The sequence below is a fragment of the Centroberyx affinis genome, unplaced genomic scaffold, assembly GCF_046629955.1.
Source record: "Centroberyx affinis isolate AG114_WGS23_722 - 3 ecotype Tasmania unplaced genomic scaffold, CSIRO-AGI_Caff_v1 ptg000749l_1, whole genome shotgun sequence".
NCBI lineage: Eukaryota > Metazoa > Chordata > Actinopteri > Beryciformes > Berycidae > Centroberyx > Centroberyx affinis.
The window spans coordinates 1-128557 of record NW_027279362.1 but is presented as its reverse complement, the minus strand read 5'-3'; the positions used below and the strand labels follow the sequence as shown (position 1 = coordinate 128557).

At 43.4% G+C, this 128557-nt stretch overlaps 3 protein-coding genes across 3 annotated transcripts; 1 reads left to right on the top strand and 2 right to left on the bottom strand.

The window, feature by feature from the left end:
• Positions 1–13296: 13296 nt before the first annotated feature.
• On the top strand, positions 13297–99791 carry LOC139644524 (regulator of G-protein signaling 6-like). Its single transcript, XM_071519902.1, has 17 exons — positions 13297–13512; positions 70044–70140; positions 72210–72260; positions 80671–80777; positions 83047–83098; positions 84754–84818; positions 85077–85153; positions 85793–85874; positions 86070–86144; positions 86701–86802; positions 87165–87226; positions 89435–89545; positions 90862–90987; positions 94429–94615; positions 97970–98059; positions 98349–98402; positions 99741–99791. The coding sequence occupies exons 1-17, from the start codon at positions 13297–13299 to the stop codon at positions 99789–99791; spliced, it is 1605 nt and encodes a 534-aa protein (XP_071376003.1).
• On the bottom strand, positions 75513–78545 carry LOC139644530 (serine/threonine-protein kinase pim-2-like). Its single transcript, XM_071519913.1, has 8 exons — positions 78482–78545; positions 78086–78265; positions 77779–77873; positions 77600–77647; positions 77018–77239; positions 76153–76324; positions 75863–76039; positions 75513–75644 (listed from the first exon to the last, which is right to left on the bottom strand). The coding sequence occupies exons 1-8, from the start codon at positions 78543–78545 to the stop codon at positions 75553–75555; spliced, it is 1050 nt and encodes a 349-aa protein (XP_071376014.1). The 3' UTR covers positions 75513–75552.
• A 3122-nt stretch (positions 99792–102913) lies between the features above and the next one.
• LOC139644521 (laminin subunit alpha-2-like) lies at positions 102914–127981 on the bottom strand (the record flags this gene model as incomplete). Its single annotated transcript, XM_071519898.1, has 21 exons — positions 102914–104220; positions 104306–104525; positions 104730–104860; positions 105415–105546; positions 105790–105868; positions 106107–106184; positions 106300–106380; positions 107331–107426; positions 107956–108049; positions 108489–108601; positions 111903–111983; positions 115524–115719; positions 117290–117466; positions 117599–117750; positions 122012–122065; positions 122915–123070; positions 124370–124490; positions 125876–126014; positions 126646–126790; positions 127085–127247; positions 127857–127981. Coding segments are annotated over 21 exons (2694 nt in total), but the record flags the coding sequence as incomplete, so codon positions are not given.
• Between the last annotated feature and the right edge of the window lie 576 nt (positions 127982–128557).

Genomic DNA, 128557 nt, shown 5'->3' with positions numbered 1-128557 from the left:
GGTACCATACTTTAGCTTCAGTCTTTTTATTTTTTTATGTCCTGCTGCCACCATGGTACATGTGTAGACACATGAACAATACATGACAGAAACCTCATACTTTACACCCCAGGTTCCCCCTATAGAGAAGATAATTAGATTTTGGAGCACCTTGCTGCATAAATGTGCATGTTAATGAGGAAAAACTGACTTTATTGAAACTACTATAACTCCTTAATGCTTTGAGATACAGAGTTCATATTAATACGGCCCATTTGTTATGTTAAGACGAGTATGTTGACGTCCTAGAAGCCGTATCTAAAAAAAAAAAAAAGAAGTCCCATCCCATCATGTCCATGTTGAATAAAGTGATGCTGATGCAGATGACCACATACTTCTGTGGCTGAGTCACTGCTAGACGAAGAAGCATCTGTCCAAAAATAAGCAGCAGGGAGACAGGGGAGAGCAAACGCTCACAGGGACAAACTAAACAGTGTTGTTTTGTGATCTCTGTAGCTGCGGATTGACCTGCGCTTGTTTTCAGTCTGTCTACCTGCAGGGACGGTTCCGGGGCCATGTCAGGCCAGCACAGCGATCGCTACAGTACTCGTTTTTTTATATATATATATATATATATTCACAGACGGGGAGAAAGGAGGACGAGAGCAGAAGCGTAATGCGGAGGAGGAGGCCGCAGATGAGTCATCTTTGTTTCAGGTGGAAAATGCGGGGGCTTGGATCACCTGGGGTTCCTTTTTCAAGGATTCGCTACAGAGGCGAGGCACACAGGACCCGGATTGAAGTCTTGGATCAGGGAGAGATACGAGCTGTCGGCTGCGGCGGTTTCGTAGATATAAAAGGGTTCATTTGTAAAAAAAAACAAAAAACGCTAAATGCTCAATTTTGGAGGGGGAAAAAAAGGCACGACCCGAGGCTATTGTTCAGTATCTGTAAAGTACAGGAGGATCCGGTTTGTAAAAGAGAACCGCATAATAGTTGAAGTGCCTTGCTCAAGGGAAACTCAACAGCATTCTGACCTCCAGTCGCTGATCATCATAAGGCGAACAACCACCAATTTAAACAAATCCATTCTACTTTCAGAGAAGCATGAATTCTTTTCTCTTTTTTGTCCTTAAAAGACCTCGTCCTCCTCTAACTTCCACCAGTTGGACACTTCCACCAGTTGGACACTTCCACCAGTTGGACACTTCCACCAGTTGAATTTCCCCTCACAAAGATTCATATACCCGCCTGGAAAGATGGGTGAAACGTATCGCGCAAATGAAAAGGTTGTTGACCTGCGTGTCGATGGGTTTACCCTCCACCTCATCCCCCTGGCGCTAAGTGGCCTGAAGAGCAGCGTGACTCAGACGTTTCCAGCCGAGAGAGAGAGAGAGAGAGAGAGAGAGAGAGAGAGAGAGAAAAAAAAGAAAAAAAAAAGCCCGCTCGCTTCTTCAGCGAGCATCACCGTATCTTGACTTTTTTTTTTTTTTTTTTCTCCTCTTTGTTGTGTACGGGGCCCCTCTGTGCTTTTATCCCACACACTCCCATCAGCCCACACAATGCCTTCATGTCTCTGGATGGTCTCTCGGTTCTTATCAGGCACTCAAGAAGAGAGAGAGCGGGAGAAAGAGAGAGAGAGAGAGTAGAGGTGTTTTTTGTTCTTCTGTTGTTCCGCCATCATTTGAGATTTGTCTCTGCTGTTTTGAGCGGCCCCTTATGCTTTTAATGCTCTCCGCCGACTTACACAATGCCTGTCAGTGTGTGACGCTGTCTGTGATGGCTGTGGGTATTCAGCAAGCTGTCCCGAGAAAGAACACACACACACACACACACTCACACATCATTTTACATCCCCACCATTTCCATTAAGATCCTCTCGACGGCCGTCAACAAGGATCTGTGAAGCATTACGGGAGACTCCAGGATAATCAAACACTCAGATTGCCTCGTGAAAAAGTGAGCTGCAAACTTCACTTGGGGATTATTCAGACCACGTTCTGTAAGTCGACACTAGGCAGCCACTGGTTTGACTGAGATGCAACAAAAAAAAGTGTTTAAGTTGCTAGGAACAGGGATGTGGTGGAGGATGAAAAAACTCCAGTTAGCCACCTTATTATTTGCAGAATAGAGTTTACTCTCCTTTAGGCTGACATAGGTCTTCTATGTAAGTTATATGAGAATAGGGAAAAAGAATAAACTAGAAGTCACTCGGAGCACAATTGTCCAGCTTGCTGTTACACCTAAACACATCATTCCTATCACTTAAACTTAAGTTAAATTGACTTCTTGAGCCTGCAAACATCCCCTTAGTAGTTGGAATCAAGTCAGTTCAGTTCAATTCAAGCTGCTTTATTGCCATGCAATATGAAAGTACTTCTTGCCAAAGCAAAGTTAACAAATTTAAATTCAAACAGCAGTAATCAAACTGTCAATAAACAATAAATATACAATTGATGTGTCATTAAATTAGTAAATGCAACAATAAACAGTCAACCAGTTTATCTAAATACCTATATTTTACATTCTCAAACAGTGTTGGTCACATATTTTTCTTTTTTTTTTATGTTGTCAGTGGTTCTCCTGTCTGAGACTAAGACAGGCTAAGACAGAAATATGTGCATATGGTTTTGAATTTGGGGAGGTAAATATCTCTGATCCCTGCATAATTTGTGCAGTGCGAGAGGAAGTGTCTATCTCTGTTAGTTAGACTCTGTTAGAAAAAAACAACAAAACAAAAACAATTATCATCTAATGGCAGAAATCCCAGATCCAGATTACCACTAAAATCTACTCAAGTGTTCCTTTGCCAAGGCCTGTTTGCCCACCAGATTTCATGGAAACCTGTTCATAGGTTTTACAGAAATGCAGTATAGCAGTGTTAATGTGTATGGCATCATTGTGTTAGTATTCATCATATAACAATCCTGTTTTATATATCGGCCCAGAAAACTCTTATCTATTATAAGAAATTATAAGAAAGGATGCATTTGAGTAACGGAACAGATCATCTCTCTCTTTATGTGTGTGTGTGTGTGTGTGTAAGGCATGTAACCGTAAAAGAGCACTAAATGTGGGGCAACCCCCCACTCAACCACCCACCAACACACACACACACACTTCCCAGCGGGACCTTCTCTCTTCCTGTTTACTCTTCCTCAATAATTCAACTCGTCCAGAGTGGAGGCTACAGTTACCATCCGTGTGTGTGTGTGTGTGTGTGTGTGTGTCTCAATGTCAATCCGTTAAGCCAGAGTGGTCCATTAGTATCAATGATGTTGTTGATGATGTTCAGCTGGTAAGTGCATGTATTGATTTGTGGGCTTATTGGCGTCCATTTCCCCATTTGTGCGCTAAACTGCAGATGAAAGAGTGAGAGACAAAGAGAGAAAAAAAAGAGAGAGGAAACAACTGCTTTTTGATGCTCCACTGTCTGTCCCAGTACTATTCTATTGAATTAGGGCAGCAAATATTTTTAGTCCCCGCCACCAGGAGCGAGAATATGCTACACGGCTGTTTTTTGTTTGCGTGACTTGAAGTTTCTGCTGTGTGATGTGAGACGTGGCGGTTACGCACACACACACACACACACACACACTCAGAGCTTAACCCCTCCTGACGTCTGTAACTAGCCAGTTTCCTCCCTTAGTCTGTGGTTGCATCAGATGCTTTGATGTGCCCCAGCGCTCGGTCCAGAAGTCTTATCAGCCAGGAGTTTATCTGGCTGGTTTAGGGCCTTTAGCCTCTGGGAGATGGGCTCAAAGCAAAGGGAGAGAGAGATTATGCTGAGGGAGAGATGGAGGGAGAAAACAGGGAGGAGAGAAAGTTTAGAAGAGTCTGAAGAACCCCTAACCATGACATTAGTCGTGCCTTGCTCTACCTATTGAGATTTATGTTTCATTTATGTAAATTCACCCTAAATGCCCAAATGCCAACTCTGTGCGCTGTGTGCAGTTTACTGACGATAGTGTTGCAAAAATATTGCAAACGTATATAAAAGCAATAACATAATCAAGGTCGCTCCTCATATACGACTGCAGCTTCAAACAAGACCTTGAGTATTCGTTCGTTCGTTCATTCTCTCTACGCGTGTTATTCCCATTCAGGGTCACGGGAGGGCCCGGAGCGTATCCCAGCATGCATCGGGCGGAAGGGAAACAGAAATAGACAGGTCGCCAGTTCATCACAGGTAGACAAAGCACTCACATTCACACCTATGGACGATTTAAAGTCTCCAATCCACCGGAGCCGCGTGTGTTTGGACTGTGGGAGGAAGCCAGGGAGAAATGTACAAACTCAGGACCGAGATTTGAACCCAGGACCTTCATCCCGACAACCTTGATGCTTATATCCAGCAGTGTTTTGCTCAAGGACACTCGGACAGAGCACGTGGCTATTATGGGATTGAACCTGGGACATTTCGGGTTAGCACAGAGTCCCTCTAAACCCACAGGACACCCTGCATATAGACCCTACTGCTAAACAAGGACCAAAGGGAGCAAAGCATCCAGCTACTCTTCGAGAGCAAAGCTTTAAAATAAAAAAGAGCAGCAATAGCCTTCATCAGGCTCACAGGATCACATGTATAGTCAACAATAAATATATTCAATGACATCCAAAATGGCCACCTCAAGGCTTATGGAGCAATAAAAAGAAATCATTGCGAAATACCATTTGGGTAAGGAGTTTTACAATGAAAAATTTCATCGAAGGAAATTCAAATCCTAATTCCTGATTCCTCTCTCTCTCTCCTGTGCTCAGTGATTCAGTCTCCCACTCATGTACATCTCATTCTTTGTTTCACAGGTCATGAAACTCCTCAGGCGAGGACCAAATCAAGACATTTCTAATATAATAAAACAGACAGTTTGCGCCTCTCCACACCCAACCCCCCTTTGAAAACAGAAAGAGATGCAAGAGCGAGGGAATAAGAGACAGAAAGCGGGATAAAAGGAGGGGTGGACGGTCAGAGAGAGAGAGAGAGGGAGAGGGGGGGGGGCAGACTGACAGAGCTGGAGAGAGATCCATCCATCCTAGCTGATCTCCAGATGCGATGAAAAGCCGATCCAAATCCGCCTGCAGACCCCCCGACCAGCCTCATTCGGCTCCAGTCTGCACACTTCAATCAACACACAACAGTAGGCGGACAGCACACTGCAAAAAAAATCCCCATCTCAACAAGACATTCAGTCTGGAATAGAGGCTTCAAATCCTTGATACTGACACTAACTGTGTCTAAAAATACCTGAAACAAGTGAAACTCTATTGGAAAGGAGTGGAATTATCTCACTCCCATGACAGCTTCTCACTTGTTTTTATAAAAATAATATATTTGCAGACAGAAAATGAGACTAAGTGACTTGTTATGATGGATTTTTTTTTTGCAGTGTACTGATCTAATCTAATCCATTACTTGTAGTCGACAGTGTAGACTTAGACCATTAGTGTAGGGGCAATGGACACATAATTGAGATGGAATCAATGTGTTTCTCCATTCGAACATGCTTCTGGAAACCCTGAAAGATGAGGTGAAAAAAAAAATGTTTCCAGGCTTCCATACACTCTTCTATGTGGGGAAAATAAGCAGAAAACTAAGTCATGTTGCACTGATTTCTAACATTTCCATCATTTAACATTACAGAAGACCCATTTTAAACCAAGCCAAGTGAGATTAAATGTAGCACACTTTATTGATTAAATACCTTTTTGCAAAATACCATTGAATAATCAATGGAAAAACACATTTTCATATTGGGGAACAAGTCCAGTACTGATACCCCATTTTAGCCTGCTGCTGCTCCAATATCCCATATATCCCATGCTAGTCCCATACCAGTAAAACCAGTACTGGCTGAGCAGACAGCATGGCAGCATGCATTAGTTTTACTGGAGAAAATATAGAGTCTGTCTGGGTTCATTTGCCTCACTCTGACAGGAGAATGTGTGTGTATTAGTGTGTGGAGTGTGAATAGCAATATGTATAGTGTGTATAGCATGTGTATTGTAGTGTGTCCAGTAGTCAAAAACCATGGATTTTAAAGAGGAATAGGAGAGGGAGAGAGAGAGAGAGAGAGAGAAACACACACACACACACACACACCAGGAAAGAGTGCCGCGCCACAGCATCTGCCTGTAATCCCACAGCCCTTCTCTCTCTCTCTCTCTCTACAGCTGTTCCTCTCTCTCTCTCTCTCTCTCTCTCTCTCTCTCTCTCTCTCTCTCTCTCTCTCTGTGTGTGTAGTGTAGCGCCTGTCGGGTCGGTGAAGCCGCTTTTTTTGGCTTGGAGCTGCAAGCGAGAGCGAAGCCAGCGCTGAGGTAAGGAAGGGATCGGTTGCAGGGGAGATGGAGAGGGATGACCGGGGGATGAGAGAGAGAGAGAGAGAATAGGAGTTTATGGCATTCAGTTGCGCCGTGCGCTTTAAAGTGCGCCATAGTGTGAAGTGAACATTGACAGGTGGAGACGCACACAATACTGCGCCGTTTAATCTCACACAGACAGAGGTGTGTGTGTGTGTGTGTGTGTGTGTGTGTGTGTGTGTGTGTGTGTGGTTGGTGGGTGTGTGTGTGGGGGGGGGGGTTGTAATTCCACTTATGATTGAAGGGAGCGCGCCCTCAACTGTATTTGGTTAAGTGACACTGTAAGGAGGACACCGGTGCACGCAGGAACTGAGTGTATGTGTGTGCCCGCGCGCGTGCTACACTATGTATATTAATTTGGATGTGCGCGTGAGTGAGAGAGAAAAAGATTGGAAGCAACATAAATGTAACCCACTGTCTGTGTATGCACTTGGATTTGTGTGGAAACGTGTATTCGTGTGTGTGCGTATGCAAAGTGCATCATACTGTATGTTTACGCATTTGCAGGTGCACGAAAGCGCGCGCGCGTGTGTGTGTAATGATATCAATACAGTCTACTGTATGTAAAACCCCGTTGGACCGATGGAAATCTTTCACAAGTGGCACAGGAAGAGAGGGACCAGAGAGAGAGAGAGAGAGAGAGAGAGAGAGGGTCTAAATTAGGCTGCAGAGCTGCTGGCTCTGTGTGTTTGGGGAGTGGAGTGGTCCTGGGAGGATAGAGAGACCACAGGCAGCTGTTGGAGAGAGAGAGAGAGAGACTGTACCTAAATGCTACTGTCATTGCCTATATAGTTATCATAGGCTTACCATTCAAACCATCAAACTTCAATTCTCCAAACTTTGGCTTAATTCAAATAGAGACAACAGTAATTCATTATATACCATACTATAGTTATTTTTTTTATCATTACATTGCTTCATGTTGGATATTTAAGCTTAATTCTGGGGATGACCATCAATGTGATCTATGGTATCAAATTTCATTGGATATTGGCGTGTCTTTTGGTTGATGCCAGGCTTAATATGGCTGGAGTGAAGTCACTTATTCTGCCTGATGAGACTTACTCATGGAATAATTACTGTATTTCAATTCAAACAGACTTCACTCACTGTGTGCAATAAATGTAGAGGGATTTGTCCAGGTGAAACTGGTGCAGAGACATATTGACTTTATGTACTTAGAGTTTCAAGATATATTGACACATGGTTCAAGGGCAACTGCACCTCATACAGTGCAACATACATATCGGTTATGTCTATATTATATCAAACAGTATGTGAAGTTAGCCACCAGTACATCCAGTGTAGCATAGAGCAGTGATAGTGAATACTATGAATAGCATGTAAATGGATGCATGACTGACAAGTTAATGGACCTTTTATAAAAATGTTCTTTGACTTCATCCTTGATTTCATTCTGTAATTGTTACAGAATACACCTTACATGACTTTCTTATTGTGACTAATGATCAAAATTAGTTTAAACTTCTGATTAATCACACAATGAAGATCATTGGAACCCACTGATGTTGATGTCAAGATCAAGTTTTCACAAAGCCAAACTTAGGCTTGTATTTGGTGTCTAGAGCCTTTAGATGTGGCTCCCAGTGCATAAAGATGGCGGTCTGCCGGATTGACGATGTCATTTATTTCATGGCCGGCCCGCAGTGTAAAGCGTCCAGACATCATCATCATCATCCAGTCTTGCCAGGGGCAGACAGGCTGGATGATGGAGCAAACACTGGGTGCACTTTACACTGTGGAAGGTCCGGGGGGAAAAATAGCCTAGACTGGGGAAAGAGCAAGAAATCTCACTCCGCCTCTACTTCCTGACATCAGAGCATGTGCTGGAAAAACTAAAGGTCAGGCCGGAGTCTGTCAGTTCTCAGTGTGATCTGAGGTTAAAGTAATAATCCGTGACATTCATATCAATAAATGTCTGTTCTGCTCCTCTCTGTCATTGATTGCTATAACATAACAGTGATTCAACCTATACCCAGTTCATGAAAGCTTTTACATTTGCTGTTCTAAACACCCGGTGTCTGGTAGGTCTTACCTAGGAAAAATACTGTGGCGCACAGTAAGTGATGCATTTTATGTTTCTGGCTTGTTTGTAATAAATAGAAGAACTGGGGAGTTAGCATGAGCAGCGATAGCCACCATGGTTGAACAGATATAGAAAAGAAACTCAAAATCCAAGGAAAAAGACGTCACAGTACTGGACACACTGTTTGATTGACAGGTGATCTCTGAGAAGTGCAGTGCAGAAACACCACAGCAATGAACGCTTAGCACCAAAGATGTCATCAACAGAGTATCTATCTTTCTAAAGAGTATTACTTTAAGCAAAGTTCTCCACATGCTAAAAGTGTTGTCAGACCTTGGTGCTTAAAATCATGATTCTATGAGAAATCTTTTTTGAGAAACTCTTGCTCTGCTAACAGTCCTTGGCATGGGGAAGGTTCACCTACTGTTCATTCAGCACCCAGGGAAGGCAAGAACTCTCACTGAAGTACATATCCGAGGGTTAAACCTGCACTAGGCAATTCTGCGCATTGGCGACCCCAAAAGGCAAGTCCTGGGGTTCAGTCCGAGAATGCTAAGTCGATACTTCTGTCCTTGTGGAGAACGTTCTTCCACAGTTATCTTGGGCAGAACGAACTTCTCGAAAAAGCGAGAACAGAAAATCAGCTTTACAGTCTGACATGGGCCGTGTGCCTGAGGTCATGTGATCAGTTAAGACACACAAGTGCTCCTATTCCTAGCTGTTTCAACCGACTCTACACCGTAGACCCTAGGTACCCAATTCCGGTCCTCGAGGTCAGATGTCCTGCAGGTTTTTGTTCCTCCCTGATAGTTAATGGCCTGTTAACCACCAGGGAGGAACAAAAACCCGTAGGACAATGGACCTCGAGAACCATAATTGACTGCCTTGGCTACAGTCTTCGGATGTGATGTGTCATTCTCGCAATGAATCTTGGGGCTTCCCAATGGTTCTCATCAGCTAAGTCACCATGGGATGCTTCCTCGGTTGGTACATACAATTCCTGTACATTTCCGTCATCCCGCTCTTTTGTTTTGGAATTGTACTTCGGCCATTAGATATTATGTCAATCGCATTATGAAGGATACAAGAACGCATATTGAGAAAGAGCCAGTTTGTATTTCACTCTTAAGTCTTGCTTCGTCTCTTCCTAAGTGTCTACACCAGGATTTAATTTGGGCAAATCGGGCAAATCTACAGCGTCTCCATTAGGTTGGATGGGATGCACTTCGTCTGTTTTAGCCCCACTTTGTGATTCAGGCTGATAAGTCGGGTGTATTCAGCCTGAACCTGGTCTAGTCATTTATACGTACAACTAAGGGGAACTGAGTCATCTCCTCTAGGAATTTATTTATAGCGATAGTAGGAAGAATGAGAGGAAGCCCAGTAGAGCAGGTTCTGGTGGGATGATGTCAGGCCAGCAGGGTCACATGTGCCTCCAGAGACGGGGGCTGTGGGACTAGGAATTTGAGCATTTCTGGAAAACGAATGAGGCATTTCTATTCATGGTGATCCGGAGATTAGGGCTACCTGTTAAACAGATGGTACCTCTCATATGAAAGCAGCAATTCATTTAATTTGAGAGTCATTGATTCAGAAATGCATTAAATTCATGTCCCATTTGGATTTGCAAACAAATACATCATGCTCATCCTTCAGCTGGAGCTGAGCTTCTGAGGAATTGATGATGAGTGTGACCCCCCCACCCCCCCTCCCCCCCCCCCCACACACACACACACACACACAAACACTGCCTTGTAGGTATATACCCACACTCACAAACACACACAGAGCTGGCTGATGAGTTTATCGATCTGAGGAGCCAGTTGACATGGAGCTAAATGCCAATGCCACTAGCACAGACAGGCACTGAGACACGCACACACACACGCACCATCTACATTCACACAGCAACTATGAGATGCTCTACTTTAAATTCACTGTTGATTAGTGACAGAAGTGGGTACAGAACACTGGAGCACAGTGCGTTATTTGGCTGTTCAGAAGTCAGAATATAGATTATACTATGTACACTAATGTAAACTCAAGTGATAGTACAATGTCATGCAGAATGGATGGTTGGTGGTTAACGCATCAGTCTAATTTCAGATATTTTGATCATTTCTTGGAATACTTAGAAACATGTTTGAATGGGCATTTTGATTGTGAGATTATAGATGTTAACATTATTTTTCACATCTTGAAAAAATGGATGATAATGATAAACACACCATTTAAACTACAATGAAATTGTGTGGTGGAGTAAAGATTGTACTGAAAGTCTGAGTACATTGTGTAACTGGAGATGTAATTGACTTTGGAGGCAATACAAAAGCACCTGAGTGTCTGAGTAGGCCTATTCCAGTGGATTACATTTTCTAGCAGGTAATCAGCAAGGGTGGAATAATGAATTACATTTACTCTTGTTACTGTAATTGAGTAGCCTTTTGTGTACTTGTATTTTTATAAGTATTTGTCAGTAGTTTTAGTTGTACTTTACTACATTTTAAATCGTATCCGTCCAGAGTACAAATTTTGCAGGCTCTCCATAAGCATTACTACATCAGAAGCTTGTGTAGCTAACTACATTAAATGCTCAAATGTATCCATGATAGTAGTGTGACAGGTACAGACCCAGGTAGATCCTTGTTTGTTTGTGTGGCACTACCCTCTACATAAGGGGTAACCAGTGAAACCAATGGGCTAATTATCAGGGTAGCATTAGGCACACCTGGGTTTCATTTCCCCTCATCATAGGAAGCTGGTTTGTGATTGTGCTCCTGTGCTGTGCTTGTAGCCTATGGTCAGCCTATATGCTAGATGGGTTTTAATGACATCAAACTGGTTTCAAACTGTTTCACAGAGTAGTTCGCCTTATTCTAGGTTTGATCAGTCTGGGTCCTTATGGTTCCCCATCAGATTGGGACTGTGAATGGGGACCAAGGTAATCTGTGTTTCTATTTTCTTGTTCTTGGTTTTAATGGTTTAATGCTGGTTGACTAATGTTATCCTGAAAATAGGGATGATGGTCCAGTGAAGCAAAGTCCCAGCACAGCTCTGTCCAGAGGAGTGTAGGAATTCCCTGTGTTGACTCTTAGTACAAGGTGGTGTTTGTGCCCAGGGGTATTTTCCCTTTTTTTTTTTGTTTGGTTCATTTTGTAATGGTCTGAAATCCAGACTATGGTAACTATTATTTGTATTTCTGTTTCTTTTTGTAAGTTACCGCCCCTGTTGTTTTACCTTAGTTGTATTATGGTTTAGTTTTTCCCTTTTGCCCCAAGAGACTGACCTTTACTATCATGTGGTGGTAGTGTTGAGCCCGGGTACATCCTGTCTGGTCTTAGAATACCTTTGTTTTTTTTGTGTGTACTTTGTAATCTTTATATTGTTATATCTTGACAAACCGACTGTAGTAGGTAATACTAAGAACTTAAAATAATTGATATTTTTATATTTTGTAGCTATGAATAACATGAATAACATTTCCATAGCAGCTTCTGGTGTCCCTCATTCTCAGCATAACCTTCAATAAATACACTTTTGAAACCACGTCTCTGCTTCCTTACAAACTTACCTGTGGATATTTCATAGAAAAGTGATTTTACTTCCACTTAAGTAGAATCTCAGCAAAGACACCACACTTTTACTTGAGTGGAATATTTTAGTACTCTTTCCACACCTGGTAATACGTAATCTGTAAGACTTTACATTTTGAAAGTAACCTTTGCAACCCTGCTGCTCTTTGTGCCGACACATTACTGATGCCGGATGAGATTTGCATTTCCTCACTGGCGGTTGTGATCAAAGTTGGGATCAATTCTATTTCATTTCAATCAAGTAAGGAAGTGGGTTTTTCCTCAAATCATTTCCAATATTGAGAAACCCTTTTGCGCGTCGATGTTGTCATATCCAGCCTGTAAAGAAAGCGGCTGATTGAAGATGAATGTGCTATGATGAGCGAGCGAACGGCATTTTCTATTTCCGTTTAAAATGGAGATTGAATGGGGAAGTGAATCGGTTCCCAGTTGTGGTCGGGATGAGGATGCAGTTAGGCTGGTCCTGGATCAGTGACGCTGATTCAGTCTGAGAACCCAGAGGAGCGAGATGTGGGAGGTAGAGCCTGGAGACTCTTCTCTTCTCTTCTGTTGTTTCCCCTCTCCTTTGTTCTCCTTCTTCTTCTCCTCTCACCTTGGCTCGGCTCTCCTCAGACATCAATATGTTGACAGCTGTCAGACCATCAGACACGAGCTGATTCAAAGTGTGTGTGTGTGTACGGTGTCTCTTTTGACATCTGAACTGGGCTTCTGTCTGAATGCTCACCTTAGATTATTACAAATCTTGTATATTGGTAAATGCCTGAAGTGAATTGGAAGTTTCTTTATACTCTCTTAATCCTGAATTAATCCTTATTTCCCCTTAACAATAGAATACTCCCAAGTAATGGTGTCTTTTATCGGTGTCCTCATTTCACCTTGGGATACTGAAAGAAAGAGAGGCTGCGGGGGGCGGGGGGCGGGCGGGGGGCGGGGGGGGAGAAATTCAAACTAGACTTCTTCTCTTCTCCTGTCCCTTCGGTCTCATGTGATGGGGAACGAGGAGAAATTGCAGAGCCGAGGAGGGAGAATAGAGACGACCAGGAGAATTTATGATGCCTTCATTTTATCCGTCCTGTCCCCCCACTGACAGAAGACAAGAAAAAAGAGACGGATGGGAGGGGGGGGCGAGAAAGGAGCAGAGCCCAGCGCTGAGTCGTGCTATCTATCTAATTCATCCCTCTCTCTCTCTCCCTCCAGCAGGTTCCAGTCGCAGAGGAGAGAGAGCACAGAGCGGACGAGGGGGGGAAAGGCTGATACTGATACAGAAGGAAGGATAACCGAGGAAAAGAGAGAGAGAGACTGAGAGGGAGACCCCCGGCGATGGCTGAGGCACCTCAGCAGCAGCAGCAGCAGCAGGAGCGGGAGGAGGAGGAGGAGGGGCAGCAGCTAGGGCCGAGCGCGGCGGAGGCCGACGCGGGGCCCGAGGAGGCCAAGGAGGGCGTCCAGACCCCCCCGGCCCGACCCCTGCTCTCCATGAGGTCCATGAGCAGCGTGGACCCGGACGACGACTCCCCCAACATGATCGTCTACAGAAAGGTAGGAGGAGCAGCAAATAATATAATTTAGCAGATTGGTTAAAGTCAGTGGGTGTTCAGCTTTTGTGGTCAAGCGGTGCCGGGGAGAGATTCCGGTTTGAGCCAGGAATATTGTCCGCTCCAGGGACCCGTAGTCGCCCCCCCCTCTCACTTCCCGTTCTCTTTGTTATTCTCCAACACAGAAACAAACATTAGAAAGAAGACACAGGTAGTTGGAACGAGATAATTAGTTGAAGAAGTCATTTGTGCCCGGCTGCAGTTATCAGTACTTAAAGAGAAGCTTCAACGCCGGTGGTGACAGTGAATCCCCAGGCAATTAAACAATGCAAAGCCCACTCCGCAGTCCTGTGATGTAGAAAATCTACAACCAACTTGGCTAAGACTCAGACCAAAGTCTTAGAGGCAAAACTTGGGCGGACGTGTTTTTAATTGCTTTTTGGGGATCAACTGTTGGAGAGCGTGTTTGTCCCCTGGGTGTGTGTTGGACAGCTGACTGAAGCGGTTCAAGCCTAACAGTGAAGTTAGTGATGACATTTTGAACACAATCGATTGGAAAATATGGCCCAGGTTTGAAAATAACTGGAATTATCCTTTAATTTTGAGTAACACTAGCGCTAATAATACCACTGGTGTGAGACAGAGGCTACCAATCGTCTCCACCATGGTCTCATTTGTTTACGTTAATTATATCAAGGTGTCCCAATTAATTTGACAAGCATATATTGATGTTTAAGAATGCTATGAATAATCAGAGAGAGAGAGAGAGAGGGAGAGAGAGACTCAATTGGTTCTTACACACCTTTATTGGGCCAAACCTTGTCCCTTTTTGGCCCGATAAAGAACACCTTAAACTGAAAGACCTTGATTCATCATGTCCCATTGTCATTATGCATCCACCCTGCTGAAGTGTCTTTGAACATGACACTGAATATCCCTACCAGCTCCAGGTCTGCCGCTCTATCGCTGACCTTTTGACCTCTGACTCTCCCCGCGGAGAGAAAAGGTGAATCAAAACAGAATCTCATTATCCATATCACACACCGAATTGGATAAAAGACAGAGGGGGCGTGAAATGAATCCATTCCCGACGCAATCTTCCCGCCCCGTCGGACGATCCGGGCCCGGGAACGGCAGCAGGCATGCGGATGTAGATATCATCATCGGCCCCCCCCCGCAGTGTTTCATTATGATAGATGGACTGAGAGGAGTGTATCAGTATTGCTTACCAGCGGGCGTTCACATGTTTAGCATGACTGCAAAACCAGCTATTATGCAGTGGGGGGGGGGGAGAGAAGGGCAGGCGGTGACATTGACTTAAGGTGAGACATAACAGCTGAATAGGGAGAAAAAAAATCCTTTCATCCCCATCAGAATTAAGTTTTGTATCTTGAATATGGACCCAAATACATATCTGTTTTTGTACTATACAGCTTCCGGTGCACTCTTGCCTTTCATTTATGTTGTTATTAACACATTCAAATTAGGTAATAATTCATAAACATGCAAGAATATCGATTAGAACAGTTTTAAGTTGAGTTGTTTTTCATACAAGGAATATGTCATTTTGAGAAATTTGAGAGATGTTTTTTTTTTGATGAGTGTTCTGTAGATACTGTGAAACTACAGTAGTCCTAGAAGCAAAATATTGTAATATCTCAAAATTGACCAATCCAGCCAAACAGCATTTTCTCCTGTGGCGCCTCGCCTCACCTCAGTCCCCCCCGTTTGGCTTTTTTTTTTTGGATGGAATCTGAAATGTGTTGTTTGGATAAATCGTATTAGAGAGACTCAAAGCGGGTGAAAGTCATGGCAGAGGGCCAAGAAATGGCACACACACACACTCACACACACACACACACACACACACATAAGCCTCAGGTTGGGAAAATAGCTGAAGTCACGGCCAACAGTTTTCCAGCACTGTGTCTGAGTTGATTAGTAACAACACTGCATTTGCTGTTAAAACAGGTTAGTAATACAAACAGATGTTGCTGCTGAGTGTTTATGACAAACAGAAAACTAAGACCACACACACACACACACACACCAGCCTTTGTCCGCCTTAAGTTTATCACTCTAATTTGTGATTAGTGACCTGAAACTACGGCTAGACTGATATTGGCCTGTTATTAAAGCTTTACAGTAATATCAGCCAGCCTCAGGGGTTTCAATGGAGAGTTTTAGCGTCCCAACATGGCCTGAATGCTTTTTTTTCAGGCTTTTCCACCCTGACAAGAAAGAATACATAGATTTTTTTTGGGCATGAAAATGGTGAAATTAAGAGATATTGAATGTCGGCACAGAATATCAGCTATCGGCAGCTTCGGTCCAAAAATATCAGTATCGATATCGGCCTTCAAAAACCCATATCTGTGGAAAGAGGCTGGAGGTGCAGCAGGAGACCCGAGAGACCAACAACCACTGCCTGCTTTGATGAATGACAAATGAAAGAAATGGGGAGGTGGTAGAGAGAGGGAGAGAGAGAGAGAGAGAGAGAGAGGGGGAGCAAGAGAGGTAGAGAGAAGGAAAGAGAGACTGAGAGAGAGGAAGACAGAAAGAGCGAGGAAAAAGAGAGACGGGTAGAGGTAAAAAGAGAGAGAAGCTGGAAAAAGAGCAAGAGAATGTGCGATAGAGGAGAGAGAAACAGAAAGGTAGAGAGAGACAGAGACTGAGTGAGAGGCAGAGAGAGAGGTGGAGAAAGAGAGAGGGAGAGAGAAAGAGACGGGTGCATACACACACACACACATACACACATATATTGAGTGTATGACTAAGCAGCAGATGGATGTTGCCACACCTCACACATCCAGTGAAACACTAAAGGTTACTTCAGGTGAACAGCAGTGCAGCTGAGATTTGGTTCAATACGGTCTGTTTTTTTCAGAAAGAGGGAGAAAAATACATATTGCGATATTTACGATTTACTACAGCGAGGGTGCGAGATGATATTGCGTGTGCACAAGATCGCCCTCGTCCCCTAATCCATATCCTCACTTTCATAATTCCGTGCACACAAGTTCATTAACATATTCATTAACACATCGATATGCCTCGATTTAGCTCGATTAGTTGAGTTTACTCGATGCCGTTGATTTATTTTGTTCAATTCAGCGGATATTGGGCTGAACAAAGATGTGTGTTTAGTTGAGTCGGGGGGGGGGGGGGGGGGGTGGTTTGGATAGATATGGGGAAAACAAAATGGAAAAAAAGACAGTGAACCTGGATGAGTGAGCAGGCCACACACACACACACATTTCACGTAATAGGATTGTTTCATTACACTGCTGTTGGAAAACTGTAATTATTGTTTGGATTATTCTGAAATGTGTGTGACCGGGGGGTGGGGGTGGGGGTGGGGGGGTAGAGATTACAGCCGCAATTGCTTTACACACCTTCAAATAATGGCTGGAGACGGCAGTGGATGGTGTTTAATAATGCTAATCACATTACCGCCTGCAAATTGGAGCGAATTGTCCGTTTAGCTTCAAATCCCATGGAGGACTGGAGGTGTAACAGCCGCTGTGGGAAACGTGATCCAGCGGGATTCGGTTATTGATCGCAAATTTAAGGAGGGTAATATCAATCAGTGGTTTCTAACATACATAGGCTCACACACACACACACATTGCCCCGGTAGTCCATTATCAAACATAAGGTAGGCAGCAGACAGCGGACACACTCTGCCTCTCCCTCTCCCTGTCACTAGCTCTCTCCACCTGACTAACTCTGCAGGGGTGTGTGTTCGTGCGTTCATGTGTGTGTGTGTGTGTGTGTGTGTGCGTGCGTGTGTGTGTTGTGATATGGCCGGCAGATCGGGCCAACGCAATCAAGCTGCGGCAGCCCCCGCCGGGAGCTGTCTGCAGGAGGACTGTCCACATGCCGCACGGCGACGCCCGCTGCATGTAGAATGAGGAGGGAGGAGGGAGGAGGAGGAGGGAGGGGAGGGGAGGGGAGGGGGGAGGGGGGGAACGGGAGCGCTCGGAAAAAAAAGTTTGACACCGGTTTCTGCTTCCGTTTTAGCTGTCAGGGGAATAGAAATAAAATGGGAAATTTGGTTTCCATCAATCCTGAAATATAGACTGGAGACTACATGAGAAAATAAACGGAAAGAGAAAAAATGTATTAGTGTTGGGTGAGTTGTTATTGTTCTCTGGTGATGGCCATATTTCATGAATATTATATGAAAATGGAGTAATGCACTTAGCAACATTCTACTGAACCAGCTAATGACTATACTAACTATGATGCAGCCTTATACAGCGTGTAAAAACTCTAAATTTTAGCGGAATTTGCAGTTTATCATTCATCCTCCTCATCATCACATGCGTGAAAACACCTGGACGGAAGCCCCGGCTACTGACTCCCCAACGTTTGCTATGTTACGCGAAAAGGTTTCGTGTCGTTATGAAATATGGATGCCGCCGTCTGTATTCCCATTAGTCTCGGCGGATGAGTCATCAATCATCCGGAACCATTGGGGGGGGATGGGGGGGAGGGGGCAGAGGCAAATATCACTCCCGATTCTGGGTTCATGGAGTTAAAGTATGGAGTTAATGGAGCATTGAGGAGATTTTGGCCCGCGTGACTTTTCAGCAGATGGAGGGTCAGTTGTTTTTTTTTTTAGTTGTTTTGTTGTTCTCGAGGGTTAAATGCAGAGCGGAGCGGGGAGAGCCGATCCCGGGTCAGTGCCTGCAGAGCAATTAGGACGAGGAGCGACGCCTCTCACCTGCAGGGAGCCGTTCACCTACTGGGGCGATGGCATATACTCCTCTATCTATCTCTCTATCTATCTATCTATCTATCTATCTGTCTTCTGCCTTTCTTTCTCCTGAAGGGAAGAAATCATAACATACAGTATATAACTGTAATTGTTTCTTTTGTTTATATTGGTAGTTGTTTATCTATCTATCTATCTATCTATCTATCTATCTATTTCTCTATCTAGCTCTCTCTATCTCTCTCTACCTATCTATCTATCTATCTCTATCGATCTCTCTATCTCTCTCCTCTACCTATCTATATATCTCTCTATCTATCTCTCTTCTACCTATCTATCTATCTCTCTCTCTCCCTCTCTCTCTCTCCCTATCTCTATCTCACTATCTATATACAGTATATATCTATCTATCTATCTATCTATCTATCTCTCTCTCCTCTAGCTCTCTCTACCTATCTATCTATCTCTATCTCTCCTCTACCTATCTATCTCTCTCTATCCCTATCTCTCTCTCTATACCTATATACAGTATATCTATCTATCTATCTAGAGGATGTGTGTGTGTGTGTGTGTCTTTACAGTCTATACATACATATTTGTGTGTAGAAGACTGAATATTCTGTCTTCTCTCATTACTAGACTGTGTTTTTCTATAGTCAGCTTCCCTCTCAGGACAACACACACACACACACACACACACACACACACACACACACACACACACACTGCAAGGTGACGTTAAGGTGAGGAGATTCAGTGCTGTTGACAAGGCAGGAGGGCGTTGACTCTGCGTCTTCGCCAGGCTGAACTCAAACCTGTCAGCCAGCATCTGCTCAGCAACACTAGTGTGTGTGTGTGTGTGTGTGTGTGACAAAGAAAGCGAGAGACGGCGAGAAAATGGGATGCGGAGAGTGTTTCTGTATGCTGCTGTTGGCGTTCATATGTGTGTGTGTGTGTGTTTGTCTGCTTGGATGCATGTGTGTGTGTGTGTACATACGAGCGCGTGTGTTTGCACAGCCGCGCGCGTGTGTGTGTGTGTGCCAGCCACCTTTTTCAATATTCTCCGGTCTCCAGTCTGATAATAGCAGTCGGGCCTGTTTACTTAACAAGCTGTTTATACATATATCTGTTCCCATAATCCTTTGAGCCGCCGGAACGCTGCAAAAAAAAGAAAAGAGCTCGGAGGTTGAAAAGCCTTGTTGACTCAGTCGTTTGATGTTGCCCTTGCAGCGGGGGTGCTGCACTGCACAAAAATGTCCACCTTAAAGGGAAGGTCCACCCAAAAACACTTTAAAACTGTTATAAAAACTGCTATTGGCGATGCATCTTGGATTTCTGGGTCTATTTTGTCGTTTGGTGGTGTATTTTTTCTTATTCCCGTGGATATCTGGCCAAACGTAGATGATGTGATGTCATGTTGAGATATTTCCAGCAGTTTTGACAGCAGAAAATCGTTCAACTATCTAAAACATCAATGGTAAACGTCAGGTTTTTGGTGTCAGTCCCTCAGAATCAAAGAGCGAGGGCTTCTTTCTAGATTCTCCATTTTGCACCAACTATCATACAGGAGAAATCCATCGTAGAAGAGGGAGAGAGACCAACTTCTCCACCGATACAACAGCTTTTTCTTTTTTTTTTATACTTTTTTTCTGTTTTATAACACAGTAAACATGAGGTCACTCAGTTACATTGGATGATGTACATAGGAGTTGTTAGTCATAGAATGGTATACTTTCATTCACATTCACTTTTGTGTTTCACAATTGCAAATATAGTTTCAGTTGTCAGACTCTTTCTTAGTCAGGTATGTATCCCATTTAGACTAGTACTCTTCTCCCCTTTCTTTCTGTAATCTTAAACTGAGTGTCATATGTTCCATACAACAGCTTTTTCTTGACTGTTGACTCTCACTCTCTTGCATAGTTTCACTTATTTCATGGACCTTTCTAGAAATGATGGTCAGAGTCTTGAAACGAGGAGGCGGGATAAGGCAGATCAATTTACTAGTGTCAAAAAATGTCACTTGATTCAATGTTAATATTGTGAAACAAGGCAGAAGAAGGCTTTTTCTGATGTGAAATGGGTCTCCTGTGAGCCTGGGTTTACTTTTCCTAAAGCATGAAAAGTTCTGTGACTGGTAGTGAAATCATTTCACTTGTTTCCAATGCAGTTTTCCTCGTTTGAGGAATTTTCTGGAAGTTTTCTAGATGTTAGATGAGGCTGGGTTCATGGTTTTAGTCACAAATTGGATATCAAGAGCCGCATGGAAAATATGTTCAATTAGTGTTCTGCTTTTCCCCCCACATAGAAGGATGTTAGATCTCTTTAGGGAGGAAAAATGCATTACATCTCAATCATTTGTCCATTGCCTCCACACTAATGGTCGAAGTTATTTGCATTCAGTGTATTGGACTGGATCAGTGAACTCAAAGTCATTTAGTCGTGTTTCAGATTTTTCTTTCTCTTACAACCAGTGAAGAATATTGTCAATGTGGGGGAGATAACTTGTTTCATTTTTTTTTTTTTAAATAACAATATTGGGGAACAAGGAAGCAGAATAAATCACTTGATTTGGTATCAAGAAAATTCACGAAAATACTTGAAAGAAGCTGCTTTGCATTATAAACAAGTGAAATGATCTCACCCCACTGGCAGAATGTTTTACTTGTTTGAAGAAAGATACAATTTTAAGATTAAATACTACACTTAATGACTCGTGTGAGCTCCTGCAGTTTGTTTGTGTGTGTGTGTGTGTGTAGAGACAGGCAGGCTACCAGAGGCAGACTGGACCTCATATGGGTCTCTATCGGCGAGTTGGAGATGAGTTCCTCTCTATAAAACAGACCTGCAGTGTGTTTACTCCGGCTCCAGCAGATCCTCACGCTGTTAGCATCTCTATCTGTCTCAAGTAGTAACTCTTCAGAGAGAGGGCTTCACGCTGCAGAGTAACTACTGCAAAGGCTGCGAAAATGCTTTTTTTTTTTTCACACCTGTCTTTGAAGAGAGAGGTTTTTTTTGTTGTTGTTTTGTCGGATACTCGAGTCTGGCAGACTGGGAACTGTACACTGTACACTCTCTCTCTTTAATATTGTTGTTTTGTGTGTGCAATGTCCGAAATGCTTTAAAGTAGTAGTCCCGACACAGAAAAAGGGCTATATTATATATTAATGCACTGATCAATTTCCAGGTATATACATTGCTTTTCATGTTTACTTGCCCGGTCCTTGCAAGTCTACAGGGTGACTTCGAATGCTTTTCACACACACACATACATGCACACACTTAGACTGTATGGCTGCCTGGACTTACATACATGTACACAGAAAAATTAAGTTTCTCCAAGGTTTCTTTGGTTATAGGATAGTGGTTCATATAGAAGTATAAACACTTGAGGAATCGTCTGATTTGTTTGAATAAAAAAACTGGCCAATCAGAGTAAAGAAGCCAATGTGATGCTTTAAAAGTTACTTCACATTTGAAGCATTTCATACATTGTTAAAGGATTCAGTTTTGGGTGAAAGTGCCATGTAGAACCATTTGAGCCTCTCTAAAATGTTTCTTTAAAGCAGTGATTCTCAACCTTTTTCATATCAAGGACCCCTAATTTACGACAGATTAGGTCCACGGACCCCCCGTTTGATGAGATGTTGTCTCTCGGACCCAAATCTGAGAATATTTTTATTGTTAGATATGATTTTGTCCAGAATTCCATGACTATCTGTATTGCAGGTAGAGAGATAACAGAGAAACTATGATCAAAACAGTCATTCTTCTACATTCTCTAACGGTGTTAACTTGTAAATTAATTAACAGTGAAGTTTAACAATTCATCAATTTGCTGGGGACCCCCTGGAACCCCCTCAAGGCCCCCTGGTGGTCCCCGGACCCCACGTTGAGAAACACTGCTTTAAAGCACCGAAACGAGTTCTACGATGGTACTGCACGAGCCTAAAGAACCATTTTCTGTTACTATATGGAACCACTTTTGTTAAGATTACATACTGTGTAAATGTAACATTATGAATATGTACGTGGCGACTCATATTCCACTTTGGAGCTTTGGTTCTCGACCCATCTGCCCCCTCACAGCCCGTAACAATACAGTCACGCCTGCTCACAACAAACCCAGCACGTATCTGTTATGCTACAGGTATTCATAATAATGAATATAAACATGAAATATATTTGTATGCTAGATTATTTTCTTTTCACATCCTACAGAGCCTCTCCACAGGTTTTTGGCCGGCTCAGATACTGTATATTGTTATTTTAATCACGTCGGAACATCTTTTTTTTTTTATCAGAAAACATTTGAAGAGATTCTCGACCTTGTGGCTTTTTTTTTTTTTTTTTTCGCCTGCCGCTGGGAGCTTTTTCCATTTACCTCGGTCAAAACATTTGCCTAGTGTATGGGTGATTTGAGGGGAAATGATGTGGAACGGCACAAATCATCAAACGCATTCCCTCGGAAAATATAGAAATTAGAGGAAATGCTAGGTAGCTACATCTGCTGAACCCCAACACCCTACTGTCAAATCGTGTGTGTGTGTGTGTGTTTGTGTGTGTTCTCGTATGGATATATGTCTGTAGGTGCTTAACAAGGTGCATTCTGGGCCTTTAAGGGAATGTTGTGTGCATTTCTGTGTGTGCTGAAATTCTTTACACCTGTACACTTATTTATTTGCAAAATGTGCGTGTGCGCTCGTGTCTGTACACATGTGCGCGGATGCATGTGTGTGTGTGTGTGTGTGTGTGTGTGTGTGTGTGTGTGTGTGCCTGCTGCCTGTCACTTAGTGCCGCTGAATGACTAAGCACATCTATTCATAGAGCCGCCGCCTGCAGATATCCGAGGAGCGCTCATCACAACAGAACAGGTAGGGAGCAGCAGGATAATCAAATCAAGGTGATGGGGAGAGGCTAATTGGGAAGTTTTAATTACAGATTTTACGATGATGGGATGATCGCTCTCGTCACACTATTCAAACTTTCTTCTTTTCTTTTTTTTTTTTATCTGGCGGCTGCGTCTGCTTTGCGAGAAGTGAAATCCTTGCTGTAGTTTGGCGGAGGTTTTTCAAAGTTTGGATCAGTGGGTCCCGAAATATCGCAAGGTTCATCGTTGGCCTCGGCTGAAGGTCTTTGACTGAATCCACCGGCTGTGTTGTGCTACAGTAAGCCTTCCCAAGCCTCTGTGACATAAATTAACTACACTGAATGTGCAAAATATTAGGGACATCTTCCTTTTGTGCAATCCACATCTCAACTGTCTCAAAGCTTAAAACGCTTCTCTTTATCTACATCTCCTCCTTTGTGATTGGTGTAGATTTAATGAGGGAAATCAATAAGGGATAACGGCTTTTACCTGGATTCACCTTGTCACTGGACTTCATGGAAGGATATCCATAATAATAACCCCTAATAACCCCAAACTGATGCTTTCTTTCTTTGTTGTTCAGTAAAAGTAACGGATCGGGTCAGAAGTTGGTGTTGGCCGATATTTACCTTAAAGTTTAGTGCTCTGAATGGGTGCTGGTGGTGAAAAAGTGGTATTGGTCTTTCGCTAGGGGGGGGAGCGTCCCCTGGGCCTGCAGAAATAATGACATCCTGAGTCCCTACTGAGTTCCTGTATCAGTCCGTTCTAATCCAAACTAATCCTAGTCATTGACGTACAGCTGCACTGATTCAGGGTGGTATTTCTGGTCTGAATGAGTAATTGCCACAACGAACCCAAATTCTGGCCTTGTAAGAAGAGTTTGACTCACTTGCACGCAACAAAAACTGTCCTCCTAGTTGAAGAAGTCCGTGATAAAGTGTAGAATCATGTCTTTGGTGTGTATTATTGTACCAGATCTGGGGGCTAGTGGTTAGAGTGGGAGGTTTGGTGTTTGATCACCTGGTCAAGACGAACTTAAACCAACGGGAGCTGGTCTGTCTTTGCTTGGCACTCATTAAAGAGATGGATAAGAGAGTAAGGCTTAAGCTAAATTTGGAATATGTTTAATTTCTAGCATTCAGTGGCTAAAAATACGCAGCTAAGCTGTGCACGTGTACAACAGTGTGTCCAAGAAAAAGAAGCCAGGGGTGAAGAGAGTTTCTTGGATGCGTAACTTCACTATTAATTAAGGTTTATTATCAGCTATATCATGTCACAACATAGAGATATTTTTATACTTGTATTTAACCAAGCAGGACAAATTGTAGAAAGAAAATGCTTATTTCTAATGAGAATCTGGAGTTTATATCACTGCTGTCAAGTGCAAACTGAGGAACTAGGAAAAACAGGCTTGTTTTTAGCTTAATCATCATGCGTTTATGACTTTATCCAATGAGGTTTCCAAAGGCCAACGGTGGTAAATTTTCTCAAACCACAGAGGAGCATTTAATCATTCAGTTTAAGTTAAAGAGTAAATAAACCCCAAACGCCTTGACACCCGGTGAAAAGTAGGGTGCTGAGTCGGCCATCTGCTATTGGCTGATCTTTGATGCCAGTAAAGCAGGTGGTGACATCATCGATCTGGGTTTGGACAAATTTTGGTTTGGGGTTTAGTTAATGTGAAAACGCCTAAAATTGGAGTTACAAGGTTTTTACATGACAGCAGTGATATGCTATTGCCACTTTACTATCTATACTGAATAAGTCAAGACAACCATGACAGTCGAGTCTCCTTAGCAATTATGCAGAAGTGTAGTTACTGTGGGCCCAGGAGTCGGACCATAACTGTTTCATATTTAGACATCAAAGTGCTAGAACAGGAACAAACAGGAACTCTAGAACCCGGACGCGCTAGAAATGAAGCTGAAATGAGCCAGTCCCTTTTTTTTATTATTTGGAAAAGTAAAAGGTCTGAGGTCTGTCGAGGCGTCGGTGTGTTTGCCGTGCTGCGGTCGTGTTGGACAGCAGGTGTCAGAGGAACCCGCTCGGCCTCGCCTCTCTGTCAACACTTCTCACATTCACTGGATCATGTGAATATAAAGTGACTGCAACCAATCTGTGTGTGCATTGGGGATTTTGCAGTGTGTGTGTGTGTGTGTGTGTACTGGGTTTGGCAGGATATCAGTGAATTCCCCGGGCTGTTTGTAGAGTAACAGGGTGATACTGTACCAGACAAGGTGATGGATTAATATTCACATTTCTGGACAGAGACTCACCTGAATATAAAATGAAGTCTGTCCTTTGTGGGTATAGTTCACAAGCTCAAAGTTTTCACATTATGATATTGTGGCACCATGAACATTCATATTAAAACGGCTTTGGAAACTTTTTTGAACTGATATCCTACAGCTGTCAACTTTCATTTTGGCGCTATACACAGAACATTGTGTTTGCTTGAATACTATACACTACTGCTGTGGATGTATCACAGGGGGGGGGGGGGAGCAGACCAGAAATTGTTTGTGAGATGTTTATGATGCAGCTGGTGACACAATGCAAATAACGAGTTAGGACAACAACGCCCGATAAGCAAGCGGTGTTGTTTATCTGGGTTTTGTAGCACCGTAATTCTTTGTTGTTCACACAGTGGTCTTGTCCCTAGAGCAAATTGTTTAATCCCTAATTAATCTCACAGTTATTCATGGTGTAATGGGGATTAACATATTGTTTTGTTAGCAAAACAATGACGCAGACGTTCTCTAAGCTGTAATGAGACGCAATGCGACCTCCTCCCTCTTGTCAAATTTTGGCAGAAATTACAAAGGATTGCACATCAAAGGAGTGCAACTACACAAAGAACATTTGAGCTCGAGCGTGCACACTCGCAAACACGCGCGCGCGCCCGCACACACACACACACACACACCCTCGGAGACAATTAGGGAGAGGAAGAGAGCGCGAGAGAGAGAGAGACGGCAGAGTACTACTAATTGGAAGTGAATGCATTCAGCAAGGTGTTAATATTGGGTTAGGCGGTCCGGCTCAACAGTAACTAAATACACCTGCAGTCATTGTTGTGCTAATGCGCCGCGGGGCTGCTTTACCCCGAATGTGCTGACACCTGTTTTGTCGAAATAATGAGACGCCGTAGTGTCCGCGCGACTGTGTCCCGTATCGTCCTCCAGCTGGGACGGGACGGGACGGTCCTCCCTGCAAAAGTGCTGTCCTCGGCAGCAGAAAAAAAATGTTTGAGATATAGTATATTAAAGGTGCGACATGCAGCATTTTAACATCAATAAATCACCAGCCACGTTACTTCTGAGACGTTAGTATAATTACCGTAAACAAATAAGACCGCTGCCGAGAAGATTGGCAGCCTCTACCAGCCTCTACAGTACACTGCGTTTTACACTGTGTGACTCCAGGTCGGATTTGGCGGGAAATCTGCTGGATTGCTTTACGGCACAAAACATAAGTTGTTCTTCCAGAGTGTTTTTGACAAGTAGCAACATCATATTTGCGATAGGAAGGATCAGGATTTATGGGAAATGTCTTAATTTTGAGAAGAACTAACAATACAGTTGGTGTGAGATAGAGGCTTCCAGTCATCTTGACCATGGTCTCATTTGTTTACAGTATCACAATTAATATGACAATGATGTATTGATGTGTAAATATGCTGCACATAGCACCTTCAAACAATATATCTATATATTAAATCTGTTGGTTATGTTTACTTTATTTTGATAATTTTGTGGATACTTATCACTAAGACAAAACCACAGAGAAGATAGGGAACTTTTAAAATGACTATGACTGTATACAGCAGGGGTATTCAGCTAGTTTGGAATTGGGGCCAGATAATTTAAATGTTACCAGTTGAGAGGCCACAGATTTTCGATTTCTCATTTTTTTAAGTATAGCTGCTCATGTATGTTCACAAGTGCAACTTGGTCTTCTCATCTAGTTCACATTATTTTTAAACAAAGTATAATTCCAAAGTGGAGTGCAAAATACTGTATTATGCAGTCTAGTAGGCCTATCTTTATTACCATGTGAACCGGCCCTTAAGTTGTATTCCTTAATCACAAACCTGTTTCACTGCACAGTGAGCACACAGGCTTCATACCAGCTGGCACAAACAAGCAGGCTACTTGTCAGTCCACTCACTGTTAAACTGCCGAATTTCTGTGTCGAATGTTCTGTTTTCAGATCCAGATTTCTCCTCCGATTGTCGCGAGGGGCGAATCGTCCCTATCGGAAAAGTCCAATAGTGCATACAGATTAAATATAATGGATGAAAAGTTTTTCTGAGTTCATGGGAATTAATCAAAGGGCCAGTAAAAAATCAAATGCGGGCCGTATCTGGCCCACGGGCCGCCGGTTGAAGAGCTCGGGTATACAGCATTAATGCAGGATAGATACAGAATACTTCCACCCAGCACTATCAATTGCCTGTTGTTTTGAATTTCAGAATCAATCAATCTCAGCTTCCAAAATTCCCCTCCACTCTCCGTACACACCAGAGTTTAGATTCACAAAATCACACAAGGAAACAGTGTTCTAGTGTTATTATTGCAGGATAAATGCAAGAGGGATGCAGGACTTCTTGGGGGGGCTTCTTACCCCGGCTACCACAGTAGTGTATGGATCCAGGCCAGCGCTGTGGTGGAGTGGATGGGATGTAATGGGGCTTTTCGCTGGAGTGTCTGAGGGAGCTCAGAGGGATGGAAGGAACCGAGGCAGCAGAGGTCGCAGCGCCAAGCGGCGGGTTATGATTAATGAATGTGAACTTTTGTCAGGCACGCTCCTCGTGTGCCCCGGGTCCATTAGAGAGCTCGGACAGACACACACACACACACACACGTACAGAGAGAAGACAACCCACGCTTAACTGATGGATGATACGGAGGCAGCTCCACACATCGTTTTTCCATTAGCGTCTTCTCTCATCCTACTCCGTCTCTCATTCTGCCTGCCCCAATCAATCTTTAGCCGCACGCCTCCCCCTTTCATCACTTTCAACAGAAGAAGAGTTAATGTGTCCTTCTTTTCTGCAGCTCACATGTTGTTGTTTTTTTTGCTCATGTATCTGCATTCCATCTTTCCTCCTCTAACCAGCCCTATTTTTTTCACCTGTATGCTTAGCACCTGTGCTCTTCTGCACAAACGCCATGCGTCACACACTTTCATTTACTGTACACACACACACACACACACACACACACACACAAATCTGGGAGCTGTTGCCCTGTACAACCACAGTGATGTAGCTCGACTAGAGCAGTGTGGAGTTCCCAATCAATTAGGCTTCTGGTCCTCCTCCTGTCTCTCTCTCTCTCTGTCTCTTCCTGACTTTATGTCTCTTTCTCAATTAAATTCAATTGGTGCTTTATTGACATGACACAGGGAATCCAGACATTGCCAAAGCAGCATGGTGACATGAGTAACATTCATCATACAGCAATAATAATCCAATAAGATCAGATATCTGTGGTGTTATTCTTCATTCAGTATTGTCGCCCACTTCCCTTAAAGGTGATCAATAAATCATTACCTAGTTATTTTTTCAAACATTAGTATTAGTTGCCATAAATAAACAAGACCACAGCTAATATTGCACACTGGCTCTTCTCACATAAAGACAGAACCTTTTGCGGACTGGGGCACTTTCCCTTTCTCTTTGTCTTTTTCTTCTCGGTCTGTACCTCGTCTCTTCTCTCTCTCTGTCACACACACACACACACACACACGCACACACACTTACACCGTCCTTCTCTCTCGCTCTCTTTCCCTCTTTCGCTGTATCTGCCTCTCATTGTACAGTTTTGTTTCCGAGCTGGCAGAGAATAAAACCTCGGTAAAGTGAGAAGTAGGCCAGACAGCGTGCGTCTCGGCTCCACTGGGAACAGAGCCAAGGGAAACTCTGCGGCTCAGTGTGTGGAACTGTTGCTGCTGAAACGGCTGTAGTCTCATGGAGGGTTCGGCCGATATGGATGAGGAAAGCCGATACCAATAGTTTTGGTTTGAAGCTGCTGATAGACGACTGAATATCTTCAAATTTGACTGTTTCCATTCCCAAAAAGTCCATTAACTATAAGTATGTAGAAGAATTAGCCTCTGAAGCAACATTTAGACCATCTTGTGACTTTTCACTCGGACTCAATGCAACGTGGGCAGTTTTCATTGATTTCAATGGCCGCCATCCCCGCCATGGCTGTAGAGCAGTTGGAGGTTAAGTAAAATCCTCCCACACCACACTGGAATGGTTCCTCTGGTCAGCCATCTGAAAGAATACTACTACTGATAAAAAACACATTCACTAGCTGGAAGGAACCTCCATGATATCAGAGGTGGAACGACTCTGACTGGCCAATATCTGACAGATATATTGGTCTCTTCCCTCCTCGAGGAGTTTAGTCAATAGCGCTGTAAGCCATGTTATCCTCTCCAACAATATAATATATATGAGCTCATGTGCAGCGGAGGAACATAAGCTTTCATACATACTGTACACTCTCTGTTTGCTTCCCTCCCTCCGTCCCCCTTATCACGCTCACACACTTCACGGCTGCCACACTCCTCCTCCTCGCACACATATGCTCGGCTGCTAGATAAACACATTGGCGGAGGCCGGCTCTGACCCCGTCCCGCTCCGCGACAGAAGGTTACAATATGTTTAATGGCTTTCATTTCGCTTTGTTCCCCTCGGCCGAGTTGTACCGCCGACCTTTCCGGCGGGGGGGAAGCTCAAGTCGCGGCGAGAATTGTGCGGCGTCCTTGAGGTGTTTTTCACTTGTGATTGACGGCGGGTGGACATTAGCCTTCTGGCCGCATGTAGAGCGAGCAAAAAAAAAGAGAGGAATGAGAGGAGAAAGACAAGTAAGAAACTCCCCAATTTCTCCCAGTTAAGAAATCCTCCTTGGGGAGGGAAGCACTGTTGACCTCGCTGCTCAGTACGGCCCCACTTAACATGCCTCTTATATCAAGATTGTGTCTAGACATGATTTAGCTGGATTACAGACATTATACACATTGAAATTAACATTAAAATTGGATTTCTTTCACCTTATCCCACTTGCTTCCCATCCACGAATATCCTGACTAAATGTGACAAAGATGTTCCTATCTCTGCCTGCCACCTGTGGATCCAAGCGCTTCCAAAGTCAAGTTTATTTCCATGCATTGCCTACACTGAACCTTATTGTTTATGTGGCCAAATGCGTCTCTTACCACTTCTAGAGCTTATTTGGCTGATCAAGATCTTAGGTGCATTTTTGCTCTGTCCGTTTACAGTCTGATCACCCGGGACGCATGTGAACACCAGGTGGGAAGAAGGTCTATGTGTCACCATGCCAGAGCCAGAGGGGCAGAGGCAGGAGTTAGCACGGGAAAACACTTTAGCAAGATGAGACTGAGTTGATGAATATGTATATCAAAGCATGTGAACTTTCACACTTTCACATTACGGTACGCAGATTCTCACTCTGATTTAAGTCCACTTCTACGCTCCTTTCCTTACGCTGCCGAAAATATCTCAAGCACTCCCATCAGCTTCTAAAGACTTGAAGCAATCACCAGTATGATTAACATGAACTAAATGTGAAATTATAATGATCTCAGTCCGCTAAATCCTTAAGTGAACGCTCGGAATGCAGTTTATCGCGTTGAGTTTCCTCTCTGGACTTATTCCCACGCTCATCTCGGCACAGTCGAGTTGAATTTTTAAGGGATCATCAAAGGAAGACGGCACTGCGAGGGTGTCAAGAAGGCTTTTTAAAATGTGCTGAGTTTAACAGATCCCCGCTGCGTCCCCGCGCTTACGCCTGAATAGGGCTGGGATCACGGAGGTGTGCCGAGTTTTTTGAAGATGGTTTTCAGAGGCGGATCAGACAGTGGACGTCCCCTCCCCTCCCCTTTCCTTTTCCTTTCGCGGCGACAGGTGCTGCGTGAGACAGACAGGGTGTCCGGGGGATGCTGTGGGAAAATCTCAGTCGTCTGTCTCCCGCTGCTTGGCACAGTTCTTAATGGCAATGAGCAGATGGGACTGAAGAATATGTCGTGCAAAAAACTAAGGACAGGTTCTATTGTGTTGCGAGTTATCCAAATACTGACTGTACGCATGCAACCATGAGGACGCAGAGCACACAAGAACAAATGTAAAGCTGAGTAGAAAGTACTTGCCATGAAGAAACTCATCTTCTCACAGGCAAAAAAATGCCAAATAGCTTCAATTTTCCGAATTTGTAAAGTCTATTATTCCGTTTTTATCCAAATAATGCCCCAATTTGCCAATTCCGTCCTCCTTCAGCAAAACTGAATTCAAAGCACGCCGCATTTAAAAGCAACACCTCAGCAGAAAGTCTAATTTCCCACCTTACTTGTGGGAAGGACAAAGGGAAACCAAGGTGTTTTGAATAGACTTGTGAGCAAGGGAAGGGGACTCCCAAAGTCCTCCGGGCGTTTTGATTCTATCACTTAAATTGTGTTTGTTATGCCTAAATGGCAGCCTAGTTAAGTTTTATGTGTCATTTTGATATGGTCAGTCAACATTTTGATGTACTGTAACCCACTTTGGCAATATAATTAATGTGCTGACAGTCATGCAAATAGAGCGTCTTTGAATTGAATTGAAAGAGACAGAGAGAACGAAACATAGAGACAGAACCCACTCTCCTCCCCTCCCCTCTCCTCTCCTCCCCTCCCCTCCCCTCTCCTCTCCTCCCCCCCCCTCTCCTCTCAGTGACTTAACCGACCTCTACAAGTTAACAGCGGCGTTATCGTCTCTTCCCATCCATGTTCTAGTGTCTCCTCCAGCCGCTGCACACCGGCTTCCTGCTTCACTCTGCATCGTGACCGGAGAGCAGTGAGTCAGCGAAGCAAGGACACACTCGGTGTGTGTGTGTGTGTGTGTGTGTGTAGTCTTGTATTTCTATCCTTATGAGGACCACATATCCTCACAGTGATAAAACGATGAGGAAAAGCCTCCGAAGTGAGGAGATTTTGCTGGTGTTTTTTTTTTTTGCTCCGGTTTAGATTTAAGATTGCGGTATGTGTGTTTGTAATGTGTGTGTGTGTGTGTGTAAGTTTAGGCCCCTCTCAGTGTCATATAGGAGGTGTGTGTGTGTGTTTACAGCATATTGACCTAGCTCAACTGTCTGGTCGCCTTTGTGGGATTAGGTGGGTGGATTTTATACATGCAGATTAAATTCACAGCCCGGCCGCACAACCTGGCATCATTTACATTTTGTTCCAATCGGCACCTGCCCGCATTTTTTTTTTTTTTCATCTCTCTTCTTCTCATTTGTTTGTTTGCCCTCTCCCTTCAATGGCTTCACCCCAATTTCCGCCCTCAAACTTCCCGAGACAGCGGGTGATGCGGGTGCGTGTGCGTGCGTCGCTATGTGGATGTGTATTAGGGTGTGTGTGTGTGCATTTGCGTTCATGGAAGTGTGTGTGTGTGTGTGTGTTTGAGAGAGATGGGATTGAGAGAGAGAGAGAGAGAGAGAGAGAGAGAGACTTAGTCAGCCAAACAGCAATTAGAAAGTAGAAGCCGTCATATCAGCAAAGTCATCATGGCGCCGGAATGAGAGAAGAGAAGAAAGAGCCACATAGCCTGAGAGAAAGGCTCGACTAAATGAAAAAAAAAAAAGAGAGAATGATGAATAAAAGACCGGGGTCCAGGGAGGCCTGTCAAGATAGATACACAGGCGCTGTCTTCCCCAGCATGGCGTCCCCCCCCCCCTTATTCAGAGAGAAGATGGAGGAGGTGTTTACACAGTCCAGATAAGTATAGATTTTATAGATCTCTGCTCCTCCGCCTCCTCTATCAATACAGCCCATTAAGATGGAGACATCCAGCCATCCATCACCGAAGAAGTTTCCTGCTCCATCAGGCCGATCTATTAGGCGATGATGCTCCTTCAGTTCTATGAACCCAGTCTCTCTTTACATCTCTCTCTCTTTCTTACTTTCTTCACAACTGCCTCTTTTCTCTCTCTCTCTTCTTCCTCCCCACCTCTCGCATAAACACAGAGGCGTCTACCGTTTCCTTAATTTACCTCTTGTCTCGCCCTCGCTTTATCTCCCTCTCTCTCCCTGTCATCCCGTACGCTGCTCTCGCTTTGTAGTGAATCTCCTACAAAACATCTTTGTATTCCCGCCCCCCTTACCAAAAGACAAACATCTCATTCTTTGTGGCACTTCCTCGAGACAAAGATTTGTACCTAGAAAATAACAACCATAAAAAAAAATAAAAAAAAAAACCTTTGTGAAGCTGAAGGTAAAAATCTGCTCTCTTTTTTGTTCCTGAGCTAAAAAAAATTTCAATATTGTGTTTTTCGCCAGAGAGTCCGGGGCAATCCGCTGAGCCTTTTGTTCCTCGCTCTTCAATGACACGGTTGATTAAACGCACCGACTTCACTTTTTTTATTCCGCTCCTTCAACACTGCAGCCACGAGGCTACGCCGAGGCCATGCAGGGACAATCCCGTCTGCCGCTGAGGAACAATGATTGAATGGGAATTGATTTGCCAAGAAATTACACTAATGAGACTTCAATAGAAGCTCGCTGGGAACTTCCCAAAAATCCAGATCTGCCCTCTCCAAACTTTTGAACACTTTACCCCGCATCCCTGAGGTCGCCCTATGCTGTTAGGAGCTACTGCGTTAAATATTTCACGGGGTCGAGTTGCCGCGGGGATCCAGATGGACGAACCTCTCCGAGAGCGGCTGATCAATATCCATCAGGGCCGATCGATAGCCGGGAGCTTTTGGGGTGGAGATGGCCTGTCGACAACCTAATGAGACCTGATGGACTCAGAAGTCCAGCCGAGAGCGAAGATCCGCCATCGATTGGCGAGGCATGAAGAGGGGAAGGCCCATTGATGTCTCACTTTTAAAGGTTTACCTGAGAGCCGGAGGCTGAATGAGCGAGCGAGGTTTGGTTTGGGTTTGCTGCGAACGTCTGGAGAAATCAACGTGATCGCACACAAACAGGTGAAATGAACACGAACGACTTACGTGAAAATAACGTTTCTTCACCACAAATTGAATTACGTTCCTGTCATGAATTCCCAAGTTAAGTTTAGGCAACTAAAACAACTTGGTTAAGGCTAGGGAAAGGGTTTGGTCATGGTTAAACAACAAAAACGTTAGCTAAAAATGAAACTCACGGTAGAAATGTCCTTTGTAAACGTTGTCGTGTCTCCTTCGCGTAAACGTTTAATGCTGAGAATACGTAATTTGAACACTTTACGCGCCACCAACACGTAATATGCTGTTAACAAGTCGTGTTCATTTCACACTTTTCTGTGAGATCAGGTTGGAAAGAAAAAGTTGGCGCCCAGACGCTCGCTGCCTCCCTGTCCCATTTCAGATTCTCCCGTGTTTGATGAAGAGACACTCTTTTCGGAGACACCTCAGTGGACCCCCCGCTGCTTATTAAGTTCATCTGGCTGAGAGAAGTTTGCAGATATTACTTTAGTTGCCCGTTATTAGTCTGGCTGCTCAGGGGAGACGTGTTTGAGGCTGACTCAGCCGAACACTTTGAGCCTGTGGATCCGTCTGGAGCGTTAGAGCGAGCCCTCCAGCAGCAGAGTTTCGCTTGTTAGCGCTTACGCTAACACCGTTGGTTGCCATTACATTGGCACCAGAGCACAAAAACAACACGCCTTGCTGTTAAATTATGAATTATTTATGGCGAGGAGGTCCTTGGAGCCAGTCCCCTTCCATAAAAAGTGAAGTTGATTAACTGGCGAGGGAGGTCAATGGGTTAATATGAGCTACTGTTTGGGGCATATGGGACCCGAGTTTTCCTTTGTTATGGAAATATGATGATGGTTCCTCACACAGCCATCTGTAAATTAACCCTTGCTTGATACATACAGAACACATACAGTGTACACACATACTGTATACAGCAAAATGGATGCATTGCCACAGGAAACCTCAGATTACAATCCTATGCTTTGACTTCCCATCTACTGTACAGCCATTTTGTGTCGAAAGGATTTGGGTTTTAGGTTTTTTTTATTTATTTAGGGGCACAAAATGGTGCAAAATAACCCATAGACTGCAGGGTTCGTATTGGAAATGCGATGTGTAGCAGTACTTTAAAAACACAGTAATCAGACTCCAGGTATTTTGGATTCATCAAATCCAGATCATAGATCATAGACACTGACCTCATTTTTCACATTTTGAAATAACATTTGATGCTGGTTGTAGAGTATCATCAACACTATTGATGTTAAATCAATTGTTTGGTTCACTGTGTATTCCATTGATGTTGGAGGCAAAGTACGCACAAAGTTACTTTAAATTAACCCTCTGTGTAGCTCTGGAAAAACATGGCACTGTAGTTAGGGGTTCAATATCCTGGAGCTGCTTATTCTGAGAAAGCTCTGTACTGTACTTTGCTTTTGATGAACATGTCCCAAGAAATCCCATGTTTACCCTACACAGACATCCACTCTGCGTATGGTAAACAACCTAGAGGAAAAGGTTGTCGCGTCCATTCTCATCACCTCGCCCGCTGCAGCTAATTCATCACGCACCTATTCCTTGAACCATTAACTAAGAGAAAACATTCCAGGCATGGCCCCTGCGCTGCTCTTTCCGACCCCGCGAGGCATCATGGGATTCGCGGAAAGTCAACCCGCCACGGCCATCCGTCTGGGGAATTAGCTGGGAGAGAATCAATGGCGAATAAAGGGTGAATCCATCCTGCTCTCCAAGCCAACTGACACATGCTCTTGACAAATAAAGTAATCCTATTAAATTGGAATATGTCACGTGCATGTGTGAAAAGGTTGTGTGTGTGTGTGTACGCGCATGCACATATAGGTGTGTGTACCTGTGTGTTTGACTGTGTGTGTGAGCGTTCAACACTGATTCAAGGCCTTTTCCTGCTGCACTGATGGTAAATAGACCTGTCATTTCCTTTTAAGCACAGCCTGAACGCTTTGCTATAATGAGACTGTCAATTTCTCTCTTTCCAACCAACCCCTCCCACCCCACCCCCATCCTGCTCCGAGCCCCATGGGTCACTGCTAGAGAGAGATTGCGTGGCGACCCTAATGAGAACGCTTGTTCCATTGCGCCTGATACCATTTGGGAAGCAGCAGCCTATAACCCCACACACAGTTTTTAAAAGCCGCATTTCAAAGCCTCCTCCCTTCTCACGCTCGTTCCTCTGCCTCGGAGAAAGGTTGTTTTCGAGTAAAAAAAAAAAAAAAAAAAATTTGGCTTGTCAGAGAGGCAGGGAGACGTGCCGGAGGGAGCCGAATAGGAAGAGCAGGGGCAGGTGAATAAATTGCAAACAGAAGGCGAGACATTTCTCTCTGCAGGAGACGGAAGCCTTTATATGATAAAACGCTCGCCATTTAAACGAGGTGGGGCTGAAAAAGCAGAGAGACTTCTGTGGGAAGGCGCTCGGAGTGGGATGCCCTTGAGACGATTATATAAAAGAAAGGATTTCCCTTGTTTAATGAGCTGATTTGACATTACAATATGCCGTCTTTCTCGGTGCAGTTCATAAATGCTTTCATCACAGTGCAAACCCCAAAAGAGAACAGAAGAAAAAAACGTGTATGCTATGAAAGATCTCTGTTTTGACACAGGCGTATCTTCATTTATTCTTCCAAAACCAGACATTTATAAGAATGGCTGAACAAATGTTTTATGTAATGATCTATGCAGTATAGTCTGGTTCCCAGGTAGAGTCAGACCACTCTCCCTAAGTTACTGTAGGTGGAAAATAGCAGAAAGAGCTATTCATAAACTTTGACATTATCCAATAATTTGCTGAAATTGCTGGCTGGACGAAATGCACTTATACTTACATTACTTCTCATGGTTTGGGCAGAACTCCAGAGAGCTGTTTAAATAATTGGAGCTCTTACTCCTACATAGATATGCTTTGCCATGTCTCAGTCTGCATAATACACACATTAGTCTGAGTCACAGTACACCTGCTCTTTGAGTTACAGTGTGAATATAAGAGAAATCAAAGCGCGGGGGAGGCCTGTGATAACTACAAATTCACTGCTAGTTGTACATATGTTTTGTGTAAAGCCCCTACATGTAGAATATTTACCTTAATATATGACTAATAAAATTATGATTTGCATATGATTTGGTGCGAAATGACTGACAGCACAAAGACTGAGCCTCAACCAAAACAGAAAGAAGACTCACTTTGAATTGCTCTACTTTTTCGTACGGAAACAAATACACAGATTAGACTACAGATGCTATCTAATCTCACCACAGCTAGCTAGATGTGGAGCAGCATCTGTTGCTGTAGTTGACGTTACTACATTCCTGGAATAATGAGGATAACCACATCATTCACCAATATATTGTCAAGAAGAATAGTTCCACTCTACTATATTGCTATGCTCCGATAAGTTAGCTGTGTTTCAGTCTCATAGTAGCCTGTTAGCCAAAATGTTTCGTTAGCATTGCCCAAACTGAATAAATTCCACGTTAGGCAAAACTGCTTTGCTAGCTCAATCTCTAACTAAAATATTTGCCAGCAAATATATTTTTGCAGTTACAAACACACATTGTTGTATGAATATATATAATATGATATGAACAGCGCCATTTTGTTAGCTAGCTGCTAAGAAAATATTTGCCAGCAAAAAATATGTTTTTGTCACACATATTAGCCACCGCAGTCGCAAAGCTATACCTAACACCGGCCGAGCGAGCATCGTTCAGTACGAAGTGAGAGAGTGCCGTTTGACTGACTGACCTGTATTTGACACGACTTAACGCTTACGTTTATTCCAGTTCTATTGTTCAGTTTGCATTTTGTCAGTTTCACATCACGTCTACCTTGGAGGGATATACAAAAAAACGAATTCCACTTACTTTGAGCAAATTGGACCCAAAAAAACCTCATCTTAATCTTTTTATTTGGAAGTTTATTGGATTTGGTAGATTTGCAGTGCAAAGGGCTTCAATAATGCACAGTCTGCTCTCCTTCGGCATTCAATACCCGAGCTCTGCTAATGAGATATTACCATATTAGCTCCCCAGATGATGAAATATTATCTGTTCCAGTGCATTTCAAGCATCTCTCATCATATCTCCTCCACGTCTGCAGAGTGATACCTAATTCCATTCCTGTGAGTCAGAGATAGAATAGGAGCAATTCAGCTTAAATTCGTCTCCCATCACATATTGATTAGCCGTTATTTTCCCCCAACTCCATGAACTGTTATTGTGAGGAGTGACGTATGCCCGCTTGGATTCAAGTGCACCTTGTGGAGAGGCAAATTGCTGTAGAGCTGCGGCTGTAAAATAGAAATGTGTGGCTGTAAAATAGAAGTCAGAATTGAGACATGAAGCCCTTTGCACACACACACACACACACGAGTATATCCACGCTGTAATTTGACAAATGGATAAGAACAGGGAGGATGAATGTAGCATGGCAGTAGGTCCTGGGGTGTCGGGCTTGGTCGCTCAGAGAATTTCTTTTTGCATATCAACTGTAGCCGGCTGCTCTCTCTCTCTCCTTCTGTCTTCCTCTTCCTCTACTCCTCTTGAGCTTCATTTTTCTCTCCTTCCCCCTCCTCCTCCTCCTGTCATCTGGGACCGGTCTGTTAGTTGTTCCCTGGGTGAAAACGAAATCAGGTGAAGCTGCTTTTAGTAATTATGCAATTACCAGAATAAACTTCCAGAAGCACTGAGATGTGCTCCCACTGTTTCTCAAAACATTCCTTTTCTCTGTGGCCTTCTGCTAAATCATCTGTATGTAGATGTAACAGGTGTTTATTTATTTCTTTTATTTATGTTTTACCTATTTCATACAAAATTATTCATCAATCGGCGTCACGAACAGGATCCCAACAGGAGTCTAGAGGAACTCTGGTGAGTAGTTTATCTGCTCTGATGGGATCCTCAAACCTGTATTGAGAATTGAAGGATTTCTAAGTTTAGAATTGTAATTGTTTAGATGGTCTGTGTATTGTTCTAGGAACATTTACAAGTCCTATAGGGGCTGTGGGGTAAGACCACTGGAAAGACTCTAGGCTCCTTCCAAGAATCCTTCAAGATCTCATCTAAATTGATTTCACTCTCAGAAGTTATACTGGCTGACTAGAGGTGTCACCAGTGTGAGAGTGACTGCTCAATATCTTTCTTTCTTTCGTTTTTTAATGTCATTTTATGTATTTTTTCTGTTTTATGTGAAGCACATTGTATTTGCCTTGTGTATGAAATGTGCTATATAAATAAAGCTTGCCTTGCCTTGCCTCCTCTCTCTCTCATGGTTAAATGATTCCCAGGTTCTTCATTTGTAGCGTTCAGGCTTCAGCACAGGCTGGGTTAGATGTGGTTCCTATGTATTCCCAGACCAATCAGTTAACCAAGTGACACAAATGGTCAGTTTACTTTTGAGTTTACTTTTTGTTTATTAGTGGAGTTTATTGGTTATGTTCCAAAATGCAGTCGAGTTCGGGGAAAAGATGTCACCAGAAACTTGTGACTTGATATTTCAAAAAATGCGAGTGATCACACATCATTTTGGAGGCAAAATTCTTTGGATGGTTAATAACTCAAACAACGCTCCATAGTGCGCTTTAGCTTCATCAGTAGCAGTCATATTAAAACAGCAGGCGTCACTTCTTTGCTAATCGACGTCTCATTCTGGAACGAGGCTCTTCAGTTCATTCACGACAAGACTGTACTTAGAGGCAGAGGCAATGAGAGGGGGAGTGTCTCTGGGTCTGTTGAGTATCATTACATCCTCACACTGCCTGGTATAGATAGAAATATGCACTCTAAAAGTACTTGGATGCATAATTCTTCTATTTGAATCATGCAGCATGTATTCTGTATGTATAGGCACTGTAGTCTAGTCTAGTTTATATAGCACTTTATCACAAGCAAGTCTCAAAGGGCTTTACATATCATCATATACATGTCATATATATATACTACATATATATACACATCATATGCATCCTATACTTCGTTATATGTACCACAGTGGAATACACTACTGCACATGGTAGGTTAATGATACTAGGCAGGCATAGTTTACCCTGGATTACTTCAAATATAGCATCTCATTATATGTTGTGTTATCCACGGTGGCATTAATCAAGCTATTGCATCAACATGAGTTGCATGAAGTACATTTTGTGCAAAGCGGATATCCATAGCAGCAGAGTCTGAGAAGTTCATTAAGTTTGCGAGAAAATGATACATTTCCTTCGAGGGCATTTGTCGTTTATTTTGCTGGGACCTCACAGATAGGCTTGAAAGCTGAGCAATTATGTCTGATTGTGCTAAAATAGCGCGGCAAGTTTCCAGCGTCTCAGTTTAGCCGTTAATGACAAGGTCCTCTGCAGGGAGACAGAGAAGGATCCAGGCTTGTGGAGCTCAGTCTGACTCCAAAGGCCTCGAGCTGCAGTCAACCCAGTTAGGAGCAGCAGACTTCAGTCAAGGACGGAAACGGCGAGGTGGCAGGTTTCATTAAAGGGGCAATACGTAAGGTTTTTACTGCCCCATAGCGCAAAATGACCATAATATATCTGTTGGGTATTGATAGGTCATCAATACCAATGGCCAGGTGCTGAGATGTCTTCACATTCTGGCCTGTACTCCTCACATGTTGCCATTTCAAGACATTCACAGTATCTTCTATGTAACTTATTGACTCCCACTAGTAGAGCAAACACTCTCTAGGGGTTGAGATGCAGGAATACTGTTCACTGATAGTCCCCATTTACTTTTATACACACAGTTGGATGTTATTAATGTCTAAACTCAGACAATGAAAACTTTGGCAGGCCGGTTTAGCACATCAACAATCAGACATAATTGGCTCAAAAAGTGGACCGCCGTGAATCTACATCTTACATGCACTTCCCCTCTGGCATGTGTCATCTCAATTTAGCCAGTGCCTACTGTGATGGATGCAGAGTGGCCCTGGCTCAGTTCTTTCATTTCTTCACTGCGAAGCCGGCAGTAATTGGCAGGTTGAGATTTTGACAGGGAAACAAAAAGGGGAAACTTCGGCGTCTGCCATCGCACTCAGGCCGTCGTGAGGCTGCTGGGATTTGAAGGTGGCTCGGAAAACTCAGTTTTACCTCATTTCACACCGCACACACTACACACTACACACATACACACACATTCACACATTCACTCACTCACACACACACATATACTGTCACGTTCCAGGCAAAAACGAATAAAAGAAAGTGTGTTGGTGGGGAAGGGAGCTCTGACTTTGAATCTTGTTCATATCGAAGTGTTTCAGAGCCTTATACAGTAATGTAATATTTCTTAAAATAACAGAAGGTTACATGTTTGGGGAGTAATCATAATAGTATCATAAAATTAACATGATTACTGAACAAAAACTAGCAAATATAAGAAGTAGCATTCTATATCTGCTATGGCCTAGCTGGGGGATGAGGGGCATTTTAGTCCAATGAGTTGAATCAAAGAATATCTTAAAAGAATTACAGCAAACATTTTGATGTTTAATATATTTTGATGCGACCACCTGGACTAATGTTGAAAACTCATGTAAATAGTAGTCCATACCTGCTACCTGCATCGTTATGTGAAATTGAGTCCTAAATATCTTTCTGATATCAGATCTATGTAATTTCCAAAGCTGTTTTAGTGTGAAATGAATTTTTACCCTTTTGTGGTGTTTTGGGTCGATGTTGAACTTGGCCACCTCCTGCATGTTGCTCAGATGCTTGCTGGTATATCCCAAAATCAATACAATTATTGAGTATCAAGTCCTGGTTGATAGCACAGTGTGTGTGTAGCTGAGGCTTGTAACGCGTTAACATAAAGCATCAGGCTGTGCATGCTATCAGCGTGTGTAATAACGTGTAGCTCTTCTCCCCTCTGGGTCTATTGATGCATGGATCCACTAATGGCCACCATCACCCTTGTTTAATTGCATCTGTGTGTTGACTCCCTGGAGTGTGTGTGTGTGTGTGTATACTGTGCGTGTGCGGAGGTCACCGTTTGTACAGTATGTGTGTGTGTGTGTGTGTGTGTGTGCGAGACTGCTAATCAGTTGAGACAGAGCCATTTTTCAAAGGAGCTACTTCATCAGAGGGTTCACAGCAGCCTAATTAACCCAGCGGGCCAAACAACATCTAGAGACTTTATGGCCGTGCGATCTATCGGGCTTCACACCACACCGGCTGCAGCGCCTGCTTACTAATCAATGGGCCGGTAAAAGTCCTTTTGATCACCGTGCCCGGCTGCTTTCTGCACTAGCCGTCGCAAGGAAGTGAGCTGGAGGCTTTCAGGGTCGTTTTTAAAACTATTAAAGTGAATCTACTTCTGTACGATACGGAATTTGATTTTGTTGCCTTAGCGCTTGACTGAGCCTTTTGGATGATGTCAGCTGTAGATCAGTGAGGTTGAAGATGATCTCTCGAATACTAAAATCTTCAGCTTAGGGGGTTTAAGCGAACTGACATTACTTTTTCATGTCAATGAGGGTTTACAATGTTGGTGCAGGGCGTCCTATCAAGATATATTCAACGTCAAATGTTTGGTGTATTTTTCAGAAGCAGCATGTCCCGTGTAACAGACCGTCAGTGATTATCAGACAGCGTAAGCCAGTTCCAGTTCGGTTGTTGTTGCTTGTCTAGCTCAGCTCCATCAGATCCCTTACAACTATGACTCAAAGTCTTCATCACAGAGGCAACATGTTGTAAAAAAGGCAGCCAAGAAATTGTGCCAGTAGTCATGACTGTCAGTATGTTTCTGTGCTGCTTTTGTTCCGTGTTTGTCCCTAATTCACTAATCTCTATCCAAGCAATGCCCATGCCCATGTGTAATCCTGTACAGTTGGTTTTTAGTCCTCAGTCATGTTAGCTTTCTGTGAGCAAAAAGATGCACATGCATAAACACACACACACACACACACACACACTCAATCAAACACATACTGGAAAGTGGCAAAGAATCGGCTCTGTAAGCACCAATCAAAGCAAAGACAAAGCTTCCAGTAGCAGCAGGGTGATAAGCCGAACACAGAGTAAATATTGACTGCTGGTTATTCCGTACTGCAGCGGCCCTGACAGCCAATCCATGAGCTGCTGTAACTCAAGTCTGTTTTTCAGCCTAACAGGCGGTTCCCTGCTTCACATCCACTGATCTCTCCTATTCTATGAAATCAGCCGGGGGAATGAACCGTTGAAAATAAGGAAAGCCGAATCCAAGGAAAGTACAGCCCCGGTCTTTTTTTTTTTTTTTCTTTTTTTTTCTATTTATCTGAAAGGGATTTACCGAAACTCGCCGAGTGAGACGTATTTGAATTGCCACTCTCTCTGTAGCCTTTGAGTACATCGTGCTGAAATGCCATTTGCATTTCTGGGTGGGCGGCGGCAGAAAGTGAACATCTCTGAGTCTCTTTAAGTTTGATCCGTAGGAGCCTGTGCTACAACACGTTAATTCCCAGGCAAGGCGTTTTAGTCACTGTCTCTTACAGTCTGAGGCAGTAAGCAAACAGCCTGCTGGGCTGATGGAGCTACCCACGGCCTAGTTAACGGGGTCAAAGGTCACGTTTTCTGACATTAGCTGAAGCGCAAAGACCTTTTAGCAGTCTTAAGAAACGGCTAGAGGTCTGCCACTGCTCTGCTTTATCACTTTGCCACCTTTAAATATCATAATGTAATAGTAATGGTCCTTCAGTGGCCAAAGGATGCAGTGTGTGTGTGTGTGTGTGAGTGTATGTGGTTTACACCGTCCCCTGTTTTGATGGAACAGCCTTTAGACCATTATGGGACTCTAAAAACTCTCCACTGAAAGCCAGACTAATGAATTATTTTAGGCGTTTTAGCAGATCCTGAAGGCAAGGTGACCCACCCCAGCTATCCAATGGTAGGAAAACTCCATGTGTGTCTTGTGTGTGTGTGTGTGTGTGTGTGTGTGTGTGTGTGTGTGTGTGTGTGTGTGTGTGTGTGTGTGTGTGTGTGTGCATGCTTCTCCCCCCCCTATGCACACGTGTGGCTTCGCACGCGAGGGTAAATTATTGATAGTCTGAAAGGATGAGTGAAATGACTCCGTTCAATATTGCATTCATTCCCTGAACTCGGGAATTCGGTTGATGCCGGATGATTTTCTTGCTACTTAACTGCTGGTGGGCAACTCCACCAAGTCTGTCTCTTTCTCTTTCCTACTTCCTCTCTCTCTCTCTCTCTTTTAACCCCACATTTCCCCCTCCCCACATTTTTATTTCAAATCATATTCATTTAATCGTTTTTTTTTTACTTTAGGGGCTGTCGGAAAGGACTTTACAGAGCGACAAACGGACTCTGTGTGTGTGTGTGTGTGTGTGTCGGGGAGAGTGAGCGGTGAGTGTGTGTGTGTGTGTGTGTGTGTGTGCGCGCTATCTCCCCTCGGCTGCCCTGAGGAATAACTGTCCAGAGCTGTTCCTTGTGCCCGGTAATAGCGTGCCGCTATCTCGGGCACTGAAAAGAAAATGACTCCCCCCCCCCCCCCCCCCCCCCCCCCCCGACGTCACAGCTTCCCTTGGCTGCTCAAGCCTGATTCAGCAGCAATGAATGGAGCCTTCCACCCCTCCACCCCCGGACATTCCAGCCAATCTCAATTTTTTTTTTTTTTAGGGCATTTCTGCTTTCATTTGATAGTATACAAGCGAGAGAGAGACTGGGAATGACATGCGACAAAGGTTGTAAAGGGGGTTTTGGAGCCTGTAAATGGCTGTAAGTGTAAAGTACGTGTCTTAACTTGCTGATTTCACCAGCACACCCAGCCCTTGCCCTTATGCAAATGGCCGAATTTTATTCCTCATCCGCCGCCATCTCCTCCCCTGACCTTCACCCCGGCTCTTTCCGTAACGACTTTTTCAATTCGATGAGTGGGACCGAAGCGGTTTGCTGCGGTCTGAACTCTTGACGCTGCTTCAGAGCAACGTGTTCAAACTGTTTTGTCTCCCGTAACAAAAAAAAAAAAGAATCCGAACGAGCCATCGGGATGAGCTCTCTCTCCCTCTCCCTGATGTATGCTTTGTGGCACCTTCCTCTGCCCCGTGTTTTCCCTCTCGAGAGCCTTCCCACGCCAATTGCCGCTTCGGAGCGTTTTCCCTCCCGTTCTTTCTTCCCGAAGCACGCACTCGTACGCTTCTCCTTGCCCGAGGGCTCTCGAGCTCCAAAAGCGACGGCAGCCCCCGGGGCTTCACACTCTCCACCGTGGCAAAACCGACGGCCGCATTCGTCTCCAGGGCCTGACAGAGGAGGGATGCGGCTCGGAGACGGGAGCCAGGATGGATGGGGCCTGTCCCGGGGTGGGGGGGTGGGGTGGGAGAATCCAGAGGGCTTGGAGGAGCAATGTCTGGCCGCTCCGCTATCCATCAGGCCCCCCCCCCCGCGGCTCCCAGGGGGGCTCGAGGCGATCGATGGCACTCCTCGATGCAAGGCTGAAATATGGCTGGAGGAAACCTGTGTTGCTGTTGTTGTCGCACCTTGAATACTAACACCGATAACAGACCGCTTCTCGGTTCATTCGCTCTCTGCCACCTCCGGGAGATACAGCTGCTTATTTTCTCTTCTGGTTGAAAGGCTCTGGCGGCGTCCTTTTTTGTCGCTTCGCTACAAATCACCGGGCCGCTCCATCAAGCCCGCGCGGCGGAATGAAAAACTGTAAGTAAATGCGGAATTAAAGCGAGATTTAGTTGAGCTGTCATGTGCCGGGACAAACTCTGAGGCTGTATTTCACGCCAGATGACCGTTTGTTGGTCCCAACATGACATCACCTATATCCAGTAACACCCTAGGGAGCGCTGAGTGCATCTGAAAGTGGTCGGAGGAGGTAATATATTCTGCTGGGTCGTCCAGCAAATAGGCAGCACCAGATGATCCATTCACCCCAAAGTGTTTCTTGGGATAAATGAAAGGGGCTGCAGAGGAGCTGAGCCAGCAGGCCCTGAACAGACAGTTACATTGATAACATGCCTCTTTTTTTTAAAATAAATTGCTCCCCACACTGGACCATGTGGCCCTTAAGAGCCCCGGCACCTCCGCCCCTCACTAGCAGAGAGCAGTCTGAAACCCCCAAGAGACACAAGTTCTGAGGGCCATGATGCATGGGTCCATTTTTGACGTGTTCTAGATGGAAAATATCACCTTCAGCAAGGCTGGGACTGGTCATATGGCACCAAATCTATGCAGATAATGTAGTGTAATTCTTTAAAGAATTTATGCATTGTCTGTTACCTTGGCCTTAATGGTCTCTATGCATTTATGTAGAATGGCAATAGAGCTGAAACAACACAACATGGATCAATTATAATTTTGATGATTAATTAATGGTTTTAGTTATTTATCAAGTAAAAATTCCAAACATTTGCTTATTACAGCTTCACAAATGCTAAGATTTTCTCTCTTTCATATCATTATAAAATGAATACTTTGGGTTTTTCGGCTGCTGGTCAGACTAAGGAAGGAATCTGAAGAATCACTTTTGGCTCTGGGAACTTGTGATGGGCATTTGTCATTATTTTTGACATTTTATAGACCAAATGATTGATGATATTGTGATGATATTGATGATATTGGTCCACGTTGGTCCATATAATTGGTCCATATTGTCCACGCTAACATGACAATACAGACCTTTAACAAGTCTCAAGACTAAATTGTCTGGGATCCATGTCAAAAGCCTCTCTATGGAGTATGGCACTGCACTGCAAAAAATATCCCTCTGTCACTAACAAGCCAAATACTCTGGTATTGAGTCTTAAAATCTTATTTTTCTTTAAACAAGTGAAAAAATCTGCCATTGGGTTGAGATAAATTCACCTATTTCCAATGCAAATCAATTTGTTTCAGGAGTTTTCTTGAATCAGGCGTCGTATTCTTGACACCAGTGGAATGATTTTTAAATTGAATATGAGACTAAGTGACACGTTAAAATTGATATTTTTTGCAGTGTACTGATCCATTCCATTAGTTGTACTGAACAGTGCAGACCATTAGTTTGGTGAAGATGGGCGAATGACTGATGTAATCCATTTGTCTCCACTTAGAGAACATCCTGTGCATGGGAAAACACAGAGCTTAGTCACGCTGTGTTCATTCTGACACGTGTCACGTTGCTCTTGGTATCTGACTTGTGACTCAGTGTCATGAATGAGTCTCATTTAAGAGAAATTGGAAACAAGGGGCTTTATCTCACCCCTTTGGTTTCACTTTCATCCCGTCTTAAAATGTAAAGACTGAACATGAGACTAAATAACCTGTTAAAATGGACATTTTTTGCAGTGTGGTGCCAGTTGAGGGCGATTGGGGGTTTACTTGAGATCTCTGTGGAAGGTGTTGTATTTCAGCAGGTATGGAGGGGAGTCTGTAATTGGACCTCTGAGGATGTAACGCAGTGTAGAGACTGCAAGGTGTGTCGTTAAAACTATCACTTCCTCAGTCTCTCTGCCATACGTGTAGCTGCTCTAAAAACCCACCTACCGGGAACTTGAGTTAGCATCGCTTTCATTTAGTGTCCTTGGGCTTAGTATCATGTCCACGTCACCATAAAAGTTCCATTAAAGTCTTCCATTTTCACAAAACGCAGCTTTTGGGAGCTAGGAGCTACAGCTAATGCTCCACGCTGATGACGCCGACCCTTCAGAGTAAAGGTTCCTTGGCAATATATATCAAAACCTGCGAGGTTTAATAGAATGTTTTAGACAAAGTATAAACTTTTCTGTCATCCAGAAGTCACTTCTTAACTTGCAAAGTATTGCGTGCACACCTCTCTCACAAGTTTTGGTATATTGCAGAGGAATCTTTATTCTGAAGGGTTCACCCCTTCACCCTATGGCACAAGCACCTTAGTCCTTGTCCTTCTGGCACCTCTACCATACGCCAATCAAATTTCAAAATAACAGTCACACACTGAACAAACAAACCAACAAACCCAATAAATAGATGCCGTATGGCTGAGGAGAATGGCCCTTGGCAGTAGGGTAAATATGCAAGATTTTGAATGGGTGGAGATCAGATTCAACATGCAAGTGAATTCAATTGAATTGCAATGACATCTCAAAGCCATTCAGGGCTACAGGGAAGGTTGTTGTGCCTTGAAAAATCAAGGCTTTAAGAAGCAATCAGAGGCTTTACACACAAGAGCAAAGGTGTGCAGAGTGTCCTTCATCGTAATCTGCAAGATAAGTCTGAAGCCTTGCAGAGGACCTTGCGTTGCATCCAGCGTTATCATTGAGAATAGTGATGTTTGACTTGCTACAGTATGAAGCAGCTGGTGTAAAGACAGATTGTGCGTTCACACCAGCTGTTTTAATATGATTTTTTCTATAATGGGAAAGATCCCAGCAAGCATTTGATGGATGGCGACATGCAGGAGTTGGCCAATTTGAAAATGTCACAGATTATTACTTTAATCTAATAACTAGAAACGACACGCTCAACTCAATTTACTTCAGTTCTGGCTGCTGAATCCCTCAATATACAGCATGAACTAAGTTCTCTATTATTAACTTTATCTTGCATTTTCTATTGATTCTTGTAAATACCCACGAGTGCTTCTTGTTCTGCTAACAATGTGATTTTGAGAAAGAGATACAGAGAAAGAGTGTGCAGATAGATTGACAGTGACAGAGTGAGACACGATAGCATATGGGCACAAAATAGGAGAGAGAGAGAGAGAGAAACAGAGAGCAAGAGAGAGAGAGAGAAACAGAGAAAGAGACGGAGATGGAAAGGAAGAGACCAGCAGAGCCATGTGAGATCTTCCTTCAGAGCTATTGAAGTCTCAGCCTTTATTCCCAGACAGAGCCAGGCCTTTGGCCCGTCTCCCCCTCAGATCTCTGTCCTCCCCGCTGAGCTCAGTAAGACGGGCTGTGAACGGCTCCCCGGGGCTGAGAGGACCTGGAGCTGTGGCCATCGAGACACCACCCCCCACCCCCCACCCCCCCAACACCCCACACCCACACACACCCCTTTTAATCCTCTAAATGGGCTCTGATCTCCCCCGATCTGCATTGCAGCCGACAGCGCTGAGCCCGGCCTGCTGTCTCTGACTGCTTGCTCTGCCACCCGCTGATCAATGGGAATGTGAAATTATCAGTTGGTGCTTGTTCTGAATGCTGTCCAAGGGAAGCCAAGGAAAGACGGGGTTTTAGTGTGTGTGTGTGTGTGTGTGTGTGTGTGTGTGTGCGTGCACTGATGTTATTCTGACAGATTGTTTTGTTTAAACAAAAAAGTCGGGTGTTAGCAGTGTGTGTGTGTGTGTGTGTGTTCTTATGTAGGCCAATTCTGACAGATTGTTTTGTTCAAACAAAAAACAGGGTGTTAGCAGTGTGTGTGCATGTACTTATGTAATTCTGACATTGTTTAAACAAAACAGAGTTTTAGCATTGTGTGTATGTGTGCATATGCATGTGTACTTATGTAATTCTCACATTAGTTTTTCTCAAAAACAAAAAAAGTTTTGGTGGTAAGCTGCCACAAAATCCAGCCCCTTTCTTCTTCTGCATGAAGGAGCCAATCTTTTCTAACCTCTGTTCTTGGAGAGCTTCTTGTGAGCGCGATGCTGTATGCAAAAATAACTAAGACCCATTCCCAGCACCCACACCATCTCTTCCCACAGAGTCCCACTGGTGAAAGCAGTCCAGGCACAGGGCCTTTTACACTAATCAGAATTATCAGTTTCATATCGAATGACAGAAGTGTCTCATTGCATTACAGAACCACAGATTCACATTAGCGTTTGAAAAATCGATGTGATGAGAGATGAGCAAAGAGTTCTATATCTCTTGAGCAACTGCTGAGGTTTGGATCTGTGTGACTACAACAGGAAAACTACAGTTTCGAGTGAGAGATGGCCCGCTGGAAAACCCTCTGAAGAAAGGGCATGGATTCTCAACAGATAATGTTGTTCCGACGGACTTCAAAGCTCTAATGAGATCCCAAAAAGCTTCGGAAAGAGCGCCGACATTCCCCTCAAGAGTTCGGGCAGTCTCTCTCTCCTTTTTGTCAGTGCTGTTTCCCATCGTGAATCCTCGAAGCGCGAGGTAAGATAAAAAGATTTTAATGAGCGCAGTTCCGGAGACACCCACATACTCGTCCCTCCTCGCTCTAACAGTGCGGCGGGAGAGTAGTAAATTGTAGCCTAAATGGATTTCTCTGACAAAATAAGAATGAAGTTGAAATTGGCCCTGTCTCATCTGCGGATGGAAGCGCCAAGTGCTTTTTTTGCCTCGCGTTCCTTTATTTTCAGGTTCGCTCTGATTTAAAGTGACGTTTCCCTTTGGAAGTACGTTTCCATTGTTTAGCACACAGTGCAAACTCCCTGAAGGAAAATGCAAAAAAAGTCAATCAATATTGTCTGCCTCAGGCAATCTGCAGTTACACCGCTTTCATTTTTAAAACACAAACACATAAATTAATCATATAGCTAGGTGACCCTGCCAGTGTTGTTTTTATGTGTTCATGGTTGCAGTTTTTCAAGGAGTAATTTTGCCTGGGGAAAAAAACAGAGGACAGCTGATGAGGGAGGCTGGAGCCAGGAACACACGGAGAGGTCCGTGTGCTGGAAGGTGAAGATGTTCCGAAATATCTGAGATAGAATTGTCAGCTGTGATGATGATGATGATGATGATGATGATGATGATAAATGATGATAAGGATGATAATATATGGATGACGATGACGATGATGATAGGGACAATGATGATAATCATCTCGATAATGATGATGATAAGGAAAACAATGATGATGATGAAGATAAGGAGGAAGATGATGGTTATGATAACGATGACGATGAGTATGATAGGGATGATAATATATAGACGATGATGATATGGGCGATGATTATGGTACTCATGACAATAATGATGATCATGATGATAAGGATGGTGAGGATGAGGATATTGATGGATAAGGATAATATGATGCTGATGAGGATGATGATGATAAGAATGATAATAATGACATGATAAATACAACGGTGGGGATGATGGTAGGATGATAATGAAAATGATAAAGATGAGGACTGATTATGGTGATGATGATGGAGACGATGATGATGGTTAACATAAGGACTACGATGAAAATGACAGTAAAGGTGATGGTGATGACAGCGATGATGATGATCGTGATTCTTATTATCATTCAGCTCATCTCTAGTGTGAGTTTCGTGGCGATCACATGGGATTAGTGTTATTTGATATTGGAATAATGGCATAATTAGCTGTTGGCAGACTGGACCGCTGGACTCTTCCCATTGGAGAACGATGAGAACAGAGCACAATCAGCCTCCCCCGGGGATGATTGCTCGCTCTCTTCCAGCTATGGATGTGTCTGGCTCGGAGACGCGAGGTCAGCCCTGTTGGTGTCCCTGGCTGGGAGCGATGAAAAGTTGTCTGGATTGATTATCGCCCGGGGAGCGCTTGGCCCGAGTTCACGTTCTGCTGTCTGTGGCCAGTCGGCTCTCTGCCAGCGGAGAGGAAACTCAGTCGCAAACTTTTCTCAAGAACTCTGACCTTCCACCATTACTGCTATAAGTATTCATTGGTTTCTCGGTGTCTCAATGGAAAACTTTTGGATACTAAGAAATCCATAGGACCAGTGAAATTGTCAAATATGGGAATTAATATATAATGTCGACTCAGTATACATGCTCTTTTCCAGCAATGCCACTTGCTGTTAAGTGATGAGAGCACAGACACCAAAATCATCCATTTGGCCCTGGTAGATCATTGGCTCTGATACTCCATGCTAACACTTTAGCATACACTATGTTGAGTGATAGTAGGCTCCATGCTAACACTTTAGCATACACTATGTTGAGTGATAGTAGGCTCCATGCTAACACTTTAGCATACACTATGGCTGCGGTCGAATAGTAAAAAAAAAAATACGTCCTAACTCCTTTTCCTTGACCTCGTTGGAAAACGTCATGAGGTCAAGGAAAGATGTGAAGGAGAATTCATAAGGGCTTAGGAAAAGACAACCGCGGTGCTAAGAGAATCCGAGATACCTCGCCCCGTGTGTCCTTACCGTGTTGTTTCGTTTCATTTCATATAAACGTGGACAACCGGGTGAAAAATATTGCTTCATCAGCAAGGTTGGAATTGAAATAAAAAAGGAATGTAGGCTACCAGTCACAAAAGTGAAACGAAATGGTTGTCACATTGAGAATGGTTGCTCACGCTCACCCTCCTGTCCACTCATATTTATCGATATGAATCCCAATTAGTATGATTGTATGAAAATAATTGTTAAATTCATGCAAGATAGGCATAATATGTTAGGCCTACAAATCTACTACTGTATATATCATTCTTAAGTTTCAAACATGTTGAATTAAAAACATCATCTGGCTAAAAACGTCTCATATCCCTTTTTCTTGAAAGACAGACTTCTGTGTTGTGGTTAATATGCTGATTATGATCTGATTATAAGCCTATGCATATAATCGCTTAAGACCCACCACACAACTCAGTAAAGACCTTGAAATGTTGACTTGATTGTGCTTTGAAGTTGTTCTGGCTGATACAGGCCTTTATTAAGGCAAGGGTTTCAGCATCTGTGACTGAAGTCAAATTAATGAATGATATTCCTAAAGGCTGGCAATACAACAACGCTCAGAATGAAGAAATAACTAATGCAAACTGAGCAGGTTATACTACAACGTTAACTTCACTTTGATCATTTTACAACAGCAGCGTAACGTTCACTATGTTGAGTGATAGGCTCCATGCTAACACTTTAGCATACACTATGTTGAGTGATAGGCTCCATGCTAACACTTTAGCATACACTATGTTGAGTGATAGGCTCCATGCTAACACTTTAGCATACACCACGTGGAGTGATAGTAGGCTAAAGTGAAATAGTCACATTTGTTACACTATTTGTCAGTCAACTACCAAGCTCCCTTCTCTCCTTTCCTCCTCCTCAGCGTTTCTTTACCTATATTCTTTGGCAAGGCAGAACAGAAGTGAGCTGGTTCAGCAGGCTGTGCAAAAGAACGGCACCTTTCATGTCTAAATCCTGGTAATCTGTTTGGTCTTACTGCTGTCAGGTAGAAGGGCCTGTTGTACTGCTGTCGCCCAGGGCCCCGGCCCCGGCCCCGCTCCTCTCAGCAGCGGGCGCCGGGTCCCAAAGGGCTCAACTGTACCTGGGGAGGGCGTGTCAGTAATCCCCTTCTCCTGCGGCAAGAGTAGTAGCGATCTTCCCAAAATCTTTTTTTGCCCAATTATTTTTCTACAGTATATGCACTACTGCCTGTTTTTCACTAACATTTGACTTTGTTTGTTCGACACGGAGGGATATGCCTCTGTCACATGTAGCGTTTTTACTTTTAATGTGCTGTCTCGCTTTATGATTCACGGATTTTGAGGCAAATCTTTCCACCAAGAAATGAATTCATGATTCCCACTACAGTCAACTGATTATTGATTCCTATAAACATATACGTTTCAGACTCAGATTTAAATTAGATTTAACTGCCGGAGCTCCATTACTATTTGTATTCAGAGTGGAAGGCGTTTCCTTGTCAAGGTCGCTGTGGTGATATCCACCATTAAGCCGATTTAAGCTATGATTTTTATCTTCTTCACCACAGGCTAGACTTTAGATGGATTGGTTTCGCGCTCTCTGATGGATTGCAACATTTGTCACTATCTTTTACACCTTCTTGGATACCTTGACTTAGTTTGCGTACTTTGGAAAGTCAAAAAGAGGGAACATCTGCCGTATCGCTTTTATTACCTTCACTTTTAAATTAGAACACGGTGCAGACAGCAGCTCGCGTTTCATAGACAGACGTGAGATCCAAGATAAATCCCCACCATTTCATCTCATACACCCCATTCCATTTTGCACGTAATTTTTGTTTTAGAATGGATGGTGTAGTCTTTTAGATGTAAATTTGCTTGGATCCAGACAACTGCGAGGAGATAAATTGCGAGGCCTCGCGGTAGAGAGGCAGCAGCTGTTCTGAGGTGTGAAGGCTCTGCCAATGCGGTAAATGATTGTCAGAGCAGACTGCAAACCTATTACAATAGGACATCACATCAAAGGTAGAGGGAAATAGATAGAGCGATAGATAGTGCGCCGTTGAAAGCACTGAGAGGGAAGGACAGGTTGATGGTGTCCACGTTTACATGCCCAGAGAATTCCTCGGTTGAGCTTGGTTAATCAAATAACCTGGTTTTGGGTGGATGCATGTAAACATCAGAACTGGGTTAGATTAACCTCACACTGCCAGCTCACACTCTTGACTGTGGGAAACCTGGATAGGATGCCTGGCTTACTCCCAAATTAAACAGGCTCTTGTGGCATGGAGCAAATGAACTCCTTTCACTTTTGGTTTTCACTGTCTGTACAAGTTCAGATTCACGATGTCAACAAAAAGCATGGCAGTGAGTAATCCTTACTATTACTATTGGAGACATAATTTCTTTCCTCTTTATTAGAAGTATACTACATGGCCAAAAGTATGCGGATACCCCTTCTAGTTAGTGGATTCGACTATTTCTTAGAACTGTTTGTCGGGAGCTTTGTGAAAAGGGTTTCCACAGCCAAGCAGCTGCACACAAGCAATGCCAAGCGTCAGTCGGAGTGATGTAAAGCTCGCCATCATCAGACTCTGGAGCAGTGGAAACTCATTCCTTGGAGTGATGAATCACGCTTCACCATCTGGCGGTCCGACGGACGAATCTGTGTTTGGCGAATGCCAGGAGAAAGCTACCTGCCTGAAGTGCCAGCTGTAAAGTTTGGTGGAGGAGAAGTAATGGTCTGGGGCCTGTTTGTCATGGTTCAGACCCCTTAGTCCCAGTGAAGGGAAATCCTCACTCTACAGCATACAATGACATTCTAGACGATTGTGTGCTTCCGACTTTGTGGCTCTTTCCTGCCGATGCCCCCAAAGCGAGGTCCATACAGAAATGGTTTGCCGGTGTGGAAGAACCTGACTGGCCTGTACAGAGCCTTGACCTCAACCCCATCCAACACCTTTGGGATGAATTGGACTCACTAATGCTCTTGTGGCTGAATGGAAGCGAAACCCCCCGCGGCGATGTTCCAACATCTAGTGGAAAGCCTTCCCAGAGGAGTGGAGGCTGTTAGAGCAGCAAAGGGGGCAACAACTCCATATTGACGCCCACGATTTTGGACTGAGATGTTCGATGAGCAGGTGTCCACATACTTTTGGCCATGTAGTGTAACCTGTGTAATCGTTGATGGACACCACTCAGATCGGGTGAATAAGGGAAGGATGAAAATCAATGCAAGACCAAGCAAACACACTTATTTTTATATTGTGATTCTCTCTCTTGCTGCCTTCTGCCGTATCTGACGTTCTTTCTTTTCATCCTCGTGTTTTTCATTCTCCCCATCCCTTTGTTTTACCTTCCTCTCCCCCTGTTTCTCACTCTCCTATTATCCCTTTCTCTCGCCTGCTGTCTTAGTGCCCGTGTCCTCTTAAACCTCACACGTGTATCAATTTTATATAACCTCTCCGCTGTCTATACCCAGAGAAAGAAAGCTCTACATCGAGTTGATTAAACCACCGAGAACAGCCAGACAAGCAACGTCTATGGAATGAATAGACATGAGAGAAAAGAAGGTTTATTTTTCCCTGCCATGCCTGCTGCTCAGTATGCATTGTGTACAAGCAGAGATGTACAGCGAAGCTTTTTGTATGGATGGAGAGCGTACGTTGGTGAAAGAAATGCTGCTATTGAGCGCCTCTGGGGACGAACTCAGAGGCTGTTTATTTATTTTTCACCTGTTGGTAAGTCAGTATATTGAGATAAACATGATAAACATATAAAATATACTAGAATTTCTAATTTGTAAAATATGTAAATAAGAAACTTAGAAGTTTGGATCCGCCAAGAGAATCCCTTGCTTGCCTCTCAGGGCTTCTGCGATTTATTCAATGAAGTCAGACAAAAAGAAACCTCTTCCTCGTCCTCATCCTCATCCTTTCTGTCGTCATTACGTTTCCATTAGCGGTCAGACGCACTGGGCCGAAACCAGTAAGACCCATCGTCACTGTCACAGAGCCATCGTGTCTGACCTTCAGACACCGACCTGTGCTCTCTGTAGGCAGACTGCTTTACGAGCTCCGCTATGAGTCATTACACCCACTCTGGGTGAATGGCAATTCATTTGGGGTGGAGTGAGAGAGAGTGAGAGAGATAGTGTGTGTGTGATCAAACTGACTACATGTGATAATGCCTATGAAAGTAATTTGACCTTTGCCAGGTTGGCATGGTAATCCTCTCCCCAAATCAGGGAAGATGCTAATTTCCTGCAGGAGATATTAGATTCTGCGTGGGATTACTCAAGTCCCCTTATTGCTGTAATCTTATGGTAGCGCATGTTCCCGAACCGAGCGTGCCCGGACTTTATTAAACAATTTCCATCGCGGGGGAGATTCATTATCGCAAGCCTTCTTATTACGCACTTCAACAAAATGTCATCATGTGATAGTTAGCCTCTTGATGCTACTGTGAACTTGTGCAGATGATATTTCTTTCCCTTTTGAGCCTAGATCTTATGTGAAATAGGTGAGAAAAGAGAGTTTGGCTTTGCTATTTATCCTTAACAGTCGATCGAAACTTCATACTTTCACCACAGGTTCCCCCTATAGAGTAGACAATCTGTTTACATTTTGGAGCACCTTGCTGCATAAATTTGCATATTGACGAAGACAAAAATGAATGGGGAAAACGGGACATTAAGCAGCTGAAGTGCCTCTCGTTCTCTTGTGCCTCTCAAGTAAGTTAACCTTTATATACTGTGTATATATAGCACCTTTCAAAGCAAAAGGTTATATGTGGAGTGTTGTTTGGAGATGATGTGCAGAGAGTAATAGAGCCCGAGCGTTTCTGTGATGTACTGTATTAGGTCTCAGTGCAATTTGAGGAAAAAATGGCAACAAAACACTTGTGTTGCTCCCTGCAGTGCACCTCTAAACTTCACCATTAGCGGACCCTGTTTGAACGTTATTTCCCAGCATGACAGTATAAACACATAGCCAGGCACTCGCTCTCCACCGTTCGGTCAGGACATTCCTCACCCTTTAACTTCCGTGCGTGGTTATTGGCTGTTGGGAAGTCGTTGCCGGGCAAGCTTTATGAAAAGACATCAATCGCGCAATGTGGATGCACTGAGCTACAACGAACACTTGTGAAAGAACAGCGCAGGCCACTAAAGGGGGGCGAGTCCATAGATATTTTCAATTAAGTGCGGGGTTGTTTGTTTTTGTTCTTCATCTACTTTTCATTATGATAACACTGCGCATTGATTTGCTGATCTCTTTGCCTGTTTTCCATTTTAGCGGCCCGTAGCAAGTTCAGTAATGTAGCTTGTCTCCAAAAAGATAATTTCTTAATACATATTTATGATCATTATTCTCTCCAAATTTAGTCCAGGGCTTCAGGGACCACGGCGTCCTACCACCAAGATCATCTCAGTTCACTGAATTACAATGGAGCAAGAAGGAGCTTACATAATACCAAGAGGCTCTTGGGAAATCTAGCTTTGTCTTATCTAAGATCCAGTGGTAACACTTCTTTCAAAGGGCATTGTGAGGGATCATAAGTGCATTACAACCATAATATAAGATTATGTACAGTATTGTAACATTCTAATCAAAATTACACACGTTAAAATGCCTTGTTATGTGAATTATAAAACGGAATAAATCTATTGTGGTAGGAAATTACACAAGAAGGTTTGTGCATTGAGTTTTCAACAGCGTTCAATTTGAGTTAATAATTGAAGTTAATAATGAAAACGCATTCATAATGGTCTTATAATATGTGCTTATGAACAAACTTCACATAAAGTGTAGTGATCCTGTTACTGAACAATAAACCAGACAGTTGTCTGTTTGAACATGCTGCCAATGTTTTCTGTAGACCAGAATAGAATAAAATAGAGGTCAACATATAGTTACATTTAATATAGAGCTTACAGCAGTGAAATACAATAAGAACGAGGTGTAAATCATAATCCTAATGAGGAATACTACATTTTAATGACCTTACTTCGGCCTTATTCATCACAAATTAAGCAAATAAATGAACTAATTTCAACTCATTTCTCAAAGAGCTGAACATACAGAAATGCAGCATCGTGATTTGGAGTATAATAGATTAGAATACCATTAATACAGTACCAGAAATGTGATGCCACAGATAATAGCACAATAGAAGAAAAGACAATAGAACAGAATAGAATTCAGCTTGCCGAAAGGAATGAAATACAATAGAGATGTTAATCGTGACATAAAGCATAAAAGATTACAATGCCAGAATGTTATAAACTACAGCAGAATACAGTACCACAGGATGCAGTAGAATGCAAGAAGAGAGTTAACCCTCGACTGACCCCTGGTTGTGTAGTCCCAGGAGACGGCCTGATCACGATCTGCTCCACAAACAGCCGGCTGTGGTGCCAGATATCTGTGCAGCAGCTGTGGGACTCGGGCACCGCAGGGGGAGGGAAGGTGTCCTACTGAAAAGGAAAAAAACCTGGTCTCCGGAGCGAATCTCACCTCGGATGACACACACATACACGCGTGAATGTGCCAAACACACACCCGAGCATGTATGCATGCCCACGCATACACACTCACTCCTGTTACCTGAGAAATATTTCCTCCAACTCGGCCACTATCCGATGGAGCATTACTGTTCAAACAGCTGTGTAGCACTTCAGCTGTACTGGTATCACTCTAATGTTAAGTTAAAACACCTTGAAATAAGAAAAGGAACATTTTGCACTGTTAAAGGGGCAGTAAGTAAGGTTTTTGTTGCCGCATAGCAGAAAATGGCCATAATAAACATCAAACAAAAAGTTCGGAAATTTGTGTTTGGTAGATTATTTCTCTGTTGTAACAATGCTTCTTGGCAATACATTTTATACCGTTGGAAAGCCTGTTTATTTCCCTTTTAAATGGTGCCTCATTTGTAAGGAACATGCATTTGTGAGATGAGCAGCACAGCTGAGTATGTGGGTTGCGCTCATGAAAAATTTGCCAAATCTTCTCTGCCAATGCCAAACAGTTTATTCTGCTGTTGCTATTGACTCTTGTTTTGAGCTTCCGGTACCCCCAGGTGCTGACAATCAGGTACCTGATTGGCACCTGATTGGCAGCACCTGTGAGCATGGGCCTTGCTACAGTGGTCAATTGGTGTCTGCTCCAAGAATCGGCATGCCACGTTTGTCTGATCTCGATAAGGCCTGTGCGATAGGGCAACTTCAAGCTGGTGTTCCACAAAAGCAAGTTGCAGCATTATTTGGAGTGAGCCATAGTACCATCTCCAAACTGAAGGCCAAGTTCCATGAAACGGGGGATGTCAGAGACAGACCGCGAAGTGGGCGTCCCAAGAAGACGACACCCCAAGAAGACCGGTTCCTCACCCTTTCAGCACTTAGGAACCGTAGGCTGTCTTCTACAGATTTGCAGTCAAGGTTTGCAGGACGATATGGCACACGGCTCTCAGCCCAGACAATCCGGAACAGACCGCATGCAGCCAATCTCTGGGCTCATGGGGCTGCCAGGAGGCCTGCCATGACCGCCCTTCACCGTCAGGCCCGTTTGCGCTGGTGTCGGCAACACCTGCACTGGAACCTGAACATGTGGAGGAACGTTATGTTAAGCGATGAGTCCAGATTCTGCCTACGGAAGTTGGATCGTAGGGTCAAAGTGTGGAGAAGACGGGGAGAACGCTATGCTGATCGCTGCACCGATAGAGTAACACCTTTTGGTGGAGGCAGTGTGATGGTGTGGGGCGGCATCTCCATCACTGGAAAAATGAGGCTTGTCATCATTGGAGGCAATCTCAATGCAGAGAGATATCGAGATGAGATTCTGCAACCAGTGGCGATCCCATATCTCCACAGTCTGGGACCGAACTCCATCCTCCAAGATGACAACGCTCGCCCCCACAGAGCGGGGTTTATCAGAGACTACCTCCAGAATTTGGGAGTAGAGAGAATGGAATGGCCTGCCAACAGTCCTGACCTCGACCCAATTGAACACTTATGGGATCAGCTCGGGCGTGCTGTTCGTGCTAGAGTGACCGACACAACCACGTTGGCTGACTTGCGACAAATCCTGGTTGAGGAGTGGAATGCCATCCCACAGCAGTGTGTGACCAGGCTGGTGACCAGCATGAGGAGGAGGTGCCAGGCTGTTGTGGCTGTGTATGGTTCTTCCACACGCTACTGAGGCTCCTGACTGTTTGTTAAATGAATAAATTGTAAAATGTCTTGTTTCTTCCTTGTTACTGATAGACTTCAATCATCCAATCCACCAAACACCAAACAAGAGTCAATAGCAACAGCAGAATAAGCTGTTTGGCATTGGCAGAGAAGATTTGGCAAATTTTACATGAGCGCAACCCACATACTCAGCTGTGCTGCTCATCCCACAAATGCATGTTCCTTACAAATGAGGCACCATTTAAAAGGGAAATAAACAGGCTTTCCAACGGTATAAAATGTATTGCCAAGAAGCATTGTTACAACAGAGAAATAATCTACCAAACACAAATTTCCGAACTTTTTGTTCAATGTTTATATCTGTGGGGGTTTGATAGGATTATTGATCAGTACCAGTGACCAATGGTTACGTGGCAATATGCAGAGTTTCTGGCTTTCAAAACTCACTTTCTGGCCTGTATTTTGTATTGGAACAAAAACTCCCCGTCCTTTGGGGTTTCAAGACACTTCCAGTCCCTCCCCACATACTTGCGTTTTCAACTGCTCAACGATGTAATGAGCAACTGCCGTCGCAACACATTTCAGCACCCAAGGCTAAAATGCCTCATTCTCAAGCCAAGAAAGCCAGTGACACAGCAGTGTTATTATTACAGTGTCTTGCATTGTGATATATTCCCTCTTCACTAGACGTTTCTGTTGGATCTCTGCTCTAATGAGCTAGTTTACTCGTCTTTATTGAGAAAATGTGACTTAATTGTGTCAAATATCTCAAGATAGAGATCATTACTTACTTACCGCCCCATCTACTGTAATGGTAAGGTACTCAAAGGTGATGATGATACAAGCTAAAATTGCACAAATATTATGCTTATTTAAAGTTTACACTCATTATGACACCAAATCATTTTATCCTCAACTTGTAAATGTGGTGAAGTTTTGGTGACTCACCCTGCAGTCGGAGGCATGACATGTTGATTAGACTCTTGTCCATGGTTTGCTCTTAAGATGGGCATAATGAGTGGAGTTTGTGCTTATCCTTTGCCCACACACAAGCCCAGGAGCTTACTTTGGGATTTTTGCATGCTCACATCTCAGGCTCCTTTCCACCTACTCGACTTTTTCTAACCAAAGGATGCATGGGAATTTGTGTAAGCGTTCGTTTCGATAGAGATGTGATGGCGCTCACTGTCTCAATGGGTGAATGTAACAGTCATCTATGGCCTGCTGTTTTGTCATTTATTCCCTAAAATGACAATAGTGCTTATTTTTTAGTCACTACTCCCTATTCTCCCAGCTTTGGTTTTTACTAGTCACTTCTATTTTCTTACTAGTGAAAAATTAAGCAGGTTTTTAATTGAATCCTATAGGACTACATTTTAGATATCAACTTTTCATTACTCACTAGTCCTTCTAACCTGAACCCAACAACATGAAGACATCAAGACACCTAGGTTGACTTGCCTCTCTTTTCCATTCCAAGTAACGTTAGGCTTGGTCAGGTCCAGTCTCAAATAATGATACATTTTGAATAGGAATTTAGACTAATTTACAGCTCCGGAATTTTAACACTTTGGCCAAATAGGGTCTGTAAGATTCAGTTGCCATTGCTAGCTGGAGAAATTAGATTTTTATATCTGTGTGTTCTTGGGTCTTTCCAGTGGATGGGTAGGTTATAATAATGACTCCTGTCTCCTGTTAAGTTACACATAATAAAATATTCAAAACACATGGCACTGTCTCTTCCCTCTTGACCTACATTTAATGTCAGTGGGATTAAAGGTGGAGCATTTGATGACTTTCTGTCTTCACTCTTGTGATTTGGTGTAAATTAATAGCGAATACAAACGCAAGCTTGCATTAGAGGCTCAAAGCGTTGTGGTCTATGAACTCATTCCCTGTAAAGCCCTGGACTCACTATAGCCTTCCTGTCGACAGCCGCTCCTGACCTCTCTTAACAAGCTCCAGTTGCTGAGCTTGTTTCCAAGGTAATGTCTACACAAAGTCCTGTCACTTCTCTTTTATCACACAGCCAATTAGCATGTAAAGTACACAATTCACCTTGCAAGTTACAGTAACTATGGCAATAAAACCTATTTGACAACAAACATATTTCATCCCCACTGCACTTTTATTGCCACCTTCTCAAACACCTTATAATCAATTACTGTTGTCGGATATTTGGAAGGTGCTGGCAGCAGCATAATGGGCGACCCTGTGTATCAACATGCAACACTTATACAACATATCTCCATCTACTATCTAGCTACTAGTTATGAATTGAGCTGATTTCCATTTCAAGGGGTCATTATTGAGTTATTTTATGGTAAGATACTAAATGTTAGGAGGGATTCTAAAATTTCTGGTGATATCAAATACAGCATACCAACTGGGAAATATGGATAATGAGGCGTTTGAGACATCCAAATTGTAACGGCACTACCACAGGGGTGCGTCAGATTGGAAAACATCTCTCAAATACAATATACATAAATGATACCTCGAACGTAGGAGTCGGCAAATGCAGAATGTACGCATGACTCTGACCTAAAATGCAGATGAAGGAATGAATGGACTCGGGTCTTCCAGTTGAAAGTTTCCCTACTCACTACAAATTGTATCCGGATCTGTATTTGCTCACATTTTAGCAGTGGCCTTCCCTTCCCTTCCCTTCCCCACTGTGCTTATTTAGAGACAGCTGTGCTCCTACTGTAGTGCTGGTGAGGTCGGAGTCCAGCCATGCGTGTTCCATTTTCTCCTGGAGGAGACGACATGTGTCACTTCTCATGTACCGGCCACATGGGCTGGAACGCAAAGGCAATCATGCATGCACACGCACACACACACACACACACACACACACACACACACGGCCCCGTTTGTGTTGAGTAAATTCCATTGCCTACAGGCCCTGTGAAACCCATTCTGTAGTGTTAAAAAATACATCTTATTCCGGGGCTAGACTTAAAAATGCACAACACGCTCGCCACGCTCATACTATCTAATATGCACTTGAAAGTTTCGACACATTTTTTTATGTATCCTCCTTGGTAAATGAGAGCCGCTATCAGCAATATTCAAAGTATGAAGAGTTCTTTTCACATGACATCCCATCTCTTTTTCCCTTTGTTGTCACTTGACTTTCCGTCTGAGTGTTGCTTGTCAGGATCTAAGTGGCACTTAAAGCGCCGGGGAACGTGCTGCAATCAGTGTGGTGTCTCAGCACTTGATTGTGAAGGATCTCTGAAGGTAATATGCAGTGGGATGTATTGAATGGGGGCCTAAACAGTGAATTGGTCTCATAACTAGTCCGTTCGCATACTTTGCCTCCCTTGAAACCTAACTAAATCAATACATGGAGGTAATATTATATTCTTCACATATTTGAGCTCGCTCTCCCAGATATATGAAATCTCATTACCTGCGAATAAATTACAATTCCAAACTCGCACCTGCTGGCGTAAAATAACACGGACACGATTCCTCCACAGACAGAAATCCATACATTTCCATCACACTGGCAGCTGTTGCCATGGACGGGAATCAAAGTGGACTTTCTGGAAGAGCTGCCCGGAGTAATTCATGTATCAATAGTAAATGCTTAACATTTTATGGCCATAAGGTTCTTTCTATAATTCATGGGCCATTGCTCTTTTGATTGCATGGTGATCCTCTAGTTTATGTAGGCTTTCGATACAGTCAGACGCTCAAGACCGATCCGGAATACAGATCAATACATCTCGATGACATCAGTTCGAGAAGCGGAGTCTTAAGACTTTACTCGCAAAGTAAAGTGCTTTTCGTCTTTATCGGAGGCTCTGTCCATTGAGACGGTAAAACTGTCTTACTGTTGTTGCTGTGGTCAAATAAACGGAGAGAACTGTCACCGTGGGGGAAGGCTTAGAGCCGCGTGCTTCTGAGGAGGTAATCTTCCCGCTTTCCTCGCAAATCGTGTTACCCAGGTATCTCTCCGCAGACGTCCCCGCCCCTCGGGGCCGTCGTTGACATTTTCCCTCTCGGCGGGAAGCGCGCCCGCTTCGTCGCGGCCGCGGCGACGGCCTCCCTCTCCCATAGATTCCGCTCTGTGCCGAGAAAGGCTAATTGCCGTCGTTTCAGGGTCAGGAATTCAAAGGGGCGCCGTTTTTCAAAGAAAGCGTCCCTTTTGTCGGCTTCCTCGGCGCGCGTTTGGGCGTGCAGCTGTGAGTTTTTGTGGCGGCTGAGCGGCTGAGCGCGGATGCTGGGACTGATGGAGTTCAGCCCCATCCCATTCTGCTAAAATAGCCTCTTGTGTAACTTACTGTTCCCTTGGCGGTCGGGGAGAGTGACAGCGGCGTGTTGGAGGTTAAATAAATGCGCCGCCTTGAAAAGAAAGTGTAGCGGTTACAATCCCACACTCATTTGCAGCTTCCCAGCAAACACTTGAACGTTGAATAGATGTTGATACAACAGCCCGCACCAACCTGCGTAATTATAGAGCCAAATTGAACGTTAGCTGCTACCATACCATACCACCCGCTACCATAGCTGCTACTTGCATGGTTTTGTGAAATCAGGACCTAAATATCTTTCTGGTATCAGCTGGAAACAGTTTCCAAACCTGGGAGGGATGGAGGGGATGTCGTCCTGCATGTCTAGCCCGTACAAAGGGGCGGCCGGCATGTTTGCCCGGGGGAATCATTATACCACAATCAACAATAAGCCTCATCTCACCATAACCCACCTGCCTGCCAAACTGCCTGCCAGCCCACTAGCCGGTCCGTGCTAAGTGTGTGGTGATAACACTGTAATCAGGCAGCCCACTGCCCCATGGGGTGTTAAATAGAGCGGCTCGCAATAAGTCTGATGAAATCTGCTCCCACTGGGCTCCGCTCACAGCCAAGTCAGACACACATGCACACTCCTATTCCTACAGCACATGCATGCACACCCACGAGCCCAGACGTACATGGCACGCATAGCCTCACACACTCACACATGCACACATATACTACACACACACTGCACATAAAGAAATGTCAAAACACTTTGAAGTGCATTGTGATGCAGCACAAGCAAATTAAACCCATTAGAATCATAGATACACTTTTCTTACAGTATAATCATCAGCTAACATCATCAGAGAAAGCTCAGAAAATTACCTTCAATACCTCAATTACCTTATCTATACAGTTGTTCCATAAAGTACTTAATCCCCTAATTTGTTGCATATTGTGTTTGTTATATCATGCTATAATTATTATATTTATGCACTGACATTGTGCTTACAATTTGCTCGTGAGGCACTATAATGCCTTGCAGTGTAACCAGATTCTCTGCTGGGGCTGCACCTAAGTGAGCAAAAGACACGAGAGACGGCAAATATAAAAGCTTTCATGAACTGGATATAGGTTGGATCACTATTGTGTTAGATCAATCAGCAATAGAGAGTAGCAAAACAGACATTTATTTATATGATATTATTATCCTCACATTTCAAGTCAGCAAATGGACAGCCACAGGAGAAGGACAGGTAGAGAACTGCATCAGAGCATCCAACAGAAATAATTACTTTGTTGCTGCTGTCATCAGACAGGGGTCGACAGCTGCTGTAACCTGTGCTGAACCTGTTGTATACGCTCATTCCCATTAGTTGTTTGTGACAGGGGAAGTCATCAAAAGCCACTCTAGCTGCTGTCTCCGCACGCCATCGAGGCCTTGTTAGCATTTTAGCATCGTACTGGTTCTGATGTGTAGCCCGAGGCTGCCTGTGCCCTTGCTTGTACTGTAGCAGAGTCGAGTGAGAGAGGGAAAGTTTTGTCGGTGTGAATCTCCAGACCGACGGGGGAACATTTTTTGCTGGGAAGTGAACCAGACGTGCTTTCCCTTCCCGCAGTAATTGTTGCCGATACGCCGCTGAGCAAGGCAGTAACTCCCCACCTAGCTTAGTGGCTAACAGTAGAAGACTGGTTGTGTAGTTCCAATATGTGTGTTGTGTGGTATACGTACAATGAAGGCAAACTTAGCCAAAATTGAACCACTTTAGAACATGTCACAGCATATAAATAATATAAATGTATACTCACCTTGCCTCACTAGAAGATTAAAGAGGTAACTGTAACTTAAACTAGAAATAGCTGTGATAGCATGACCGTGAGATGCTAGCATGGAGATATCAACAGAGATGTCAACCGGAAAAGGAGATGGAGACGCTTTCCCACAAGGCAAACACGACAAATCATGCTATATTTTAGAAGAATTGCAGATGGGCTGGTGTGCGAATAACAAATAACCAGGTCACACTGTGGAGGCCAAAGCCAACATGGCACTTCATGGTCTCCACTAAGGCTTTGTTGGTACAAACCTGCTGAATTGAGCTTCTGTAGCAGGTATGCTGCCAGCTTAATCCTCCCTCCCCGCAGCTACTCCCCCAGGCTCCACTGCGGTAAATAACAATGTGTTCTTAGTCAAAAAGGGGTATTGATGCATTGCATGTTTCATATAATTCATGATTTTGATGAGTCGTTCCAGGACTTCTTGTACAAGGATCTGTAGCCTATAGGAGAGAGAGAGAATAGTCCCATCTATTTAAAGAGCTGTACAATGAGTAGGGACTGTATGGGTGTATTGTGGAAGTAGTCATGTAAGCTTTGACCCAGTGTGGGTGCCTGGTAGAGTTCTACTCCACTGACAGCTCCCACATTGTAAATATACTCATAAAGGTAAAAGGGTCAGAATAATACATACAGCATGAAGAGGATATGTATAATTCACTGCAGGTCCTGTAACCCCATTAGGGTTGAAAGTGTTTTTCCCATATCGGTCCAGAACCAGAGGTGTGTGTGTGTGTGTGACTGTGTATGTGTGTGTGTGTGTTTGCATGCACGTGTATGAGTGTGCGCATGTGTTTTTTGTGCTATTGTTTGGTGAGCGCTTCTTTAATGTGATCACTTGAATGGGCCAGGTGGAGGACATATGTGGCCACTTCGCTTTCTCTTTCTCTCTCTGTCTCTCTCTCTCTCTCTGCTCAGGCTTTGATTCAGGGTTTATATATAGCCTAGTTGTGTGGTAGTTGTGCGCTGGCTGTCTCCAAAGCGACCAACTTCTCACTTCCCACACTCTGACGCAAACAAAAAAGCATCTGTGGAGAGGGGGAATGACAACATGCAATCATAGCAGCACTAAATTGCAATCTAATCTGATTACTTCAATGCAAAGTGGGCGACGTGTTTTCATTAACATCTACACATTGGTATTAATAGGTCCGAGGCACGTGCTGCGTGTGTGTTTGTACTGTTGAACCTCAACTCATGCTTATATCAAATTATTTGACTTGGTATTGACTTTTTCCTCTCACATTGTAGCAATTTTGGTAGATGCACAACTGCATATTTTCTAGGATCAGGCTATAATTAAAGGTGCTACATGTAGCATTTTTACACATATCATTGTCAAATTAATTGTTATTCCAACAAGATTCAGTTTTCAATTCAATATTCAATTTTATTTTATGCAATACTAAGATGTGCAATGGGCACAGCTTGATGTTCTGTTCTCACTGTTTTACAAATAACAGCATATTTCTACAGCTCTTATATGTAAATGTAGGTCTTTCTCTAAATGTGGGGTCAGTGCTATGATCTCAAGTATAATCTGTGCTTATGGCCTTTCACAATGTCTTTCAGTCCTTTAGATATGGGACTGAAAGTAGACACACAGGTAATAGGGGAAGGAAAACTGTCTATAGGGCATGGATTCAACACATTATGACGTTTAACCTTGTAAGCCTTATCCAGACTTGTCCAGATTTGTTTTCAACTTTTTTTTAATCATACTTCCTTTCACTTCCCTTTCAGAGAAGGTAAATTACATGAAAAATATAAGAATTCTTTCCTGTCTGACATAAATACAAGCGATCTAGAAATAGAGACCATTTGCTAAAGACCACTATTAACACCCATCCTACACGTTTTGTCTTTTCCACCAGATGGAAATGATGTGTCACAACTGTGTGAAGTGCAGTGCAATGATTACAACAGCTATTTTTGGCCATCCACACACAGGAAAGAAATTTAATGTGAAAGGCACCATCGCATGCAATACAAAATATGTAGTTTATTTACTGAAATGCCCCTGTGGACTTTGCTGTGTTGGAAAAACCAATGGGGAGTTAAAGATCAGAATAAGTAAATATAAGAAAGAGACATTTTAAGCCAGACATTTGAATGAACACAAGCATGATGTTAGTTCTCTGAGATTTATAGGTCTACAACAGAGACCCTACAAGTGGTGAAAGTGCCACCTAGCGGAGGAGATAAAAACAAGTTAATTCTGAGAAGGAAAAACAGATGGATTTTTGTGTTTAACACTCTAGAGAGAGGGGGGGGGGGGTTGTAGTGAGATGAAGTGCAGGAGGAGGAGGAGTTGATGAAGATGGAAGTCTGACATCGTGGATTGGGAGCAAGAGGAGCTGCATACTGTGAAAGAGCTGAGCTGAAACAAAGAACAAAAAGAATGTCTGCTTTTTTTTTTCTGGATCCGGAGAAATTTCTAAGACCTGCAACACGGGCTGGTAGGTCAGCAGATGCCAAGGTCTTAACACCCAGGAGGATGTATAGGCTGAATAAATGGGTTACTTCTGTGAGAGTCGGGCTATGCCAAAAGTTTAAATGGGTAGCATTCACAGAGCACAGTGGGCCACGGACCTCTCATTCTCCTGTTTTCTCTTCTCTGTCTTTTCTTTCTCTTTGCTCAGGCCACAGTAAGGCCGGCTGTCGGGGTTTGGGTTTGCCCACCATTATATTTCTTTAATTCAATTTTCCTGTCTGCCTATGCAGATGACCTGATTGTCCTAATTGGGGATGAGCAGGACGCTGGGGCGGTGCACAACTGTCTTAGGACTTATGCGAAGGCTTCTTCTGCCAGGGTCAACTAGGGGAAGAGTGAGACTCTGCAGTGTGGGGCTTGGAGGTGGGCTTCTCCTCCACAGCTACCAGGTGGTCACCAGTGGGAAAAGACGGGACTCGAGGGTGGCAGCCTTTTGGCTCCAGGGAGCTCCGAAACTGTTATACAGGACTAACATCTGCTGGAGAGAACCAGCATGTGCACTGCTGCGGAAGGCTGGTGATTCCTGATGGAATTGGAGGAATTGGACACCGTAGATCTCTCAGGATTTTACACATCTGTCCTGAGGGCCTGGTGCCTGCTGAGGCATACACATGTGAAGGGGGTAGTGCTTGAATTGTGGGTATGGGAATTGAGTTCCATAAGCCAGAGTTTGGTGCGTTCTGCCACCCTAAGAAAACGTCTTATGAGAGGAGGCATCGCCAAGCTGGAACATCTGCTACCTCCTGTCACGGGAGGTTGGAAACCCCCCCCCCCAAGAGTCTGGCCAACAGACTGGACTGAACCCCTCCAGCTGAGACTTGGCCCGGCTGGATCCGGGGGTGAGAGATGGGTGTCCTTTCTGTGGAATCAGAAACTGTTGTCCATGTCTTCTTGCAACATCAACGGGTTACATGTGTTCTGGACATGTTAAGTGTCCAGTGTGACAGGCTGGGGTCTCTGGGGTCTGAGTGTATTTAAATGTTGACTGTACCTATGAGGGCTGCCAGCACTGTAAATGTGTGTGCGTGCTTGGATAGGGGGTTCGTGATTTTTTTTTTTTAAGCTGATTTTAGTTATCCTCTGGTTGTGAGATGTTTCATTAAAGAACATCAAAAGTGAAAGTCTCTCTCTCTTCCTCTGCAGATTGAAGACATTGTCACCCTCATCCAGGATGAGACAGAAGGTGTGCCCATCAGAACTGTCAAGAGCTTCATGACCAAAATCCCCAGCGTTGTCACAGGTAAGAAATGGTTAGGGGCGGACAGAGAGAGACTAAGACAGGTTGACAGTGACATAATGACACAAACTGTAAAAGTGCATCATTGACGGACACTAGTTGAGGCCAGGTGAATTGAGAAATGGATAAAAGATGAAAGGAGAGCATGTGAAAAGCACCGAGACAAGAGCTAAGATGCTGCATAGCCCCCCTGACAGCTGGTAAGACTGGGGAGACCTTGAGAAACCGCATTGTTTCTACAGAAATCTCTCAGGTTTGTTTCCCACACTGCAAAAAAAATAGCCATCTTAATAAGCCAATTATAGTCTGGTATTGAGTCCTAAAATCTTGTTTGAATTAAAACAAGTGAAAAACTCTGCCAATAGGGTGAGATAATTCTGCTCGTTTCCGATGAAATGTGTCCTAGTTCGAGAATTTTCCTCAATCAAGTTTTGAAATTAGGTGGGTCGATGCATTCCAGGAGTTATTTTGTGATGAAGTGTTGTAATTAACTTTTAACATGTTGCATCCAGCTGTGGGCTATATGTGTAGGTGAGAGAGCAACAGAGCTTAGCAGAGCAGGAGTTTTCCCAGGTGAGGACTTCCCTGTAAGATTGTATCAGATCAGTACGACATTTTTAGTCTAGAAAGAAGCCCTCGCTCCTCGATTCTGAGGGACTGACACCAAAAACCTGATGTTTTCCCCGGCTAAATGAAATCTCTGAAATGAAAACAAAAACCCACTTCCACCTGGTTCCACCCGACAGGTAGGGATTGATGTCAGCCCGCCTCGCCCGCGGCCCGGTGGTCCCTTCGATCGTCAGCCTTAATCACTTTAGCAGGCCGGTGCCGCAGCAGGCGGCGATGACACGGCCCAAACAAATGACGGAGGGAAGAAGAAGAAGGGCTATTACTACTGTTCGTTTTCTCGCTCCGATCCCACCCCCCCCCCCCCACGCGCTCGTGGAAAACGCATCACCTCGATATGCCATAAGCAGAGCGTATCGATAAACACAATTACTACAGCGGCGGGCGGGTCTCGAATGTGTGCAGCTGAGCGCCGCGGGCCAGGAAGCTAATGAATGATGGAGAATTAAACACCGCCTCTCTCGGGACTCGCATATAAAGCGGAGGGGGAGCGCAGATGAGATGCCGCTCTATTCTACACTGCAGAAAATGACGAGCTTGGTGTGGGATTTTATTTTGTATCCAGGCTTATCAAGCTTATTATTGGCAGAAATGTAACTGTTTTTTAGGAGAATGTGACTTTTTTCTGTGGAATAACTCAAGCTTGTTTTCCAACACTGCAAAAAAATGTCAATTTTAAACAAGTCATGTAGTCTAGTGTGGCTGGGCTGAGATAATTCCACTTATTTCCACTTGACATGAAGTTAATTTTCTTGAAACCATCAAAATGATCTGCCAGTGCATATAATTTGATGACAAATATCCAGAAAAAAGGTTGATAAGTCAAGGTATGAGATAAAATTACTTGCCAAACTTGTAATTTTTTCCAGTGCATCTACAACTCTTCCTTCTCTTCTTGCTGTTTTTTTTTTCCTTTTTTCAGCCTGGTATTCTCTCCGGCGTTCCCTCTCTTTGTTTTGATTTGAATGTATGTGGGAAGACGTGGAAAATATACATTATTAACATGCATTTAGCCCGAGAGGATGGCACAAGAAAGTAATGAAAACACTTAATCCCACTGTGGCGCTCCTCCTTTTCTCGTTCGCTGCCTCTCTCTATCTCTCTCATTTTCTCTCCATCTTCCTCTGTTTCTAAACCCATCGATCGCCCTTTTGTTCTACTTCCCCCCCCGTCTCCCCCGTTATTTCTTTCTCTCGCTTACCGTCTTTCTCAGTGTCTGTCTCCTCCAATTCCTCTGGCGCGCACCAACTCGCAAGAGAGAGGAAGAGATAGAAAGGAGAGAAGAGAGAGAGAGAGAGGGGGGGGGGAGGGGGATAGCTTCATATGAGATAAACACTATCTGCTGTTTCATGAAATCTGTAAACTCTAGCACTCCCTTGGTGACTGTAAGCTAAAAGTCTGGTGTACGACAGTCATTTTCCTTTTTCTGTCTGACCTGATTACAGGTACCGATATTGTACAGTGGATGATGAAGAACCTGGCCATTGAGGATCCAGGTAGGTCCTGCACTTTGCTGAACATACTGTAGTTAGCGTGTTCAAGACAGCAGCTTCCCAGCTTCAGCAGCTGAAATCCTCCAGTTTTTACTTAATGTCAAACAAGAAGGAATCTGGATGCTTGAACATAAAAGGGCCAAGATTCTACCTAATCAAACAAGGCTAAGGAACTTCTTTTCTACATAAAATATATCCTGCCAATTCACCTATTTCCAAATCAGATAGTCACATCTCATTAACCTCCTGTAAACATAACAGGGAAACCATTACACACCTCTTTTTGATTGTGAAATGTCCAAAACATTTTGGTCCGAACTTGGATGTCATTTATTTCATGCTGTCAGTAATGATGTCCATTCCTTTAGTCTCAAAGATGTTATTTGTTATTATGGAAATTCTGCTGATCTTGAATATGTGGTAAACCTTATCCTTTTGATTGCTAAATATAACTTTATCCACAAATTCTCTAAATATCCTCCTATTCTCTTGCATTTTGTAGTAGAACTGAAATCTCTACTAGATTCTAAAATCACTCTCTTTCATAGAGGATAACAAAAGCAAAAAGCTATTAAAATATTACGATTTAATCTGGTTTTGATTATCAGATCATATTCATATATGTAAAGAAATGCGTGCAAAAATATGGACAGACTCATATACACAGAATATACAGAAACTGGTCAAGCTAATCTATAGGTTAGTCCTGAGTGGAGCAATGCAAAAAAAGTAGTCCAGGATAGTCTGTACAGAGAGTGCAGGCGTCCTGCTTCAGGATGGCTGAGACTGGGGCAGGTGTGGCAGGAAGCATTGCCCAGTCTGATGGCTGTCAGCATAAAAGACCGTCTAAAGCGCTCCATGTTAGACCTTGAGGGGTAAGACCGCCTGAAGCTGCTCCGTAGCTGCGTCAGCTCACCATGGAGGGGGTGATGCAGTCTAAGGATGCGTTCACAACAAGAACGTTTGAAGCAGCTTATTTGAACTCTGAGCGTTTACCCTTTAGTTTGGTTGGGTTTGGCAGGTGAGAACATGCAGTACCATTCAAACTTGGGTGTAATGTATTACTGATGCATCGCTATTGACAAAAAATGATCTCCAGTGTGTCGTTCAAGCTTTGATTAAGGGTTTATATTTTTGCAAAAACAGACTATTTGATTGTACACTTAGGTGTAAGTCTGTCTGCAAGGGATTGATTTGAGCCAGGGGTGGAGCTGCAGCTCCTCCAGGGTGGGCCGGCCATCAGGACACTTGGCCAGACACTTCCTCAACAAATCCTGGCAATCTGGAGAGAAAACCAAGGGTCAAAGATTAAGATCACTGATCAGAAAACAGACAGAATGTTTGATGGATAGATTTCTGTCCATTAGGTTGTTTTGGAATGTGAACATAGTAGGTGTTAAAAATAATACAGTATAAATTCAATTAAAAAGTGACCTGGCAAACCTACAATCATCCCAACGTTATATCAGACTTTCTCCGTTTTATCTTTGTTTTTGTTTGTTCATTAATTATAGCGTTCTCCAAGGTCTCTGTGTTTGCTGCCACTTTTCCCAAAACAAACCTACAAACGCCTCCTCTAATTCTATTTGGGTAAATGGAAAGTGATGAAGCCCTCTGTCCAGAAAACAAACTGTGTGTGTGTGTGTGAGGCTTACGTTGGGACAGCTGATTGCTGATCTCAGGGTTGCAGAGGAGGATCTCGCTGGTGACATAGAACGGGAAGAAACCAGTCACCATGATGTATAGCACCACACCCAGCTGCCACACCGTGAATGGCTCTGCCCTGTAGGACTGATGCTCAAACCATTCAGGTGGGATATACAAATGGGTACCTAGAATAGAGAGAGAGATGGAGGGAAAGACATTGAAGAGGTTGTTCTCCTTGAAAGCAATTATTTCAGAGATTGGCAAACGAGCGAAGAGCAGGAATATCAGCCAGGCGTACCCCAGCAGGTGGTGTAGTTTCCCTCCGTCAGGATGCAGCCGCAGCCGAAATCAATGACCCTGAATCGAGGGCCATCAGTTTCCACCAGAAGGTTTTCCAGCTTGTTGTCACGGTGCAACACCCCTTTAGCGTGGATCTCCACAAACGCATCCACCAGCGGCCTCATGGGTGGGGAGCAACTCTGAGGCCTTGTGTCCCCCAGAATTTTATTCTTGTCAGGATTGAAAAGCCTCTGAAGCAACACTCAGACATCATGAAGCCTGGGAATGGAGTGAGAAGATAATACCAACTACAAGAAATGACCACAAAATGCAAGGGTTTATGGGTATAAGGAGACAGATGTTGATATCTGATATCCAGCAGTTCCTTCTTACTTGGACAGCTAAGCGTAACAAAATGAAGGCAAACCACAGTCTGGACTGATGCTCATATTCAGCTATTTCTTCATGTGTTCTTAACTGGTCTGAACAGCAGAGAGGGTAAATTACAGCAAAGAGTGCAGACAAGTCCATCATGCTTATCTACAGTTAAAGGAACTCCCCCCGCTCTCTGCAACAAAGCAAACTTTTGAACCATGGATCAGACCAAAGAAAACTAACTGTAGGTGTGATCGCACCCTAAAATTCTCATTTGAAACCAGGACTAATGAAATTATTTTAGGTGGGTTGGCAGCTCTTAAGCCAGGGTGACCCAGGCCAGCTGGGGAAACTCTGCTCTGTGGGACTGCTACCATGTCCTGGACTGCTCCTCTGGGGGAACACCACACACACAGCTGTCCAGACATCCATCCACCCACCTACCTTAGCTTCACGCTCCTGCAGGACGCCCCCGCTGGCATTGAGGTAATCACTGAGGTCCATGCAGGGGGACGGTCTCTCCAGAACCAGGATCAGCTCCTGGTCCAGATCGTACCAGTCCATCGGCGCTATGGCTGCGGTTTGGCCAACTGATCCTGGTCCTGCTGCCACCTTCATCAACAGGACCACCTCCAGGGGAAGATCACACATCTTCCCATTCTGGATCTAAATGAACATACAGAGTGCAGTGGGGTGGATGAGAAAGAGAAGCAGATTAGCCTGTGCATGCTGATAAAAGTAGTTGGAGTATAGCATAGTAGATAAAGATATTGAATATCGGCCCAAAATATCAGCTATTGGCAGCTTCAGTTAAGAAATATTGGAATCGGTATGGGCCTTACAAAACCCATATTGGCCGAACCCTAATCCAGTATGTCTTTCAAGCTTTGATTAATATGATTTTGTTCTTGATTACTTGATTCTTTGATTTTGTTCATATTTTTGCAAAAACAGACAATTTGATTGTGGTATAAGTCTGTCTGCAAGGGCAGATTCATTGCAGCCAGGGGTGGAACTGCAGCTCCTCCAGGGTGGGCCGGCTGTCAGGACACTTGGCCAGACACTTCCTCAACAAATCCTGGCAATCTGGAGAGAAAACCAAGGGTCAAAGATTAAGGTCACTGACCCATCAGAAATTCTGTCCATTGGGTTGTTTTGGAATGTGAACATAGTGGGCGTTAAAAGTGATACAGTATAAATTCAATTAAAAAGTGACCTGGCAAACCTACAGTCATCCCAACGTTATATCAGGCTTTCTCCGTTTTAGCTTTGTGTGTGTGTGTGTGTGTGTGTGTGTGGCTTACGTTGGGACAGCTGATTGCTGATCTCAGGGTTGCAGAGGAGGATCTCGCTGGTGACATAGAACGGGAAGAAACCAGTCACCATGATGTATAGCACCACACCCAGCTGCCACACCGTGAATGGCTCTGCCCTGTACGACTGATGTTCGTACCATTCCGGCGGGATATACAAACGGGTACCTAGAATAGAGAGAGAGATGGAGGGAAAGACGTTGAAGAGGTTGTTCTCCTTGAAAGCAATTATTTCAGAGATTGGCAAACAAGCGAAGAGCAGGAATATCAGCCAAGCGTACCCCAGCAGGTGGTGTAGTTTCCCTCCGTCAGGATGCAGCCGCAGCCGAAATCAATGACCCTGAATCGAGGGCCATCAGTTTCCACCAGAAGGTTTTCCAACTTGATGTCGCGGTGCAACACCCCTTTAGCGTGGATCTCCACAAACGCATCCACCAGCTGCCTCATTAAGATCTGAGACAGAGAGAAGAGAGAATGATAAAGAGAGACAGGGGAGGTGGTGGGGTGGGGTGGAGTGGGGAGCAACTCTGAGGCAGTGTGTCCCCCAGAATTGTATTCTTGTCAGGATTGAAAAGCCTCTGAAGCAACACTCAGACATCATGAAGCCTGGAAATGGAGTGAGAAGACAATACCAACTACAAGAAATGACCACAAAATGCAAGGATTTATGGGTATAAGGAGACAGATGTTGATATCTGATATCCAGCAGTTCCTTCTTACTTGGAAAGCTAAGCGTAACAAAATGAAGGCAAACCACAGTCTGGACTGATGCTCATATTCAGCTATTTCTTCATGTGTTCTTAACTGGTCTGAACAGCAGAGAGGGTAAATTACAGCAAAGAGTGCAGACAAGTCCATCATGCTTATCTACAGTTAAAGGAACTCCCCCCGCTCTCTGCAACAAAGTAAACTTTTGAACCATGGATCAGACCAAAGAAAACTAACTGTAGGTGTGATCGCACCCCAAAATTCTCCATTGACACCAGGACTAATGAAATTCTTTTAGGCGGGTTGGCAGCTCTTAAGGCAGGGTGACCCAGCCCAGCTGGGGAAACTCTGCTCTGTGGGACTGCTACCATGTCCTGGACTGCTCCTCTGGGGGAACACCACACACACAGCTGTCCAGACATCCATCCACCCACCTACCTTAGCTTCACGCTCCTGCAGGAAGCCCCCGCTGGCATTGAGGTAGTCACTGAGGTCCATGCAGGGGGACGGTCTCTCCAGAACCAGGATCAGCTCCTGGTCCAGATCATACCAATCCAACAGAGCTACGGCTGCGGTTTGGCCAACTGATCCTGGTCCTGCTGCCACCTTCATCAACAGGACCACCTCCAGGGGAAGATCACACGTCTTCCCATTCTGGATCTAAATGGACATACAGAGTGCAGTGGGGTGGATGAAAAGAGAAGCAGATTAGCCTGTACATGCTGATAAAAGCAAGGACAATGAAACCTTTCTGTAAACACATAAATATACAGAACTCTTATGTTTCCAGATCCAATCCAAGCTGCTCTTGTTTGGTTCTATAAGTTCCAATGAGTTTAAGAAGAGTAAGTAACAGGAATGTTTGGGGTTTTGTTTTGATAAAAACAGCTTTAAGACTGAGGTTGTGTATACATGTTATCCTCATACACAATGTAAGAGTCAGCAACGTAGGAAAGTCAAAGAAATGTTCAGCATTTAAATGATAGTGATGATTTAAACACAAAGAGCAAAATCACTCACCACAGTTGTGCGGAACACTTTTTCCCTGGGAATGTGTTTGATCGCCACCTACAGGACAGAAAAACAAATGCATTAGCTCAGCACTTACAGTACAGAGGATATAGTGAACAGTAAAATGCATTAGCTCAGCACTTACAGAGGATATAGTGAACAGTAAATTGTGTGTGTGTAAGACTTACAGGGAAATCGTCATTTCTCCGATACCCGCGATGGACGGATCCGAATCCTCCCTCGCCCAGCGGCCCCAGCTCCTTGTATTTAGCCTCAAATTCAGCTAACATTACACACACACACAAACACACACACATTTTATTATACTTCCATTGATTAATTCCCTAATCCCTAACTCCAAACTTTAACCCTCACCACTACATGCCTAACCTTAACCCTTCCTATCTTGAAGCTATAATCCTAGTTCTAACCTCAATCCTAAACTCAAAGGCCAAAGTAACACCTTAACACCTTGTTATCTATCTATGGGCTGACCTCTGCTGTTAGTTTGGCCGCTGTCAACTGAGGTGGTTCCCCTCTTCTTCTTCTTCTTATTTTCTTCTCTGCTTTCGTCAGAGTCAGCCTTCCTTTTGTTCCTCCTCTTCCTGTCATCGTCTGTCGGGAGGTTGCAGGGCGCTGTGTGCCTGTCGGTTTCCGCTGCGATGGCACGGTTGACTACAAAAAAAAAACAAAAAACCATGGAGCCATTAGCCTGCAGGTGGTGAATCGTTGTAGAGGAGTATGAACTGGCCTTTCTATCAGGTCAAGACACACGCCCCAGATTACAAACCTCATCAGGCTGAGAGAAACAGCCAAACAGCAGGAATCAGAGCTATAACTTGATTAACATTTATGACGGACAGCAAGTTTTTGCTAGGATTTCATACTCACCAATGTCGGTCCAAGAGGTGAAAGTGGGTAGAGACTTCACTGGCTTTGCTGATTGACTCAACATGTTGTGGTTGAGTGTCAAAATAGGTAAATTGAAGTTAAAACTTGTATATTTCTCTCAGTTTGTCGCAAGGTTTTCTGCTTTGCTGTGGCTGGAATGTGGCAACCTGAACTGACTGACTGTCTTGGATTCTGTGCTCAACTGTGACATCATAGAGCTGACAGAATGTCCACTAACTGTTCCTTATCAATCCATATAATAAAAGGTTTCAAAATAAACAATACAATAACATACATATTTCAAAATGAAAAATAATGTTTGGTGCAATTTGATTTACAACCCGGAGACTTCAGTTTTCATTTCATATTTGTTAGTTTCACCAACTCGACAAAACCTTTGTGTACAAGGCCTGTCAGTTGCCAAACCGCCACAACATGCAATGGCTGATCATGTAAATGGCAGAGTCAGCTGATTGGGTAGCAGGCTTACTACATCACACTATACTGTACTACTACTATTACAGTAGTACTACAGTATTTTGTAGCCATATTCTCTTCCAAGAGGTAAAAAAACAAACATTTGGCACACTTGGGTATCCAAGTGGCCAAAAAGGAGGCTGCCTGGGCCTATCCTCACTAAAACCTTTGTAGAATTTATGTGTTTATTGTATTGCTATCTACTTTGGTACAGTTGTTGTCAAGGAGTTGCTGAATGGATTCAGTGGCATCTCTATGCATGGGATCATTGCTATCATGGTGTTATCCACTGTCTAATTTAGAATAAATTTTCAGCTAAGATATAAATTTAAATTTCTCCTTTGGTTTACCTGAGTTTACTCTGGCATAGTAAGCCAGAAAGCCAGTAAGCTTACTGACACTGGGAGTAAATTCTCTACGTTCTTATCTATGCATAGAGGTCAAGGTGATGCATATAGACCTGATAGTTGTGGAGCTATTCTTGATTGATTAAGACCACTTATGCAAATCAAGTCAGTCGCAATTTTCCAATTGGAATACCTAGTTCCACCATAAAAGTCTCCTGTCAGGTGTCGCAAAATGCTTGTGTTAGTAGATCAGAATCTGCACTTTTTATGCACACAACTGCATTAGCGCCACTGCAAATGCTTACTAAATACAGCCATCAGTGTCCTTGCATGGAAATTGGATTTCAGCTTCGTCATGGATTATGCACTACAATACTTTGGTACAGTATGGGGTAACTCTATGATTGACAGCAGTCCACAGATTATGCAGTCACCTTAAAGTAATACCTGTTTCTCTACTCTCTATCACCAATTGATTTAACATAATAGTGATTCCGCCTATTGCCAGTTCATGAAAGCTTTTACATTTGCTGATTTAAACACTCGGTGTCTGGTAGGTCTTTCCTGGAAAAAATGCAATGGTGTACGGGAAGTGATGCGATTTATGTTTCCGGTTTGTTTGGAAGAAATAGAAGAAGAAGAACTGGGTAGTTAGCATGAGCAGCGATAGTCGCCATGACTGAACAGACAAAGAAATGAGCGCCACCTACAGACACTCAAACTTCATATACAGGAAAAAGACGCCACAGTACTGGACACACACTTTGATTGACAGGTGATCTCTGGGAAGTGCAGTGCAGAAACACCACAGCAATGAGTGCTGAGCAGAAAAATAAAGAAAACAAGAACGCTGAGGATTACCACTTCAATTGTGGCTAATTTCCATATGGAGTTCATGAAGTGTTGTTTAGCGAGGCTGTATAACCTGAGGCATGGTGGTGGGAGAGCAGTGTGCTTTACTGGTACAAAAGCTCACAGCCTGGACACTGGGTCGATCACTGAGTCATCCACGTACGCCCCAGTACGCCAAGCCACCGCAGGGCAGAATGCTGCATCCTACAGCTGAAATCCCATCAGAATACAAAAGGCTGCGTCTAGTGTCTAAATATACAGTACTCTGGTGGCTGATAGATGACTAACTTTCCAGAGTTAATGTGTGACCAAATATTGACCTTTGATGATGTTGACACATGAATGTGAGAAACAGTTTGTAGTTTTTGCATCACAGTCATGTCTTGATCCAAAATCTCTGTACAGTAAAAGGAGTGAATTTCATTTCATTTTTGCCACCGCGTTCACGCCATACTTACATGACTGGTAATATGTGGACTGCTGTGATCTCTCCCTGTCCTGCGTCTTTCACAGCTGAAGCCATGCACATCGGGAGCCTCATCGCCGCTCAGGGCTACTTCTTCCCCATCTCCGACCACGTCCTTTCCCTCAAAGACGACGGGACCTTCTACCGCTTTCAGGTGAGCGGGAGCACAGATGATCAGCTAAGACTGGGGACAACGAGGAGATCAAAGGCGTGAAGTTAGAGTGATTAACATAAACGAATGAGACCATCGCCCGAGAAGATTGGCAGCTTCTACGCTGAATTTTACATAGTGTGCCACCGGGTCGGATTTGGCGGGAAATCTGCTGGATTGCTTTACGGCACAAAACAGGAACTCAAAACAAGGGTTTATCGGAAACAGAGTCTTAATTTTGAGAAACACTCGTACTAACAATACCACTGGTGTGAGATACAAGCAATCAATAATCTCAACCATCGTCTCATTTGTTTATGGTAATTATACCACGGCATCACGATTAATGTGACAATGATATGGCAATGTTACACATAGCACTTTTAAAGGGATATCATGACATTTTGAATTCGAGTTGGATATTTTTCTTCACCAGACACACCACAAAAGGTTTCTTTATTTGTCCTTCATTTTCCCTAAAATGGCTTCACTGTTAATAATCCCTACTGAAACCAATGGCCTTGCAACCATTTCTGGTTGCAAGCTTGTAGCTAGCGGTACCACTTGGTTTTAATTGGGAAAAGTCTCAGGGAAGTCGAAGGACGAATGTAGAAATAAATAGAATGATAGCAGCCATCTGAAGGTCATGTTGCCTCAACTTGAAGAGAGTTTGGTAAATATCTAAAATTCACAATGTCAGGGCATCTCTTTACTATTACAGATAAAGATGCTACTTCAGGAAGAGTGAATGTCAACACAGATGGTATTTAAAGCCAGACTTGCAAATAAATTGGTTCTTTATTGTAAATGGATTATAGTCTTTCTCCCATAAGTGCAAATTGCCTTGTGCCTTTCCTAACATGGACGTAAACCCAAACTAATCCCTTCTTTATCCCACATTAGTGTGAGAGATACTGTCCAGCTGTATTAATCTGACTGACTGCAGGGACTCTTACATGCATAAAGACTCCAATCAGCCATTCAGGATTACGTGTTCCGTTATGGAATTACACCGGACCGATCTTGATCTCCGTGACATAAGCCCCTGTCCGCTCTCTACGGCTCCTTCAGCTCTACATTGGGATGCCATGGCCCTATTAAAAATGAATGGCGATCCGTTGAAATATTCATCAGGCGAGGAGTGCAGGTCTGTTCCGGGCTGAGAGGGCTACTGAAAGGCTTGACAGACAGACCTTTAGCAACAGTGCCGACGTTTTCCTCCTCCTTCACCGTTGCACAGATAAGGCAATGGCAATAAAGCCACAGATTAATTATGTCAGACTGTTTTATCCCGTAATTCTTAATTAAAAAGTGGAAATGATGTTTTCGAAATCCCTCGGCGGGGGGAACGGCAAAAGGCGGCCGCGCGCTGAGATTAGAATGATCTCCGTGTAGCATCTTCTCCTTTCCTATTCAGCGAGTCTTGTTGGAAGGCTGAATCTCCACTGGAGCTGGAGGAGCCGTTTAATTAAAGCAGACAACAGTGCACGCCGCCGCGCTTTGACCTTAGTTCTCCTCCTTCAAAGTGAAGTAGAAGAGGAGGATGAGGAGGAGGAGGAGGAGGAGGGCGGCTGTTTGGCGTAGCAGAGAAGCCTCGTAGATAATCACCGTTCATTAGCATTTAATTTTCGCTGGAAATTACTTTTAGCGCGAGACAAAGAGAAACACAGATGAAAAATCAAAACAATTAACATCAGTGCGAGATTTGTAATGTCTCCACGCTGCTCTCCTTATTGAAACAACTTCTAAAAATGTGATTCAAGACCAGTGTGAAAAAGTTCTGTCCAATAACAATTCTATCAGTATCTGTTCTTTGCCAGCTGGGCTTTATTGTTCTTATTTCCTATTGTTTGTTTTGCTGCTTTCATCATCTCTCTGTTTTGTTTTGTTTTTTTTCACGGTGTCGCTGCAGCACCCTGGGATGCCGCTCAACGGGGGGGGGGGGGGAGTTTGGCTCTTCGTTGGGAGCCGGCTTTTCTGAATCCTTTCAACCCCGGCAATAACAAATATTTTCGATTGCTCGGTTAGGGGCGCGGGGCAATCTGTATGCCGCTGTGTCTCGGTGGCAAAAACAAACGGCTCTCGTAAAGGTCACCCTCATCACTCTTGTTTTTTCAGAGAAGCCTCCAAGTATAAGTTTCCCTGCCAAGTTTTGACATTCCAGTATTTCGGTACCTCGTGGTTCAGGGTTCATCTGTGCAGGGGAGATACGTACCGCTGGTTGATCTTGAGCCTCTCTCCGCTCTCACCTCCTCCTTTTGATCCTCCTCAGGCACCATACTTCTGGCCGTCCAACTGTTGGGAGCCTGAGAACACAGACTACGGTAAGAGCCTGAAGTTGAATTGTAGTTGGGCCTTTTTTTTTTCCAGCTGAAATGTATCATGCTGTGGGAAATAGTTCCTACATTTGTGCTTCGGCGTCCCAGCTAACTGTGTGACCTTGGTTTTAAGGAGGAATTCTTGGTGATGAAAAAGGGATTGTTATTGTGATCCTGATTTGGATATAGTCATATTTTTACTGTAGCACAAAATGACCATAATATATCTGCAGTGGGTTGATAGGGTTGTTGATCAATACCAGTGACTCAAGCTGAGATTTCTGACTTTCAAAACTCTGTTTTGGAACACAAACTCCCCACCGATTGAAAGTTCAAGATACTCCCAACTCCCTAAATGTGAAGTGGTGAGGAAAAATAACCCATTAAAAATGTAAAGTGTATCCATTTAACATTAAGGTGATTTTAAGAGCCCCTGTTTTTCTACAAACCTTAGTAAACATCACTGGACTCAAACAAGTATGCCCAAAATACCATGCATAGGCACATTACACTTCACTCTATACACTTTATACCTGTACGCTATCCAACTACATCATAGTTCACAGCACTTGAGAGAATCCTTTTCTACAAGTCTGTTATTTATTGGGCAGTATCTAATTAATAAAAGGAGATAAACATATTATTGTGAGAAGTTTAACTTTAACTATGAATCTTCACAGCTCAGTTGCAAATTTTCACACGACTCCCACAACGCTCTTCTCTATACTGTAAAGATTCTCTAATTGTTTTTTCACATACACAGGTTTAATACTGACTTGTAGGTGCGGCCATAAAAAATTGAAGTTGTACCCAATTCACAGATATGTCACAGGAGACAATATATTGGTTTGTATCAGGCCGATGTTGGCCTTGTCATTTTCTTTGCACATTTTATTTATTCATTAGTTGTACAATTTTGTTTTTGTAAATTAGGCTAACTCTTCATTTGAAGGCCTAATGTAATCCCACTTTCCCTACCTTTGAACAGATGAATTGGATCACCCTGCCTTAAAGAGCTGCTAACCTTAAAAGAATTTAATTAGTCTGGCTTTCAATGAGTTTTAGTGTCCCATGATGGTCTAAATCCTGTTTCAGAGGATTTTCTACCCTGACAAGAATACAATTCTGGGGGAAACACTGAATAGTTGTAGTTTTTTGGCATGAAAATGATCAAATTTAAAGGCATTGAATATCAGCACAAAATATTGGCTATTGGAAACCTCAGTCTACAAATATCGCTATTATATGGACCTTCTGAATCCTACTTGGCAGTGTAAGCACAGTATGTATGTCGAGTTAGATCTGAATAGGAAGACAAATAACCTCCCACCAATCTGTGCAGCACACCCTGTACCCGCCACTCTAGAGGGGACCATTAGATTGGATTAGTCCAGGACCGCTCCACGTCCCTGCCTCTCAGCCTATCACTGAGGCGTGGAGATCAGGGCGGAGTGCTCCCTCGCGCTCCCTCTGCTAATCCTAAAGTGACACATAGATGGACAGGGAGCCTCCGAAACCGATCACACTCTCATACCAGGAGAGGTGAGGCAGGTACATGGGGGGAGGATGAGGGATGAGTGGAGGGAGAGGAGAGGGATTTGTACGGGTGTACTGATAAAACCCTGTCTGAGATTCTCTCTCTCTTTCTCTCTCTCTCTCAGCTATCTACCTGTGCAAGCGGACCATGCAGAACAAAACCAGGCTGGAGCTGGCAGATTACGAGGCGGTGGGTGCCGGCGTGTTCCTCTAACCCATTACTTCTTATTATTGATCTGTATGTCAAGCTCGGGGCGGCAAAACAACCTCTTAAAGGTCAGAGTGGTGCGTGTCTGTGATGACATGAGATCTAAATTGCATCTCCAGTGCAGGTTTCGAATTCCACCAACTCTGTGAAAAGGCGAAACATGTTTTTTTTTTTTTTTTTTTTTTGTGAAGAGTGCCGGTCGCAACATTTATCGCCTCGTCTCTTTCTTCTCTCGAACAGGAGAACCTCGCCAGGCTGCAGAGAGCCTTTGCCAGGAAGTGGGAGTTTATCTTCATGCAGGCTGAGGCCCAGGTCAAGTAAGTGTGCGCTTCCGTCGCCATGGCAACGCGCGAAGCTACAGTGCGCGCGGCGACGTCAATCACACCTGAAGTATGAAAGGCAAATAATGTGAGCTCAGCGTGAGGTCCTGCCTCATGAACAATGGGTGCTTTCCTGCTCGGATTCCATTAACCCCCCCTGTAATGGAGTCTCATACAATGCAACCTATCCACTGTGATTGGTGGGTGTGTGTGTGTGGGCGGGGGGGGAGGGGGTAGCTCTACTGCTTTATGTTTCCAAGGGTGATCATACATAAATCATTTTTCAAAGGAATGGTGATGGACAATATCCGGATGTAAAGTGGAAAAATACTGTAGGGACCAAAATGGAACATAAGTCACAAGATGGACAATATTGATTATCACTCTGACCAATCTACACTTCTTCAAATTGATGCTTGTGTGCGCCATAGCCTTTTAAGCGAAGCCCTCTTAATCCGAGCTTCGCCCCTGTTAAATAAACACTGATGGATATCCTCGTCTTTATAATCCCCCCCCTCCCCGACTGCCTCTCCTCCTCCTTTATCCCTTCTTCCCGATTCGTCTGCCTCATCCGGTGCGGCGCGGGCGGGAAACGCCGGTGAGATTTTCCTTAACGGCGACCGCTCTCATTTGCAGGATCGACAGGAAGAAGGATAAAACCGAGAGGAAGATCCTTGACAGCCAGGAGAGGGCCTTCTGGGACGTCCACAGACCCGTGGTAAGCCTCTCTCTCGGGCGTGTTCGTGAGCGCGCCGTTCGCCCACGCAGCTTCTATCCCCGCTCTCTCTCTCTCTCTCTCCTGTCGTTTCTTGTCTCTCGTTTACTGTAAAATAAGGCAGAAATGCCACAGGAAGAAGACTTAAAAACAGCAGTGTTGACTGTAATGATGTCTTTATGTCCGTGCGCTCCCCAGCCCGGATGCGTCAACACCACAGAGATGGACATCCGGAAGTGTCGACGCATGAAGAATCCTCACAGAGTTAAGAAGGTATCAGCTCCAATGGCATGGATTACAAAACTATATATACCCCAAGGCACTCTTCAAAAGTAAAAAAAAACAAAAACGAATTCTATTGCTAAAAATAAAGGCTTTTTTAGCTTTTGCACACAAAAGAAGAGTGAAAAACAGACAAATGGTTTGGAGAAGCACAAAGCAAGGATGCACGTTGTCCCCTCTCAAACTACAATATGTTACCAATTTGAAAAAACAAATGTTGACGGAAATTCATTACAAATACAGATGACTCCAATTTCAGAAATGTTAATAATTTGTAAGCGGTGGTCGTAAGTTGGCGAATAACTTAAGCGCTCTTCCGTAATGAGATTTACTTTCATGCTAGCGATAATTCAGAGTATGTGCCAGTTTTTGAAATGGTGGATGTCTCATTTTGAAATGGATCCCTTTCATTTCGCAGTGTAATGTGCTTCCTAGCTTTCCAGGCCGCTGTTTGCACGCCTCATCTGACAGGAAAATAATAAAGTGCACGTTCTCTCTCTTTTCGCCTCTCCCGCTTCTCCTCTCTCATCGTCTTCAAACCGCCCAGTCAGTGTATGGCTTGGTGGAGGAGGCAACGCAGTCCCAGAGCCCCATACACACTCCCTCGCACCACTGCAGGAAAGGCACCAAGGAGGATGTGGAGAAAGAGGTAGTGAGCGGACCCACTGTGTGTAGTGTTAAACAGTTTGGTGAAATGATGAACTCTAGTGCAGCATGACATTTACTCCACCAATATTTGAGCTAAACCCTCTGAGAAATGATGAATTCTGTTCATAGGGAATTTAAAATTTTGTTGCCAGGAATCCCTCTCGAGTTTAAAGGTGCTGCTTGTAGCATTTTAACACAATCATTACCACATTCATTTTGAGACATTAATATAATTTCTGTAAACAAACAAGACCAACGGCTAACCAGGTCAGATGTGGAGGGAAATCTGCTGGATTACTTTATGGCACAAAACAAAAAAACGTTTAAAAATGCTACACTTTCTCTCTTCTCGCCCTCTTCCAGATCTTATTCCTGAACACCCAGCTAGACCGTCACTGTATGAAGATGTCTAAGGTCGCTGACAGGTACAGGAAACCGCTGTCTGCTGTGCTAAAAATACTGCACACCCTTGAAAGAACGCGTCCAATTTTTATCTCATCAATCTGCACATTATGTTAGCCGAGGTAGGGGACATCAGCATTTCTTATAAAGAGGCCGCCTGCCTGGCTTCCCATCTGCTGCACTCCCTCTCTGGCCATCTATAATCACACAAACCTGATTTCCACTAACCGCTGTGGTGTTCCCTCTGCTGTACCTGTGGTAGAGCAGTGGCAGCTGGAGGTAATTTTGGTTTTGGTACCCCATCTGTCCCAGGTGGGGTTCCAGTTTGACATCTGGAGATAGAATATTAGTATGAAAAAAGACATTGGCCCTGTAGCTGTTTTAGGGGTGAACTGGGCTAAGAACAGATTTTTTTTGGCACAGCAAAGATATCCAATGCTGAAAACCTGAGTAAATAAAGCACCATAATGGAAGTTTAGACATTCGTATTCGTCCATAGCTGCTACCTGCATCGTTTTGTGAAATCAAGAGCTAAGTATCTTTCTGATATCAGTTCAAAACAGTTCCTAAAGCTGTTTAATATGATTTTTTACTGTCATACTATCAGATTTTGAAAATTTGGTTTGACATTGAACTTGGCCTCCTCCTGCATATCGCCGTCTATCAAATTCTTGCTGGGAAGATTTTATCAAAATATAGTTCTACCAAACTCGAACCAAAACAATATCAATTGAAGTACCAAAGCCAAATGTATACCGTTTATATTTTAGGTCGCATTTTCTTTAGCGGTGGTGGTAATCGTCTTGTTTGTGGAGGGCCACCACCATGTGAATTATCCAGGAGAAACACACCGCTGTCACACATCTCCCAGAAGCACTCACCTTGGTCTCTAAACTGATTAAATGCTGATGTGAAGTCCTGGCACGCCTCCACTAGCTCCCACTCCTCTACACACCTTGACCTCTAGCTTCACCAGAGACCCGATCCAGCCTCAGATGCGCACAACAGCCCTCCTGTCGACGCTTCATGTGTGTTAGTGTGTGTGTATGCGTGTGTGCCGCTCCTCCGTCCCCCCCCCGTGTGGCCGACAGAGTTCGCTTCACTGCCAATCCCGCTCTCAGATCAGTCAGCCAGGACAGCCATTACTCCCCAGCAGAGCAGAGAAGCTGCGATTACCACTGGCTGCGATGACGGACCCTTTAACCTCCTAACTTCACATGGAGCTGGCTTTAATTGGCGGCTCACAGAGCGGAAAAGTCTGGGGCATCGAGCCAAACACCGCATGAAACTACCACATATAACATCTGCCATGGACACTAACATCCAAAGTATCATAAATATATAGATTTTTATATATGGGTGGCTTCAGTGGGAATCGAGCCCATTAGCCCAACAGGGTTAGTACTGAGCGACGCAGTGTCTTTTGTGAATATTTCAGTCAAAGGTGTTTTTTTTTCTAATAAAATTGCAGAAATTGGTAAAAATCACAGCAAACGATATTAAAGTGACACAAAAGAGATACCAAAAATGGGATTTTTGTAGTTACTTCCCATTAAGAAAGAATCAATATAAGCATAGGCCTACTGCATATCACAGCAAAAAATGCTGTAGTGCTTTTCTTTTTCCGTTTTATGAACAGAAACGTGGGCGCAACGTTCCGACAAAGAAAAATGCTGTGCTTGGATTCCGAGCATTTTTCTTACAGTTTACTACATTTCAGAATAGGACTTTACAGATGCAGGATAAATGAATTCTACAATGGGTAACATGTTAGCGGAAAGAAGCAGTGAGATAAGATAAGGGAGAGTTCATGATGAATTACTGGGGCTGGGCTGAGAACAGGGGTGTGTGTGTTATGCCCTTGCTTTATTGCTGTGACTGTGAGCAATAAACAACACTTAGCTTGCAGCCTCCAAGCTGTAGAGGGCTGCTGCAGGTGCTTTATGCTCGCTGTGCTCTCAGCTCTTGCTCGGCTCAGGCTATCAAAGGCAAATGGTTTACAACTGAGCTTTGGTGTAAAGCAGATGTGTGCTGCTTCGTTATATGTTTACTTGTGATTTTCTTAATTTACTTCTGGAAGCTTACAACTTAAAATTTGTAGGTGAACAGAACAAATACTGATCGTCTTCAAGCAAATGGTCAAAATGTTGCTGCTGAATTCCGGGTGTAAACGTTTGACTGGCTATGCCCTCGTTCCTTTCTGTCCTCTGTCCCGTGTGTGTGTGTGTCAGTCTGATAAGCTACACAGAGCAGTACCTGGAGTACGACCCCTTTGTGACCGTCCCGGAGCCGTCCAACCCCTGGACCAGCGACGACTGCTCCTTCTGGGATCTGGAGGCCAGGTACAAAAGCAAAAAAAACTGAAAAAGAAACAGAAACAGACTCATCGTTCTTCCAAGTACATAACCTTTACACTTCATGCATGAAGAATTTAACTCACACATCATGTTTGAGAGTCAGAAACACAATGCAAAGGACATACAATGCTGATTATGTGCAGTATAGAAGAGTAAAAATGTCCAGATGTAGTGGACAGTAGATTATACACAATTTTTGTTTTTCCTTATTTTGCTGTGTTTCATTTTCTTTATTGAATTAAAAACCTACATCCTTTGTGTGCTGAAACGGTCGAAAAACGTTCCCCTCCATGTTTTCAAGTTGCCCAAGTCTGGTCTGAACCCTCGGAGACATCTAACTGTGGGTTGATCTCAATTATTTTTCTCTTCTCTCCTCACCAAAGGTCATATTCAATCTCAAACCCCTAAAATAACACTGTGTCAACACCCTGCAACCTCACTGCAAACATCCACCCTAAAACTGAATCCATGTGTTATTCACAGGATCGCACAGTGACAGCTCAATCAGTATGTGTGAACATGAATTAACTTTCACTTTAATAGCGCTCCTGAGTCCCGGACTGGATATTTACAGGTAATTACTTTGAGTAATTAGCCATTTTCTGAAGTAGGCGAAGGAGATTCTGAGGTCACTCTGCAAAATGCCCCCCCAGCCCTCTAACATTATTAAGATATATGAGTTAATCAATCCAAATCAAATAACCCGACTCAATTCATCATTCCCCAGTTTGTCGCGGACACATATAGGGCAATGTCAAGTTATTGATTGGCTATTTCATTATTATCTGGAGATATGAAGGTAGCATGGCTGCACTGTTATCTCTCGGAGAGGGCGGCCCCATAATCTCTCGACACTTTGTATTATCCTCTGAACTCCTTGAATAATGCAGGAATTAATTAGAGCCGACGCATAATCATTGCGCCTAATGTAGCTTAATAATGCAGCCGAATTGATTAATTGCAGGTTAGGAGAAAATGTCCCGTGCAGAGATTAAAATGATCGGGTGTCAGATGAGCGTTTCCAGACTCCGATATCCCAGCAGCATTAGCGCCTCTAGACGTCTCAGAGGCCAATCGAATTTGAGGATTTTAAACGTCTCATCGCTTCCTCTGGTTTCATCTGTCAGCCACCTCCCGCCCTCGCTCCCCCCCCCCCCCCCTCGCCGCAATCTCCCTGTAATTTAATCGCTTTTAATCTCTTTTTAATCTTTACCTCCCCGCAGCAGCAGCTTCAGGTTGATGTTTACGCTGCCTGCTTCCCTCTCTCTCTCTCTCTCTCTCTGTCTTTCTCTCTCTCTCAGTAAGGAGCCCAGTCAGCCGCGGGTGAAGAAGTGGGGCTTCTCTCTGGAGGAGGCCCTGAAGGACCCGGCGGGACAGGAGCTCTTCCTCAAGTTCCTGGAGTCAGAGTTCAGCTCCGAGAACCTGCGGTGAGCACAGGGAACGCTTAAAATGTATAATCTGCAGCATTTTTAAATCGATAAATGTCTCTGTCGCTGATTAATATCACACAATAACAATTCAACCTACACTTGCATGTGTTCCAGATACTGGCTCATATCCTGGTTCAGGTCTTATTTGGGATATACTGTTTATATACACCTTTAATAACCCACTCTCTAACATCTTTGTGTCCATGTACCAATCCAACCCACCAATAAACAGAATCTCTGCCAAACTGCGTTCTCCCACCAGTGATTTAACCAGAGGCGTGAGCTAGTTTCTATGCAACACTGACCAACAGGATCACATATTAATGTATCAGTATCCTGGATAATATCAGAGTATCACAGGTACCTTATCCAGGTTTCTTATATCTTTTCACCTAGAAGCATCAAAATAAGTCTGCAGAGAATTTTTGGAACCTCACTGCCATCACCTCTGGCTGTTTTAATACTGACAACAAATTGCCATGCAGAAAATGGAAATGGAAACTTTTACACTTTTTACGTGTAAAAGTTCAAAAAGCCTCTTTGGGAGAAGACAAAACTTAAAAAGTAATAGGATACGCCAGTACACAGCAATATAAGCACAAACATAGAACATAAAATGAGCAATAAAAGAAAAGAACAATGAAAGCAATAAAAGTAGAATTTAGTAGTACTGTAAGGGTTGGTAGTATGGATTACCTATTTACATGTATAGATTAATTTACAGTTGCTACTTACAGATGGGTTATTATGGCTGTCCTATATCTTTCAGCATTTGTTTTATCCACAGAACTTGAGTGGATAGAACGGTCATTCCCATTCAAATCAACATTCCTGGATGGTCGGTGTGGCGGCCATTTTTATGTGAACCGTTGGGCTAGCTTTCATATGATATAAACCGATTGATGGCGAGTCACTTAGGCGAGAGGTTTTGCAGCAAGGACCAAAGGAGCTTCTCTGTCACCTTGCTGCCATGGTTTGCTAATATGCTAATGTTGACAAGAAGAGCTAGCAAGAGAAGCACAATGTTTGATAAAGCTATGTCAGCCTCGTCGCTAAGGTTAGCTTTCAGTTGAGTTTTGACAGTTTGCTAACAGACTCATCTGCTCAGTTCAAGCAAGTGTGACAGACTTTACAGCCTTACTGCCCAGACTTGTGTTGTCACCATAGCAACTAATCATTAAAATTACATAATTGTCATTTTATGCTGTACTAGCCAAACTACCATGGCAAACAGTGTTCTGTCCATTGAAGTTCTGTGGTTTTCTCCAGTGAACACCTTTGATTTAGAAGGAGACTTTTAGTTAGTGGAACACAAAGCATGGATTAGCTCCTATCTCAACTTGCAGACTGGAAATTGACATTTCACTGTCAGCTTGACGACTGGCTGGCCCCACTTTTTGTATGGCAGATAAAAATTGGGGGGAAAAAAAATGTGTAGTCTAGTCATCATCCATCCATCCTCTTACCTTCACCTTCCTCCTCATCTTACGGCTTGAAATCAATCTCTCCCACCGTGTGAGAGAACTGAGCTAATTCTGACATCCCGACCCCCCAGCACCGGCCCTTATCTGCTCTGCCCCCCCCCCCCCCTCCTCCTCCTCCTCCTCCTCCTACCTCCTCCCACGCACACACACACACACACACACACACACACACACACACACACACACACACACTCACACATACCTCCCCCTATCCGGTCCAATGGCCCCCGCCAGGCAAAGATAACACATAATACCCAGCATGGCTAATCACCCATATCCCATGTGTCAGCTGTGGAAGAACAGCAACCCTGCAGCACGTACAGGTGACCGGTCTCCTGTAAGTGCTGCACACACACATGCGCGTGTGTGTGTATTAAATTCATCATTCATTTCAATTGGCAAACACGGATACATCATGGTAACCCCTTTATGCACCAAAGCAGCGAGGTGTGGGTGTGTCTGCACGTGTGTGTGTATGTGTGTATTAAAGCACCTCTAGAAGCCAGAGAGAATGAGTGTGTGCGTCTGTGTGTGTGTGAGTGAGAGAGCGAGTGATGCTCTCTCTACCAAAGAGGAACCTGCCAGGAATCACAGAGGCTGGGAGTGGGCAGGGGAGATAGCATGCAGGTTGCTGATACCTTGAAGCTACAGTGGGAGATAAAACACTCTCTCTCTCTGTCACTCACACACACACACACACACGGTATGAACATCACACCCCTATCCCCATCCACCCGCAGCTATACCACTACTCCTCTCACCGCTGTCTCACTCTCTCTGTTTCAAGACCTTTAATTGCTTTTGCTTTTATGAGGGAGCCTTTGAAAAGGCACTTTTGACAGAGAGAGAGAGACAGAAAGAAAGACAGAGAGAGAAAGACCCCCAGAGGTGTTTCTCTCTGTATTGCCGAGCCAGTCCACAGATCAATATAGATAGATAGAAACTAATATTGGAGGCAGTTAGCCAGTGTTGTGCTCCACCTGCAGCTCTCTGCTGCTTCTGCTGGTTAACATGGCCAGCGACTCACTTTTCTGAATTTTGGCTACCTCTGGGTCCTTAAAAAGTCTGAAAAAGCCTTAAAATAAATTGCTGAAATGTAAGTCTTTAAAAGTACTAAAATGTCCTATATAAAGTTAAGAGGTCTTATTTTTTCACAATGCAATTGCCAGTTTGTTTTGTGCTATGTTAATACAGGAAAGCGTACAATATGCAAAACATTCATTAATTGTATCTGCTTTACTAAACACTGTTGGACTTCATGTCCCTTAACAATTAACATCTTGTTGTCCTTTTTCATATTCTGCCCATTTACAGTTTCAGAAGCTCCACTAGCTATGTTCAGTCTTCATTTTGTTTTTTTTAAATTGGTCTTAAATTGAATTCCAGGTGGCTTTAAAAAAAAAAAAGCCTTAAAAAGTCCTTAATTTGTCCTTCTGAAACCTGCAGACACCCTGTTAGAGTTAGAATGTGTTAAAATCCGGCTCATTAACTTTGATTCATGTTCTCTATGTCTCTCCCTCACCTTCCCTGTCTTTCTCCACTGTGCCCTATCTGCCGTAGTTAAGCAGAAATGCCATAAATAATCGTTAAAACCTATACATGAATAAAAAAGTAATTATGGTTGCAGTGCACAACCCTAATTGCAGTGCATAGCCATTTCAACAAGTCTGGGTCAGCATTAAAGAATAAGTTATATTATATTTGCTTGGATTCCGCTGCAGGTTCTGCCTGCAAAGCAAAAAAAAGTCCATCATAACAAGTCTTTTAGTCTCATCTTCACCCCATTGGCAGATTTTTTTTCACTTGCTTTACGAAAAATACGATTTTAAGACTCGATACCAGACTAAATGACTGTTAAGATGGTTCATTTCTGCAGTGTGAAAGAGCTGCATCCCTCAAACAGCTCCCACAGATGGATACTCATCTGAGGTGCGTTTGATTTGTGCCGCCGCAGGTTCTGGCTGGCGGTGCAGGACCTGAAGAAGAGGCCCCTGCAGGAGGTGGCGGACAGGGCGCAGGAGATCTGGGCCGAGTTCCTGGCCGAGGGAGCGCCCAGCTCCATCAACCTGGACTCCCACAGCTACGAGCGCACCAGCCAGAACCTGAAGGACCCGGGACGATACAGCTATGAGGACGCACAGGTGGGGAAAACACAGGATGCAGTATGGAGGACAGAGTGAGAAAGAGAGAGAGACTTTTGATGTTCTTTAATCAGAGGTGGGGACTCGACAGACTTGAGTCACAATTTGAAGAGAAGACTTGGGACTTGACTCTGACTTGTACTCTGATGACTTGAAAAGCTTTCTAAAGTCTTGACTTGAGATCTTGTGTTTGTGTAAATGACTTAGATTGAAAGTGATGAGACTTCAACCAGAAAACTGAATTTAAACTCTGTTTTCTGAATTTGTATGGAATGATTGAATTTATTGAAGTTGAAACTGATTATAGAAATCAAGCTCATGATGCTCTTACCAAGTTTTTATCCTATTAAAACCATATTGCATTGAAAAGTCCTAGATATTTAGTTTTCTTTAAGATAGTAAATTGATACTGGACTCTTGATTTGTTCTGACTTGCTGTTCTACATTTAGACTTGAGACTTGACATTAATGACATGGGCTTGACTTGGACTTGACTTGGTAATCTACATTTAGATTTGACTTGAGATTGATTTGGGATTGTAGTGGTGAGAGTTAAACATTAATAGTCATTCTTATACATTCTCTAATTGGGATAATTTCTTTTAAAATAAACTATAGCAAGGAAACAAGTAAAATTATCTCTCCCCTTTGGCAGATTTTTTTTTTAATAAGATATCACGACTCTATTCATGACAGGTGGAGTTTTTTGCAGTGTAATAATGGAGAGAGTGAAACCTAGGATCAGACCAGTCATCCTTATACGTACTCTCATTGTAGCATCGAAGGTAGTGAAATAATTATGCGATATTATTCTATTCTTCATTTTGCCGGGAACCTCATGGAACCCCTCAAGGACCCCTGGGAGTCCCCGGACCCCACTTTAAGAACCGTTGCTTTAGTTCTTCACACAACAAAAACAAAGAAAAAAGTAACTAAAATCACCTTAAACCCCCCACACCCAAACACAGAAATAATATCTACAACTGACATTTAAATACAGTCAGATCCTCTTCTCTCACTGTGCATATTGCGTTCTGCAGCCGCCAACATTCATAAATGTGACAATATAATTTCTGAGAGAATAATCCATGTAGTCCAGCCTAAGCCATGCAGTCTCTTCCAGCATTGCAACAGCAGACAAGACCTTAATCCTACCAGTCAGCCGATTGGCTACCTGGCCTGACCAAACAGAAAATTCAATAACACTAACAATAACTTTTTATGCACATACAAACCACATACTGTTTCAGCTCATTATCTTCAATAGTGTTGTTATGAATTTCCATTGGCAGGGCGCTTCCCCACAGATGATGTGATTGCAATATGATCCCCCAGGATGAAAGCCTTTTGAAATTGTGCTTTTAAAATATGAAGAGCAATCGTGCGCAGACTCTGGCTAAGAGAAAATATAGAGGGAAGGAAAAAAAAGAATAAAGGGAAGGAAAGTGAGTGTTACAATACTTTTAACATCCCTTCACTCTGATTTGCATCACAATTGTGACCTTGCGGTAATGAGGGTGTGATCCTCTGTTAACTCACGGATAACAGGCCATCATGTTTTATATGGGCTATGAAACTGTCCTCACTTATTAGGTGCTAATGAATATTTTGTGTGACTGTTCATGAGCTTGGAATTATAAGGTTCTATCTAGGTGGAGTGCAGTTCTGAGGTAATGAACATCAAAGATTTCTCATCTGGCAAAACTGTTATGTACTTTCTATATTTTTGAATGTCCAACCCCAAAAGTTTTTCTTTTTTAATAGCACCACACAAGCATAATGTCACATTCAAAGATAATGAATATATGGTTAACTCAATTCTGATAAAAAAAAAGCCAGAGAGAAACTTAGAATTCCAAGTTCGCAACTTGTTTGTAATTGAGTTGTTTATCCTCTTTTGTTGCTCCGTCAAGGACATTGTAATGAAGTCTAAATAGATTTGAGAGAGCGACTGAGTTTGATTTAATGAAGAATAATGCTGCAGTATTTGCGGATAGGACGGATGGGGAGTTGGTCTCTGTTGGAGGACGGGGCCCTAAAAGACCTGTGAGAAATAAAATTATATATGTATGTATGTATGTATATATTGAAGAAAAAAACAACAAAAAGTCCAAATATAGCATGAAAGTGCTCTTCAGAGTATCCCTTGTGCACTGTGTGACCAATATGTGTTACATCATTCTGTGTAAATTCCAATCCACAACGTCTCCAAGACACCCTATATTGAATTAGTCAGATACCCCATGAATAAACTCTGCTTAACGATATGATAAATGATCAAAAGGCAGTGACAGTCGCTGCCTTTTAATCACCAGATTGTTCTGTTGGACCTCATGCAGTTTTGGAAAATGTAGGCTGGTGTAAAATGCATATAAAGACGTGGCATGACAAGACAGTAGCCATCTAATGACAGAACAGGACACAGCAGCCACCTAATGGTACAAGACCCTCATTAGACAAGACAAGACACTCAATGACAAGAGACAAGGGACAGGAGGAGTAAAAGATCTAACATTGTACACAAAAGTGGAAATATCTTACTTTGAGGTAACTTGATAGATTGTATTTTTATTTTTACTTCAAAGATGCATATAAAAGATGCATTTTCCTGTTTTGATTCATCACCTCCTGAGCATCGAGATCATTCCCGACCACATGGGAATAAGGCATTGAAAATAAGGTGACATTTTTACATGAAAATGGATCTTTAAGAGAGAAGAATTGTATGTTAAGTGCCGATAGTCCCTTTTCCCTCTCTCCACTCACTGCAAGGTTCAATTCTAAGCGCCATTCAGAGTGGTTATCTGCCCCTTTTAATTTATATCTCCTCAGGTGATCTGTGTCAACAATGCCTCTTTAGAAACTCCATCTCCCTCTCTGTCTCTCACACGCACACACACACACACACACACACACACTGCTGACTGCCTCATTTGTCTTATACGCTCCAGCAATATAAACTAATGGGTTTATATTGTAGAGTGATTCCCAGAGAATACGCCTCGGTAAGAGACAGAGAAGGTGGGGGGCGAGGAGGAGAAGGAGGAGGGTGGGGGGTATTAATGTCAAATTTCCCTCCCCCTCCTGTTACAGGTCTAAGAGGGAAGAGTTAAATAAAGAAAGGATTTCTCCCGTCAATTAGCGTCGGCATGGCGTTACACCCCTCTCCCTCAGTGACTATCACACTGGGTTTACCCCGTCCTGAGGTAGCCTGTTTCACACACCATTAGCACAGGCCCAATATACTGAGACCTGCCTTGTTCCTCATTTTGGCCCTCCTTCACACCCATGCATCTTCTCCCCTCTCCCTCTCCCTCTCCCTCTCCCTCTCTCTCCTTCTCTCTCTCTCTCCAGGACCACATCTACAAGCTGATGAAAAGCGACAGCTACACACGCTTCCTGCGCTCCAATGCCTACCAGGACCTCCTGAGCGCGAGGAAGAAGGTGTGTGTGTGTGTCAGTGTGTGTATGTGAGAGAGTGTGTGCGCTTGTGAGCCCATGGGTGAATCTATGTGTACATATTTTGTAGAATTGTATTGTATAATTGCATGTAATTTTGTTGATGTAGGAATTGAAGCTTATTCTACTGATAGGTTTCCCTGGATTGGAGCGTCCACTAAATGCCTTAAATTTAAATGTATATGTGTGAGCTGTGACTATATGCAAATGCTGAACTGTTTTCCTTCCCCACCTTGTTCTCTGGTTCTTGTCTCCGTCTCTGACCAACACGCAGCCTGAAACGGAGCAGGGGCGACGCACCTCTCTGGAGAAGTTCACTCGCAGCGTGGTGAGTATCTCTCTCCCTCTGCTGTTCTCTCTGCAAACTCCATTCATTAAAGCATAAGGCATGGCAGAGTCCCAGCATATAGAGCAGTATCATCTGTCAACAACAACTAGAAGCCCAGTTACATCAACTACATTTCTGGGGACAACTGGAGCAATGACCGATAACAATATATTAGGGCTACACACTATCAGTACAGAGGGAACATTGGTCCTGAATCGTCCTCTACTGATTCTTTGTTTTTTAGATATGGCCTCCAAATAAATCTGTAGTGATTTTTTGCTTGGAATGTACATCCCTTTTGCCATTATAGTGATGAAAACTACAAGATAAAACTTGGACTTGCTAAAGCTCATACCCAATTGATGCCTATGCTCAGTAGTTCTGAGGTTTCCACTAATGCACAGATGTAGCCACTGTGTAATTCCCACTTTTTACTAAACTACTGCTGCACTTAGGCTCGTTCCCTAAGAGAAATGTTTGAAAAAAAAAATTGGTTTCAGGAAATGGTCTGATGATGGTTGAGAAGCACTAAAGATGTGTGTTATAATATATTAGTTCAACTGTATGACATTCAAGAAAGAATTGCCTGCAGGAATAATGGGGGAGAGATGCAGGATAAGGGAGTTTTACAACGTAAGATGCTTGCTAACAAGGAATTGTGGGTAATCAGGGATTTAAGACATCCCAATGTTAAACCTGGATGTAATGGCACTACCATACGTGTGTGTGTACAGACAGGACACTCACAATCTGCCCTCTTGGCTTCGTTCATGTAGCTTTTATGTAAAGACTTGTTTATTCTCATCTGCTGCATGAAAGAGTGCAGACCACTGATGATTTCTTTAAACCCTGACACCTAAAGAGTCTACACAAACCTGCAACCATAACAAAATGGATAACGTATCACTCGGTTCAGACACGCTCTGAACAAGATGAATTAGAGGGCCATAAATAAAGAATATGTGGGTGATACAAGAAGGGGAAATGAAGTTCAGCCAGAGTGTAAAGGCTTAACTCAGTCTCTCGGTCCTTGGATGTGTCTTCTCACTGATGCAAGTCTGCCTGGACTTCATTTATCTAACTCATAGCCCACACTGACGTTCCCTTGTAGTATCATTGCTCTTTTCATTCGCTCGCAGTCTATCATTTGCTTCAAGCGCGTCAACACCACCACTCGTTCTCAGGCACCTTTTTGTTCTTTAACACGACTCCATCTTTATACCAGCCAGGTCCCTTCTTCTCTTCCAGTTCTCCCTCCCACACCACTTTAAGGGAAAGCTTTTAACTTGACAGCACTTTGACGTCCTCAACCCCCGTCCTCTTGTTCCCCCCCTCCAGGGCAAGTCGCTGACTGGCAAGCGGCTGACGGGCCTCATGCAGTCGTCCTGACGAGGCCTGGGCCTAGAGTAGGAGCGGCCGCGCCCAGAAGAAGCTGCTTACCCCCTGGGGGTGAAAAAGGACCCCAGGGTGGGTGTGTGTAAGTGTGTGTGGGTGAGTGGGTGGGAAGGCGGGTGAGGGTGCCACAGGAGCCTGGACTTGTTGGACTGGACCGTTGGACCCGGCACCGCCGCCCCCCCCCCTCCGCGTTTTAAAACTGACCTCGGATCAGTTCAAGAGGACCGACAGCATGCAATAAGTCACCTAGACCTGACACCAGGACAGTGCTGTCACCGCGCAGAGAATAAACACTCTTCTTTGGGGGTTTCTACTCGATCCTGTAACCAAACGGAATGTCAGGCTTTGTCGTTTCTCTCTCTATCTATCTACACTCATGTTAATACGATAGCTGAACGGGCTATCCCTTTACTTTCAGTGGTATAAACAATGGAATGCTTGAATGCCTTGACTGATGTCCAAATGAGACTTAGAGTTAATGCCGTAGCTAGCCGTCTTATTTCACGTCATTCACTGGGATGATATAAGGGAAAAGGGGGATGGAGGGGGAATCACAATAATCATCCGCACTCCTGAACTGAGTTTCTGCTCGCTCTTCACGTCGGTGGTTTGCATTTGACACGCAGTAGGTAGTCGGACTGCATATTTTAATGGTGGTACAAGTGGGGTAGTGCACCGAGTTTCTTGTAAATAAGCTTTTTGACCAACTTACCGTTGTGTGACGCGGCAAGGTCGGCGCCGTAAACACTGATGTCCAGTATTTATAGCACCATTACAGTGCGTGCTATTTTGCTTAAACAGAAAATCCAAGGAAAAAGACGTCACAGTACTTGGACACACTGTTTGAAACAAGACCATTTTAAGCACACTGTATTTTTAGTGGACAGTACTCAAACGCCTCATAACCCCCTAAATACTGAACACACAAAAGGTGCAATCTTCTTGTCACATAAAGATATGTTGATTAATGGACTTATTTGTCAAAGAGGTGTATTGCTTTCCATGGGTGCGTTGATGTAACATTAGGCTTTATTCTATCTTCTGAACATTCCACGACAACCTGCCCCATCTCTGAACACAATGAGGTTTTAGCGGGTGGACCTCTAAGCATTTTTCACTGTCTGTAAAGAGGACCATGATAATAAAGCGGGAATGCACAATAAAGAGAGGGATTTGGCCCATTATTTCATTTCAATCAAGTCAATTTCTCATTGTGAGGAGTGTCCGGTGAGTGACTCTTTGCAAAGAATGATCACTGATGTATTTTGATTACAGTTCTATTGAACAGCTACATCATGTTTCTTTTCAGTCAGATGCTGCCCTCTAGTGTTTTTGAGATGTAAGTGCTGTTGAACATCTTCACAAAGGGATATTAAATCTGTTGCAAGTGGACATCAGTTTGATTTATGTACCAATTGACTTCTATGGGGGTATACTGCCATCTAGTGGCCAGGTCACAGCTTCAAGTGGAAATGGAAGCTGATCTCTCCATTAGCTCCGAATGTACACTTGGAGGACCAGAGAGCAAATCTGATTTACTGTTATATTTGGTATATTTCACAAAGGGTCCTTGAGGGTGTCCCCAGCAAAATGAGGAATAGGTTAATTTCATGTTTACTATACTCCTTAGAAGATACTACAGTGAAAGAATGTATGAGGTTTACTGTTCTGATCACAGGTCTCACTGTTCCCATTATAACAAAAAAACAATCTTAACATGTCATTTAATCTAGTGCTCAGGATTAGTATTTTATTTTTCCTATGGGATGAGATAATTCCACTTGTTTCCAATGCAAATCAACTTGATTCCAGGATTTGCTTGATACTAGTGGAGTGATTTTCCTTACTCTGTCATTTACTTCTAGAAAATTCTTGGTACAAGTGAAACTGCCCTGGAAAAAAGTTGAATTAAATCAAGGACCAACAAATAGATCTGCATTAGATGATGGATCCCCATTTAATAAGATTTTGTCATAAAGGAATCACATCTCAGTAGATTTGGCAGAATTTGTCACCCGTTTGGTTTAATATGAGACTAAATGACTTCTGTCATGTCATTTAAAATGTGTTAGGATGCACTACTTCCCCAAGGTACAGTACAGTACATTGGTTTTCAAAGTGAGGTCCAGGGATCCCCAGGGGTCCTTGAGGGGATTCCAGGGGGTCCCCAGCAAAATGAGGAACAGAATATTTGAGTATAATTTCATCCAGTAGAAGTCATCCCAATAGAGAATGTATAAGAATGACTAATCATAGGTTTCACTCTCACCACTACAATTACACAATTAAACCAACAGCTAAAATCTTCCCATATGGGAGTAACTTCAAGAGACTAAATCCTTTCAAAAGGGGCTCCATGGCCTGATGAGAGCCTATTTGGGGGTTTTGGGAAATAAAACCATTGGAAGAACAGTTGGTACAATTCTGTACCAAGTCTAACAGCAAAAATCTACCCAGATGTGGTTATTTTATGACTAAATCAAATGGGAATCCATGGTCTAATGCAGATTTACTTGTTGGCCCTTGATATTACAAAAGTTTGGGATCTACAGAACTTATATGAGACTACAGGAGAATTCAAGATGTGTCCTAACCTGTTTAGAGTTGTAAAGAGATTGTATTCTTCAGTCCTTCCTCCCACTTTCATTCCTCTTTGTTGCAGCCTTGTTTCCTTCCATCCTTCAGTCCCTCTTTCTTTCCTTCCTTTCATCCCTCCTTCCTTTCTTTCCCTTCATCCATGTTTCCTTCCATCCTACCATCAAGTATGCCTCCTGTTCTTTTCTATGTAAACACACACACACACACACACACACACAGGTATATAGCTAAGTAATATGCATTATAAACTGTAGTATAAACTGTTCATTTAGCCGATTTCCAACCTATTACACACACAATGTTTTACACCGGTGACAGCACAGTATCAGCAGAGCAGGTGCTGCCGGAGCTTGAGGGTTTTAGTGTCTTCCTTAAGGGCAATATGGCAGCTGTGAAGAAAAACGAATGGCTAAAATTCAAAATGTCAAGGGAATTTGTCTCATCATCACATTCTGCTGCTAAAGCAAAGGCAGGACAATCCGTTTGATGCCAACAGAAATATATTTGCAGAAACTGCTGATTACATGTCTTCAACCACACCATGCAGAGCACAGGATGCCGCTAAGTGTCCTGCACAAACCTTGTGCCTCCGATTTTGCCATCTTCAATTTTTTTTCTCGCAGTTATTGCCCGCTAACATGAGCTCCAGCTTGTGGGGAATTTGGCCTTAATGACCAAACCAATCGGCTGATAACACACTGTGAAATGTTAAGAAATGCATTAATGGATAAATCAAGCAGCCTTTCTCAACTCATTTAAAGGGAACAAGGTTTATGAAGGACCCTGATGAAATATCACTCATGTAGAAAAAATCACAGCACAGATATAAAGTATAATTTTGAGTTAGGCTGCAATAAGTTTGTGTAACACGGGTTTAATAGTAAAGCTGCACAATCCTATTTACCCTGTTGTTTCACTTCAAGAGGCACTTCACTGAGAAAAAAGCTGATTCACATAATCACACATATAGCGATGAATAATTAGCTTGAACGTGTTCCCCGAGTTGAGTATTATTGTAAGCACCTTTAAGCACAGCGCAGGTCTCAATACAAACATCCTCACTTTTTCCTTTGCATGTGACTTGCTGGACAAACTAGGGTTCCTATAAATTTTGCATTTCAAAATACTTTTCAAGACTTCGGTTTGTAGACATTACATTTATTTATTGACACACAGTCTTCGTCAGCCGCTAGCAACTGACAGTGTGAGAGTGAATTCCAAGACTTTTTTTTTTCCAAACTTTCCAATGTTTTTTTTTTATTTTCCCACTTTTAAAACTGCACCACGCAACTTCGCCCATTGGCGGCCCCAAATGGCAGCGAGAGATAATGTGTAAACTCTTCTTAGCGTCCGGTGGAGGTGGAGGTAAGAGGTTTCCTGCCAGCGACCAAACCCGACAGCAAAATTTCATTTGGCCAAATAGGATGAATCCACAGCGTCCAGCCCCACTTTGTGAGTTAGGCTGATAAGACCGGCTTATTTTTTATTTTTTTTTACATAAAAATCTTGCCTAGTGCAGCTTTAAAGGCCAGGGAAATTGCCAAAATAATTTTTCTTATATTTTCCAGGCCTGTGCAGGAATCCTGGCCGACTGTGAATTGCAGCCATACTCCACAGGGAGATATAAGGACAGAGTAGGAAGTGGGGTGGGGGAGGGTATTAAGTTAGGCAGCTGCAGCGGGGCAGGAGAGCGGCTGGACTCCTTTAATCTCCAGAGCCTTGTTGAACTGCACCTCCATGGTCTTAGAGGCCTTGGTGATCTTCAGGTTCCGCATGCAGCCTCTGAAGGAAGCGCTGGTGGAGAGAGCTACCTGACGAACTCCGTCTGGGGAGAGAGAGAGAAAGAGAAAACATTGTGATATTTGATATTATGGAATATCGGCCCAAGCCCAGTCAGAAGAGGCCCGTACCGGGATGTCCTCCGACGTAGATGGGGTCGTTGGTGTCGCAGGTGTTGGAGCGGGCGTTGGGACTCTCCGCTTGGCTCTTCTTCCCGTCGACCAGCAGCTCCACCCGGTGGCGCAGCTTGTGGGCGGTGAGAGAGTGCCACTGGCCGTCGCAGAAGCCCTCCCCCTCGGGCTGGTGCTCCGCCGTGATTCGCCCGGCGCCGTTGTCGACGTGGAACAGGAGCTGGGGTGGATGGGAGGGGGGGTGGAGTGAAAGGAATGTTAAAGCAAGAAAATAAGGGAAATAAGGGAAATAAAGGGAAGTAAATTTACTTAATTTTACTTTTTCAACATGAAATTGTAGCTAATGGGAGGAGACAAAAATCTATCACTCCACTGAATTCTGGACTCTGTGTGTGTGTGTGTGTGTTTCTGGGCGTGTATGTACCTTGCCCTGGTTGATCTCCAGTCCCAGTCCGTCGTTAACTTGGTTGCTGACGGCCAAAAGCACTCCATTGGTTCTGCTGGTTCTGAACTCCAACTCTATCGACACATCTAGACCCACTCTGTAGGAAGCAACTAGAGAGAGAGACACTTAGATTAGTTTTCTATCATATTTACAATACAACTTTATTGAACACTCTGTCAGGAAGCAATGGGAGCTTTTGGGATCTCAGTGAATTCAGAATCACAAGCTAGCCACCATTTCCGCAATTGGAAAAAATGTGAAAATTAGAACAACTGTAGAGCTAACAAACATCAACATGATTCAGCTGATTTCTCACAGGAAGAACAATCCCACCAAGAAACATAACATTTTAACATTTGCTATATTAAGCTGTACACTCTGTCACTCTACATATCTCTGTATCATGTACCCACCAACAGACTTTCTGCCTATCTGTGTTCTCTGTTGCCATTTTACCTTAAATAAATCCCTACTGCAATGTCATCAACCATCCAAACAAATGAGAATAGTAACATTTTTCACGATAGAAATATACAATTCTGCATCATCTTCAGTCCAGAGGTGAGACACTGAATCCCTACCAGCTACACGGACAATCTACAAGCACGTGGTTTGGATGAGATGTAGCCCGCCCGGCCTCGTCTCTCCGTGTATCTCATCTCACCTGCTTTGAGGAAGCCGGTGCCGGCGAAATAGGTTCCCGTCTCCGTGGCGACGAAGCATCTTCCTACCATGTGACTGGAGGTAGGCACAGCCATGTCCAGGTTAAAGTCCTCGATGACGGCCTCAGAGCGACCTAGGGAGAGCGACAGAGAGAGAAATCGATCGAGGACAGAAATCAAAACCCCTTCTATAGCTATAACACTGTACTTCTGCAAGAGACAAACAGAAGACAAATTGACAACTTTGAAATGTAAGTTTTAGCTCTCATAACAGCCAATGCTTAAGCAACACACACACGTATTCTAATGCACACCCAATTAATGATAGTTGGAAAAATGTGACATATATCCAAATAAGTACAGTACAAATACAATACCTGTAGAGCCTGCCTTAGTGCTCACAGGACCTCCCACCATCTTTAAGTTGCGGATACACCCATTGATACTGTAAAGAATCTGGAGAGAGAGAGAAAGAGAGAGAGAGAGACAGAGAGATAGATAAGTTCAACAATCTCCCCAGTCCCCAAAAAGTTCCCTATGTCTGTAGTTTTCGCAGCAAAATGTGTTGATTGTTGTCATACATTAAATGTGCTACAGTACTGATTGAAGAGTAACCATGGATTGGCAATCTGTTCTTTTTGCTTGTTATTGTTGAACTGAATTGAGAAATATGAGTGTGTGTGTGTGTGTTTACCGGTCCTATCCTCTTGGTGGTATAGTTTTGGGGTAATCCACCAACGTACAGCGCTCCCACCACATCCAGCAAGTCAGCCTGGAGAGGAGAGGAGATAGTAACAGGTATAAAGACACCCATTCATATGGGGGAAAAACATGGATGCATACCATGAGAGAAAAAAAAGATGTAGAGGAAAGAGATTTTAATTTACCTTCTTAGGACTAATCATCTGTTTACTGTAGCGTCCATCAACCATCAGCAGACCTCTCTGCTTGTTACGACTCATCCGGATCTGAGAGGAAAGAGGGAGAGAGAGAGGATGGAGGAGAAAGAGGAGAAAGATGTTGAATAGAGTTTGAGAGGGAAAGACGAGAGAAAGAGAGGAAAATAGGGATAAAGATGGGAATGGAGAGAGAAGTACAATCACTTGACAGTATCGTCAGCCTCTACTTGTAATGTGTTATATGTACATAAACCGAGACAAATGCTGCCTTCAGGTGCTGTTGTAATATCGGAATTAGGATTTGAGCGCCCAGGAACAATAAACAAAGTGGTGAATTCCACTGGGAAAGTCGGGATTTTCTATGATACCTGAGTTGCTGAGATGTGACGTTTAGGGGGCAGAGAATGGAAGCCATGTCAAAAACTGATGGTGAAAATGATGTATACAGCAACGTTTGGCTAATAATATCGTTAAAATATCTGCTGCTGTAACACAAACTAGCTCTGTGCCACTTGATTTACAAAATAAAACAACAGCCACCAATAAACTACTTTTGTTCCCGGGTACATTTTGTTATTATCTGACTTCCAAACTCAGAAGTAGCTTAAACAAACGCAATAGAAACCCAGTCAGTAAAAACTCTAAAAACATCAATACCTCATTAGTACTGTAAAACCTCAAATAAACACCTGGTCTCATGCAATATTCATGCACAAGAGCAAAGAGAAAGAAACTCATAGATCAGTGGTTTTCAAACTTAAGCACAGTTGAAACAGAGGATGTTTTCTACAGCTTCATCTTCTTCAGTTTCCAATATACGCTCACTTCAAAGATTTGTTGCAGCATCTTTGAAATTCAGGCATTTCTTAGGAAATTAAGGAAACTGGCCCCTCGTCTTAAACTACCAGAACCAAATAGATGTGACAGAATCGTTTAATCTACAAGCCTACAGTGAATGAATGAGTGAATGAATGAGTGAATGAATGAGTGAATGAATGAATGAGTGAGCGCTGTCCCACCTTGTGCCAGTTCCCGTCGTTGATGGAGAAGGGAACGCAGCCGGACGTGTTTCCATGGCCCAGATCATAACCCAGACACACCTGGCCTTCCTTTATCTAGGGGGAGAAACAGAGGGAGCGGGGTGGAGGGATGGAGAGAGGAAGACAAGGAGACATGCTTAACATCACCTTCAGCCAGATCAGAACCAAGGCACATGGCCCTGTTGGATCTCGATGGAACTGAGAGTACAAGAGAGATCGACTGAGAGAGAGAGAAACAGGGAGAGAACAAGAAGAGCTTCTGCACAGAGGGGAACAGAGGGGAAGGCAGACACCGAATGAGACTCCCCACTGTTATAACTCCCCAATGTTAAAATCCACATTTTCTGTCTCTTCTTGTTGAAGGTAACTTTTCCTGTATTCTGACGATAAATGCACCATCTTTGCCTGGTCTTCTGTTACATATTTTGTTGTTTTTCAGGAACAAAAAACACCTTAAATTTGAGACATTAGTGTAATTGCCAGTACTGTAAACCTGGATGAGAGTTGATTGCCAGGTATAGTGGTGATGTTTGTTATAGATAGAGTCAAGGGAAAAAACACAGAGAGAAAAAAAAAAACCTCACAGAAAGAGAGAAACTGATACCTGTATGGTAACAAAGTCAGCGTGGTTGATTCTTGCCATGTAGAGAACCAGCCCAGACACCTCCTTAGTTCTCAGCTCAAACTCCAATATTAGCCTGAGACAGACAGACACACACACACACCCACACACAAGGTCCTTAATTATAAATACAGTGGCAAGCCAACGGCAGTAATCACTAATAATAATAACATGTGGCCTTGGATGTCATTGATTCTGCATGAGGGATTTTTGTTGTTGATTTGAATTCCTGAACATCTCTTTTCACTTTAATAACGATATAAAACAGACAAAAATATTTTCCCATCCATATGTTCCCATCACTTTAATGACCTGTATTTAACACAATATGGAATATGTGTCTTTCCAGTGATTTGGAGGACATTTACGTTTCTGGTCAGTAAGATGCTCCACTATCTGCACCCTCACTGTAAGTTTCCCTGGATAAGAGCATCACCTTAATGCCTAAAATGTAACTGCATTACATTGTGGGTATCACACTGAAGAGCAGCGAGTGACTTCTTGTGAATCCGTACCTTTCTCTGACTTTGGTGTCGTCGAAGGCGAAGCTCATGTGGCTGTTCCTGGTCAGTCCAAACTGATAGGCCTTCTCCAGCACCGCTGGGGCCGCGGCCGAGCCACACGAATCCTAGGGATTGGACGAGACACATGTCAATCAAACGGATAGGGTTTAACCTTAAGGACTGGACACAGCACGCGACAATCAAACGGTCGTAGTCTTTTATATAAAGCAGGTGAATGGAGTTTTATAAAGGTCACGTAAGTAATCTTAAGATGACATAGAAGATAAGATCCAGATAGATTTTCTAAAATGTAATACACATACTGTATGTAAATATCACTTCATTGTCATGTACTACTTCCCTACAGAGTGCAGTTGCACCTATGACCAGAAGATGTCAGAGTTGTAATAGAGCCTCTCTCCTCTCTTCTCCCTCTTTATCTCCTATTTCTCCTCTTCTTTCTCCTCCTCTGCTCTATTTATTTCCTTTCTCCCTCTCCCTCCTACATGCCTCCTCTCCTCCCTTCACTGAGTTTCATGAATCTGACATCTCTTTGCAAGTTCAAACTGAAGCTCATTTCTAAGGTGAAGTGGTTATAAAGTTCTGTAAGATTAGAATGCTAAATATTTGAGAAAAGGTGCAATGATCCCAGTAAGTTACAGCATGTACGGTGATAAAGTCTTTGACTACAACCATATTTCATCACTGCCTCTTTGTTTTTAATTGGCTCCCTCTCAAATAGTGTAATCAGTTACTGCCATAGATGATTAATGAAAAGACTTTCCCCACTTTGATCAGAAAAGTATCACATTATTATGAATGTAGTTCAGCCAGTGGCCAGAAGGTGTCAGTGTTGTAACAGTCATGAAGCCACTTATTTAACTACACATTTTCCTCTGCTCCGCTCTTCTTTACTCCTCTCATTTTCTCTCTTCTCCCCTTTCCCCTCCTCTTCTCCCCTTTCCCCTCCTCTGCTCTTCTCCCCACCTATCTCTCTTTCTCTTCTCCATCCTTTCCTCTTCTCTCTTCTCCTCCCATCTCCCACTCGCTTCTTCTCTCGTCTATTCTCTCCTTTCCTCCTCTCCTGCCAAGTCCCCCTGCTTTTCTTTCTTCTCCTCTCCACTTCTCTCACCACTTCCTCTCCTTCTCACCTGTTTATTCTCATCTCCTTCTTTCCTCTCCCCATCTCCTCTCTTCTCCTACCTCCTTTCATCTCCTCTTCTTCCTTGCCTATCCCCTCCTCTCCTCCCATGTCCTCTACTTTCCTTTCTTCTCCTCTATTCCCCCTTCCTCATCCCTTCTCCTGTCTCCTTCCCTCTCCATCTTCCTCTCCACCCATCTTCTCTAGTTTCAGTTCTTCTCCTCTCCTGACCCCTTCCTGTTCCTCCTCCTCTTCTCTGCTGCGTCTCTCCTTTCATCTCTCCTCCTCTCCCAAGTCCCATCTCCTCTGCTTTCCTTTCTTCTCCTTTATCTCCCCCTTCCTCCCATCTCATTTTCTGCCCCCCTCTCCTCTCCTCTCCTTTCCTTTCTTCTCCTCTCCTCCTCCCCTTCTCTCTTCACCTGTTCTCTCCTCCAATATCCTCTCCTTTTCTCTCTTCTCCTCTCTCCTTTTGTGTCCTCCTCCTCTCCTCTACTTTCCCTTTGTCTCCTTTCTCCTCTATCCTCCTTCCTCTCCTCCAACCTCATCTCCTCTCCTCCCATATTTTCATTTTCTCTCCCCTCCCTTGCTCCTCCTCTTCTCCTCTCTTCACCTATCCTCATTCCATCCTCTCTTCTTCACTATCCTCCCCACTCCTCCCCCCTTCATCCTCCCATCTCCTGTCTCCTTTCCCATCCTCCTCCTCCCCACTTCCTCTCTTCTCCTCTCCTCCAATCTCCTCTACTTTCCTTTCTTCCCCTCTACCCTCTCCTCCCACCTACTCTTATTCTCCTCCCTACGTCTCGTCCTCTGATACTTATTCTTTTCTTCTTCTCTTCTTCCTCCTCCTCCTCCTTTCCTCCCATCGCCTCCCCCTCTCCTCTCTTCTCCTGTCTCCTTTCAGGTCCTTCTCCTCTTGAATTCATCTCCTATTAAGTAACAAGACTGCTCTGCCATGCTTTCAGTGTGTGTGACAGAGAAAGTTAGAGAGCCTGTGTGTGTGTGTGTGTGTGTGTGTGTGTGTCTGTGTGTGTGTGTGTGTGTCTTAATCTCCTCTTCTCTCTTGTTCACTTTCAAGTGAAGACATTCCCCACGCCGTGACCTTGCTTTGTTACAGCTGACACTCACCTCTTATCACGCTCTGTCCTCATATCCGCTCCTCCTCCACCTCCCCTTTCTTTCTCCTTCCCATTCTCCCCCCCTCGTGGGCTAACAAAAGGGAGACGTCACTCGTTCAGAAACTCTCCCCTTTCCTCTCCTGCTTCTCCCTCTTCCTCTCCTCCCTCGTTCCATTAAGCCAACAATAGGCCGGGCGTCGCTCTGTTCAGAAAGACTTTCCCCCGTCCTCTCCCCTCGCTCTCTCATCTCTCTCCCCTCACATCTCTCTCTCTCTCATCTTCTTTCTTCCTTCTCCCTCTTTCATCCTCCTCTTCTTCCCTCCCTCCCTCTCTCTCTCTCTCTCCCTCTCATCCTCTCCACCGTCTTTCCATTAAGCTAACAATAGGAAGACGGTCTCCCATTCAGAGTGGCTTGCCTTTGGTTGGAGGTCACACCAATAGAATCTGAAGTCATTCAGTCGGGTCTTTGTATATGCTGGTGCGTGTGTGAGTGTGTGTGTGTGTGTGTGTGTGTAGCACTCGTTAGCGTTACTACCAGTCTCTTTACAGAGATCAGAAGTGCCTGCTCTGCTTATTGTAGGTTTCAGAAGTCCTATTGTTGTGGCCTCTGGTGGTAATTAACATTAGCCACAAATGTTTTACTGCTTAACACAGAAACCATTCCAGGATCGTAAAAATGGCTGCTTATTTTAATGTCAATGGTCACTAAATTGATTAATAGGGCTTCGATCTCGGTTTAGGGACTGGTTTTTGGATGGAAACTATTACAGCTCCAGTAGAAATAGAGTAGACTGTGGTTGTACTGGGCAGCTCCATATGGTTTATGCGTGGAACTGCATGAATGATGAATGAATACAGGTTAAAATAAAAATAAAAAATACATGTAAAATGGAGGACAGTACCTTACCTTGTGTTCCAAAATTGCTTGCTTAAAATATTTTAAGATGAGTTCATGAAAATCTTGTCAGAGTTTCAAGGTGTTAGAAGTATAATGTTCTTAGATCAGATCATCAAAAGACACACAAGTGAATGGAGAGTGAATGGAAAATTAAGGCTCAAGTGAAAGTGGGTTGATTGTTCATGAACTCATACTCCTTCATACTCCCGGAGTGTGTCACAAGTGTGTGTTAACCTGTGTGTGTGTGTGTGTGTGTGTGTGTGTGTATATACCGTGTGAGTGGTGGGCTCCTGCGTTGCGGCGGGCGTGGCTGCAGCGGTGGGTAGAGGGGGCGTGGCAAGGGGCGTGGCTTCCTACAGGTCAGCAGTTGGGGAGGGGAAGTGGGCAGCAGGGGGTTAGTGACAGCCACACAGCCAATCAGAATGGCTACAGTGTTCATGACGGGCACACGGCCCTCCAATCAGCGCCAGGCAGGCGGCGATGTCATGAAAGTGAAATGTCAAAGAGGTTAACGAAGTGAAGGAGAATGCTTTGGATTCCAGCTCCCTCGTTTTCCTGAATCGAAGCATAATTACTCAGTAAAAAATAACAAAATTTAACAATATTTGATAGAAGAGGTTTTCTTGCTAGGTTTTTCATTCATCTGACCTTGACTGAATATCTGCTTGTCAGATTACTGAATTTGTTAATTTGTACATCTCTTTTTTCAGTATTATAAATTTCCATGTTACAACTGAGAATTTACCATATATTATATTTTGTTATTGTCTAACTACACTATGACTGAGGAAAATCAGGGAGCTGTAATTTAAAAGACTAATTGGAGACAGTTGGAACACAGCCTCGTCATGATATCATCAATTAGAATAAGCAGAGGAAAAAGCAAAGCGGTACACTTGAAAATGAACCCTGAAAATATTTACCAGAGGTTGATTGTGGCTTAAATGGTGCTTTATAGAACCACTTCAACTTCTAAATTCACTTCAACTTCACTACTAGCTGCAGAATCAGACGTACAGTAGATGTACAAGGACAACAAGGAGTGTCTTTATTCAAGCCTATGCTGAGACTTTTTTCAGCTTTGATTCAAGCTGTTAATACTTTTTCTTCATTCTGATAATGGCATATGTCATTCTCTATCACATACTGCTGTGGGGGAAGACATGCATGTCTATTAAACTTGTCTTAAAGTCACAATGAAACTGCATTTTGAGAGTATTTCCATTTTTTAATGTGATGTATTTCCCGTTGACACAGGATGTTGGAGCGGGACATACAGCAGGGAGGGATCATTCAGAAGTGTAAACCAATGTAAACCGAAGTGTAACATCAGTTAGGGAGAGAAAGGAAGTTTCATTTGATGGGAGGGGTGGAGGGGCGGGACTGTTCAAAATCTGTAATGATTTCATTGGTTGGAATTTTTATTGTCACCTCCTCGTACACGATGAAGTCACCAATAAAGATTTTGCAAAAACAATGAGATTTAGATATAAAAACACAATAATTGGCATTACAATATTTGACATAAATTGTCAAATAGTTGTATGGTATGACAGTATGAGCTAAAAAGGCAAAGGTCATTTTTCATTTCAGTGTGACTTTAAACTACTACTACTACTGTTGCACAGTGCAGCATCACAAACCTTTCAAAAGAGGAGGCTTAATTTAAAAAAGAAATGATGTACTGGTTGTTCAAAAAGGTGTCCCACAACATTTTACATTAGCATTATTTAGCATTATAAAACGTTAAAAAAGGAAAAGCTAGTAGTAGTAACCATCTACTACCTTGTAGCGTGGCAAATCTGATGTCATAAGAATGCGTCAACATCACTGTCATGGTCATTTTTATGTTGTTGTCTGATAACCAAAATGAAATATATATTTATAACCGCAATGCTTCTTTATCACACGATTCTTTAAAACACAAAAACAGTGACCACAGGAAGAGTTGGATGTGGAGAAAAGTAAAAAGTTAAGCCAGTGACATCACTTGGGTGCCCCCCCACCTTCTGGTTGTAACTCCTTTGCACCTACGCCTCTGGCACCTGTATTTGGTACTATCAAACACCTTCCTTCTTCTGAGTGCAGATAGCCTAGAGTAGTGCTGTGTCAGTACGCGTTAATGGCATGCTGTTAATCATATATTGTAGATCCCCCAGAGCTAGGCTAGCTATAGTTCATCCATAAGGTGCAATAAACAGTCTGTCAGCAGCATGGCTTAGCATCTGAAAGCTAACGTAAAGAACTCTGGTTGCGAACAGCCTGTAGCCTATGTTATATAGCAGATAAAATATGCTGTACTGTAGCTAGCCTAGTGCTGGGATCTACAAAATATGACTAACAGCCTGACATTAGTGGAAGTTTACATCTAAATGCTAAAAGAACGACGGCAGCTAAATGGAAAGGCCTGCCTATCCTTGACTTGCAGTTCTGTCCATGCTGCCATATTCACTTCCAGTTTGACTTGTTGAAACATTCAGAGTTAGGTAAGAGAATGTGCCTACCAACCCAAATTTAATAAATAACACACTTTACATACCGAGTACCAATAATGCCTGTTGGTTGTAATAATCATGGCGAGATGGAAGGGTGAAATTTCGTTTGTTCACTGATAAAGAGAGATGTGACATAGTAGCAACAATTTAGAAACCTAACTTTATCTTACCTGCCTGATAAAAACTACTTAATCTCTTGAAAAAAGTATTTCATCTCTTGATAAAAGTACTTCATCTCTTGAAGTTGAAATACTTTTGGATTGTTCACCCACCCTGAAGATAAATACCAAAAGGGACTTTCATTGGAATACAGAGACGGGTTAGCGGGTTATGTAGATAGGCTATCATAAAACACTTCCCTCGCTTGTTGTATAGTCTGTGCTTATAATGGAACGATGTCCAATATGGCGGCGTCACAAAACACTAACATTCCAGCAAGTCATGGATATGAACCTTTGCAAGCCTAGTGCAGAGCTGAAATACGCCTGCCATTAACGTATGTTAGCGTCTAAATGCTAACTCAAATTATAGCTGCGAACAGCCTGTAGTCTATATTATAAAGCAAACAAACTAACATCCCATAAAGCAACAAGCCACAGAGTTATAGTAGCTAACCTAGCATAGCGCTGTGGCTCTGCGCTGCGTGATAAACAGCGTTTCAGAGGTGTAGTTTAGCAGGTAACTGATAACCTATCACTGCTGTAGGGCCCATAATATATTAAATATATAAAGCATAGCTGGCCTATCCAAATGCCCAGGGTATGAAGTGGATGACTAACTGGCTGTCAGCCTCTTAGCTTAGCGGCTACATGCTAGCTTGGAGTGTTTTGGCGGCTATGGGCTCATAAAGCATCAGTGGGCCAGCGGAGCTAGCCCAGCGTGGCCCTGTGGCTCTGCTCTGTATGACAGGCTGCCAGAGGTGGAGCTCTGCGGCTCAAGGCTAAAGGGACTATAAAGCAGAGTTAATGGGCTGTACAACTGCTGTGTGATGAAGCGCTAAGCTAACACAGCGAGGCCATGGCTGCACTTTATCACACAGAAATAGGGGTGTGTGTGTTTGTGTGTGTGTGAATGACAGAGATAGAGAGGAAAAGAGAGAATATGGTGGGGTATGTGTGTGTGTGCTTTTGTCTGTAGCTGTGTGTTAATTTATGTGTCTGTGTGTGTGTGTGTGTGTGTGCGTATGTACCATTAGAAAAAAAACAGATACCATTATATAGGAGACACCTTCCAGTGTCTTATGAATATCCCTCATTTATTCACGTGCTGCCTTTATTCTTCATACACTTTTATGTTGAAAAATGAATTATTAATGGTGAAAAATGTCTATGTATGTTTATTTGTTTATTATGTTTATGTATGTGCGTGTGTCTGTCTCCATTCATTCGTGGCACTTACAGTAGGAACCTCTGGAGGAGGAGTGCCGGGGGCCGGGGTGGGAGGGGGCGACTTGGACTCCTCCTTCTTCTCCTCCTCCTCCTCAGGCTCCTCCCCTTCCTCTGGCAGAGTGGGCGGAGGTGGAGGGGGGGCGAGGTTGGGGCACTGGCCGATTTCGGCGTTCTCAAAGGACACGGGCTGGGAGAAATCTGAGAGACTGGGGGGATGGGAGACAGATTTACATTTTAAACTTTAAGTATTTAGCTGATGCTCTTACCCACAGTGACTTGGAATGAGCTGGAATTGCTAGATCACCTAAATTACAAGCAGCCACTAGTAGGGAGGTCAAAGGTCAGAGGCCATGGTATCCCTGTGGCCATAAAATTATCATTTAAGAGAGAAGTGCTAGGAAATTGAAATAAGATAAGAGCTAAGCAGAGAAATAACAAATATCAGTCATTATGAAAACTGCAAGACCACACACACACAAGTACAAGCAGGGTGATAGGGAGACAGGGTGACACACACACACACACACACGGATGAGAGAGAGCTCTCTGAATTATGAGTATGTTTATGGTGTTAGACAGCTCTATTACTGCTGTTGCTGCTGAGCGAGACATTGCCTTTATCATCATCATCATCATCACCATCATCACTGGCACCTGCAAACATATTAACTAGGCTTTGACCTTACAGTGTAGGAGGTCAAAATTAGTCCTGAGCACCAGTGCTACAGGGGAAACACTGGGACAGTGAGCTGAAGCTAAGCTGGTCTCTTTAAAGTATTGACACAGAGAGTTAAAGGTGGACATTTTGGAGTGTAAGTATTGGGGAAGTGAATTGGTCACTTTTGCTGGTGTCAGTGTTTTATCATGGCGGAACACAGAAGCCAAGAAATATCCATAATCGAAAGCTGACACTGTTCTTTTGCCCCATATTCATCTTTTGAGGTGAGATCCCTATTACACTGTGGATCAATCAAAACCCCCAAAACACAATGGCTACAGTTACATTTCTTTCAAGGCATTTTTTTTCTTTTTTTTTTTATCAGATGACAACACTTTACAGTGACAGATTTGTGATGCACAAAAATTGGATTTTGCTTGCATTGCTATCAGATCTTCAACAACAGAAGTGGTTTGGGTCACACTGTGATTAGACTTTGACAGATTTTGGATGCAATGAAGCCACAATATGCATATAAACAATGTAAAGACATGGAGAGGAAGAGGGGGAAAAGTTTTGTAGATGCAAAGTAAATACACCCGTGGGAGATGGGATCTAAAATAAAACCAATCTTAATGATCAGTCTAAAAACATCACTTTGAAATGACAACTGCATCTTTACCCTATCTTTATCTCAATACCTAAGTAAATAAATATTTTTAAAGAGACTACCAATACCTTAAAAAGACCAACTTACTAATGCTTTTAAAAGACCAACTCAAGCTCACTGCTCCCATACTTGCGCTTTAATAAGACCAATTTCAGCTCGCTGCGAGACACTTAGGTCCCAAAAAAACCCGAATTAAGCCCGCTGCTCCAATACTTATGCTTTAAAAAGACCAAATTAAGATTGCTGCTCCAATACTTGCGCTTTGAAAGATCAATTTACCTTACTATAACAATACTTGCAATGTAAAGAGACCAAGTTAAACTCACAGTTCCAAAACTTGAGCTGTAAACAGACCAATGCTGACTCATTGTCACACTACTTGTGGTTTAAAAAGGGACAACTTTAGCTCACTGTTCACTTGACTGTATATTGAACAGGCGTTACGTACACAGAGTTGACCATGAGGTTCCATATGCATCCTTGGAACGGGACGTTGGCCCTGTTGGACGTCTGCTCTACCTCCGCGGGAATACCACCGAGGAAGAGACGCTGCAAGCTCACTGGCTGGTCGTTGGGAAGCCCCGCCTCCTTCTTGGCCTCCTCATCTACTTGCACTGCAAAGGATCTGAAAACACACACAGAGTATTAAAGGAGTAGATTGTACAGAGAAATACAGGCACGCAAACAACCATCAAACACACCGACTATCCACAGACTCCCCTCCTCCCTTTTCCAACACACACACACACACACCAACCTGCCAGGCAGCCTCTCTATACGCAGAGAGTGCTCCCTCCCATCGTGCAGGATGCCCTGGTCGGGTCTTCGGATGACGCGGCGCGGGCTGTGGCTGCCGGTAAACATCAAGACCTCCAGAGAGCCTTTGTTCAGCATGACCGATAGGTAGGGCTGCAGGAGGGGGGGGGGGGGGGGATGAACATTATTAGATGAGTAAATCTGTACCTCCAAACTACTCTAGGTTACACAGGGGCCAGGGGAAAGCAAAGCAAAGGAAAGGAAAGGAGAGGGAAAATATCAGCTGGATGGATGCGGGAAAGGCTTTGATTTCCAGCAGATGCCAAGACCTCCAAAAAAAGCCAATTTATTTAACATTACAGACTGACAGGGTCAGAGGAGAGGAGAGGATATTAGATTAAATACAGAAGATACAGTGAGTCTACACTTCCAAGAGTCAGATAAAAATATAAATATAGCAACAACAAAAACACTGTCCAAAACATGGCATTCAAATCAAAATGGCAACTCTATACCCAACAAACAACTACATAATTTTGTGAAATCAAGACATAAATATCTTCCTGATATCAAACCGGTTTATTATGGATTTTTACTGTGCCATAATGTATTGTAAAAATGTTAATTTGGCTCGTTTGGTTTGATGCTGAGCTCGGCCTCCTCCTGCACGTCGCCATCCGTCAAGTGCTTGTTGGGAAGAGGAAGGAGACGGATGGAGAGGAGATTAGGTGAGAAGAGAGGAGAGGAGAGGAGAGGAGAGGAGAAGAGACATAAAGGAGGGAGGGGAGGAAGGAGACTAAAGCAAATGGGGAAAGCAGAGGTGAGAGGCGAGAGATGCGGGGGTATACGGAGAGAAATTGGGGGGATGGAAGGGTGGATAAAAGAGGTGGGAGAGGAGAGGAGAGGAGAGGAGAGGAGAGGAGGAAAGGATAACAAGAGATGAGAGGGCAGAGAGCAAGAGGGAGAGAGAGAGAGGGAGAGAGAGAAAGAGAGAGAGAGGGAGAGAGTGGGAGAGGGAGAGAGGTGCTAGAGAGCAGCGGTGCAGGGTCAGGCTAATTTGAATTTTAATTCACTGTGTGCCAGAGGGCGAAGTGGGAGACAATTTACCACCTGAAAATGGAATTTCAATTTGAGGTCGGGGACAAATTGAACTGAGATGTAGCTACAACATGCCTCTCGCTGCGGCGCCTCACACACACACACACACACACACACACACACACGCAAAGGCACGCACGAACACACACAGACTCACATCACACATATACACACGCAGGCATACGCAGACATGCAGACAAACATGCACAAATACAGACAGATAAATCTACACACCGAAAGACAGACGCACACCAACACACACAAAGGTGCCTCACCACACACACACACACACACACACACACAGACACGCAGAAACACAAGCACAAAGCCAAACACGCAGCATGCACACACTGTCGCTACATACATGCTACGCGTCTCTACACATACAGAACAGGACACACACATTCAGACACACACACACACACACATTCACACACACACACTTGCCTCTGCTACCTTCAACAATTCCAATCCTTTTGAAGTTTATCATTTCAAACATGTATGGGTATACGTATTCTGGGTTTGAGGTCCATTCCTGTCTCCGTTTTGGTCCCAGGTTGTAATGGTAAAACCACTCTCATGATGTTACCAGCACTAATATCTAACACTGACATATACTTACTGGGGAGGTTGGTTTGATATAAGTCTAAAATTATATAGTTATTATAATGTTATAATATTCAACCTGCATAAGCAAAATTTTCTGACCACTAGAGGGCGACAGAAACCACAACACATTTGTAAACAAGCTCACAGCAAAGCCACTGTACTAAGGAGGCCAGCCAAGCACAAACACTGCACAGCACCGTGCATAAATGCTAATAGCTAAGCTAGCCGTAGCTACGGAGAAGTCTCACCGGTTACCAGTCTCACTTTGCCAGAACTTTCTCCCGCTGAAGGCTATGTGTGCCACAAACAACACAAAGTTTACTACTTTACTAAGTTTACTCGCTCTCTTCATTGATTCCGCCATTACGAGAACATTTTCAGGAATGGGAGGGGGTGAGGGCCGCTTTTAAACAGCGAGGGAGGTGCCAAGCTAGTTTAAAAAAAATAATTAGCTACTGGACGGACCAGGAGGAGCTTCATTCGAGAGCTGGCCCGCGTGTGTGGATACTGGTTTATATCATTATGACTCAATGAAATCTCCACATAGCACATATTAGGTTCAGGATGGTTATAAGGTCTGATATCGCTTACTGCAGGTTTAACAACATGAAGTGCTAACTGGTAAGATTAGCTAACATTATGCATAGGTGAAATACTGGTGAGAGCTAATCTCATGTAACCACACCTCCAGCTCAAACGACAGAGGTCTGGAGACAGTTGGGTAGAAAAAGGGTTATCATCATTGAAACTAGTCAAATTTCACAAGGGCAGAACAAGGAAGTCGCTACAGTTAGCTACCAATTTACTCGGCAAGATAGCCAGCATTGCAGCTAAGCCAACAGTGGAAACTTGAAGTGCCGTTTCTGGCGGCTTATGCGAGAATCCGAACTCAGAGCCAGTTAATGCTGCCGTTGGCTCAGCGAGGTTGGGTTATCTCTCCCAGGTCTTACATTCAACATCATGGCTGTTCCTTCACTCCTGTTGCTGTAGGCTATCCTTCCATTTGGGCCTGTTTGAGTAATCTGGCCTCCAGTGCTGCTCATCCCTCCACGATAAAGAACGAGAATTGTGGTGTGTATTTTAAAATCTTCTTCCAAAGGCTGGTCCACTCTGCCTTTGTTTACATCTGTTGCTACATCTGTCCTCCCTGTGGACCTACCCTCTCCTCTCGTCCTCTCTTCTCTCTCTCTTTTCTATAGCCTGGCCTGCACCTTTTCTCCCTCCCTCCTCCATATCTCCCCCTCCTCTCACCATACTCTCTCCTCTTCCATCTCTCCATCCCTTGTTCTCCTCCATCCCTCTCTTTTGCTCGTTTCTCCCTCTCCTCCTCTCTCCTAGCCCTTTCCTTCTCTCCACTCTATCTTCATTCTCTCCTCTGATGTAACTCTCTCTACCTTCGTCCCTCTCTTTTCCTCCTCCTCTCCTCTCCTCTCCCCATTGTTCCCCTCCATCCCCACCTATTATTTCTCTTCTTTTCCCCTCTGTTCTGTCTCCTCTATCCTTCCTTTCACCTCTAAATCCCTCTCTTCTATCTCTCCATCCTCTCTCTCCTGTCCCCTTCTCTCCCTCCGTCTCTCTGTCCCTCTCTAAAACATCCATTAGTCAGGGCCAAGTTGAGTTGATGGTGTTTTTAACCTCGCTTAACCTTTCTCTCTCTCCGCACACACAGACACACACACGCACATACATATACACACACACACACACACACACACACACCCTGCCTGCCAGCATAGTTAGTAAAAATAGATTTATGCGCCCAACAACCAGTGATGATGGATAAGCTAGAGGTAACCCCCTGTCCTCTCTCTCACACACACACACACACACACACACACACACAGCAATACATGCATGCTCACAGAGACACACTCATAAAAGACACACATACATCAACAACCATACACACTATCAATTTTGCATTCATGTGAGCAACCGGCTTTCTTAGCTCATGCACACACAGACCCACCGAGACACACAGGCATGCACACGCACACGCATGTGCACACGCATGCACACACACACACACACACACACAATGTTGACGATAGAGATAAGATAATGGATTTATTTACGTATGAATGATTAGAATGAAAGAGGGCAGTAAGTAGCTAGGCCTACTTTAAGCATAGGGGCCTAAAGCGTGTGTGTGTGTGTGTGCGTGTGTGTGCGCACAAGCGTGTGTGTGTGTGTGTGTGTGTGTGTGTGTTTGGCCCAGCAGACAATCCAATCAGCCCAGTTGCCAACAAACTCAAATCTCATTAATATGCACTTATGAAAACTTCATTCACTTAGATAAGGGGTGTGAGTGTGTGTGTGCGTGTGTGTGTGTGTGTACAACTAAGACAAGAAGCTACTCTTATAGAAAGAGAGATGAGGGGAGGTAGAGGATGAGAGAATGTGTGTGCGTGTGTGTCTTGTATACATGTGCTTGTATGTATATGCACATGCAAATTGTTCATGTGTGTTTGCCATTATGCAAAAGTGTACATGCATGCACCAGGTGTATGAGTCTTTTTTGCATTTGTGCAAAAGCATGAGCATGTGTGGTGTGTGTGTTTGTGTGTGTGTGTTTTGGATCAAAGACAATCCAATCAGCCCAGTTGCCAACAAACTCAAATCTCATTAATATGCACTTATGAAAACTTCATTCATTTAGGGAATGTGTGCGTGTGTGTGTGTGTGTGTGTGTGTGTGTTTAACCCACCTCTCCTGACTGTCTGCGTCTTCTCTTGGGGCTGAGCAGGTGTGTGTTCTGGGTCTGTGGAGAGTTTCAGAGAAATGTGAAAATAATCACCATGTCATATCATGAATGTAAATCAATGGGAATGGCTTGGACTTTGGCTCTACTAACTCTCCATCTCCACTGACTGTGCCTCTGTTTTGAAGGCAGCATAACTTTGGTGCACTATTAACAGGATATGATCATTTTCAACAGTGTTTACATCCAGACCCCACATAAGAAAATGTGTTGTTTTCCTAAAGGGGTAAACAGTCTGTTTCTATTACAGTCAGGTTTGCGCTGTGGAAAAAAAATGCCTGAAAACGAATGTCTAATGCAATCCAATGCATGAAAAAAGATGGAAAAGTACATTTTGGTAAAGTGTTCCTGTAAAGTGACCTATTTGTAAAATCCCCTGATGTTCCCTCACTCTCCTTACCAAACTCCCTGACTTCCCCTGTCTGGAATCCACTTCTCAAAATTTCATATAAATCTAGAACCAATGGGAATCCTGTAAATATTACAAGAGGAAGTGACATCTGCAGCAATCTGTGTTTGGTGAGGGAAAGAGAAATCAGTGTGTATCGCAGATGCATTTTAATATCAGGTGTAAATGTAATTTCAACTTTCAAGATTCAATAGGTTATTGACAGAATCACTATGTAACTATCACTTAACAAACATGCTTAAGTGTTAGCATGGAGCCTACTATCGCTCTAGATGGAGTGTAATATTGCAGTATTAGATATGTTATTTTAACTAAGGTGAGCTAGTTTGCAAGTAGACCATTCAGACCAGATTTTTTTGTGATTTTTCAAATGGACTATCATAACTAAAATGTTGTGAGAACTGTTTAATTGATTTGATCGACAATAGGTGAACCCAAACCTGCTGGCTGCTCGGTGAAGCCCCGCCCACTGCCAGTAGGATGGTCCCAGTGTCCGCCAGAGTGCTGAATGACAGGCTGATCTCCGTGGCGACAGCCAATGAGAGGCCAGCCAGCTCCATATAACCCGGCTTAGAGAAACTGACTGTGTAGAGGTTCTAAAAGAGAGAGAGAGAAAGCGTTGTAGTTTGCACGTATTTCATAATCTATCAATCAATATATTCTTTTTTTAGTCATAAAACTCAATTGCTGATCTCATGAATCACATTTAGATGGAAAAGTTGATCAAGAATATGAGACCGGACTTGATTCACTCAGTGTTTATAGTCAAATCAAGTCAAGGTTTTACACACACACAAAGGACACACAGCTTGAAACACACACACTGCTATACAATAACTAACAAAGCTCCCTTTCACGAGGACCTGTGATTATAAAGTGGAAATAACACACACACTCACACGCACACACACACACACACAGAAACCCTTGTCTTTGTAGCATGGCAGAGTGGTTGGTGAAGGATGAGAAAAGACAGAATAGATGAATAGAACGACCTCCACTCCACCTCCACTGCACACACTCAACCCTGGGCCTTTATGCACCTTCATACACACTTTATACACTGTGTGTGTGTGTGTGTGTGTGTATGGGTGCATGTGTGTTTGTGTAAGGGAATGATGCAACAGACATCGCGGTGAATGCCTCGTACAACTTCAAAAGCAAATTGTGTATTTAACAGAAGCGTGTGTGTGTTTCTGTTTACGGAGAAGGAAACCCGTATGAATGACGTGAATATAACAGTCGACAGTGTGTGTATGAAGGCTGTATCGATGCATAGTGTGTGTGTGTGTGTGTCTGTGTGTGTGTGTGTACGCGTGAAATGAAAAAATAAGTTGAATCTTTAATAACGACGTCAGGTTTTTGAAGCCAGCGGTTTTTTGTGCTTCTGACCTTCGCTCTCTCTCTCTCTCTCTCTCTCTCTCTCTCTCTCACCCTTTCTCTCTTTCTCTTTCATGTATTGGACGAGGCCGGTTTGGTTTTCTGAGCAAACCGATGCATAAATAAACAGAGAGAGAATGGCAAATGAGGGGGGGAGAGAGAGAGACGGAGGGAAAGAGAGGAGAGAGAAGAGAGTGTGTTATCTTACTATCTAATAGGGACGGGAATATATATCGAAATTCAATATATCGCAATACCAAAAACGTGACAATATGTATCGTAGGGCAGAAAAATGAATTGTTATATTAACTATTTTATTCGGCTTCTACACAGTCAGACTTTGTTGTCATTGAACTTTTATTTATTACATCGTATTGTGGCTGTATCAAATCATGAACCAAATTGATACTGAATTGTATCGTGAGATAAGCATATGGTCCCATCCCTACTATCTAAGTGTGACATATACAGTATATGTATATTATAGACACTCTACTATAAATGGTCAGTCTTACCTCCACGTTACATCCTTTAGTGACCCCAGTATAATCTGAACTGCTGAGGAGGTTGTATGGGGTTCTGGAGACTTCAATGTCCCGAAGGCAGCCGGCGTAACGCTTCAGAATCACCTCTGGCCTACAAAGAAATTCAAATGCTTATTTAAAAAAAGATAATACACCACAATAAATTCCACCCTCCTTCTACTTTAATTGGCGATATAGCATTGAAGCCGGCGCATCACGTATCCAGAAGCAGAGTGAAGCCTGGCTGGGATCAACGAAGAAGAAGAATCTGAATCTGACGTTTGTCCGTTTTTGCCTTAAGTGTCGGATACACGCAGGGACCCCAGTGTGTTTTGGCCTGCTCATTAGTAGCTGAATTGATTCTGATGCAATTTCAGTCATTCAGTGGGTCGTGGAATATGCCAGGCGAGACGAATGGCTAAACTGAACGCATTTGCATTTTGAAATTTAGATGAAAAATCCACCCTCAGGTACTCTTACACTGTTCGATATCATCATCAGTCTGTGATGCTTGTTATTTTGTGATGAAGTGTTGTAATTTACTTTTTTGGGTGTACCTACTTTCCCTCAACCTGCCTTGTCTACTTTAATATCAGTAAGAGAACGGACCGGGACAGTAACAGTAACATAACCCATAACATAACAAAACCTGACATTTACTGTCTGCTCTATAAAAGTCATAAATTCCACCTTAAATGTTGATGTGTGGACAAACATCAAATTCAGACTAATCAGTGATAAAGGCAATGATTTCAAGCTGCCATGTGGAAGAGCTTGAGCCTGCCTGGGCCAGCCAAGATGTACACACACACACACACACACACACACACACACACACACACACACACACCCACTGGGCTAGACTCTAGCATCAGCGTGGCTAGCCTCATGCAGAGGGTGATTTACAGTAAAATTCATTTTATCGGCAACCTTTTTCTTTACCTGGCTTTCATGCTGTAAGACAAAACATGATATTACATCATTAGTACACTGACATGTAAACACACATAAACACAGTGACTTATCTAAACTAGCCAAGTTTTCATTACCACTCACTCACACTTTGTACTGGGCTCTGTAAGTAGTGCTGATCAAACTAGCAATCCTTAACCCATCTACTCAACCTGCTGCAAAATGGACCATACAAACACCATTAATGAGATTGATTACATGTGGCCAAGAACTAAAAACGGTTAACTTTATCACTAAATAGCTTCATCAGTCTAATTTTACAGTACTGAAGCGTCCAAGAAGTTCTACATGAGGAAATAGAATTTGTGCCATTAGAAAGACTGATTGCTGACTGATTGACATTACAATATAGTTCATATTTACCATATTTCAAATACATGTGGTGGTTAATACAGCCTGTCTTTACAATGAATGTGTGTAGCTGTATATGTGAGTGCATGAATGCTGCAAATGTACAGGTTTCATCACAGCATCTGGTACATACAGTGTGTGTGTGTGTGTGTGTGTGTGTGTGTGTGTGTGTACCTGTAGTTTCCAATAGTAGGCAGCCCTCCAAAGTAGATCTTGTGATTTTCCTTGAGGTTCAGGCCAGTAGCTGAACCCTGAGATGTGGCCACCATCTTCTCCTCAGCACCGCTGTCGATATCCACTATAGTCACCGTGGCTTTGTAAACAGATGAGATAAATGAAGGCAGGCAGATAGAGCTAGTATTTATCTGTGTGTGAGTGTGTGTGTGTGTGTTCTCAGTGCAGTGCAGTACACTGCTGTCTTTACTGATTCAGTCAATCAATGATTTTATTATTCAATAAATGACAAATGTAATCTAATGTAATCTAACCTAGTCTAGTCTAATCTAATATAATCTACTCTAGTCTAATCCATTCTAGTGTAATATACTCCAGTCTATCTGGTCTAGTCTAGTCTAATTGAATCTACTCTACATTCTAATCCAATCTAGTCTAATATGGTCTAGTCTAGTACAGTCTGATCTGGTCTAGTCTCATGTAATCTGGTCAAATCAAGTCTAGTCTAATATGGTCTAGTCTAGTACAGTCTGATCTGGTCTAGTCTCATGTAATCTGGTCAAATCAAGTCTAGTCTAGTCTAGTCTAGTCTTATTTGGTCTAATCAATTCTAATTTACTATAATATGGTCCAGTCTAATTTAACCTAATCTATTCTAGTTTAGCCCTGCTCTCAAATCATCTCCTGTCCGCTCCATTAATCTCATCCCTCCATTCGTTCATTAACCTAGAAATCCATTCATTCCTTCCATCCATCACTGTAATGTGCACCTTGTTTCTTGTTGCGGGCCATGGTGAGGGACTTCCAGCGGCCGTCGTTGTGGCGGCTGGCTGACGTGGCGGTGCCGACTCCGGACCCGAGGTCAAAGTTCACCTTCACCCTGCCCTCTGACAGCTCCAGGGCCATGAAGTCCTTCTACAGAGAGAAAGAAGAGCATCTCATCAGTATGTTTCCTCAGTACAGGATGCTAACTAGAAAGAATAAATTGACTTTTCTTTTTATCCCACATTTTCTCAGTGTGTGTGTATGTGTGTGTGTGTGTGTGTATGGTGGGCGGAAGCTGAGTCACTTTGTCACTTTATGTAATTCATTGATGTTCTTTTCTGAGGGATTAAAAAGTTGACCCGGTAAACTGGTGCCATTTACTGCTGTATGTACATGTATGTGAAAAGTTGATGTGTGTGTGTGTGTGTGTTTATGCGTACGTACCATATCCTCGGTAGCCAGGTACATGAGCAGGGCGTCGGAGGAGAAGGTGCGGAAGTTGAAGGTGACGGTGGAAATGTTGGGGTTCCACCTCGTGGGGCGTCCCACCGCGGCGTAGCCCTCCCCGTCCAGCTGGACCGTCCCCTCGCTGTCTGAGCGCTGGGGGCTGACAGAGAGGAGAGACAGTCTGGTTTACTATAGCTGTGTCTCCTTCTAACTGTCAACTGAATTTTTAAGAGCACTTAAAAAAAGAATAAAATGCAAATTAGGTGTGTTAGGTGCGTTTCAGTCATTTGGGTTGCAGTGAACGAATCGGCTTCTTGAGTGTCAGAAAACACATTCAGAAGAAAATGTAAATGAAAAGTTTTTTGAATTGAGAAGTGTTTTTCATTCAGCAAGATGGCATTGGTCTTTTGTGTTCATTAATGTTGCCCATATTCAAATTCATTTCCATCACTGTTAAAATAAGATGAAGTGAATATTTAATAACCTTGTGGGTTGTTGCAGCAGCAAAAGTAATAGGATACAGCAAAGAGAAATAGAATACTTATAATAACAGTGCGAATGAGGGTATTAAACATAACATAGGATGTAAAGAAATATGTAAATATATGAATTTACAGCATATTTGCAGAGTGTTCAAAATAACAACAGTAGACTGAGACAAGGAAGAAAATGAATAAATATGTATGATATGAAAAGTCTGTGAGTGTGTGTGTCAGTAAGTGTGTGTGTGTGTGTGTGTGTGTGTGTGTGTGTGTGTGTGTTTATGTACCTGACCACACATCCCTTGCAGTCTCCCTGTCTCTCTCTGTAGTTCCACAGTCCAATAGGTTTACTATCCAGGAAGGTCTCCCCCATGCAGCCTGTGAATGTGGTCGTCCTCACCGCCTCTGCTTTCTAAAAGACAGAAAAGAGACAGAGAGAAATAATCATGAGGAAAAAAGAAAATAAAGAGGATAAACAGGAAACAGGAAATATTCATCCTTTGTGGAGGGTCACACTAAACACTGCAACCTGCCATCTTAAGGTGTGTGCACATGAAGACAATTACAAAAGCTGAGTTCAACGTAAAAAAAAATTAAATCATTAATCTTCTTTAATCTAAAGTTATTATTAGAAATGCTTTAAAAGTAGAGTACATCACTATATAAATAAAATATAAAATGTTTAATCCAATATACTAATTTTATAGATAGATAGATAGATAGATAGATACTATCTAACAACAACTAATAACTAATAATTCACTTAATGACTTAATCATTGTTTACTATTTATTAATTTATAATGAATAGTTAAGTAACAATTAAGTAATGATAAGCTAATTTCCTACTTTATTTACTAATTAATAGTAAATTACATACTGTTCATTATTTAATCATTAATTATAAAATAAAAGTCAATTAATCATGTATATGTTGTATTGTAACTGTTAAGAAATTAAATCAATACTGAAGTATTCATAAATGGTAA

Excerpts from the sequence above, each read along its gene's own strand:
- LOC139644524 (XM_071519902.1), top strand. The coding sequence starts at position 13,297 with ATGGCTGAGGCACCTCAGCAGCAGCAGCAGCAGCAGGAGCGGGAGGAG. Across the intron at positions 13,513-70,043 it reads ACATGATCGTCTACAGAAAG|ATTGAAGACATTGTCACCCT; the intron begins GTAGGAGGAGCA and ends CTTCCTCTGCAG. Across the intron at positions 80,778-83,046 it reads GGACCTTCTACCGCTTTCAG|GCACCATACTTCTGGCCGTC; the intron begins GTGAGCGGGAGC and ends GATCCTCCTCAG.
- LOC139644530 (XM_071519913.1), bottom strand. The coding sequence starts at position 78,545 with ATGTTGAGTCAATCAGCAAAGCCAGTGAAGTCTCTACCCACTTTCACC. Across the intron at positions 77,240-77,599 it reads AAGTGTTCCGCACAACTGTG|ATCCAGAATGGGAAGACGTG; the intron begins GTGAGTGATTTT and ends ATGTCCATTTAG. Across the intron at positions 75,645-75,862 it reads CAGCAATCAGCTGTCCCAAC|ATTGCCAGGATTTGTTGAGG; the intron begins GTAAGCCACACA and ends TTTTCTCTCCAG.